The sequence below is a fragment of the Diceros bicornis genome, chromosome 19, assembly GCF_020826845.1.
Source record: "Diceros bicornis minor isolate mBicDic1 chromosome 19, mDicBic1.mat.cur, whole genome shotgun sequence".
Lineage (NCBI taxonomy): Eukaryota > Metazoa > Chordata > Mammalia > Perissodactyla > Rhinocerotidae > Diceros > Diceros bicornis.
In genome coordinates, this window is record NC_080758.1 from 11522545 (window position 1) to 11665285 (window position 142741).

Consider the following 142741-nt stretch of genomic DNA (forward strand, 5'->3'; position numbering starts at 1 on the left):
TTATGATAATATCTACCTCACAGGATGTTATGAAGATTAAGATTTTTTTATTGTGGTAAAATATACATAACATCAAATTTACCATGTTAACTTTCTAAGTGTACAGTTCTGTGGGATCAAGCACATTCTCACTGTTGTGCAATCAGCACCACCATCCATTTCCAGAATTTTTTCATCTCCCCCAACTGAATCTCTGTCCTCATTAAACAATAACTCCTCATTCCGCCTCCCTAGCTATGGTAGCCACCATTCTGCTTTCTGTCTCCATAAATTTGGCTGCTCTAGGAACCTCATATAAGAGGAATCAAACAATATGTGACTTTTTGTGACGGGCTTGTTTCACTCAGCATAATGTCAAGGTTCATCCGCGTTGTAGCATGTGCCGGAATTTCCTTCTTCTTTAAAGCCAGATGATATTGAATTATATGTAGATGCAGCATTTTGTTTAATCACTCGTCTGTCAGTGGACCCTTGGGTTGCTTCCAGCATTTGGCTGTTGGGAACGATGCTGCTGTGAACGTGGGTGGACACACATCTCTTCAAGCCCCTGCTTTCACTCCTTACCCAGAGGGTGGTTAAGATATTTTTTTGGAGAGCCTTTAGCCCATGCTTGGCATATAGTAAAAATCCAACATATTGTAGCTAATAAAACCAGTATCAGAAAAATAGTGGGTAAAATGTTTTAAAATGCAGATTAAAGAATGAGATGTCATTTTTGCCTGTCAAATTAGCAACAACTGAAAGGTAACAATCCTCAGTGCAGGGGGGACAAGGGGAGATGGATTCTCGCATACACATCTGTGGGTAGTCTTTCTGGAAAGCAACTTGAAGGGCTAAATATGATGTATCAAGGCTTTTGGAAGTGTTCGTATCATTTGATCCAGTAATTCCACTTCTGAGAATTCATCCTGAAGACAGAACCTCAAATGCAAACCAAGATTCGAGTCTAGAGAAGTTCGTCATGGCTCTTTGTAATACCGTGTAAACAACCCCTATTTCTATCCCTAGGGAACAGTGGAAAAATAATGTTGGCGTAGCCCCACAATAGAATATTTTGCAGTCATTAAAAATGCTTATGAGAATAGTGAAATGGGAACCTGTATATGCTATCCTATTTCATGAAAAAGAAGATAAAAATTGTATATATTTATCCAATAAAAATAGGTACCATTTATGGGGCATTTACTATGTGCCAGAAACTCTGCTAAGTTCTGTACGTACTTTCTCTCGTTTATGCCTCCCAACAACCCAAAGAGATGGTTCTATTATTACTCCATTTTACAGATGAGGAAACAGAGGTTCCAAGTGGTGATGTAACTCTCAGGGTTACATGGCCAGCAAGTGACAGAGCTGGCATTCAAACCCAGGCCCCTCTGCTCCACAGAGTAGAAAAAAAATGGAAAGACAACTGTGCACTCCAGGCTAATCTTGGCCCCTTGGAAGAGTAGGAGGGAGTTTTACTTTCTTCTTCATACTTGTCTGTTTTTTTCCCCAAACCAGGGGAAAAGAAAAAAGCAGCATATTAGATAAAAAGCGAAAGAAAGCGGCAATTGCCTCTTGCAAGCAGGCATCTTTGAAGAGAAAACATCCAGGTTTTGTGTCCCATGCCACGAACTCAGTTTGTGTCTATTTTTTTTCTGGTTAAAGAAGAGCAGAGTGTCCTGGCTGTGTCTTCTGGCTGATTGCTTAATAATCGTGGACACACACACACACGCACGCACACGGCCCACGCCGCCGGAGACAGGAGAGGAGACAATAACCGGCAGTAGCCAAAACTCTGCTCGATCGATGCAGCCTGTTACAGGCGCAGCTTTCCAAAAGGCAGAGCTCAGTGAAATAAATATTTTTCCTGTGAGAAGAGGCTTAAGTCAGGGATCTTAACAACCCCCCAATTCATTCCAGATCCGCTCGGGGTGGCTGGCGTCAACGCGCCCATCTTGATGTACTTAGAGTCCCTGGGTAACTGCAGCGTGCCTGTGTGTCTGGCTGGCTTCCCCCACTCGGCAGTGTGCCAGGGGCGCTGGGCAGCAGGGCGAGAAGGAGTTTGTCTCTGGAGAATGCTCTCCCCACTCCCCCTGGGCTCCCACAGCTTCTCGGGGTCCCCAAATTTCCTTTCCTGGTAAACCACCACTGTTTAATCGAAACTGGAGGCCTGAGAATTCAACCTCTTTTCTTGGCAAAGGCTCTGTTCTTCTAGTCCTGGAGACAATCTGCAGGAAGAATTTAGAGTCAGGGACTTTGAAAACATATTCACATGAAGAAGTCTGGGTTATCTCAAAAACTGAGAGCTTCACTCTCCAGGGAAAAATTCATTGATTCACGCATTCATTCGCTCACTTGTTCACTCAACGATTGTTTACGGGGCCACCTCTTAAGTGTGAGATTTGGTACAAAGCTAGTATAAGATAGTACAAAGCCACTAGAGTGACAAGATTCATTCATTCATCCATCCTAATTCAGCAGGGATTTACTGAAGGCCTCGTAGGGGCTGGGCACTCTCAGGGAGTTCTACGCCGTTAGCAGTAAACCGCCTCTTAGCGGTTTACCTGTGTTCCAGCTGGGGTGACAGACAATGGACAAGTAAATGTAGCCTATAGGATACCAGATGGTGTTAAATGCCAAAGAGAAAAAGCAGGGCTGAGAGATTGGGAAATGGGGGGTGGGGGTGTTCCCACTTTTAGATGAGGGGCTGGGAGAGGACTCATGAGCAGGTGACATTCAAGTCAGAGCCCGCAGGAGCTGAGGGGAAATGATTTAGGAGGCACAGGCATTAAATAACAGTGACTCACGGATCATGTAATTCCCTTTTCAATTCTCTCTCAGTCCTGGTTATGCCAATGAGAAAGTCTCTGCTTGTTGTTACTATGTCTGTAACGCCTCGCTAAGACCCACTGATCTCCACCCTGAAAGCACAGAGGCTCAGCGGGCAAGTGTGTCCACCTGCGCTTGAACGTGGTTTTGCGTCCAGCCTATTTTGCAGTTCCATGTACGGTATTATTGACGGCAAATGATGCTGGCTCTTCATTTACAGTCAGGATTAAAGCATCCTTTTCGGGGCACCGCTTGTCAGGCCATGCTGTGGCGGCGTCCCGTATAAAGTGGAGGAAGATGGGCATGGATGTCAGCCCAGGGCCAGTCTTCCTCAGCAAAAAAAGAGGAGGATTGGCATGGATGTTAGCTCAGGGCTGATCTTCCTCACACACACACACAAAAAAGCATCCTTTTCACATACACTGTTTTTTGAAAAGTGAGTTGATTTAAAGAAAAGTATTCAGTAACTTATAATACAGGTGGTACCTGAATGTGGGGGAAATTGTGAAGGTGATAAATCGATGACATTTGGGACACGTTAAAATAAGACGTGACCCTTCTCCTCAAGCTGCTCAGAGCCAGGCTCTGGAGATGGAAGCACTCGGTGTGATTCAGCCTGCGGTCCGAGCCTCCCTTGAAGGGCCTCTGGAAGGGCCGGAGTTCCCTCTGGAAGGTACAGCATTCCCTATGGCTCTGATGGGACCTGCCGAGGAAGGACACGCAGGGCTTTCCAGGCAGAGGGAACAGCGTAAGCCAGGGCAGAGCCGGTGAAGGATGAGGAAAATCAGCCTGGCAGCGTGTGCATAAGCACAGAGCAGAGGAGGAGTCAGACCCTTGGGAGATCACCCCAACTTTATACTAGTCCAGTGACTAACCCTAACACGAATTCTAAAACTTCCACTTACTGAGCACGGCTTTCTTGCATTTTCTTATGGATCTCAGCCGACCTGGAAGATAGCGATGTGGTTATGGTCCTTTCTACAGACGGGGGACCTGGGGACTCAGGTCAAGTCACCTGTGCGGGGTCACGCAGCTAGGAAGTAGCAGTCAGGACTTTTTGTAAATCTATTTTTTTATTGAGATATAACTCACATACCGTAAAATTCACCCTTTTAAAGTGTACAATTCAGTGGTTTTTAGCATATTCACAAAGTTGTGCAACCATCATCACCGTCTAATTCCAGAACATTTTCATCACCCCAAAAAGAAACCCTGTACCCATTAGCAGTCACTTCCATGCCTCTCTGCTCCCAGCCCCTGGCAGCAACTAATACACTTTCTGTCTCTATGGATTTGCCTGTTCTGGACATTTCATATAAATGGAATCTAATATGTGGACTTCTGTGTCTGGCTTCTTTCACTCAGCATAACGTTTTCAGGATTCATCCACGCTGTAACATGTTCGTTCCTTTCTATGGCCAAACATCCCATCGTATGGATGTACTGTTTGGTTTATCTGTTCTTCAGCTGATGAACATTTGGGTAGTTTTGACTTCTTGGCTATGATGAACGATGCTGCAGTGAATGTGTGTGTACAGGTTTCGTGTGGACAGATGTTTTCATTTGTCTTGGGTGTATACCTACGAGTGGAATTGCTCGGTCATATTGTAGCTTTATGCTTCATCATTTGAGGAACTGCCAAACTGTCTTCCGAAGCCGCTGCACCGTTTTCCATCCCCACCAGCAGTGTCCAAGGGGTGCAATTTCTCCACCTCCTCGCTAACACTTGTTATTGTCTGTCTCTGTTTGATTATGGCCATCCTAGAGGGAGGAAGTGGGATCTCATCGTGGATTTGATTTGCATTTCCCAGCAGTCAAGTTGCGTTTAATTCGAAGTTTACGGTCTCTACAGCCCAAGCTCGCAGCCTTATGTTCCCGGAACTGGGGTCCACGGGAACAGAGGCGGAGGACTAATGGAGGCTGGGCGTGGGGGGTGGGCAGGGCTCCGTGACCGCTCCCAGGAGGGGGCAGAATGAGAAGAGCCGTCAGAGGGTTTCGGGGTTTGGAGTCTGGTGGGGTGCCACAGGGCTGGCGAGGGCCCGTGCCAGGAACAGAACTGGGGGACTGGACCCACCTCTCTCCCTGGGCCCAGGGTCAGCTTCTTCCTCACAAGGACAGGCCCTTGGCCTCAGGCTTCATTTAGACAGAGTGGACAGAGGCTGAGCAGCAGAACTCCTCCTCGGGAAGCCAGGCCAAGGGGCGGTGAGGAGGCAACGACACCCCGGCCTGCGCCTGGTTGAGGGGGAGCTCAGAGCTCTGAGCCTGGTGTTTGCCAGCTGTGCCCACCAAGAAGGTTATGCACGTTCCACCTACTTTCTCCTAAGTTGTGCCCTTCAGGTTCTGAGTCCCCAGGTGGCCTGTAACTCCCAGGACACGGTCAGGGCTTGTCCCCATGCCCTTGGAGTGCAGGGTGGGGGCTCTGAAGACCACAGGCGCACTGTTGTTAGCTGTCTGCTGATTTCTAATCATTGACACGTACAATGCCCACATTTCTTGAGCAGCTACTATGTACCCTTATGACGTACTCTGCTCTGATGCTTTACACACATTTAATTTCCATCCCCATTTCTCAGAGGAGTAGACTGAGGTTCCGGGAGGTGAGAGAGGTAGTACTGCCGACATCACACAGCCAGTGAGCGGTACAGTCAGGATTTGAACCGCGTCTCTAACAACCAGGCTACCCTGCGAGAGTGATGGCATAGGAGCCGTCCATTTTAAGGCTTCTGTTACAGAGGGTGTATCTGTTTTCTATTGCCGTGTGACAAGTTGCTATAGACCTAGCAGCTCAACACAATCCCCATATATGAGCCCCAGTTCTGGAGGGCAGAAGTTAGCATGGCTGGAGTCTCTGCTCAGGGTGTCACAAGGCTGAAATTCAAGATACTGCTCAGGCTGAGTTCTTGTCTGCAGGGTCTGGGGACAAATCCACGTCCAAGATTAGGCTTGTTGGTGTCATTTGGTTCCATGTGGCCATAAGACTGAGGTCCCCACTTCCTCACTGGCCGTCACCTGGGGCTGCTTGCAGCTTCCAGAGGTCTCCAGGATTCCTTGCCAAGTGGTCCCCATGCTCAAAGCCAGCAACGGAGAATCTCCCTCACCCCGAATACCTCTCATGCTTTAAACCCCTTTTGCCGGGAAGAGCCGGTCCTGTCCTGGGCTCATCTGAATAGGTCAGGCCCAGGATAACCTCCTATTGCCATAGAAAGTGACATAACCGCAGGACTCATATCTCATGATATTCACAGGTCTCCCCGAAACTCAAACGAGAGAAGATTATACAAGGTCAAAGATTGTTGGGGGTCGTCTTAACGCTCTGCCTGCCACAGAAGATCTCAGGTTCTAATAATAATGATCACGATAGTTACAGTAATAGTGGTACATCCTTTCATTTGCTTAGAGCTTCCTGGTTTTCACACTGATTCTGCATCTGTAATCCTGTAGGAGCTAACAGCGATGGTGTGAGGTATATGCATCATCCCCATTTTACTCACGAGAGAGGCGAACGTCTAGTTAGCCCTGCTGGGGCTGGAGTCCAGCTCTGACCCCCAGCCCTGGGCCCTTGGCGCCCACAGCACCCCTGCTTCCCATTAGAGCCCTCAGACCTCATCACCGTCCTTGGAAGGGGCCGAGTGTCGTTTCCAGCCAGCCCAGCCCTCAGGGAGCGCTTCCCTGTAAACTCACCACATTGGGTCATTTTTACAGGAATTGCCACTGGCCTGGGCGAACCTCACCTCATTAAGCAGGAAAACTAGTAAGGCCTGAGGGGCGCAGAATCAAAACAGCATGTGTGCAGAAGGGCCCGGCTTGGCGGCGGCCCAGCCCCCCGCGGGGGAGGCGGCTTGGCGGAGGCTGTGATGCGCTGGCCGAAAGCGAGGCGCCACGCTCTCCAGGGGGCGCTGTGTCAGGCAGCGGTCACCACTGTCCCGCCTCAGCGTGCGCCGGGGTTCTGCCTGGGACCTGACATGGATGCCCCAAGCGTCCGCCCCTGGGTGCTCGCATCTTCCAGACTTCTTGTGGGGTACCCCTCCCTTTAACATTTAAACCAAGGCCCCAGACCCCAGTGAAAATCCCAGGACCCTGCCCCCTTCCCGCTCCCCCCACTATCCCCAAAGATTTCCAAGGGTCTTGACATTTCTTCTAGGTATCTTTGTGCTGATGTGTTAATTTTTAAAAATTCTCCATTCTTCTCCTAAACTTGCTGTCTTGTTTCCTTTTATCCCAAGCTGAAGGCTGCTCGTATTCCTTCATTTTTCCTAAAGTATTGCTGACACAAGGCTGCTGGGGGAGTGGGCTCTGGGAACATCTGCTGCGAGCCAGCGTGAAAGAGCCTGGCTAATCTAGGCCGGGGGTCTCTGCGAGGTCACTGAGGTGCTCACTGAGCGGGCCCAGAGAGGCAGGCCTGGAAATGGGCCTGAACCAGGACGGAACCCAAGTCAGGCTCACAGCGGCCGTTCCAGTCAGGGCCCCACTGCGGCCGGGATGAGTGACACCCAGCGTGCTCCGCTCCCGTCCTTCTGTTCCAGCCTCCCTTCCCGGGGAGCCAGTGTCTGCTTAGCCTGGCGTGGCTCTTGTGCCTCTCCTTGGTGAGGGGACAGTGCGGCTCTGGGCCAGTCCCGGCAGACCGACAGCAGAAGGCAAGAACTAAATCCTCAAAAGGAAAACAGGGTGCCATCAGGAAGAAAGTCCACAGAATTTGGGGTCATGGGAACCGGGGGGGAGCACACTTGGAAGTAAATTCTGGAATCCGCATCCCAACATTTCGTTGCCCGGAGAATTTCACGTGTTGTCCCTTCCCCTCCCCCAAAGCCTTCCCCTTCTCCAGCTGTCAATCATCAAGAAGCACATTTCTGTATGTTCTTATAAGGAACAGTCTAGCGTTTCCTCTCCCCCCCACCAGTGCTTGGGGCTACCTTGGCACACCCAAAACCTCATTAGACTGCCGGGCTAAATGAAGTGTTTTCTACCTGTTATGGGTTGAATTGTGTCCCCCAAAAAGATATATTGAAGTCCCACCCCCTGGTCCCTGTGAATGGGACCTTACTGGGAAATAAGGTCTTGGCAGATGTCATCAGGTTAAGATGAGGTCGTTAGGGTGGGCCCTGATGCAGTGGTGGTGTCCTTATAACAAGAGGGAGGTGCCTTGTGAAGACAGACACACACGGGGAGACACGCCACGTGACAACAGAGGCGGAGATCGGAGTGGGGCAGCCACAAGCCGAGGGTTGACGGCCACCACCAGACACTGGAAGAGGCGAGGAAGGACTCTTTCCTAGAGCTTTAGAGGAACTCGGCCCTGCCAACACCTTGATTTTGGACTTCTAGCTTCCAGAACCATGAGACAATACACGTCTGTTGTTTTAAGTTGCCCAGTTTGTGGCACTTTGTTACACCAGCTGCGGAAAACTAATGCACTACCTCAGGTCTCGAGCACTAGCAGCACAGAGCAGTAGGAAAAGCTACAAATTATAGTTTGGATTTCCCTTTTCATGAGGCGAAAAAGGCATGCCCTCGCAGGTGTAAAGTAAGGTGACTGCAGGGTCATGTCAATGGTTTCTATTTTATAGATGAGCAAACTGAGGCCCCAGGATAAGTGACTCGTTCAAGTCCCATAGCCAGAAAGAGGCAAAGGTTGGACTTGGACTTGGGTCTTTGACCCCAAGACTTGTACTCGTCACCCTCCTGTGAATCTGTGATTGTGTATCTCACAGGTTATTGCAGAGTCCCAAAATCCTGGTCCCCAGACGTCACTTTTCCTCATTACATGAGCTCAAAACTTAGTCCTATCCTTGTCCACATGGGAACTACCTGTTCCGGCAGCATTTTCCATAATAGGAGGCTCTGTAAAGCAAGCCCTCTCTCCCTGGTGAGTTTCATTACAAAATTGAAGATGCGTTCCCACCGAAATCATCTCCCAGTAGACCCGAGTAAGAGTGTTTGGCAAAGAAGGAATTAATTGATAAACAGCTGTAGTACACACACTCCAGTGTCTGTCTGGAATGTTTTGCAACGCTTTTGGAAACTCCAGGATTACAAGTCCAGCACTAGCTGTTTATTTCAGGCTGTTAAGCCACGTACATATCCCGCATGCTTGGGAAGCCACTGGCTTCACTCTGAACGTCCAGAGTGGATCCCCTCTCTCGCTTTTGTGCGGGCATTTGTGGTGGCTGGTAGAGCAGGGCTGCAGTACCCGGGGAGACCAGTAGGGGTCTTCTTCCAGCAGGAAATGGATTCAAAGCTGGAGATGCTTGAAATTCAAGGCTTTGGGTTCTAGAAAATAAGTCTGTTCCTTTGGGAGGAAATCCGCTCTCTTTACACTGCGGGTTAACCATCAGGCATAAAGGTGTGAAAAAATCTCACTTTTCCTGCTCCCTGCCCTGGGGAGCCACCGGAGCTGGGGCCAGGGTGCCTGGGACAGTCTCTCTCTCTCTCTCTCTCCCCATTTGGCTCCAGGAGGAAAAGGAAACCGTACATCGTCGGTTGTGCTGTCGAAAGAAAAACCAGAATAGCAGGCTGGCTTGATCTGTCTCTTGTAAATTGTTTACCTCGGGACGACCAGATGGCTCATCTCTTGTTGAACCCTTGACCATTTCCCGTGCTATTAACAGCCTGTGTGAGCAAACAGTCCTGTTCCACCGGCCCACGTGCCTGTGCAGGAGTCCCAAGGCCTGCTGCGGGGGTGGGGGAGCCTCGGGCATTCCAGGGGGGTGACTCAGCACCACTGGGCTATGGATCCTCACGGAGACGCAGGGTCTGGGTTAGGCAACCGGCTCGGTGTGGTAGGAATGGAGAGCAACTGTGGTTAGTGGACTGGAACTGCTGATACCCACGGGGCTCCCCAGTCACGACCCTAGCCCCTCACTCACCTGTGGGGCCCTCCAATGTGGTCCCTTTCCTCCTACCCCCTCACCTCTCACCACTCAAGTGCTCAAAATGTGTGTCAACGCCAGCATTTCCCCCCTGCGTGCTGTGTGAGTGTGGAAACACCACCTCCCCTCTCTAAGCTGCCCTACTTCAGCTGTAACCGGGGTGGGGTGGGACGGGGGGCTGACATCTCCTCCTGCCTTGCAGGCTGGGTGGAAATTGGATGGATTGTGTAAAGGCTTTGCAAGCCCCCCTACCCACCCGGCACCCTGCCTTTCCTATGACAAGACCCAGTTGTGATTAATTTCTGAGGGGTGGGAAGGGGCATATGGGTGCTCTTGCATTCCTGGGCAGTGGGGAGGGAGCTCTCGGCCATCCCGGTCTGGGTTCCATCCTTAGGCCTCGCTGAATAAGGCCTCTCCAGAGGCGGGGCTCCTTCAGGGCCTGTGGGCGGTGCGGGGCTGAGATTTTAATTCTAAGAGCCCCCAGAGGCCCCCAGCCTGGGGTGGAGTGTTAGAAACCTGATGGACGTTTGCAAGCTCACTCTGGTTTCGGGAGGGGGCAGAGGGCAAGGTGGAGGCAGGGAAACCAGTGAAGACCCGAGAGGTGAGGGGGGCTTGGTCCTGGGTGGGAGGAGGGGACAGATTCAGGGCGTTTCTGAGCAGCAGAGCAGACAGTGAGATCTCCTGACCCAGGCCCTCTACACAGGACAGAGATGCCCTTGAGGACTTTACAGCCTGGCCGGGAAGACAAAATTCTCACCCAGGGAGGCAAACTTCAGTGTCAACAGATGAGAAACTTAATCTTAGGGGTGGAGAAAGCAGTTTCCAAACTCTAACACGTAGAAGGACAATGTTGACAGATCTGGTCACATAAATATTTGAACCTTCTACTATACTCACACGTCCTGTAAGAACAAGTTGAAAGGTGAGTGAGGGGCTGGGAGAAAACAAAGGCTCACCGTCCAGGATTTATAGACAGCGTCTAGGAATCAAGAAGAAAAGGCTGGATAACTGGACAAAGGAATATGAATTGGTAAGTCCCAGAAGAGGAAGTTTCTAAAGACAACTAACACGTGGAAACATGCTCCCTCTCCTTAGGAATCAGGGAAACGCAAGTGAAAACATCGCCCACCCTCTATTGAGTCACTCTTCAGAGACCAGAGGACTCCCTGAGGAGGAGAGGCCCCCACACCCCACACCAGATTCAGGTTGGGAGAGTGGTACTGTTGTAACCGTGCCTAGGAGCCCCGAGCCCATTTCAGAGACCTGGCAGTTTGAGGCCTGTGGTTGAGAATTTGGGCTGAAGCCGAGCTGCCTGGGTTTAAACTGCTATTCGCACCTCCTTGACCTGAGGCCCAGAACCACAAAGTGGAACCTACACCCCATCTTGGTGAGGGTCACATGAGCCAATGCGGGTCAAGTGCGAGGTCTCCCGGCCTCTCTCAGCATCTCCGTCCTGGCCGGGCCAGGAGGAGCTGGCAGTGGAAGTGGCGAGTGGAAATGAGGAGAGTGAGGCGGCAGGGGCTAACTGGATCTGCATCACAAGGGCCTGGGTGGGGAAGGAGCTGGAGAGGGAGCCTGTGGGCTGGAGGTGGAAGGATTGTTCTGGAGGCAGACAGATTCGACGGAGGGGTAGGAAAGGGCAAAGGGCAGGGCCAGTGATGACTTTCGTGGGCCCCGAGCACCTTGGCCTTCACGGAACTCTTCCTTCCTAAAAAACATTATGTAGTGTGCAGTAGCCTCCCTTATCCGTGGGGGATGCATTCCAAGGCCCCCAGTGGACGCCTGAATCTGAAAGTAGTGCCGAACCCTGCATATACTATGTTTTTCCTATGCCCACATACCTATGTTATCATAGGTTTAATTTATAAAGGTTTAGTTTATAAATTAGGCACAGAAAGAAATTAACAACAATAACTAACAATAAAATAGAACAATTATAACAATATACTGTAATAAAAGTTATCCTAGATCTTAGCAACCTCAGCATACGATTTTTTTTCTTTCCTTATTAAGTCGAGAACTTGCACCTTTTCACTTAAAGGCAGCACTTTACGGCTTCTCTTTGGCGTATCTGAATTGCCAGCATCTGGACTCTTACACTTCGGGGCCATTGCTAAGTAGAATAAGGGTTCCTTGAACACAAGCACTGTGATACTGGGACAGTTGATCTGATAACCAGGAGGGCTAAGCGACCACCAGGCGGCTGGCGTCTGCAGCGTGGACACGCTGGACAAAGGGATGAGTCATGGCCCGGGTGGCATGGAGCAGGCTGGCACGAGATTCACCACGCTGCTCAGAACGGTGCGCCATTTAAAACTTATGAATTGTTCATTTCTGGAATTTTCCATTTATTATTTTTGGTCCATGGTTGACTATGAGTAACTGAAAACTTGGAAAGTGAAAGTGAGGATGAGGGGGACTACTGTATATTATAACTGAATTGGTATAAAGATGGATATATAATAAAATACATACTATTATAATACATATACAATATTATATACTAAAACATTTTCTTTGACCTAAAAGTTCATTTTTTGTCTTCTGATTTTAAAAGTGATCCAAATGTGGGCCCTATGCCCTGTGCCCCCTGTGCTGGTGGGGAAGTCGGCCCTGGGAACGGACCTAGCTGTTCTTCCAGAGACTCTTAGTCCTTTGGGCTGTTTTGTAGAGAGACGCTGCTGCTCCGACGTCCAGCTGGGTGGTTGCCGGGAGGGTCCGTGTTCCTGAGACTATGGAGAATTTGGGGCTGTCACCTGGTGGGGGGGCTCACTGCGGGGCCTTCGGAGTGCAGCCGCCTGGGTTTGGATCCAAACCCCACCTGCGTTGAGCTGCCCCAGCCAGGGTGTGTTCATCAACGTCAGGTTCTTGAGGATTAAACAGGTGGGTCGTCTTTGGGTTTCTCCCGGCCGCCAGGTGGGGATTACAGTGAAGGCCGTTGTCACGCGGCCTCTGATGTCACAGCAGACAGACCCCTGGGAGTCCAGCCTCTTCTCCACGCTCAAGTCCTTGCTCTCAGGCCTCCAGGCGCTTGTCCACGTCCTGGCGTGTGCGCGCGTGTGCACGCGCGTGTGAAAGGTGGGCCTGGCAGAGGCCCAACGGGAGCTGCAGGCCCAGGACCCCTTCTGGAAACGCTGGGCTGCCGGGCCCTGGATTCCCACAGCCTGGTCACGTGAGGGGGAGGAACCTGCGCAGTGTCTGTAGCCCACCGAGTCGCGTCTCTTCAGGACCCCCTGTCCCCGCGGAAGTCACTCCTAACGCCGGCACGCTGATCCATCAACCCCTAGCGCAGACTTTGTAGGCCATCCTGCCTCCCAGGGGACATGTGGCAGTGTCTGCAGACACTCTTGGTTGTCACAACTGGAGGGGGCGCTCCTGGCAGCCAGTGGCGATGCTGCTCAAGACACAGGATGACCCCCACGGCCAGGAGGTATCTGGCCCCAAATGCCAGTGGGCCGGAGGTCGGGAGACCCTCCCGTAATGCAACAGACCCTGGAGCTGATTCTTAGGACAGCGCCTAGCACGCGGGAAGCGCTCTCTGGTGTTGACTGTCATCACCGTTATTACTGGTTTCGGTTTTCGACATCAAATGAGGCGCTTGACCTGAACAGTGACCCCCACGCGGCCTCCCCGCATCCTCCCGTGAAGTCAGGGCCGGGAGGGGTCTCTCTGCTCCGGCCCGTCCGCTGTCCCTGCTCTCACTGGTCTCAGACCCTCCTGCCCGCCCCGGTTTTATCCCTGGGCAGACAGCAGACCAAGGTGGGGGGCCGTTTGAGGGGGGTTCAGCTGCCCCTTTTGGGCCTCCCAGAGGCGCAGCTTTCATACCTCGGTCTCTGCTATCTTTCATCCGGGCTCTGTCTTCCCCATCCTGGCCCCTGGCACCGCACACGCTCCCACCCCCATGGTGGCCTCAGGAGGCTCCTTCCTCAAAGAGTGTCTCTCTCTCCTGGGCGACCCCTGGCCGAGCCCTGCGACGGGAGTGTGTCGGTGGTGCTCACGGCAGGGATGGGGCCATATAAATTAAAACGCCCTCTGGATATTTCACAGAAATTCATGAATCATCTTCACCTCGTAAAACCCCGGTGGAGTTAGCTGGGGGTGTAGACCATATTCGTGGACCTTTAAATAAGAGTTTTTTTTTCCAAGAGGAAAGTTTCTCCTCTGATCCCAGGTTCGTCCTGAAAAGCAAGGTTCTCTAGGTCGGAGGACACAGTCAGCCCCAAGGCTTGATTACTGTGCAACCAAGCTCAGCTTAATTAATCTCTGATTTTTGTAAATTAATATTTTTTTTGTAATTATGAGGGAATACATACTGTAGAACATTTGTAAGGTGTTGTTTCAAAATTAAATCTGAGACCATGTTGTGTATAGTTGACATCTTACTCTTTTTGACTCAGCATCTTATTTTGAACATCTTGTCCTTTCCCACGCTGTTATTCCTCAAAATCATATTCCGTTTCCTCCGTATGGCTGAGCCCTGGGTTGCTTACCCTTCCCCTGTACCTGGCCATCTGTAGCTGCACCCACGGTCTCATCTGTGAAATGAGCACAGGTGTGTGTGAAGCCCACTGAGATGGCCTTCCTGTCCCCTCATGTGACCAGTCCTTCATGAACCTCGGGCCTGATCTGGAGCAGGACATGAGCACCGCCCAGGCCTGCCCTGGGCAGGAGGGTCACGGGGCGCTGTAGACTGTGTGATAACCTGAGGAAAGGGGCCCTCATGGATCCCGGGGCCTGGTCTTGGACCATCTGGCCAGCGGAAGTTTCTGTTTGCCCTGCAGCCCTGGGACAATGAACTCTGCGGGGACAGTTGGGGCTCCCTAAGGAGCTGCCTGCTCTTCTCTTATACCAGAAACCAGTGCCGTCCGCTCCTCTGGCTCTCCATCAGGCCGTCTGTGGAGAGACACCGTGGGTGTCCCCTCCCGGCTCTAGGCCTCCTTCCTCCGTGGTCCCAGAGGGGGGCGGAGCTGGGGGGCAGGACCCAGGGATGTGGGCTGCCAGGAAGTTGGGCTCCTACCTGCCCTACTAAACCAAGTGTCTTTCAAATCTGCCCCTCTCTTCAATTAAATGTTATTATTTAAAAAAATACTTTATACCAAACAGGAGACACTTTGCTCTAAAAGGAAGTTTACCTTAAAAGAAGCCCAACAAAACAAAACGAGGGGCTTATGCATGCTCTTCCCTCTGCCTGTCCCTGGCTCTGTGCTGGGGCCAGCTCTGTGCTCTGTTGACCAGGGAGGGTGACAAGCGTCAGAGAGCCTGAAGTCAGGACGGAAAGGGGACTATAGGCAGAAGTAACTCTCGCCGAGGGAGCGTGGGTCCGCTGGGCGTCCCTCACTCGGCCCAGAGTGTCCTGCGCTTGGGGCAACCTGAGTTCTAGCCCAATCCTCCCATTTCCCAGGCAGGGAGACAGAGGCTCAGAGGGGAGGGAGCTTGTTCACGATCACTTGCGTGCGGCTGGAACCCATTCTCCACGTTCCCTGGGCCCGCCTTCCCAGCCCCGTGGCACCTGGCTCAGGGGGCGCTGAGCAGATGCCTTTCTTGCAGTCAGAAGAGAGGCGTCTGAAAGAGCCGGGGCGGGGGGCACTGAGCAGGGCCCAAGGAGCTGGCGGGGGGACCCAAGCTGTTGGGCACGGAGCCCACGTGGCCTCTGTCCTCAGGGGTCGGCTGTCGGCTTTCCCCTCTCTGGGTATCATCAAATGTCTGGCCCTCATCTGTGGGGGAAGCAAGGGGGGGCGGGGTCAGGGACCGAGTGCAGAGGGCAAAAACCCAGCTCCAGCTGGTGTGGGCCGCACAGGGTGTCTGGGTTTCCCCATAAACGGTGGGCTGTATTGACCCAGGGGACGTGGACTGTGGGCCAAAGGGGCAGAGGCCTCCCCACTCCCAGCCCCTGGACAGAAGTGTGGTGTTCAAGGGCCCGGCATACAGCAGGTGCTCATTCATTTACTGCGTCCCGGCATTCTCGGGCCAGGTGTGCAGTGGGGCTTACCGAAGGAGTGAGTGAACTCAAGGGGCGCCATTGCCAAAATCCAGAGGGGGCTGCAGGCCTGCCCTGCCTGCTCCTCCTTGGATGTAGCTTAATCCCACCCCTCCCCCCAGAGTGTGGTCCTGCCTCAGCCCTCAGGGGTCCTTTTTTGTACCCGGCGCTCCAGACAGACAGACCAGACTATTTGCAGTTCCTCTAATTGATCCCATCTCTCTCGCCTCTGAGCCGTTGCACATGCTGTTCCTAACACCTGGACACTCCTCCATCCCATCCTCTCTCTGCAAGCAGTAGACATCTGGGCAGAGTAGACATCCCTCCTCCTCCTCCTCCATTTCAACCTGAGCTGTGGCTTCCCCCAGGGGATCTCCCCAGTCACTCCCCTAGGGCTGTGTTTGGGGTCCTTGTCTGCTCCCCAGGCCTCGGCTTGTCCCCTGTCACAGCACAGTCTCATCACCTCGTGTCCTAACTGCCCGTCTCCCGGGCTGTCTCCCACTGGACTGGTTCACAGCTGTGTGCCCAGTGCCTGCATTCAGTAGGCACTCGATACACGTGTGTTGAGTGAAGGAACCCCAGAGAGTTCTGGAGAGATGTCCTTCAGTCATTCGTTTATTCAAGCGATGGCTCATTCAACCATTTATTGGAGGCCTCCTCCTTGGTGAGGTTCTGGGCACGCAGGTGTGAAGACAGAAGGGTCCCTGCCCCACGGACGGGAGACTCTTGCGAGGGACCCAAAATTACCAGGCAAATGGGTAAGACGATTTGGGGTGATGATAAGTTCTCTGAGGGATTTGAAACAGGGTGGGGGCGAGGCCGCTGTAGCCAGCGGGGTAGGGAGGGTCTCTCTGAGGAGGTGACCATTGTGCTGAGGCCTGAAGGCTGGGAGAGAGCAGTGTGGAAGACCTGGGGGAAGAGCGTGCCAGGGAGAGGGCACAGCCAGTGCAAAGTCTGGGCGGTGGGCTCCGGCTGAGGGCAGGGGACTGCGTCCTGGCGTCCTGGCGGGGAGGAGAGCCTCGGCTCTTCCTTCACCTCTGGGTGATCCGGGCACGTCACGTGGCCACTCTGGGCTGAGTCTGGCCGGCCGTAAGATGAGGGAGTTGGGCTCGTGCGGGGCAGACAGTCTGGTTCCCAGAGCAGCTCCGCGGGCCGCCCATCCCTCCTCTGTATAAACTCGCATTCCGCATCCTGGGCTATTTTGCCGTTTCCTTCCATGCTAACCCAAAGGGGCTATTTTGGAAACTCCTGTAAGCAAACTAAGGCCTGGCTGGCATTCGGGCGGATATAAAACAGCCTTAAGGGAGGGACTCAGGCATAAAAGCCGCCCAGCCCTGGGAGCCCACGCCGTTAAATTTAGAAGCCTCACCTCCAAATGAGGTGAAATTGCAGGTTCCCTCTGGCCGGCGGGCGGGCGGGCGGCTGTGGCCGCGGTGAGCAGGACGGACGCCGCGGAGACGCTCCGGCTCCTGCAGCTGCCCCTTGAGGGGGAGGCCCGGGACGTCCCCAGTGTCGGGGAGCAGCTGGCCTGCCCTCCTGCGCTCACCGGCTGGGTCCAGGTGTCATCGGTCTGAGCGAGTGCTGCCCGGGGTGCCAGGCCAGAGAGAGGCGGCGAGGGACACTCGGGGAAGAGGCCATCCTGTCTGCCACCGAAGGTTTGGGACCTGCATGGCTTCTGTGCCTCTCTCCTCTGCCCGGGGGGCCAGCGAGGTCTCTGGCCAGCTCTCACGCCCTGCAGCCTGCTGCCCCGAGCTGCCTGAGTGTCCCTACCCAGGGACCTCCCAGGCCTGCCCACGATCCAGCAGCTAAAGGGCTCACAGCAGCCCCGCAGAAGAGGTGGGGGGGGGTCTCCCAGGTGCCCGGCCTCTGTTCTGAGTGGTCAGTGCCCCCACTGTGTCAATGATTAAACATCAGGAATTACCGCCCTCGGTCAAGGTGACAGTCATTAGGGCTTGTCGGGAGCTGTCCACCGAAGGCTCCTGAGGGTCCAGGGGTCTCAGCCTGGCCTCGCCCAGCAGCCGAGCTGTCTGGGAGCTGGTGCCGGTCCAAAGGACCCACAGGGACCTGGGCTCCTGCACCCTGAAGCCTACAGGGGCCAGGGCTGGATTTTTCTCGGCCATTGCCCAGGGCCACGGTTCTAGCTCGGCAGATTCCTTTCTCGAACCTGCTTCCATTCGAGGGCCTCCTTCCCTCCCCCTCAGCCCGGAGTCTGGCTCATGGGAGTTGGGGGATGGGGTGCATGTCCTCAGCACAGCCCCTGGGGAAGCAAGGGCAGCCCAGCATGAAGTGTCCATCTGCCTGGGTTCAAATCCCAGCTCTGGCATTTTCTACCTGCGTGACCTTGGCTGAGTCATTTCCCCTCCTCTCTGAGCCTTGGTTTCTTTATCTGTAAAATGGGGATAATAATAGTGCTCGCCTCCTATAGTGTTGGGAGAATTAAATGAGATTTTAAGCCCTTAGAGCAGGTAGCAGGCAGAGGGCTGGCTACCCCGGGATCAGAGGTTGCGCTGGCTACGCAGGGGTCAGAGGCTGTGCCGGCTGCCCAAGGGTCATCCATCCATGGGTGCTGCTTTTGTAAATGACGTTTTACAGGAACAGAGCCGGGCTCGTTCACTTGCATGTCGTCTGGCTGCTTTGGCTCTGAACGCTGGAGCCGTTGTGATGAAGACTACAGGGCCCGCAAAGCCAAGAAGTTGAGTCTCTGGCTCTTGACAGAAAACGGTTGCCAGCCCGTGTTGGAGTCTGGCGCGTAGTAGAAATTCTCTTCTTATCCTTATTCCTCCACTGCCTGCGCCTCAGGCGGCCCAGCCTGGGGAAATGGGGGACGCTGTCGTTGTTCTCAGGCCCCACAGAGACATGCCGCGAATCCTCCAAGCACCAGGGCCTGCCTGCAGGGAGCTCTCTGTCTAGTGAGGGGGCCGACAAGTCACCACTCACAGTCCACTGTGACTGGAGGCAGCCCAGGGCTGGGGGGAGGTCCAGGATGGCTTCCTGGGGGAGGTGACATCTGGGCTGGAAGAGGAGGAGGGGTGAGCCAGGAGGCCCATCCCCATGTGGCAGCCAGACCTCACTTTGAAGAGTGTGGGCCCCTGAGCCAGCCTCTTCACCCTTGGAGCTCTTTCCTCCTATGAAGAGTGGGGTCGCCAAACCTCAGAGTGCGGTTGTGCGTCATGAACCCACGGTCGGGGGCTGGCATGTGGCATGGTCTGCACGGAACCTCAGTTCCCGTCCTCGGGCCTCCTCCCCGGACCCTGAGCGGGAAGGGGGTGGTGTGTTGCAGCAAACTGCGTGGGGAGGAACTTGAGCAGTTGCCCATCTCTTACCTGAAGTGGAGAGACCTGGAGGAGGCGGAGGAATGGCCCAGAAGGTGGGGGCTGGGGGTGGCATGGAGGGAGGGCTGTCGGGAGTCTGAGAAGGCTCCCAGTGCCACCCAGAGCAGGTGCTGATGGGGGGGCAGTGGGGTCTGGTCTGTGTTTAACAACCAACAGAAAGAAAAGCCCTCATTCGTAGCACTTGTGAATTTCCACTCGGTAAATATTCCTACCGTGGTGATTTCAAGCTACCGAAATTCCTGAAACTTGAACAATCGACCCCCATGAGCAGGTCCAATCTGGCAGCAGCCCCGCACAGGCGGGTGCTGTGGGGAACCCCCTGTGGGGCAGACCCCTAGGTGCAGGGCCCCAGACCCCGCTCGGTGAGAAGCGCTGGCCTGGGCATCAGTCACACTCGGGTTCTAAACCCGGCTCTGCCACCTCCCCGCTGGGCTCCTTGGGTGGGTCGTGTGACCTCTCTGAGCCTCGGTTTCCTCATCTGTCGAGTTAGGTTAGCAGTAGCTCCTACGCCACTGAGGGCTGTGTGGATTTAATAAGGTCGTTTACATTCAGTGTTTACGCCAGGCTGGCTTAGTAACGAGCACTCAATAGATGAGGCCTCCACTGCCAGATTACCTTGACTTCCCCATCTGCGCGCAGTGCTGTTGTTCGTGGATTTATAGCGGGTGACAGTCCCTGCCCTGGGCGGCCACACAGTGGGTGCTCAGCCAGCACTTGCCAGCGTCCCCGTCATTGTCATCGGGGCTGGAAGTCACTCATCTGCTCAGCAGCTCCCTCCAGGGCCAGGGTCTTTGTCGGCCAGTTGCACAGAGACGACCGGCTCTCTCTGAGCGTCTCTTTGGCACCGTGTGCTCTCAGCACATCGTCTCCGTGGTCCTTTTCTGAATTTCCATTCTACAGACATGATCACTGAGGCCCCGAGCCAGTGAGAGGCAGAGCTACAGCCGGGATTGGAGCCCAGGTCTGGCTTTTTTGTTTCGGGGGGCTGCGGGCTATGGACATGCAGGAGGAGGATAAGGCCATGGGGGGCTGCACAGATCTGCCGGGGGGTCAGAGCGAGGGCTCTGGAGCCTATGATGGGGGCTGACTGCAGACCAAATGCAGGACTGGATGCTGGACAGACGCAGCCTGAAAGAGAATGTTGCTCCAGGCAGAGGCCCCCATGTGAGCAAAGGCGTGGGGGCTGGACTCGGCTGCTGGGTGAGGGGGTGCTGGAAGGCAGGGGCCTCACCCAGTGGGAAGGCGAGGGAGCTGGCGGAATGGGGCTTCTTTACAGGGCTGGCCTGGGCAGTGTGGCCCCTGGAATCCTTGGACGGACGACACCCTGGCTGAGGAGCAGGGTATGAAACTGTAGCAGCAGAGATTTAGGGTAGATATGGAGGAGAACTTTCCGATTGTCTGTGCTGGAAGACACTGGGCGATATTCCCAAGGGACGTGGTGGCGTTTTTCCAATCTAGAGATGGTTTGGAAAAAACAAAAGACAGCCAGGGATCCAAGCTGGTCTCCTTGTAGCCTGAGTCAGAGACGGGGCAATGGGTGGGGGGCTTCCGGATGCCTTTGGTGTCAGCAGCCTGGCCTCATGTGAATTGGGCTTTGTGACTCCCTGCTCAAAACCCTCCCATAGCTCCCAGTTACCCTTGCCCACTTGCAAGGCCCAACTCCTCCCTGGGGCCACCAAGGTCCCCCGTGACCTGTGCTGTGTTGACCTCTCCAACCTCACCCGAAGCCACACCCCAATCCCCTGAACTTCTTTCTGTTTCTGGATTACACCACGTCCTCTGCACCTCCAGGCCTTTGCCCATGCTGTTCCTTCTGCCTCTACCCTTCCCTTCCGTCCCCTCCCCTTCCCTTCTCCCCTCCTCAGCCTTTCCTTCTCAGCTCTCAGTGGCCTCCTCCATGGCTGGGTCAGGTGCCCCCAGGCCCCCCATCACTTCACTGTAGGCTCCCTACTGTGACCGTCTGGTGGCTCGTCAGCCTCCCTGGTGGACCGGGAGCCCTGGAGGGCAGGGACTCTGCCCGTCTTGCTTAGTGCGCGTCTGGCACACAGTAGGTGCTCAGTGAGGTTGTTCCGGGGGTGTGGGTTATTGGCAGAGAGGAGCAGCCGAGGGAGGTGAGAAGAGCCGGGTTCAGGAGGAGCTGTTTCCTGCTGCACGAGGACTCAGCATCGCTCAGGCATTAAGGACCCGCGTGCAGAGTGCAGAGACCTGGGTTCGAATCTCGCTCCTGCACTGGCCCTGGGCAGGTTCCCTCACCCCCCCGAGCCTCAGTGTCCTCTTCTGACCCAGGACAGTGCTGGCCACCCCCTCTCCGGGGCTGTCGTGAGGACCTTGGGGGCCGCGGTGGAGGGCACACACCAGGTGACGGTGGAGGTGACTCTCCTGTCCTCTCCCGCAGGTGACGGCCATGTCGGTGAGGGTGCGGTTCCTGTCCCCCGGGGACACGGGGGCCGTGGGGGTCGTGGGCCGGAGTGCCTCCTTCGCGGGCTTCAGCAGCGCGCAGAGCCGGAGGATCGCGTAAGTTCTGCCCAGTCGCGGGTGCCGGCTCGTCCGAGGGCCGGGCGGGGACGGCAGGGACATCCTCCTCCCATGCCAGTGACCCTGAGGCTCCCTCTCCTGCCAGGCCTGCAGCCCAAGGCAGTTTGTGTGTGTGTGTGTGTGTGTGTGTGTGTGTGTGTGTGTGAGAGAGAGAGAGAGAGAGAGAGAGAGAGAGAGAGAGAGAGAGACTCGGTGTTGGAGAAACCTGTAATTTCCTTGAGGCCTGAATAGGTGTCACCTCACATGCTCCTGGCGGTTGTTCCCTGAAGTCCACCTGTCTGAGCTTATCAGACTCACTTGGCAGACCAGAAAACTGAGGCTCAGAGAGGGGGAGCCACTCACCCAATGTCACACAGCGACACTGGTCAGAGTTGGAACTTCGTCTCCTAGGGGCGGGCTTAGGATAGAATGTTCTTCCTGTTTGATAGAATGGGAAATGGGGCCACCTGTCCCAGCTCTGTGACCTGGGGCAAGTGACTTCGCCTCTCTGAGTCTTGGTTTCCTCATATGTGAAACAGAGATCACGAATGTCCCTCCCTTGAGGGGTTGTCATGAGGGTATAATGAGGTGACAAATGACAAGTGGCTGGCACACGCTGGCACACGGCAGGTCCCCGTGGAAAGTTTTCAAAGGAGGAGGTACAGCCTCTGCAGAGATGGGCCTGGGGTCAGGGCGGAGCCTGTGACCTGAATCCACGGCCTCTCCGCGGGTGTCCCCTCCAGCTGCAGGGTCCCTGGGAGGAGGGCGCATTTCTGCTCCTGGGGCCACAGCCCGGTCAGCCCAGGCCTGCCTGGCCCCCTGGCTCCAGGGCTTCACGTCGGGCACTGTGCAAGCCCTTGGGGAGCCGCCTGCTGGCTGTCAGGCCTGGGGAGGGGGTCCCCGGGCATCCTGAGGGGCCCAAACATCCGCCTGTGTCAGCAGATGTAGTGGACATGCACGGCCGCCAGGCAGAGCAGGGCGCAGGACCTGTTTGGTCAGTGAGCCAGTCAACAACCAAAGCCCATCATGGCATCGCCTCCCTGAGGCCCTGCACTACATTCCCAGATTCCCAGCCCACGCGGGACACAATCCAGTCCCTCAAGTGGCCTCGCGGCCCCTGTGATCCGGCCCCACAGGCCTCATTTTTAACCCTGTGCTTTAGCCACAGTGACCTCCCCGCTCCGGGCCTTTGCACAGGCTGTGGCCTCCTCCTGGAACTCTCCGCCCACTGCCCTTCACCTGGCCAGCTCCCGCTCTGTCTTCTCCGGCCTTGGCTTCAGCGCCACGTCCTGGGGAGGACCACCGAGCCCCAGACCAGGCCAGGTCCCTCCTGTGGCCCTTTCCTAGGGTTCAAAGCTGCACAGTAGCTGCCCCCCCAGTCATGCTGGCCCTGCGGTCAGGCCCTCCAGCTCTCACGGTGTGTCCTGGCCGTCAGCTCCCAGGTATGCCCAGGAGGAGTGGCATCTCGGGGTTGAAATCCTTGAGTGTCCCAGAGGGAAGCGCCCTGAGGAATCCCTCATTCATTCCACAAAGACTTACAGAGCACCTACTCCAGCCGGCCCGTGCCGGGCTCCAGGGACAGACCCAGGCCCCGCCCTCCTGTCAGGGCAGCAAACAATTAGCCGACAATAATTGAGACGAGTTCAGCTGGTGACAAGTGCTGTGAAGGCATTAAAACAGGGCACGTGGGAGGGCAGCAGGGGTCTCGGAGGAGGCCCTCAGTGAGGCAGGGGAGTGTTTAAGCGAAGGCCAGAGAGAAAAGAAGGAGCCGATCCTGTGCAGACAGGGTGTGGGGCTGGGGAAGCCTTCCAGGTGGAGGGGACAGTGAGTGCAAAGGTCCTGAGGCGGGAATGAGCTTTGACAGACAGAAAGCGGGCGTGTGGCTGGCTGGTGGACAGCGATGAGAGAGGGGGAGGGCCCTGCAGGGCCTTGTGGGCCACAGTGAGGACGTTCGCAGTGTGAGGGGAGCCGCCGAAGGGCCGAAGCAGAGGAAGCTGAACCCCAGATGGGAAGGAATTTGGCCAAAGCCCCAGAGGGAGTGAGCAGCCAGAGCCCCTGACTCCGAGGCTCCCAGAGGAGAAAGCGTGATGCCACTTCGAGGAAGGCACACAGTAGGTGCTCCATAAATGCTGCTGAGAGGGGCTATACTGGCCAGCGAGTGATGCTGTTTCAGAGCTGCCTCTGGTTGGGCTTCCACGGGGTCTGTAACCAGGGCTGCTGAGGACAGTCGTGCAGGTGGCCTGGCCACGGGGGGCATCCAGCCCCTGTGACCCTCCCGAGCTGCGCGCCCCGGCGTGGAGCTGCTCCACCCAGGGGGGCCTCTCTCTGATCACACAGAGGTGCTGTGGGGACTTTGTCCCCGTGGTCCAGCAGCAGCGGAGGGGTCCACAGACCGCACTCACATGGGGCCCTGCGCGTAGATTTAACGATCTGCTGTCGCCATCTAGAAATTCAGAACAAGTTTTGCACAAAGGGTCATGTGTTTTCTTCTGCACTGGGCCTTATGAATTCTCTAGCAGCTCTCCTCCTGCCAGGCCTCTGGGGGCCTCTGGACCTCCCGCATCCATGGGAAGTGTCCCCTCAGGCCCCGTCGGGAGCTCTGCCCGAGAGTGCCCCTCGGTGGGCCCCGTCCTGGATTCCTGGGGTCAGCTCTCTGGGCGGAGAGAGAACAGAGGGGATCCAACCCCACGACACTAGGGCCCGTCGGTCATCAGCAAGGCTGAGTCAGGTCCCGCGAGGTCCATCCAAGTCCGAGAAAGTCGGCCTTGATGGCTGGAAACATCATGGGGGCTCCTCCTACTGGGGGTCCCCCTCGGGGAATTCTGGAGGGGGTCCTGAGGTCCCCGAATGGCCGCCATCTGGCCTCGGCCTCTGCAGCCCCCTTGTCTGGGGGCGAGAACAGAGCTGCCCACGACGATAGGGAAGAGCACATCTGTTTGTAACTTCCCGTCTCTGTCCAACTCCCAGGGGTCTGGACCCTTGGCCCTGGGGCTGGATGCCCCGGGCTGGGTTTCAGGCCTCACCTTCTGGCCTTCTTTCCCAGGTAATGTGACCAGGCTGAAACACAGGCATGCTGCCAGGCACTCCGCGGCTGGGGCGGTCAGGCAAAATCACCTTAGACGGGAGAGCGGGAGAGCAGGGCTCCACTTGGCAGGTTGACACCCCCTTTGTCCCCAGTCCCCACCCCTGCCCTGACACCTGAAACCCCTGTGACTCTGGACAGGGCTTTTAATTTCATAATCTAAGCATTCACTTGGTGAAGTAATCTGGTGGGGAAATTTTACACTAAGGTGCAAATGATTGCTATAATAAGGCCATGTATAATGAAGATATAAGAATATTTTATAATATAAGGCCCCATATACTAAGGTGAGGGGGACGAAGAGGAGGGCCAGGCCCTGACACTGTCCCATTCTGCCCTGAGGACAGGCACAGCCGCTCTGAACCCCTCTCTGCCACTCCTCAGCCAGGTATCCCCTCGCCCAGGCTGTCAGGCAGGTACCCTCCCGAGCCAGGGCCACCGCAATGTCCTCACCACCCTGGGGATGCCTCCGTCGGGACGGCTGGGCCGTGCGGGCGTGAAGATTGAGGAGCAGCCCTTGGTTTTCAAGGAGAGGAGGCCGGAGAAGGAGCGCACAGCGGAGGCGGTCGCACTGCGCCGTGCGTGTGGGGCAGTGAGGGGCACAGACTCCGGGCCCAGAGGCCGTCACCCAACCTCAGTTTCCCTGACTGTAGAAAGGGGCAGACCCCAGAGCCGTGCGTGGGGAGAAACGGGCTAGCGCACGCGCAGCACGCGGAGCCGGGCGCGAACCCTTCCAGGGCCCCGCGTGTCTGTCATCGTCCCCGCCCACCTGGGGCCACCGGACGTGGGAGACCCGGCTAGCTCACACCGCTGTCGCATCGAGTCCTCGCCTGAAGCGTGGCCAGGCGGCCCCATAGTCGCCCCACGCCCGCCTCCAGTCCCCACTGGAGACTAAGTGTTTCCCAAGACGCCAGGCGGGGACAGCCCCGGTGGCCTCACGTGAGGGCGGGACCAGGGCTTCGCGTGCCCGTCTGGACGCTCGTCCGGCGAGCCGGGAGCTGTTGAACGTTTACCGAGCCCTCCCAGCGCTGGCGAAAATACCCGCCCCGGAGGTCGCTCCCTGAAGCCCGGGTTGTGACGCCCGGGCCAGACACGCAGCCCGATTTCACCATCCAGAGGCTGCGCCAGCATCGCCTGCCCCGGCTGGGCCCGCCCCGGGGTGGCCCCACGCCTGCCCCGTGGAGGCTGTGGCGAGAGCACTGGGCTCAGAGCTCCCGGGAGCCGGTGCTTCCAGGCACAGCCGCAGGAGCGAGGGCGAGGCGGTCTCCACGAGGAGGAAGGGGGGCCCGCGGAGCGCACGCACCTGCCGAGGACTGCGGACCGCTGGGAGCTGGCAGGTGAGCGCGGCTCCTGCAGCCCCAACTCACAGCTGCGCGCCCGTCCTCCTGCCGGGACCCTAGCCTGTCCCAGGAAACCCGAAACCCACCTCTCTGGAGGCTGCAGCCCTGCCCCTCTGCTGGCCAGGAGATGGCAACTCTGTGTAGGGCCTGTTCCAAGAGGTGGGTGATGTGGTCTTGGGGAGGGTGAGGGAGGAGGACGCACAGCCCCCTCTCGGGCTCTGGAAAGTGTCACTTGACGTATAAGATGTGACTACCAGCCACAGCACTAACGGGGTGCCAGGCTCTGTGCCCAGTACCTTTACTTCAACATCACCTGGTTGAGGAGCCTTCTCTGTCCATCCTATTTAAGTGCAGTATTCCTCCTTTATTGTTTTCCTTGGCACTAGGCACTATCTGATATGTGAGTGTTTTTTATTATCTTATTCAGCTCTGACGTATATATCGCACATTCTCTTTGCTGGGCACTGCTTGAAACCCTTTACATTTATTAACTCATGTAACTCCTACAGCAACCCTTTCTCTGGTCCCCATTTCATAGATGAGAAAACTGAGGCACAGAGAGGTTCAGTAACCTACCCAAAGTCACACAGCTGGTCACTGGAGGAGCCAGCTAGAGACCGGGCCTCTGGCTCTGGAGCCTACGCTTGTTACACTCCCATGGTCCCCCCAGCTGGCCGGCGGCTCACGGGGCAGGGGTTTGTCTGTTTTGGTCACTGTTCCACCCCCAGCCCCTAGAATGGCATCTGGTGCACAGTCGTGCTCGGTGAGGATTTGCTGAGCGAGTGACTGTCTCATGACAGCTCCACGGGCTTGCTGTTCCCCTTCTACAGACGGGGAAACTGAGGCTCCAGTAGGTTGAGTGTCTGTGGCCTTGGGGCTGGGATTTGAACACACGACTAACCAAGAGCTTGTGTCCCACGAGACAGTATGGGCTCCCAGCTTGGCGAGGCTCCTGAGGGTCTGGGGCGGGGTTCCAGATCCTTCCTTGCTGCAGCATCCTCTGAGACCCTGTTGTCACCGGGCCTGGGTGGCCTGGAACCTGTGTTTCTGGCATGCTGGTCGGTAACGTGGCTGTGCAGCGTGTGGGGAGCATGGGTCTTGGGGCTTGGTCCCCGTCAGCAGGGTGGCCGGGACAGCTCCGCTCTGCCGCGTCGACAGCAGGTCTGCGTCTGTGTGTGGAATGTGCAGTGTCTGGCTGGGCTGGAAATACAGCCTGGCCGCCGCTGAGCCTCTCTGTGGTTCCCTGTGTCCGCCCATCCCCGTCACACACAGACTGTTCCAGCTCCTCCTCTCCACCCTTGCTCACTCTGTCCCCCAACTTGGAACACTCTTCTTGGGGTGCAGCTTCTGTCCTGCTCTTCCTTCGAGGTCCAGCTGAACACCTTGGGTCCCGGGGTCCCTTTGCTCTCCAGTCCCCCATATGCTCTATTTCCCAGTTCAGTTCATCTCGGTATTTACTGAGCACCTACTATTTCCCAGGCTGTGGGTGCAGAGGAAGATACAGGTGGTATGTGGTTATTATTACAATAGCGAACATTTATTAAGCACCTACTGAGTGCCTCCATTGTGCCAAATGTTTGACCTGGTATCTAACAGAAATCCTAGCACTCCCCTCTGATTTAGGTTCTATTGTCTTCCCATTTTACAGATGAAAAAACTGAGGCTCGAGTAATGTATTAGTGTAGAGGTGAAGTTGCTTTGACAAAGAACCCCCCCACCCCAAAATACAGGGGCTTAAACGAGATCGGTTATTCCTCCCTCTCTGCTGTAACAGAGTAGAGCCAGTGGGTGGTCTGCTCCACAGGCTGTCCAGGGTCGGTCTTTCTCTGTTGTTGCTCAGCCATCGCGTGGGGGCCCTGGTGCACACGGGTGAAGCTGGCTCCTCAGCGTACCTGGGGAGGACAGGGAGGGAAGGAGAGATATGGAGAGAAAGGCTAGCAGCTCCCCTTTAAGAAACGGACCCAGAAGTTAGTTTTATGTGTCACTTTCTCCCTTGTCTCTTTTGCGAGAAGGTGGTCCAGGGGCACCTGGGAGACGGTGTCTGTCGAGGGATAAGATGGACTTAAACACATCTGGTGGCGAGTGCAGGCTGCGTCAGCCAGCCCTGGTCTCGAGCTTAGCGGACAAGGCATAGGATCATAAGATTCTAGAAGGGGCTTAGATGCCAATGAGACCAGTTCTGGACTGTAATGAGGGCACCTGACCCCGCACTACTGTAACCAATCCCGAAATGCCCGTACAAATCCCTACGGGGCTGAGAGACACAGCTGTCACTGCTGGGAGACGTTAGTTCTCAGGATCATCCAGTCCACACTCCCAACTCCAATAGGCTTAAGCAAAAAAGAGAACCAACTGGCTCATGTATCTGAAAGTCCATGGACAGCTCTAGCTTCAGGCATAGCTGGATCCAGGAACTCACTGTCATATGAATTTGGTCTGCCTCTGTCTGCTCCTCTCTGTGTTGGCTCCATTCTCCCCACATGGTGGCAAAGGAGGCGGCTGGAAGCTCCAGGTGTATGAGCCTTCAGATGAGCAATGCTGGTGGGAGGAACCCTTCCCCCTCCTGTGAATTTGGAACCAAACTCCTGGCAGGGTTACTGGCCAGCCTTGTGTCCCATGCCTCTCCCTGGGCCAGGGGAGTGGAATAGGTTGACCCACCCAGGCCTAGGACATGGGTTTGCCTCAGAATGCTTGTGTATGTGTGTGCATGGGCACGTGTGTGTGCATGTGTGTGTGTGGTGATTTGTTAGGCTACCTCCCTCCAAACCACATGTAGAAAGAGCAGGGTTGAGGAGGTGCCCCAGAGGAAGATGAGGTGCTATTAACAGAGGGAGGGGGGTGGCTGCGGGGTAGGCAGAGCCAACAGATGCCCACTCTACGGGCACACCACAGGACTACGATTTGGCCTCCCATGTTGCTTTGCCTGCACAGACAGAGCTTGCTGAACAGAGAGCATTGACATTTGGGCTGCTTGATTGTATTTCTCACTGTAAGTTAATTTTCATATCAGGTTATTGTCATTCTTTTAATCCTCAAATCCAAGCCTTCATTTTACAGATGAGGAAACTGAGGCCCAGGGAGTCTAGGCAACTTTCCAAAGACCATGTAGCATGGTGGGGATGGGGTGGGACTCAGCCAGGTCTCCTGACTGCCTGGGGCTCTGGCCACTGTTCCCAAAGCCGGCCCCTGGGAAGGGCTTGCTCGAGACCCCTGCTCTGACCCCCTCATCCCTTCTCACAGAAAGTCCATCCACAGGAACTCAGTGAGATCTCGAATGCCTGTGAAATCCTCCAAGATGTACGGCACGCTGCGGAAGGGGTCTGTCGGCCCCGACCCCAAGCCGCAACAAGTGAAGAAGATCTTCGAAGCGCTGAAGAGAGGCCTCAAGTAAGGATGAGTGTTGTTGCCTTCAAAAAGCGCATTCTCCGGCCTGGCCGCCTGCTCCTCTCTGCCTCTTCCTGGGGCGCATGGTTGGGTCTCATCTGTTGGAGGCTGCAGAGGGAGCTCCTGGTTACTCATTTAGTCAACAAGCATGTCCTGTTGCAGCCACATGCACGACCCTGTCATTGGCTGCTGGGGACACAGTGAAGACGGCAGGAGGACCCTGGTCTCGTGGAGCTTAGAGTGTAGAGGAGGAGATGGCAATCAAATGTGATCAGTAACGTAACTTCCACCAGCCTGAGTGCAATAAGAGAGAGGTGATGGAGAGACCGTGCGGGGAAGGCCTGTCAGACAGGGTGGCCCAGGGAGACTCACCGAGGGGGTCCTGATGGTTCCTGAGACCTGAATGGTCTGAGAAGGAGCATCATGCTGGCCTCTCGGGGACAAGCATCCCAGGCAGAGGGAACAGCAGGTGAAAAGGCCCTGAGGTGGGAGCATGCGCACCAGCAGGAGATCAGGGTGGCTGGATTTGAGTGAAGAAGAGACTGACTGACCAGCTGGACAGAGGCCAGAACAGGAAGATTCAGTCACTCCCTCCGTGTATCTTTATTGAGGGCTTGTGAAGTGCCAGGCGCACAAAAACACAACAATCCCCGCCCCTGTGGAGCTGACATCCTAGTGGGGGACAGACAGCCAGTAACAATGCAGAAAAGTAAGAAATAGGGCATGTCAGCTGGTGTAGGTGCTCGGGAGGGAAACACACCAGGGTAAGAAGGCCCAGGGTTGATTTTAACTACAGTCGTGCTGCATCACGACGTTTCAGTCAACAGGCCACATATACGACAGTGGTCCCATAAGATGAGTACCCTATGGCCTAGGTGTGTCGTAGGCTATACCATCTAGATTGTGTAAGTCCACTCTGTGATGTTCACATGACGTCGCCTAACGACACATTTCTCAGAACATGTCCCCGTCGTCGAGTGACACACGACTGTAAAGTGTTCAAGGAAGTTCTCACTAAGAAGGTGACATTTGAGCAAAAACCTGAAGGGGTGAAGGCGTGAGCCCTGCAGATAATGGAAGAACATTCCAGGCCAATGAAGCCACATGTGCAAAGGCCCTGGGGCAGGAGCATGATTGGAACATTAGGGGCACCGTGAGCAGGCCAGCCTGGGAGCTGAGGGAGGGAGAGGGTGATGAGGCCTGGGGGTGATGGGGACCAGATGATCTGGGGCCTTGTGGGCTGTGGTGAGGACTTCGTGTTCAGTCGGGGTGAGCAGGGAGCCATGGAGGGTTCTGAGAGGGGTGAGGATGAGATCCAAGTTTGGTTTTAACAAGAGCCTCTGGCTGTTTGTGGAGAATGGCCTGTAGGGGCGGGGCAGAGTGGGGAGGGTGGTGGGAAGGTGACGGGCTGTGGTCAGGAGGAGGGTGACGGTGGACTCACCAGGTGAAGCTGGCGGGCGGGGAACAGGGGCAGTTCCGGGACACATTTTGGAGGAGGAGCGGACAGGATTTCCTGAGGGATGGGAGAGGGGCACGGGAGAGGGGTGGAGACGGGGAGAGCGCGCCCGAGAGGAGACGACAGGAGGTCGCTGGGGCACAGTCCCGCTCGGGAGCAGCGAGGTTTCAGCGCGGGTTCTCCCGTGAGCGGGTCGCGTGGCCTGGGCCCTGTTGCGCGCTCTCCCCGGATCAAGCGGCGGCCTCCTTCCCCGGCTCCGCCCCGCCGCCCTCGAGCCCGCCCAGCCCCTCCCCACCTGCCACTCCCTCCTCTGCTCAGTCTCTCCCGTGGCCCCTACTGCCCTCGGGAGGGCATTCAGGTCCTTTCTGACCTTCAACCTTTCTAGACTTTTCTTTCATTATTCACTCCCGTCCCCACCACCCTTAGCGTATCCCCAAATGTGCCCTCTTCCCTCGTGAGTCTGCGCCTTGGCTCTTGGGAAACAGCCCCTGGGCGGTGGAGAGGCACGGGGGGCTGCGGCTCCCCGAGTCTCTAGTCCTGCGCGCGCATTTGCCGGACTGAACACTGTTCCTTCCTCCTGGATGCCCTGCCCAGCCCTCCACCTCTTCGCCTCACCAATTAAAAATAATAATAATAATAACAGCAGCCACGCCTTGTTCGGGGCATTACCTGCGTCGTGTCCTTGAACCCCTAAAGAACGCTATGAGAGAACCTCAGCCTCCTTGTCCAGGCGAGGAAACTGAGTCCCACAGGTGGGAAGCAGCTTGTCCGGGAGCCCACGGCCGGGAAGCCGAGAGTGGGGCTCCGGGGCCAACGCTGGCCTGCCCCGCTGTCCCCCGGGTCTCGGGGTCAGTGTCACGTCCCCCCACCCCGGGGGCCTGGCTCCCTGCCCAGGGCGCCTCCCTCACCCTCCTCCTGTGATGCGCACTGCACGCCCCGGCCCCGCGCTGGTGCAGAGTGGGAGCTGGCGCTGTGCCCAGAGGGTGGAGGCCTGCCTGGAGGCGCTCGTCTCCCAGGACAGCTCCTGGTGACCCTGGAGGACTATAAGTTTGAGACTTGTCTGGGGTCAACAGCACCCCCTTCTTCCTGAGGAACCCGACCCCTGAGCGAGCGGTGGCCCAGCAGAAGGTGGTGTAAGTGGGCCCAGAGAGGAAAAGTCACCTTCCTGGGGTGACCCAGCAAATCTATGGTGGAACAGGATGGGGGCCCCACTCCGGCCCCCAAGTCCAGACTTCGGGATTCCTGTCCTAGTCTCTCTGGCTGGAAAGCACCCCTTGGAATGTCCCCCACCCCGGCCTACGGCTATCTCTGTACTCCCCAGACTGGGTTCTCCAGGCCCCGCTCTAATCCTTGGCCCGGGCACCCGGACCAAGGACGGCCTGTCCTTGTCCACCAGCGAGGCGTGCCCTCGCTGACCTCCCCTGCGCTGCGGTGGAGACATCGGCCCCTGCAGGCCGCTGCCTGCTTTCAGACCTGGGCTCAGCCTCCTCCCTGCCGTGTGACCTGCACTGGGTCACTTGGTGTCCTCAAGGATCAGTTTGCCCCTCTCTAAAACGGGTGGGACAGCAGCAGAACCTGTCCGTGGGACTGTTTGGGGAGTTAACGGGGATCCCCCACTTCGCACAGCGCCGGGCACGCAGCCCTCAGCCTGCGGGGTCTGGAGCCGGGCGGGTGGGGATGGCTCTGCCCCTCTGACCTCAGGGCCCGCTGAGGACCACCGCTGCCCTCCATGCTGCCCCCGCCGAGCCCTGGTCACCCACCTGTTTCTTGTCCTCTTGTTCCTTTTCAAACCCCTCCCTCGTTCTCCTCACAGGGAGCATCTGTGCGTCCAGCAGGCCGAGCTGGGGTACCTGTCGGGACGGCACAAGGACACCCACAGGAATTCCAGGCTGGTGAGACTCCCCCCACCCAGCAGCTGTGGCCGGGTTCGGGGTTGGACCCTCCCTCCACCCTGCCTGCATCGTGGGTGTGAACCCCGGTCTGGGAACTCAGAGGCCCGAGGAAGGACTTGCTTTATATTGTGATGAATTCCCGTCACAGGCTGGGGGGCAGCTTCCCCACCCCCTCACCCGGTCTCAGGGCTCAGCTCCATTCTCTGGTTCTAGAAGTGACTGTAAGGCAGGCGGGTGTATGGAGGTGTGTATGTTTTGACGCCCTATTTTCTAGGCCTTGGCCATCTGGGTGCCACGCAATCCGGGCGGCTCCTGCCATGCCGGGAAATTGGGCCAGGCTGGAATCTAGGTGTGTCACCGTGGCCCCTGATGTGGCCTTGATCAAGCCCGAGTGCCCCCCCACAACCAGCGCCCCTGTGGTTCTCCTGCCATTCTGAGGCCAGCGTCTTTGAGGTTGCCCTGGGGCCTGTCTGGCCCAAGACTTACCCCCTTAGCAGAGGCAGATTTAGCAAAAAAGAGACCCCAAAACCAAGACCAAAAGCAAACAAACAAAAAAATAGGATGCCCAGTTAAATTTGACTTTTGGATAAACAACAACATTTTTCAGTATAAGCATGTCCTGGGCAGTCTTCGGGACATACTTACACTAAAAAAAAAAATGAGTCATTGTTTCTTGGAAATGTCCTTGTCACGGGGATCCTGTATTGTATCTGCTCACACTGCCCAGATCCCACTGCCAGGACCTCTGTCCCTCCAGCGGAGGCTCTGTCTTTCCAGTCTTGGGAAGTCCCCCCCCCCCCCCCCCCCCCCGGCCCCACTGCTGCCTCGGGAAAGCCCCTGCCATCCTTAATGGGATTAGACTTCTGGAAACAAAACCCAGGAGGCCTTGCTGCCTGTTCCACATCCCTCCCCCAAAGCATCAAAGCATGAAGCAGCCGCCAGCTTGATGGAGGGACTGCAAAGCCGAAAAGGGGAACGAATCTTTCTATCAAAATAGCATCCGGCCGCCTCTGTGTCCTGGCTTCAGTGGGGAAGACCTCGGGTCGGTGGGGTGGAGGCAGGGCCCCCAGCCTCACGGGTGTGCCCGCCCACGTGGGGAATGAAAGGCCAGGTGGGCTCAGCCACGCCTGGCCACGCCTTGCCCTTGGTGGGCGGATGGTCAGCACAGATGGGGCCAAGATCCCGCTCCCTGTTCCCAGCCCTGCCCAGCACTGGCCCAGCCCTCAGGCGGGGGCAGCTGTTCTCAAGGCCCCCAGCCTCTCTCTCTTGGTTCTAGAAGTAACTCTAAGGTAGGCAAGTGTAGACGGGTTTGTATGTTTCAGCTGCTCCCATTTCACAGATGGGCACACTGAGGCCGGGGAAGGGGTGGCGACTGCACTCGGGCCGCGCAGCGGGATGATGGACGTGGGGTCCTGCCTCCCTGGACGCGGCTGGTTCTCGGTTTCCGAGAAGCTGTTGTACAGCCACTTTTCTTTCGAAAGGCTTGGGAACTGTGCTATTTCTTTATTTCTTACATGGAATTTTCATTTCAGAATCCCACGCGCACAACTTCACATAAACGCATACATGGGAAAACACAGACTTTCGGGGGTTTAATCCATCTTTCCTTTCTGCTGGAGGCCCCCTGTCTTCTCTGTTGAACCCTGAGGACACAATCTAGGATTTCTCTTTCCCTATTTTCTCTCTGGTCACGTAATCATACGTACAAATGCGTACAGAGGGTTTTGGTCCATAGTTGTCTCATAAAAATGAAATCTCACTTACATCCTCGACCACATCTTGCTGTTTCTCCCTAGAGCATCTTTCAACCTTGTGGAAATTCCTCCGGGCTCAGACACGGTGATTTTAATGGACGTGGGCAAACTAGGGCCTGTTTTAGAAATAAAGTTGACCCGCACACGGCCACACCCATCATGTGCGTGCTCTCTGTGGTTGCTTTCATGCTACAGTGGCGGAGACCACATGGCCCGCAGACCCTAAAGTATTTACTCTCTGGCCCTTTACACAAAGATTTGCTCGCACCAACAGTATATTCTTTTCATTGGCGGCACCCTGGCCCCTGGTGTGGATGGACCAGTCTGGATTGCCATTTCCTAAGGCCTGAACTCATAGGTGGTGCCTGATGCCTTTCCCCACTCTCCGTTCTTCTGCTCATGGCTGAAGTCACCCCTTAAACAATCAAAGCACAACGGTCCCCATTTTGTTGAGTGCTTCCTGTGTCCTTTATTCTTCATAGCAACCCTGTGGGGTAGATGCTATGGCTGCTCCATTTACATGAGGAGACAGAGGCTCAGAGAGGTTGAGTAACTTGCCTGGGACACACAGCTGAGAAATAGGGCCAGGCCTAGAACTGCCTCCCCAGAGTGTCTGTGTTTACTCACCCCTCCTCTGCGGCCTGGACCACGGCCGGCTGACTGCAGGCCTCAGAGGATGGAGAGGCTGGGGCTTCTTTGTCCTCTAGGCTCAGGCGCTCCTGGGATGTGGCCTCATGGGTCTTGGAGGAGCAATCCAGAACCCTGATACCTCTCTTCCCTCTTTTCCTCCCCCACAGGCCTTCTATTACGACCTGGACAAGGTGAGTGAAGCCTCCCTGTCTGCACGTGGGAAGTCAGGAGGGCTGAGGCTGTGCCTGGCTGATGAATGTAACATCTTCGCTCGCATTCCACCCTCCGGCCGTCCTAAAAGAGGAATACTGGGGTTTCCTCCCCATTTTACAAATGGGGAAACTGAGGCTCAGCAATGAGCCTTCCTCCAGGATGGTGACGGGCTGGCCTGGCTTGGAGCCCAGTTCTCTGTGTTAGGACCTGTAGGAGGGTGGTGGGGGCTGGGGGGCTGCAGGCGGCCCAGGCTCCTTTCACAGCATCTTCTCTTTTTCCGGGAGAAGCAAACGCGCTCCGTGGAGAGGCACATTCGGAAGATGGAGTTCCACATCAGCAAGGTCAGCCTGGCTCCTGGGGTGTCACAGGGTGGGGCCGGGCCTCCGCCGGGTTAGTGCCCAGGCTTCTGGGTGCTGGGTGGCTGGAGAAAGCCGAGGAGGAGCAGAGACTGCAGGGCTGAGCCCTGAGATGGGGGTGAGGGGGGTGGCTGGGGCGCCCCCAGGACTGTGGAGTTTAGATAGAAAACCTCAGGCTCAATCTTAGAGGACTGGGAAGGTTGAGTTCAGGCCCCGCATCGTAGAGACATGAGAGTGGAGGCCCAGAGAGGGACAAGGATTGGCCCAAGGTCACATAGCGAGTCCTTTAAGCTTTAAAGCCTGCAGACTCCTCCATGATCCGGCTTTACTCCTCCCCAGGGGCTGGGCAGATATCACAAACCCACCTCCCCTGTTTCACAGTCGAGAAACGGGGCAGGGCGGGGGAAGGGATGCATTCACCGTCCAGTTCACTAGTTTTTATTGTGCACCAACTGCGTGCCAGCCGCTGCCAGGCGCTGGGGATGCGGAGGGGACAAGGCAGACGCGGTCCCTGCCCCCCTGGGCTCCCATTCTGTGGGGCGGGGGAACAGTGCAGGGCGTGGCCGCCGTCGGGGGCTGGGGTGGGGACGTCAGCTCGGGGCCTCTCCCAGAGGGCGAGGGAGGCAGGCGGCCCTGGGGCCCGCCCCCGGCCCGGGCAGCGCCCACCGGCCTGTGCCCCGCAGGTGGACGAGCTCTACGAGGGCTACTGCATCCAGTGCCGCCTGCGCGACGGCGCCTCCAACATGCAGCGGGCCTTCTCGCGGTGCCCGCCCAGCCGCGCCTCCCGGGAGAGCCTGCAGGAGCTGGGCCGCAGCCTGCAGGAGTGCACCGAGGTGGGCCGGGGCGGGAGGCCGGCGGGCTGGGCCCGGCCTGGGGGCTCCCCGGCCGGAGGAAGCGTCTCTCTGCCCGCGGGCCTGTGTCCCGCAGGGTCCGTGCGTGCCCCCCGCGGCCTAGCCCGGGGGCGGGCGTGAGCGACCTTGTGTGGGGCTTTGCAGGACATGTGGCTCATCGAGGGGGCCCTGGAGGTTCACCTGGGCGAGTTCCACGTCAGGATGAAAGGTAACGGGGCTGCGTGGGCGGGCAGAGGCCAGCTTGGGTGGGGCGTCAGGCCTTCTTGGGGGGCTCTGGACTTCTGCTGGGGGTGCGGCTTGGTCAGAATCCCAGGGGTCCAGGCCGGGCCCTGGGTTTCCACTCGTGTGACAAGTGACCTCAGGCAAGTCCTGTCCCCCGAGTTGGATGTGAGGGCCCAGACCTGTCCAGTGTCCGTCATGATGGCTTACCCCTCCCTGAAACTGATACTTCACCCCCAGTGAGGGCCCGCGATGCACGGGGCCGGGACAGAGGAGGGCGGGGAAATCAGCCGTCTCTTGTTCCAGGTCTGGTGGGCTACGCACGCCTCTGTCCTGGAGACCAGTACGAGGTATGGCCACCCTGCGGGGTCCGTCCTCAGGGCTCCCCGCCAGGCTTTGGGGGTTGGGAGCTGCTGGGAACCAGGGTCCCGGCTGGGTTTCTGTCCCCATCCCCACCCGGCTGGCAGGGGGGCGCCCACCTGGGGCTGACCCGTCCCTCCTTGGCCCTTGCCCACAGGTGCTCATGCGCCTGGGCCGCCAGCGCTGGAAGCTGAAGGGCCGGATCGAGTCGGACGACAGCCAGACCTGGGACGAGGAGGAGAAGGCCTTCATCCCCACCCTGCACGAGAACTTCGAGATCAAGGTGGGCGGGGCCTGGGGGCGGGGCCCAGCGCCCAGAGGCTCGGCTCGGACACCACCCACAACTCCCCCCGCAGGTGACAGAGCTGCGGGGCCTGAGCTCGCTGGCGGTGGGCGCCGTGACCTGCGACATCACGGACTTCTTCACGACCCGGCCGCAGGTCATCGTGGTGGACATCACGGAGCTGGGCACCATCAAGCTGCAGCTGGAGGTGCTGTGGAAGTGAGTGGGGGCCACCCCCCAGCCCCAGGCCAGCCCCCCACTCCCACCCAGAGGAGAGACCGGGGCCTCGCCAGCTCCCCCTGGTGGCCTGAGCTCGCCCCAGTATCCACGCAGGGACATGCCCGCCCTCATCCTGCCCCACGGACAGGCTGGGGCCCAGACCGTCTCTGCAGACCCTGCCCCCCACCCACCCCCGCCCCTCCGAGTTTTAACTCCCTTCTCACTTTGGAACGAGTGGGTATTAAAGCCCCGGGCTGCCAGGACCCTTTCCCGAGGCCTCCTGGGCTGGGTTCTCGGAGGAGCCCGCCTCTGCCCGGGGTGGCCCTCCTTACTGCACCCACCACCTCATGCCTCGCTGACCCCTGCCGCCATCGGGCTCAGGGCTGAGCGGTCACCTTGAGTCCCCTCTGGGCCACAGACCCCACAGATGGTGGACACGCATGAGAACACCCCTGCCCGGGTGGGGGCGCTGCATTGAGCATTTTCGTGAACGCTGGTAGTTTCCAAAGGTTTGGTTTTGGCAGCAAAGCCCTTTTTCCCGAATGAAATCCTGTGTTTCAAGGGGCTCCTCTTCTCCTTATTCCCCGGGGCGGGCGTGGCGGGAGCAAAGGAGCTGAGACGTGCCTCCTCTGTTCTGGAGCTTGTTCTGACCAGTTGGGGCCCATCTCTCCTTTCCCTGTGGGGTGGGCTCCGAGCCTGGGGTCCCGAGACCTGCTGCTGTCCCCCCGGGAGCTGGTGAATTTGAGTGAGTGACCACCCCCAGCCTCGGTATCCCCATTTGTCAGTGGGGCTGATCACACTCTCCCCTGGGAGCCCCCTCAAGTGCACAGGGCCGAGGGCAGCCCAGTGCCATCCAACCTCAGGCCAGGCGAGTCCAGGACCAGCCATCCTGCTGGCCCGTGGCCGCCCTGGGCAGGCAGGGAGGACTTCCTGGAGGGGCAGCCTCTGAGCTGCAGGCCCTCGGGGTCAGCCGGCCCCCAACGCTGGGAGCCAGGCCTTTGTGCAGATGAGAGCGAGCTGGTCTCCACGAGGCAGGAGGGTTTACCCAGACCCACCTGCTCCACAGGCAGGGTCGGCGGGGGCCAGGCTGGGCATCCCTTGGCACCTTGGATCCCAGCCCGACCTGTGACAGGGGCTGACACGGATCCCTCTATAATGGCGCCCCTTTTCAGATGGGGAATCCGAGAGGGATGGTGACATGATTTACCCAGAAAACGGCACAAGCAAGTGTCCACCACTGAGCTTCTCGAGGGAGCCTCTAAAGGGGGGTGTCATTCACACGTGTGGTGGCCCCATCACTGCCCCTCGCCGTCTGGCTGAGGGCCCTCAGGGCGGTGGGCATCTGAGAGGCGTTTCCAAGAGGGTCGAGAGCGTGGACCTAGAGTTCCTAGGTGGTGTCTCTGACCCTGGGCAAGGCCTGCCCTCCCCCAGCCCCCCTTTCCTCTTACGTCCGTCCCCTGGGTCCCGTCTGCTCCAATGTCCTCCCAGGATCCATGACACCTGTTCTCTTCTCCAGCCCGTTCGATACCGAGAGCTTTCTGGTGTCACCCAGCCCCACGGGCAAGTTCTCGCTGGGCAGCCGGAAGGGCTCCTTGTACAACTGGACGCCCCCAAGCACCCCCAGCTTCCGGGAGAGGTACTACCTGGTGAGTGGGCCTCGAGGGCTGGGCTGGGATGGGGCGACTCCCCGGGCGGCACGTGGGGCTGGGCTAGCAGCCTGCTGCCTCCGATGTAGCCAGCTGTGGGCTCACCGCCCTTGTTTTGGGGTTATCCTGGTGTTTTCCTCCTTGCTGTGGGCCCCTCCCTTCTGGAGGCCTGGACCCGGTTTTGGGCTTGGCTGCTTCTCCTGGATGCCTGGAATGGGGCTCTCTGGATGGTTCCACCACCTCAGCCACGGCCCTGGCCTCCAAGTCATTTGTTTTAAACTTAAATTTAATACGTGTTTCTAGAAGGTATACTTTGACAACACGTACAGTACCTCTTGCCTGTGGCCTCTGGGAATGTGGGTCCCCTCCGGAACGCCAACTACTGGGTCAGCTTCTCCTGATGTGCTCCTGCCTCCTGGGAGCAGAGGCATCTTCCACTCTGTCTTATTCCAGAGCAGCCTTTTTCACATCATGAAGCACAGGAGACTGATCCCTCCCGCCCCAGGGCCCCCTCAGTCTTTCTTTACGCCGTCTCCACATGTGGCTGTGTCATTAACAAGACACTGACGCTGTTTCCGTTTTTTGGTATCACCAGCGACAGGCAGTCAATAACCTTGTACACAGGCCGTTCTACCCACAGGCGAGTATCTCCCCACAGGCGCCACCCCAGTGAGAGTCCAGGAACAGAGATGGGCAGGGTGGGGGCGACGCTGAGCTGGACAAACCCCCTGTTGCCCCCTGGACCTTAGGTGGGGAGGGCGGCTTTATAGGAGCCCAGCAACTTGTGCGTTTAGAGGAAACTTTGTCCCGCCCTGGTGGGGCCCAGCGTCCTTCAGTTAAAACCTCATCTGTGGTCAAGAGCCTGGGCTCTGGAGCCAGACAGCCTAGGTCCAAATTCTGTCTGTGCTTCTCGCCTGCTGTGTGACCTCGGGCAAGTCACTCAACCTCTCTGGACTTCAATTTCTGTATCAGAGAAATGAGAAGAACAGCACCACCCCGACGGGGTTTTGTGAGGGGTAAAGGGATTAATAATGAGAAGTGCTTAAGAGAACGCCCGGCGAGAGAGACGGGGCAGCAGGAACATCGGCCGTTAGGATGGGCCTGGTTGGAAGCAGAGGGCAAGGGTTGGTGTGAGCACACCTGGATCAAACCCTCGCCCTCTGCTCCTACCCTGTGGCCTGAGGAAGAGGCGGGCCCAGCCCCTGGGAGGTCAGAGCAGTGCAGCCTCCTGGAGGTGTGAGGGGGAGTGAGGTGTGAGCCGAAGGCCCTCAGGACAGGGCAGGTGACACCAAACACTTAGAGACAGCTGTTGCTGTCACAATGATGAACACTCCTTACGTGCTGTATGTCAGGCCCCTCAATCATTCATTCACTTCACTCATTCAAATCCAAGTGCCAGGCTCTAGCCGGCTGAGGATGCAAGGGCCATGGGAAAATCAAGCAGGAAGGGGAGGGGACTGCCGGGGCAAGGTAGGAGCCGCTATTTAAGACAGGGTGTCCAGGGAAAGGTACCCAGGAAAGGTGACATCTGCGTAAGGGCCCGAGGGGGCAAGGGCACAAGCCACAAAGACATGGGGAAGCACGTCACCATTCAGTGACATTCAGAGAACACAGCGCAAAGGCCCTGAGGCGGGAATGTGTGAGTGAGCCTGGAGGGGGTGAGGCACAGCACGGAGGCCACTGGGGCTGCAAAGGAGTGAGTTAGAGGGGTGACGGGGGACAGGGCAGAGGTTCAGGCTCCCGTCAGCACCTCCGGGCGGCCGGTCACCTTGGCGGGCCTCAGTCATCTCGAGAATGTGGGCACGCAGAGCAAGTGTCGGCGGGGCAGCCCCCCTGGTGTCCCTGGGTGGCTGGTGAGGCTGCTCCTGTGTCCCTCTCTCCAGTCCGTCCTGCAGCAGCCAGCGCAGCGGGCCTTGCTGGCGGGCAGGCCAAGGGCCCCCTCCGTCCTGAGCTGCCTGTCGGACAGCGGCCTGCAGGGCTCCGGCCTGCGGAGCCGGAGTCAGGAGCTGCCCGAGATGGACTCCTTCAGCTCTGAGGACCCCCGGGACGCCGAGACCAGCACGTCGGCATCCACCTCGGACGTGGGGTTCCTGTCCGTGGCCACTGGCCCCGACGCCTCCATTGAAGAGGAGGCCCAGGAGGACCCCCCACCCCTGGGCCTCCTGCCGGAGATGGCCCACCTGGCGGGAGGCTCGTTGGTGGAGCAGCCTGGCTGGAGGAATCTGGGAGTTGAGCGCCCCAGCCTGCCACGGGGCTCCCCATTCCATAGCCACAGGATCCCGGGTGGCCAGGAAGGCCAGGATGAAGGAGAGACCAGGGACGGAGTGGATGGGCCTGGGGCGACCCTCGAGAGGCCCCTGCAGGAGGTCCTGGACTTGCTGAGGTCCATGGACTCGGCCCAGCCCCGGCTCCGGGAGCTGGAGTACCAGGTCCTCGGCTTCAGGGAGCGGCTGAAGGTACGTCCCCTCTGGCGGGCGGCACCCTGCTTCGCCGATGGTGTAACGACTGGGAGTGGGCTCTGGGGGCAGCCAGCCCGGGCTGGCATCCTGGCCTCACCCCGGGTGACCCAGGTGGGCGATGTCTCCTCTCTGGGCCTCAGTTTGCTCCTCTGTCAAGGGGGGACAACAGCCTTATTGGCCTGGGAGGAGGACTGTAAGAGGAAGTTGGGGCTCAGAGTGGATCCGGCCAGAACCCAGCCCTATCTCGCATCTTCTGACCCGGTTGGGTGGGGCTGTGGCTTGGCATTAAAATCCCAAACTTGGGGTGTTCTTTTTTTTTTTGTGAGGAAGATCAGCCCTGAGCTAACATCAATGCCAATCCTCCTCTTTTTGTGAGGAAGATCAGCCCTGAGCTAACATCTATTGCCAATCCTCCTCCTTTTTTTTCCCCTTTTTTTCCCCAAAGCCCCAGTAGATAGGTGTATGTCATAGATGCACATCCTTCTAGTTGCTGTATGTGGGACGCAGCCTCAGCATGGCCAGAGAAGCGGTGCGTCGGTGCGCGCCTGGGATCCGAACCCGGGCCGCCAGCAGCAGAGCACGTGCACTTAACCGATAAGCCACGGGGCGGCCCCCATTTGGGGTGTTCTGAGGGTCAGAGCCGGCACCGTGGACAGCCCCAAACTGCCACACGCCCCACACGGAAGCTTCTCAACAGGGCCCACGCCTGTTCTCGGGTGGCTCTCAGAGGTGCTGGCCTGGGCAGATTATTCTATTTTGGTTTACATAAATTTAAATATAGGTAAAATAAAACGTTCAACTCCAGCACCTACTTATACATCAATTAATGTATGAAACCACTGTCTCGTGTAGGACACAAACTGGCACAGACGTAGTTTCACAGCTTTCTTCAAAAATCAGTTCTGGCTGGTTTCTCTCTCCCCCTACCCTCAACACTGCAAACAGCACCAGTGAAAGGAAGTTGAATTTTTCATTTCATGTCCAGTAACTTTAAAAATATATTCACTGTTTACCCCTGCTATGGTCTTTAAAAAGACCCCTGCCTGAAAATTTGAAGAAAAAAATTTAAGAAATAATGTCACCTTTTTTGTATCTCTTAACAGCATTTTTATCTTGTAGAACACTTTGAGTCACCCTGCAGGCAGCTTCTGTCACATACTTGTATTTTGAAAAATTATACCCACTTTACATAAAAATCTTAAAATAAGACTGGAATAAGGCAGTAATTTTAAATGTCTTTGAGGAACTTTTCTTTTTTTTGGCAAACCAAGTTAGAACAATAAAAATGATTATAGGCTATGGTTTTTAGTTTGACTTTTTAAAGAGAAATTATACACACGTGCGTATATATTTATACAGCTGATTCTCGTTATTCATGGATTCTGTTTTTGTGAATTCACCTACTTGCTAAAATTTACTTGTAACCCCAAAATCAATACCCATGATGCTTTCACAGTCACCCCTGGGCACGTGCAGAGGGAAAGGATCTGAGTCACCCAATGCATGTTCCAGTGGAGGCTGGACGAGGGGACGCTCTGCCTTCCCGTTTCAGCCTCCCACAGTATGCAAGCGTCCTTTTCACGGTCTGTTTAGTGCTGTGGTTTTCACATTTTTGTACTTATTTTTGGCGATTTCGCTGTGTAAAATGGCCCCCAAGTGCAGAGCTGAAGTGCTGTCTTGTGTCGCTCAGCGCAGGAAGGCCACGATGTGACCCACGGGGAAGACACGAGTGTTAGATCAGCTTTGTTCAGTTGTAGTGCTGTTGGCCGTGAGTTCAATGTTAGCGGATCAACAGTATATATTAAATAAGGTGTCTTTAAACAGAAACCCACATAACATGAGGTTCTGTGTCGATCGGCTGTGAAAATGTTGTGGCTTGCAGCCCCTGCAGTCCCCAGGAGCAATGGCTCAGGATCCTTGGTGACTTCTAGACCGGGACTACCGAGAATAACGAGAACCAGCTACATGTGCACACACACACACATGCACTATCCCCCAGGATGGGAAAGCTCTGCCACGGGCCTTCTCTGGGTGCTCGAGGTCGCCTCTGTGGGCCCCACTCTCAGGATGGCGGCTCCGACTCGCTGGGCCGCGTGGCTCGGGCTGTGTCAGCGCACTTTGTTGGGACGAGGCCTGGCTGAGTTGGGCACGGGGCGGGAGCCAGCCCCCGAGGCCTGCCACGTATTGGGACAAGACCGGGATCCCCATTAGTGGACTTCCAGAAGCCGAGGACGGGACCTGCCGTCGGGAGGCTGAGGACCAATGGCAGGAACCGTGGCTCCAAGGCCTCCCCTCCCCGGTCAGGGGCCGCCTCCGATCCCCTCTCCTTCCACACTTCCTGAGCGCAGAGACGCCGGAGTCCAGGGGCTCCCCCGGCCGCCTCTGAGCCTCCTCAAGAGGTGTCGGGCCTGACCCACACATTATTTTAAAAATAATTTGGAATTAGTTGTCAATATTTATAAACTGGGTGGCCTCCCACAAAAATCTAGGTTTCCGGCTTTTCTCAGAAAATTGAACGAGCTGGCAACACCGGCCCCCCCGTTCCCAGTGGTGGGTGGCAGCTGGCGCAGAGCAGCAGCAGGCCTCTTGGGGGAGGGTCCCGCTCTCTTTCCACGGTCCCCCCGGACCACTCACTCACTCCTGTCACTGGTCCTGTCCCCGTGGGTGTTTGTGACCCTTTGGTCACAAACACAAGGGTGAGGCTTTTCAGATGTCTCCCTCAATCTTTGGTGTCACACCTGTCACAGGCCATTCAGGAGGGACCTTGGGAGTGCCCGTCCCTGACTTGGGGGCACTGGGACCCTGCTGAGGGATGGTGCCTGTGGCTGGGACACAGGTCAGATCCGTGTGCCGGGCTGGGTAGGGGGCTGGCACGGCCCTCAGGTGTCCCCGCTCGGTCCGCAGCCCCGGGGAGCGCGCCGGGAGCACGCCTCCGCCGAGAGCCTGATGGAGTGCATCCTGGAGAGCTTCGCCTTCCTCAACGCCGACCTCGCCCCGCATGAGCTGTCCCTGTTGGGGTGAGTGCACCCTGCCCAGCGCTGCCCCGGGTGGCCAGCCTGAGTGCTATGCTTCCTGTTGGCCTGCTGGCCTCCAGCTCCATTGCCAGGCCCGATTTGTATCTATTTTGATTGCTTACTGTGCCCCCACCCCGTCCCCACGTGTCCACGGCCTGGCACAGAGCAGGCCCCTGGTGACCACTGTGGGATGAGAGCACCTCAGCACGGCCCTGAGCCTTCTGCTGCGAGCAACGGGCTTTTTTTTTTTTTATCTGAAAAAACAACCATCCAGCGCACAGTAGAACCTCTGACCTACCCCCGAACCGACGCGCAGCAGTGACCTGTGCCCCCGTCCCTCCGCACAACCATCCCCCGCCACCCTCCACCCTCCATCCCCCACTGCCCCCTCACGTGGGCCTGGGCGCTTCTCCTGCACCCAACCTCAGCAGCACAGGGGCGCAGCAGCAGTCTACACTTCTCCTCTTCTCGCAACCCCATGGGGAGGGCACGGCATTCCCACTCAGTGTCCCCGTGTCACTCGCGTCCTCCCTCAGGCCAAGGGTGCAGCCTCCACCCGGAGCGGACGCTGTGAGGGGCACACCTGCGGGCAGCGTTTCCCTGACCCCTCACTGCCCTGAGCCTGGGACTCCTGTCCCCACTCTACAGACCAGTAAACCGAGGCTGGTGGAGGCGGACGTGCCCGGCGTCACAGAGCAGGGCGTTAGTTTGGAGGGCAGGCTTCGGCCTCAGGTTGCACAGCCTGGGTGGGGGCCCGGGGCCACACCGTCCGCACCCGACTTGAGTTGCTGCCACCTCCTGCTGCTCCTCCTTTCCTCTTAGTTTCCTCCTCAGTCGCACTCCATCGCCCTGGACCCAGAGTTGGCCTCCCTGATCAGCTCTCCGGGGAGGGAGGGTGTCCTCCACTCTCGGAGGGAGCAGAATCGCTAACCGCAACGGTCACCCCGTTCCTCTCAATTCAACTCAGAAAGGACAGGACGCCACCCCCACCGCCATCACTGAAAGCTTCGTCCGAGGAGCTCACGGCCGGCGCCCCGGAGCTGGACATGCTGCTCTCGGTCCACCTCCAAGTCTGCAAAGCTCTGCTGGAGGTGCTGAGGGACGGGGCCTAGTGGGGAGGGCTTGCCCGGGGGCCGGGGCTGGGAGTCCTCTCTGCAAAAGGCTGATCTAGAAGGTGGTGGGGAGCATGGTGCAGGAGCGAGAGACCCACGCCCTGAAAGCCAATGAGAGTGAGGAGGTTCCTCTGTGGAAGGTTCAGGCCAGGCCTGGGTGGATAGTCATGTGGCTCTTACGCAGCCCAGGCCCTAAATCAAAGGCGGTGGCTGTGACTCTTTCAGCTGTAGATGCCAGCACTCCAATCCAAACTGGCTCAACCAAAAGGAAAATTTATTGGCTCACAGAATTGAAAAGCCCAGAGGTGGGCTTCAGGCCCTGGTGGATCCAGGGTTTCAAATGTCATCATGACTACAGCTCTCCCTCCCTCAGCTCTGATTTTCTGTGTGCGTTGGTTACACTTTCAGGCAGACTGGCTCCTTCTGGTGGCAAAGGCAGCCCCTGGCAGCTTCAGCCTGTATCCTATTCTCTCAGCCACTTGGGTGAAGGGGGATCCCCAGATGACCATCAGGGACAGAAGGATGGGCACAGGGCAGGTGGGGGCCATGGGCATGGTGGCTGACGTCAGAGGGCATGTTCTGTGCTAACCTGGAGCATCATGGGCTGCTTCCCAGAAACTGGCCTCTCCTAATTTGTCGAGGATGGTCCAGGAACACCTTCTGGAAGAAGCTGCACAGCAAAAGCAGGTCCTGGAGACGCTCTCTGTGCTTGATTTTGAGAAGGTCAGCAAGGCGACCTCCATTGAAGAGAGTAAGTGACTGCCCACCACCCCCAGGCTGCTTGTGTGAATGGCCTGAAGTCCAGGGGAACCCCTCGTCCCTTCTCGACGTCCGAAGTTAACCAGAGCCCAGGGGGTGCGGCTGGGGACAGTGGCTGGGCTGGGCTCGGAGACACACACAGCGGGGGCGGGGAGGGAGGCTGCACAGCCTTGGAGTAAGCAGCACACGCTCTTCGGTCAGCTGTGTGACTATGGGCAAATGATTCACCTCTTTGAGCCTTGGCCTCCCCATCTGTATAATGGGGAGGCCACTGGGGAGAGTTCAGTGAAGCAGTCCCCGACACAGTCCAGGCACACAGTATACACTCAAATAAACAGTGGCCTCAGTTCTGCCTCTGCCCCCATGGGACCTCCCCTTGTCCCTAAGGAGACGTTGGTGACAGGAGCCACCCCAGCGTTGTTGTGAGAACTGTGGGTGGTGCCCAGGTCAGCCGTCTGTCCTCTGTGTCACACTGGAATGTGGGAAAGGAACGCTGCATTCAGCCCTGCCATCCTTCCCCTCCCTGCCTCTTGGGCCTCCCCGGTGCTCGCTCAGCCCTCGTCAGGTTTCTGAGCCTGGGCTTTCAGTTCTCCCACAGGCCGCCCGGAGGAAGGGGTGTCTGAGGCTGTGGCGAGCGTGCACGGAGCCCGGCGGGGTCCTGTCCTGCCCTGCCACGGTGCTGCTATGCCAGCTCAAGAGAACGTTCCTGCACCAAGTCAGAGGGAAGTACCCGGGACAGCTGGAAATAGGTACCTGCCCTCCCCACAGGAATGCTGTGCAGTCTCAGGGCCTTCAGTGCTGTCACCGTGGGCCTTGCGGTGGCCCTGTCTTCACCTCCGCCAGTGTCTTCACGGCCAAATGGAGGACGTTTCTCAGCTTGAGCACAAGTCACCTCCTTTTCCTGGGGAGAGGAAGGAGGGTCTGTGAAACCCTGAAGCTGCAAACAGTAGTGGGGTCATGCATTTTTCTGGGGACATAGTCCATAGCTTCCACGAGAACTTTCAAGGGGTTAAGAAAAAACCTCGATTGGAAGGTAGGCAGGGCTTATCTGCCCAATAAGGTGTCTTGAAACGTTGGCTGGACTCTTCCTCAGAATGCGGAGCATTTTTCTCTGTTGACAACTGAGGGTGACACTTGTACTCCGGGCAGTGGCTCTGGAACTTACGCAGCCCTAACCGCTGCCTGCGCTGCTCGTTGGCCTGCATATTCCCAGGCCCCGGGCCCAGGATTCAGATTCGGGTGCAGTGGGGGCACTGAGCACGGGGCTGCACCCCCAAGACCGCCTGACTCGGGGTCTGTGGCCGCCAGCTGGAGCAGGCTCCTTCTCACAGCGAGGGACCCCCACTCTCGTGTGATGAGAAGGCCTTTAAACTGGCGCGGCCCCGCCGGCTGAGGAGCCCCGAGGAGGTGCGGTCTCGGCTCCTCACGGCCCTCTCTTGTGTCCCGCCAGCGTGCCGCAGGCTCCTGGAGCAGGTGGTCAGCTGCGGTGGGCTGCTCCGCGGAGCCCGGCCCCCGGAAGAACAGACGGTCACCTGGTTCCAGTTCCACAGCTACCTGCAGAAGCAGAGTGTCTCCGACCTGGAGAAGCACTTCGCCCAGCTCACCAAGGAAGGTAGGGCTGGGGCGGGCGGCAGGAGACCTCAGAGCAACACAGTGACAACACGGGGGGCCCTCGAGCAGAACCACTGTGTCTTTCTCCTCTAGCTGTTCTTTTGAGAGCCCAGATTTAACCTGATTCCACGCGCAGCCCACGTAGTCAAATTAGCTCCACGGGAAGGCTCCACAGAGCCAGGAGCAGAGGTCGAGCTGGATATGGGGGGATGCTCGGCTGGCCGGAGGCCCTGAACTATGAGCTGGGGGTTACTAATTTCCAGGGTGTATTTGATCCCTTGCTGGAAAGCCTTCCTAGAGATTCCAGGAGGGCCCTGTGAAACCATCCAGACGGGGCCTCGTGATCACCTGGGTGTGCCCCAGGATTTGCTTCTGCACGGCAGCTGCAGTGGCCAAGCAGACCTGCCACTGCCCAGCCCCACCCGCCGGAGGGGAGCCCGGGCCCACTTCTTCCGTCTCTTCCAGTAACACTCGCTGAGGAGCTGCAGAGCACAGGGCAGGTCAAGACAGCCCAGAAGCTGCAGGGGAAGCGGCTGGACCAGCTCCAGCCCCTGCCACAGACGTTAAGGGCCTGGGCGCTGCTCCAGCTGCACGGGCCCCCGCGGGTGTGCAGGGCGGCCAGTGCTCGCCTGGCCAGCGCAGCCAAGAACAAGAGCTTTCGGGAAAAGGTACGGGGGAGGAGGGGCGGTGGCAGCCCCCTGGTGCAGGTGTGGGGGCGGGTGGGGGAGGGAGGCTTTCTCTCTTGAACAATACAAAGGACTCAATGACCGGGGGCTGCGTTCACTGCAGGACATTTTGATCTAGGGGTGCTCCAAACGTGACCACGGCCCTCCATGCCGTCGCCATCGGTGACGCCAGCCCTGGGGGGGATCTGTGGGCTGGGGTTGCCTGGCCAACACCTGGGGAACCACATAACCAGACACCACAAACTTACCACCCGGCTCATCTGTGTTTCTAAAGCAACACCTCTATTTGGTCTCAGAGATGTGACCTGCGTGTAGAATGTTCCTGTCTCAGGATTCTAAAGGTCATCTTCATTTACTTTCAATTAGTATGTGTGGCTGGCTGCTTCACTGTGTTTGGTCCATTTGAAAACCAAGAGATGGGAGCCTCTGCCTTTTAGGTTCTGGGACCTGTGACTATTCTAGATTTGCAGTACCGGCCCCCAAGGTGGGAGGAGAAGGGCAATACTGGGGCCTTACTATAGTGGGCCACATCCCCATGTGCTTCCTAACTCATCTAGACAACAATTCTGTGAGGCAAGTGCCAGCCTTCTTTGGCTGTCGTGATTCGGCCATGGTCACATGACTGTCGGGGGCGGGCTCAGAGCTGCAACAGAAAAGGGCGGGGAGAGGAGGGCAGCTGTCCTGGCCCGAGGGGGTTCTCAGCCTCCAGGATGGCTCCTCTGTCTGTCCAATTCTTCTGTTGTCCCTGGCTGGACATCTGATTTCTCTAATTTAGCATTTTATCTAGATGGCAGTTCTAGAATGCATTTGGTAAACATTATAGACAACAAGAGCTTTCTTCGTTTGATTTCTGCCAGCCCTGGGACCACGGTTCTTAGAGATACACTGAATACTGTAGTATATGCACCTAGAGACTGTGTGCACCTGGCCCAGAGATTAATAGATCACAGCCCAATTTTGTTTAGAAACAGGCAAGAAGGGCTTGATTTATGGTCAGCACTTGGAGGATGAGCCGAGGGCCCCTCACAGCGACCTTCTTTCCAGGCTTTGCTCTACTACACCAACGCCCTGACGGAGGACGACGCACAACTGCAGCAAGCCGCATGCATGGCACTGCGACATCTCAGGGTGAGTTGAGCCTGTCCTCGCTGGTGATGGAGAAGGCGGCTTGTGGCTCAAGTTAGTTCATTTCAAAGTGGTTCCACTAGGACCAAAATAAGAACATCACTGCCAGCAAGGAAGCACCTAAAGAGCTGGTTTTGGAGGTGCAACCGTGAGCTCCACCAGCGGAGGCCCCCCAACAACAGTGAGCATTTGCTCTGGCTCTGCGTGAAGCAGCAGGTGGGCCCAGGGACCCGCTTCTGAGCTCTTCGATTATAATATGCTTTAATGTCCTCAATTAAAAAATTTCCAAAAGCACAATAAGCTCATTGTAGAAACCAAAAAAAAAAGAGTGTACAATACAGAAATGTAAAAGATAAGTTATCCATCATACAATAGTGGAAACTACTATTGATATTTTGGTATATATAATTTTTGCTTGGGGGGGTGTGGGAGCATTTAAAGTTGCTGATCATATTAAATATAGTTTAGGGCCGGCCCCGTGGCCTAGCGGTTAAGTGTGCACGCTCCGCTGCTGGCGGCCCGGGTTCGGATCCTGGGCGCACACCCACACACAGCTTCTCTGGCCGTGCTGAGGCCGCGTCCCACATACAGCAACTAGAAGGATGTGCAGCTGTGACACACAACTGTCTACTGGGGCTTTGGGGGGGAAAAGGAGGAGGATTGGCAATAGATGTTAGCTCAGAGCCGGTCTTCCTCAGCAAAAAGAGGAGGATTAGCGTGGATGTTAGCTCAGGGCTGATCTTCCTCACACACAAACAAACAAACAAAAAGATATATTAAAATAAATAAATAAATAAATAAAATATAGTTTAAAAACAATGAGCAAAATAAGAACTTTTTTGTTAGACTGGTGTGCTTTAGAATTCTTCATGAAGGGTCTATCAAGTCTCTACCTTAATCTACACCCCCACTCGTACTGTAGAAAATTTAGGTTTTTTTATCCTTTTTTTGTTTTTGTTTTCGAGGAAGATTGGCCCTAACATCTGTTGCTAATCTTCCTCTTTTCTTCTTTTTTCTCCCCAAAGCCCCCAGTACATAGCTGTATATCCTAGTTGTAGGTCCTTCTAGTTCTTCTATGTGGGACGCCGCCTCAGCAGGGCTTGATGAGCTGTGAGCAGGTCCGTGCCCAGGATCCCAACCAGCGAAATCTGGGCCGCCAAAGCAGGACATGCAAACTTAACTGCTACGCCACCAGGCTGGCCCCAAACAGAAAGAGCCAACGCCTGAACAGGGAGTTGAACCCTGGACCCTCAGATTAAAAGTCTCATGCTCTGCCAACTGAGCTATCCAGGCCATTTTTTAAATTATGACGTTATTATGAGCACATTTGTGCATAAAGCTTTTAAAACAGAGTTCTGAATTATTTCCTTAGGCTAGACTCTCCAAAGTGTCACTCCAGGGCCCGAGAATATGAACAAGACTCTTGATACAGCACACCCACTGGCACTCCCAAAAGCAGAAGTGAGGGGACACCCGTTTTACCTCAACCTCACCTGCACTGGAACTCTCATTTAAAAAAACCATCGCCCATTTGCTAGGTGAAAAACAGTCCCATATTGATTAAACTCACCCTACTCTTTCTGGAATGAATCCACAGGCAATTCTAGCAGGACCATCTGGTGGTAATCCAACAGCCAGTAAGAGGGGAAGGGTGCCAACGCGGGAGCAGAAGTGCTCTCTGGTCCTTGGCCCCGGAGGAGCCACTGGGGTCAGGTGTCTGAGCCGGGCCCTGACTGCTCCTCTCACAGTCTGCCCTGGAGGGGACGGTTGGCAGAGCAGGGGGGAGGTGGGAAGGTCCAGAGGGAGGCCGGCCTTTCAGAAGGTGTGTTCACATAGCTCTGCTGATGGCCTGGCTTGCTGCAGGTGTCAGGGCTGAAGAGGGGAGATGCTTCCAATGGCGTTTCTGAGGAACGTGAGCCACATAAGAAACCTGGAAGCCTTCAGAAAGGGAAGGGGCTGAGGCCCCCAAGACCATGCTGGGGCTGGGCCTGCAGGGCCTATGACAGTGGATTCCACCTGCTACTTACAATGTCCCCTAATGGACCCTCTTTCACCCCACCTCAAACAGGGCATCGAAAGCATCGATCAGATCGCCAGCCTATGCCAGTCTGACCTGGAGGCCGTGCGAGCAGCAGCCCGGGAAGCCACACTGTCATTTGGTAAAGTCCAGCATGAAATGTTGTATGCGGTGCAGGGGGTTCCCAGGTCCTTAGAAAGGCTGTGCTCGAGGCCAGGGCCAGACCTCAAAAGATATAAAACAGCACACAGGACAGGCCCTGTCAGTGACCCGCTGACCTCCACTTGACCAAGGCAGGCTTCCTCCATGGTTGGGGTGGCAAGAAGCGATTTCCTTCTTAAGCTTCAGTTTATGACCCCTGGGCCTGAGTCAGATGCAAGGTGGGACGAAAGTGCAGCAGACTGTCGTGGACGTAGGGATGAGGCACTGGGTCCATGCGGGTTGGCTGGCAGGGGCTCCCCACCTCTGCCCTTCACAGCGGCACCCGAGACCGTCAGTAAGTCCCAAGGCCACCTCTGCCCGCCAGAGTAGCAAACACTGGGGTAGGGGACAATCCAGTGACAGATCACCTTAATATTTCAGGTGAAAAAGGACGCTTAGCTTTTGAGAAGATGGACAAACTTTGCTCAGAACAAAAAGAAGCCTTTTGCCAAGAGGCAGATGTTGAAATCACGATATTTTAAGAAGCCTCAGCTGATGAGCTCAAATCTGGCATCTTGATGTCTGCTGCTGCCCGGCTTCGACACGGGGACTGAGCTTCAGGTGGGGGCACCCTGTGTGCTCCCCCAGAAGTGTAAGCTGGCCAGAGCCACTCCCTGAGTCTCTGGACCAGTTACAGAGCCCCAGGGCATGAGTGAGGCCTCTGCACGGGAGCAGGAAAAGGTGACGCCCTGCACTCCGAGGGCGGCACAACTTTCATCAGACCATCAGCTTTTGGCTCTGACAAGGTCTGACCTTTCCCAGGATGCAGAGCTGGGTCAGCGCCAGCCAGTCATGCTATGAAGGGGCCAAGGCCAGGCAGGTGGAGGCCTGGAATAAAAAGCTCTGAGACGAACATGCTGAACTTGAGATCTCCCTGCGGGTTGCCTGGCCCAGCACTGCCGGTTCACTGAAGACGGGGACTGAGGCGGCGAGCGGGCCAACTGCCGGTGCTAAGGCGAGTGTGGTGGGCCGAGTTATTTCAACAGCAGCAAACTGTCCCCTGGTGAGCCGGAGGTGGGGACACACAGAACCAGGGTTCTACGATGCACTTTCTTAACACGAGCTGCAGCCCAGACACCACCGTGGAGCCTGCTGACCGTGGGCCTTGTTTCCACTGGTCAGTAGCATGAATGAAAGAAGATGCCCTGGGCCACGAAGCCTCGAGTGTCACATCAGCAGCAGCACTTGCTCTGACCTCACTAATCAACATGGAATCCAACTTCTGAAGCCAGTCCACTGAGGGCCTATTAAATAAATTGCTTCAGAAGCCACAGGCTGGCTTGAAGAAAGGTTTCACTGAAGAACATGTTTAAAGAAAGAAAATCAGTTGCCTATTTAAGTCTATTGAAAAAGCTCCATGCCCCGAGCTGTCTGTGTGAATAACGTCGAGAACCTGGGTTTGAATGCGGCTGTCAACAGTGGCATTGGAAAATTCTGTAACTTAAACGTTCTCATTTAAACTTCCCGTATATATTTTGTGCTTTTTGGTTTAACTTAGTATTTATTTGCCTTGTTCATATGTTCAATTTTCTGCAATTTCAATTAAAAAAACGATTTTTATTGGTGTTGTACTTTACCTGAGAAAAGTAGAAAGTAGTGGCCGTTGCCCCAAACCTCCTGGGGTGGTGGTGGGGGGACGGCCCCTCCTGTCCCTTAATGCTCCCCTCTCCAGTGTGGATTCGGTGAAGCGGGTCTCCACAGCAGGTGGGGTGAAGGAGTGCGGCCCTGGGCTCTCCCCGGTGCTCTCTGAAGGCTCCGATGCCCGCTCCTACGGGGCATGCTGCAAGGCCATGGCACAAACAGCTTCCTTGGCGGCCAGCTTTGAAACAGTCAGGAAGCCTTGAAGCTACAGGGAATTCTTTGTACTATTTTTGCAACATTTTGCAAGTCTGAAATTATTTCACAACCAAGTCTAAAAATCACTTTAGGATTTATATTTAATCTTGTACACGAAAGGAAGACTACAAGAGTTTTTTACACCTCATCATCATCTCTGTCAATTCCACATCAAACATGCCTCCACGGAGGTACCGAGATGGGATAACCATTGTGTCTCACAGGCGGTTGGTGATGGGACACATTCTTATGAGGTTTGAACAGTTCTTCAAACAACTTGTAGAAGTTTAAGTTATCCATTCAAAAGGTGGGGTTTGTTGCTGTTGAAGGAAATGGGCTGAGGCCTGAAGTGTTAAATAAACTCACCAGGCAGGGACAGTGCCCCCAGCCCAAAGGCACTCCCACTGCAAGAGGCCGCCATAGTTCTGAGACGCGGACAACTACGACCCCGCTGGATGGACAATGTCTGTTTCCCATCAGCAGGGGTGGACAGAGACAGGAGGTGCCCATCCTGGTTTAGGCCCATTAGGCAAAGAAATGGGAAGCACTCCAAATCCACATTCTTTAGAAAAAAAATTTTATTGTTGCAACTAAAATGCAAACCCATCATTTATATGGCAAGTTGGAAAACTGTCCAGTCTGACAGTTCTGTGAGGTCACAGAAGACCCTGAGACGCCCCCCACCCCACCCTGTCATGCATCCACGTAGACACACACCTGAAAAGGTATTATACCAAAACACCTCACTTTTTTTGTTTGTTTTTATTTTTGTAAAAATGGTTTATTCCATGGCCATTGTAAAAAATAATGACCTGATGAGTAAATAATGGCTTAAGGCATATAGCAGAGCAGCTCGCTACTTCTCTAACATACATGTAACAAGATGGAGAGCCATCTGTTTTCCAAGGATAGGAGGCTAAACCAGTATATCCATTTTGAAATGCTACTATATATATACACCCAAACTACTACATACATATACAGGACTTCAGGAACAAACAAATAAGCCCAACTCAGAAACGCTCACAGCCTGGCATCTCAGCCTTCTCCACACCTCACCAAGGCTCTGCGGGGCGATGCCGCAAATGTTCCCACCACAGAATTTCTCTGCACGGGCTTCTAACACGTGAAAGGCAAAATGTGAAAATGCTGGCAAAAGAGCAGCTCATGAGCTACAGCTGCCTTTTTTTCTTGTTAAAAAAGCCACTTAATGTGGAGATCTGAAGTTTCCCTCACAGGAAGAGTCGTGAGCACCATCAGTCCCCAGGGTCAAGGGCAGGGGCAGACACGCCTCTCTCAGCAAGGGCCCCCCGGACCTAGACGGCAGCAGGCCGACTCTAAGGGAAACACCCAGGTTGTTTCAAGAAGTGTGGTTTCCAACAGTTGCCTTGATTCCAAATCACGGTCTGCTCAAGAAGAATGTGAACTTGGAGAGTGAAGGCTGATCCCAAAGGTGCTGGGGGGGAGACCCTGCCTGGCTCAATGTCCAGAGTGTGAGGTGTGACTATGGCTTCCCACACCCTCGGAATGTCTGAGTTACAGTGGGACCCAGCTGGACCAGGACAGGTTGGGCCTCACCAGGAAGTCACCAGAGTGTCATGCCAGGAATTAGGCAAATATCTGTTACTGGAAAACATCACTCCATTGCTGAATGCCGATTATTTCAGCAACAGTCTTAGGAACCACAGCCATGTAATGATCAGATCATGCAAAGGCAGACTGGACTTGTACATGGGGGCACATACGTAGGCAGAGATCTAAGTATTTCAAGCACGTGGTATCTGATCTGGACACAGGAAGACGGTACATGCATTCTAATACACACAGGGGGAGCGGTGACTGGTGACCGCCAACAGGAGTCTAGCAGATAACCAGGGAGGGGGACGACCAGGAGAGGGGAATCTTCACATCACGTATCTTAAATATCCAAGGGGTCATTATATATTACCCCACTGTTCTATAAACATCTGCCGAACCTCTTCTCACGTTACCCACAGTGTCACCAAATAACGACTGCTTACAACGGTCCTCCTTTCTAGTACTGGTCTGACACACAGGCTCACCCCAAAGTCTTCTGTCCCCAGCACTACCTGAGGGTTCATTATTGTACTTTTTTGATAAAGCCCTTGATGCAAGGCTGACATCAAAAAATTTTAATACATTATTGGTTTAAGAAAATGCTAGTGCACTATGGATGCCTTTGGGGAAAAAAATAAATATCGAGTGGAGAGGCTCCTACATGCAGTCCCTGTGGAGGTCTATGGGGAGGACGTCGTGTGCCGCCCGCCTGGGACACACGGAGCAGGAGCACCGGGTGAGGTGAACCTCATGACGTGCGCAGGCCACCTCTCTGTGCCACCAGCACAGTGCTCTCCTCTGCTCTCCTCCAAAAATGGGTGTGGATTTGGTACTCAAAGGAAGGAAAGGGGGAAAAAAATTAAAGGATAAGGCAGGAGACCAACAGCCTGCGGAGGGTAGTTTTAGTGCAGAACAAACGTCCGTCCGGGTCACGGCTGGCTACGCTGTCCGTCGGCCCTTACCTACCACGGCTGCCTGCTAGTTGAGCTCGGGCTACACGAGCAGAGGCGGACGGGGGGGTGGAGGTGGGTCAGATTACGTGTTGCTGTTGGACAGGAACTGGAATGAAACCAAACATTTTCAGATGAGCCCGGACCCACCGCCGCAGAGCCACAGCCTCACGTCCCAGCCCAGCCACCCCACCCCTGGCCACTCCAGCCCCCAGTGAAGGGGGTTTTAATTTTTTTTTTTTTTTTTTTTACGATAGCTCCCCCTTCCCAAAATTCACCTCTAAGGAAAAAATTGTTTGCTCATTGCTAAACCATCTGATGCACTCAAAGATGGTCGCTTCGAAAGAGGTAAAATATTTAAAATCATAAAAAAAAAAGTCTTGTGAGGTGATTTCCGTGACCAGAGTTTTGAGGCTAATCCTCTCTCTTCTCTTCACTTTAACAGCAACACACTTCTAATGTGTGGACTTCTACTGAAATGGTATTTATATCCCAAATGAGGTGGAAACTGCTCCTTCTGGATCTCGACAGCAGGGTGAAATCTGGTGGCCACCCTGTGGTGACCTCTGACCCTGAGGCAGGGGCCTCGAGGAACCCCGTTTTTGGGGATGGAGCGAGGAGGGCAGAACATGAGCAAGATGGCCGTAACAAGAAGGGATGGATGGAGAAATGAATGATGAAAACCAGCGGGGACACCCTGAGCAAAAGCAGAGGCCGGGTTTGTTTTGTAGAGATGGCCTTTTTTGTTATTCTTCTTAAAACGGGAAAGCTTGTGGGCACCGTCCATGCTCAGTGTGCGCACAGCAGAGGAAGGGACCGAGCAAGACGGCGTCCTAACCCTCAGACCCTCTTCTCCAGAGGAGTTTACATTCGTTGTGTGGAGTCTTTCCCTGGGAAACCAAATAGAAACTGTGTATCTGCTTACACCACCTAAGGGTACGGGTACAGGAAAGTTTCATAAGTGCCTAGTCTTTTTTTCCAGAAATAACAAAAAGCTGCTTTTTATAAAGGTTAAAAACAACAATGTGTTGTAATTCTACTATTTTTTTTTCAAAAACAAATGAACCAAAAAAAAAAAGAGAGAGAGAGACGTATTTGGCATTTTCTCTACTTACTCCTGAATAGGTTAAGGCCCTGAGATTAGACTCTCATATTCTTGGGACCACAGGGCTCCTTAAAACCCCAGTGCATCAATCCTCAATTCTCTCTTTAGCCCTTCACAGTTCCAGACTTTAAAAACCTTTGATCTGTTTCTTCTGAGACTGGCTCAGATCCTTGCACAGCGCTGGACGCTAACGCCAGGCTGTTGGCCAGTGCTCTCTGTACACACGGTCTTGCCAGCACGTCCGTCAGTGAAAACATACCCTGTAGCAGAGGTACGCGCCGGCTGTGAGGACTGTGGCCATGCACATGTTGACCAGGAAGGGCTTCCAGTGAGTCAGCGCCTGGTCCTGCTGCTCCTCAGGTGGCGATGGCTCCCCCTGGGCAGGACCTCCCCCCACGACCCGCCTTCTGACTTCAGTGTCTTGACTCGTGCTGAGGAATGAGAGAGGCAGAGAGCGGTTACTCACTCTGGGAAAAGGATGGCAAGGACGCGACCATTATGGGAGGAGTTCTAGGAAAATACGAGCACGGCAATGCTGACAGTGGCCTGAAGCCCACTTGTCACCGCCTCCCCCCAGGGGCCCAGGTGGCCCCCACAGCCAGGGTAGGGTTCTGGAGACCTGCGGACTCCTTGGTGGTAGAGGGTGGTAGGGTCTGAGGAGAAATACAGCCACTGGTGCAAAGACAGGTGCTAACTTTGCCCTGGGGTCTGCTTACGGAATGGTCCCCTTCAGATCAGGGAAGGCAACGGCACGGCCCACAGGCTACCATCTCCACCCTGGGCACCCTAGAGGTGCTGATTCACAGGGCCCTTGTCACTGCTGACACGAAGACACCACGCATTCCCACTGCCCTTCAGCACTGACCCTCTGCCCACCCCACTGCAGGTCTGAGTCCCCAGCACCAATCCAATCCTGCCAGTAGGACCGGCGCCCAGGCGTTCTGTGCGCAGTCTGTCAGCTGCCTTCCTAGTGGCGAGCCAGAGCCACCCGGCGGGGACGACGTGCACTGTGTTCTCGCTCCAGGGCTCTCGAGAGAGGTCAGCAAAGGCTTGTGGACCACGAGGAGCCAGGCTTTCCTCTTCCTCCCTTCCCTAGGCCCTTCCTTGTCCACCCTTGTCTCCATCAAGGAGGCCCTGGCCACAGAAGTCCTGGCTCACATGTGCATCTCCACAGCCTTCCCACCCCAGCAGCATCTTGTGTGACTGGCAGGACCACCTGAGGCACCACCTTGCCTGGAGACAGGAGGAGGCTGCACGAAGCCCTTGCTTTCTGTCACCCACCCTGCGAGGCCTTGGCTGCAGGACTGAGGCCTGTGTGCACGTGGGCTCCCACTGGTGTCCAGTGGCACTTATGTTTTTGGTACAACTCCATTTTTCTGGCACTTTCTGCCTTTTAGCTTCCCAAATCCACACTTCCCTGCTTACCACCTTCACACACAGTGTGAAAGGCACCGCTCTCCACAAGTTTTGATGAATAAAGAAACAGAACACATAGATGAATGTGACACAAGTCATTTGCCAGCTCCCGTCTCTCTCATCCTAGGCCCCCAGAGAGCCCTCAGATGGAGCACACGGGCCCACCCTGAGAACGTCAACAGAGGCCCTGGGAAGCTGGGCACAGTCTCACTGGGGGAGAGTCACTGAGCCATTGCTCAGCACGTCACATGGCACCTGCTCTGGAAGGCCCCACTGGACAAGTGTCTCTCAAGCCCCAGAGCCAGATCCTGTGCTCCTATGGTAAGTACCTGGGGCATGAAGAACCCTGGGGATTCAGGTTCATGGGTCAGGACTGGGGCCTGGCAATCAGCATTTAGCAAGGTGCCCAGTGAGATTCTGATGATGAAATTAGCCAGAGGACCCAGTGGGGCACACAGCGTGGGTAACTCGCTTTCTCATGTACTGTAACCCCAATGTCTGGCCACATCGATAGCCCCAGATCCCATTCTTTAACAGCTGCAGAATCTCTAACACAGAGAGAAAGCATGATTTATCTAATCTCTGGATATATCATGGGCTCATCTCTAACTTTCCCCATTACAGATGCCGCCACAACGAGCAACTCTACCTACACATCTCTTTGCACACTTGTTTGAGAATTGCTGCAAGCTCAATTACTAGAACTATCCGAATGCTGGGTCAAAACGTGCACTCATCTTAAACTGCCCTCCAAAAAGCAGGTAGCAAGGGCACTGCCCCCACAGTCTCAGGCTCGGCTAACTCCCACTTATTCTTTAAGCTTCCACATGGTGTCACCTCCTGCAAGCAGCCTTCCTTGACCATCTGGGAAGGTTCAGTGTCTCTTCTCTAAGGCTGACCACCTCAGAGGGCTCCCCCATCACATCACTGTCCACGGGCTTCCACTACAATCTACCGTGCCCTTCTCAACAAGATGATCTAGAACACTGACGAGGGGCCATGTTCTAGTTATCTCAGATTCACAGGCATCAACAGGTGCTCAATAATCTTTGTTAAACTACGAGGAAGCAAAATGACAACCATTTTAATCACAACTGCATGAAAAGGTCAAGTTCCCAAAAGGACCATCTTGGGGGCTGAAGGTCCGTGGTCAAGCCTGTACATCACGTTTCAGGCCTGGCCAGAAGCCTGGAGGCGGGCACTGTCATTTAAAGGGTGGCAAGACCCCACTCAGCCTTGACAAACTCCTGATTCCAACGAGACCACAAGGTGGTGCTAGACCCCAACTGAAGTCATCACTTTCCTGGGCCAACCCGTGGCTCAATCCCCGTGTCCTCCAGCCAGAGGACGGGCAGCATGGTCCAGGGGCCCCGTTCCCCAAGGACATAAAAGTGCTGCGTGCCAAGAGGAGGCTGTGTCCACAGGGTTTCAATATCAACATGTGTTTCTGGAATAGAAAGTCATTTCCCCTCACCCCCAATAAGCCAGGACCCTCACATTACCTTTCCATGCTGCAGGGCACACTTAAGGGGGTTCTAGTTTCTTCCTTGATGGGGCCATCTTTCTCCTCCTCGGTCCCATCCTGTACCCACTGGTGGTTCGGGAAGAACTCCTTGCACTTTCCATTGTGTGGCTCCGGGACTCGTTTGGGTGGCCGGGGAGGTGGAGGGACGTGCTCAGGTGGGGGCTCCAGATCCTCATGGGAGAGCTCCTTCCACTGCTCCTGGAAAAGACAGCAAGAGGAAGTCCCATTACTGTTCACGTTTGGCTGGTTCGCCAGGAAATCTGCTCCCCTTTCAGGGAACAGAGGTGACAGGCTAGTGAGCAGCTGGTGAGGGGCTCTCTCTGCTCCTTGGGTCTCCAGACATACTCGGAAGATGAAATCTGAAAACAGTCTGTTCTCCCTCTCAATGTTCTCTATGTGAGTACTTCAAAGGCACAAATTGGAACACGGTGAACCTCTCCACAACTTTCTAGCTATTTAAACCAAAGGACAGCTATTTCCTCTGACATACGATAGTGTTTGAACTTTGACAACTGACAGCCTCCTTCTTCAGAGACAAAACTTTACAATCAACACACCTGGACAAAAGCAAAAGCAATGCTGACCTGCACTGAAGCGTCTCCCATGATGAACTTGGCACCTTCGATCACAGCTAGGTAGGAGAAGCGGAGCTGGTCTGCTGTCTGGATCAGTCCCATCCGAAACTTCCTCATTTCTAACAGAACTTTCTTGATATCAACAGAAGAAGGGTCTTTCCTCTTGTCCATCTGAAAGCCAGAGAGGAGACTTATGCAACTCAGCCAGCTCCAACCGCCCAGCACAGTGTGACTGTGCGTTCTGGACGAGAGCTCCCGTTCTACTCAGGGAAACCACAGTGGGGAAGGCTGAGTACGAGAAAAGGTGAGAAAAGGCAGCAAAACTGGGACCACTGAGCGCAGGGGAAAGAATGACAGAGAGGGGGATTCTTTGGATCTTCCTGGATTCCACTTTAAAATTAAGAGCATCCTGCCAAACAACGCTACTTTCATGGGAAGGAAGTTATAAAAAGCGAAGATCAAAGCTGATTTACTGCAGAGATGATAACAGAGAAGCTGTGGCCAGGCCAGAGCAGAGGTGTCAACGTGTCCCTTCTCTTCTTGAGGTCCTCGAGGGCCTCCTTACCAGCAAGAGGCAGGTGTCGGCCAGACAGAAGGTCCCCGACCTGCCGATGCCAGCGCTGCAGTGCACCACGATGGGGCCGTGCTCCAGGCTGAGGGACCCCGACTCGCGGACTTTGAACAGAAAGTTCAGGAACGAGGCTGGTGATTCGGGGACTCCAAAGTCAGGCCACGTGGTGTAGTGGAAATGTAAGATCTCTCGAGTTTCTTGAGACTGAAAGAGAAAAATACTCATGACGCTTCTAAGAGAACCATCTGTACAGAAAGGACTAATTCCCAGCAAGCGCGAAGAGCCTTCCGGCCCATCAATCTCTGAGGGCAGCTTCAATGCTCAGGCCTCCTCCCAGGGGCCACGTGTCCAGTCCACACACACCAAGCACGAACGCTGGGCCCTGTGCTCCACGCTGGACCTGCTTGAGTTCACTTCCTTTAGGACGGGACAGTCTCGCCCACCTCTTTTCTCCAATGTCCCCATCACCTCTGCTGTCTTCATGGTCACAATGATTTCTCTCCACCCCACGAGTCAGAAGGATGCTGCACTGGCCCCCACGATAGCCTTGTCAGAAAGCAGGAGTTTCACCCGAGGGAAAATGAACCCACACGTGTGCGGCACCAGCTCTGGGGAACTCGGGGCTTTATAAGACGATAACGTAATTAACTCAGCCACTCACTGATGGCTGCCATGTGTGGCTCACTACCTGGCGGAAGATGATCCATGAGGAGGAGGATGTTGACAAGACCAGCAACAACCGGCCCCATGACCTGCGAGCTACTTTGTTTCAGAGCTGGGCACCTCGGCTCACTGAGTTCTCACACCAGCCCTTCGAGGCATGCACTCCATCATTCCCATTCTCCAGATTAGGAGACCGAGGCTCGGAGGCCAACTTTCCATTAAGTGGGGGAGTAGGAGTTCAAATCTAAGTTCTCTTGACCCCAGAGCCCACGTTCAGAGCCCATTCCAGAACTTTTGAAAGGACGACCCCGGCTCTAGTTCCCAAGTGTTTCTCCCCCTGGCCCGGTCTGATCTCCAAGAAGCAGAAAGAAGAATGGGCTCGGGTGCCCTTTCCAGCTCTGCTCCTTACTCCGAGCCTACGAGAGTCCACTTCCCGAGTGGAGAGTGCTCTCCAGCAGCGATGATCAAAACGCAGTCCTCGCCGGGAGGAGAGCACCCAAGATCTTTCCTGAGCTAGGGGCACGGTGAGAGGGAAGAGGTCCCTGGGAAGAGAGGCCTACAAGCTGTGCTGGAGGGGCACAGAGGAAGCCTGCAGACAGGCGCCACCCCAGCCTTGAGGGTCTCCTGCTGCGAGATGCCAAGGGCCAGCTCAGTGCCCAGGCCACCTGGAGAGCAGCTGACGGCGAGAGGCTTCAGGTGGGAGACCTGCTTACCGACAACATCTCCCTTCATCTGGGAAGTGTCCACCACGTGGCAACCACATACCAGCCACGATGCCAGGCAACGACAAGGTGAAGACACCACTCTGCCCGCCAGAGCTCACAGCTTAGTTATAACAACCCTCCCTGACCCTGTTGTGATGAACACAACGACCTAACTAACTAGCAAAGAACACACACACTCAACCCTGAGCCAGCCACGACACACACTGGTATCTGCCTGCAGAGCCGGAGACAGCCGCATATGACAGCAGGATAACTTATGGGATCACACGAAGCACTCCATTCTTTCCTCCCTAGAAAATAATCTCCTTATACTTTAATGCCTCTTCTATTTTTTAGGGAAAGAAAAGCACTTAAAAATATATTTTAAAAAACTGCATAAGAAAACATGCCAAAAGTAAGTTCTTTCTTTTAATCCTTAAAAACGTGTGTGGGTTATCACCTGTTTACACCCTCCTCACACCTGCCCACTTCTTTCTCAGGGAATTCATTCTAGACCTGTGCTTCAACAGATACACATGTCTGAGGACAGACTTTTTAGAAACAAAGTCTGATCGAGCAAACAGCTTCTCCAGACATCACAGCCTCACAGGCTGCATTCACCCTGCCACACGAACAGCACCAGCCTCTTCTGCTCTGTCCCATGTCTGTTTCTCTCAATAAGCAGGAGAGATTTTCTTGTGTTTACCAGAAGTCACTCTTCAAATGTCAGGCTTGCAAATGCTAAAAAGCATTTAAAAAGTCTGCTACATAATCCTCCAGGCACATTCCAATAGACTGCCAACATTATTCCTGAAAATCCTCCATCACACCCCGCCATCATGTCCCCAGCGCCTCTGCGCAGGGCGAGGGCAGGGCTCTTGCTATCACCGGGAGAGAAGAGAGCACTCAGATAAAGTGCACCGCTGCATTCCTCAACAGCCATGTGATTTTAACCTTTTCTCTGCTTTACAGTAACTTGTGCTAAAGTTCTCGATCTTACTTCAACTATTACTTCAACACCAGGAGTCATGGTGACTATAGAGCAGAAAGTTGAAAACTAAGACGCGAACGTAGCTCAGAAGCAGATCTTCCTCTTCAACACAGCCCAGCAAGCCCCAAACCATGTGATCCTCCCAGCGCCCCACCTTTACTTCTGATGGCTCATCCGCACTGCTCCTCGAATAACCCCACGGGACCTGCTAACCCTTCCCTCGCGCGCTCTGACCCTGGTGCTCCAACACTTCACATATATCACCCCCTCCAATCTGACAGCAGAGGAAACTGAGACACCATGAGACGTGACACCCCCTTGCCCACAGTCTGGCAGTTTGATATGGTGGCCAGGAATCAACCCCGGGCAGTTTAGTTCCAGAGTGTGGTGGCTGACGACTGCGTCTGAGGGCGCCCCCAGGAGCTGTCCTGGGCTCCCTTCCACGGTTCCCTGTACTGGCATGGGTCCCTCAGAGTGATGGCTTAGGTGAATTATTCAGAATCCGCATGGGCAGGGCCTTCCGGGGTGCTGTTTCTTAGAATAGTGCCCTGTCATGTCCCAAGACCACCTTTTATTGACAGCCAGCAGCTGGCGTTATAAATTCCTTCCCACAACAAATGAACCCAAGACCTCACCTAGAAAACTTACACCGGCTATGAATCGAGTCAGCCCTGGAAAGGAGGGCCCTTCTTCCCCCGCTTCAGTCTAAAGAGGTTGTGGATAATGCAAGAAGGCAGTATGCTCTGCTGGGACTGAACTTGCAGGCTGCCCCCTCCGGACCTCTGCAGTTGCAAAGGCAGGAATAGATAAGTTTTAGGTAAGAAACTCCCTTCTCCCTAAGAACTGGTGTGAAGTAGGTGTTAAAGTTTGGAGAGAATTCCATGGAGAAGGAGGTACCTACGACCCTCCTCCCGCCCCCTCAGGCACCTCTGGTCACCATGGTGTCCAAACCACACTTTGCTCAGCGTAAACAAAACCCGGACAGACTGGCCTTAGGTAGTATCACCCAAGGGAAGAGAGGCCTCAGCCAATAACCATCTGAAGGACTTAATCAAGGGCATGCCATACTCACTGTGAGGTTTTCTAACTCTAGCTGTCGTACTGTGTAATATGACTTAATGTCTTCAGAGATCAATGTTAATTTCAAATTTGTGTCTTCAAAGATCATTTCTTTTTCTTCTTTTTGTGGCCAGTACTGTGCACATTTTAACTAGGAGAGAAAATAACACTGAATTACTGTGAGCAATTGACTATTTTCCTATGACAAGAGGTTCAGTGTACCTTCCACGAGCTTTATGATAACCCAAAGGCTTGGGGTCGTCTGACCTTGGAAGTTGCTGTCATCGTAACCTGCCTGCCTCTTGAGGAGATGCGGAGGGGCCCATGAAGATCTAGCCAGGGCTAGTTGTGCACACAAGGCTCAGACTTCCAAACCCAGCTGCTCCTGGTTATGCACACAATGAGGTGTTTCGGGGGTCTGATCCTTTCCTTCTCATCGACGAGGTGGAGCCAGATTGCACAAGAGGTTCAGTCGCTCACAAACTACCTTACGTAGCCATTTCAATGACTGCCAAGACACTGCTCAGTGCCGCTGGCATAGGGTACACCCCTCCCCTGAGGAATATAACAGGCTAAGTGAGAACAAGCTCAGAGGAGCCCCTGCTCGTGAAACCCCTGAAGAGCGAAGGGCTGTGATCGAACGCAAACTAACGTCCAGAGAAGGCCTGAGAGGGGCTCCTCCACGGTTTGGCACCACCCACTGCCCCACCCCACCCTTTCATTCTGGTTTGGTTCAGTTCAGAAAAATACTTTCAAAGTTCTAGTTTAATAATTTCAGAAACTACCTGATGGTCTTGATTTAAATGTAACATTAACCTTTTCTTTAAAGCAAGAAAACTCCCAAAGATTTGGTTTCGTTTAGAGTTTAAGAAAGAAAATTTGACTCAAATTTTGTGGCATCCTTTGCTTGAGCTAAGTTTCTGCACCAGTTACTCAGACCTTTCTGCTTGCCAATGACGGTTCTGGACAAAAGCTGGAGGTAGACGGGGCTAAGCTGCCAGGTCCAAGGGCCAGAAGGATGGTCACCGCCTGGACAGAGGGAACCTCAAAGACACTACGATTTCCACCAAGTGAACTATCAGTGTGTGTAAACAGCTCTTTGGTAAATGGTACAAATTCAGACACTTGTAATTCAGCACACACTGACCTACTCAAATCCCCCTCCGGGGCAAAGGATGACTGTGCCTGAAAGCCCACAGCAGGTGGAGGGAGTCCCTCCAGGGCCAGCCTGTCTGTCAGGGCAGACTGTTGTAGCAGTGACAAGGTGGCCCGAGGGAAACACTACGGATGTGCCATGGGAATTCAGAGGAGATAAACGTTTCAGGCTGGCTGAGGTTACCAGAAAGAGAGATCAGAGAAGGCTCTACGGAAGAAGCGGCCTCTGACAGAGGCGTGTTTTGAAGGATAACTAGGATTTCCTAGGCAGTGACTGCAAAGAAGACAGTCTCAGAGGAGCAGCGGAGATGTGGCTAACGGAGGCCCAGACCACGCCCGACTCTGGCAGCGGGCCCAGGAACCAGCAGCCTCACCTGGGACACTGAGGAACTAGCAGGCTCTTGAGGAGGTGGAGATGGAACCACAAATGCCTATCAGTCCTGCTCTACTGAAGCTGCTCGCTGACCAAAAAACAGCACAAAAGCAGAGAGAGAGAGAAACAAACCAAGGAACACCAGAGTGTGATGCCGATGCAGCATCAGACTTCACGGTGCCCAAACAGAAGGCTGACAGGGCTTTCTAACGAGCCCAGACACGGCCCACCTGAAAGTCCTGGCCAGCTCCACCCATGTCCCTTCCCCACACTGATGACGAGCTGCCAGAGACCAACCCCCGGAATGAGGCCAACCTGTTGGCACTGAGGCAATTCTGCCACTCAGGACACGGAAGCATGAGTGACACGGCAAGATCCCACGCTTAGCCAAAGTGGTGGGGCAGCTGAAAGCATGACTTTTGAAGACACTTAAAGGATGCATTTATTCCCACACTTCGAATAATTACACTTGGGTAATGCCTTAAGAACCCAGAAACAAAGAGATGGCCCTGGTAGGTGCTGGGGTGGGCCCCCAATGCAGCAAGCAGAGGGAGAATGAAGCAAAGAAGCAGAGATGCAGAATGGCCAATCGCCACCAAAGAGGCCAACGTTTTCATGTCTCACAGGCAGGGAAGATGAGTCTTTTAAATTCCACCTCCACTTGGCAAGCACTCACTTTCAAAAACAAACAAAAAGCCTAATAAATCTCTGTAATCTGGGTAAAGACCAAGACTTTGGAACTCTACAACTGAGGAATTCTGGCACGTACTAAGTGGCAATCAACCAGTATTTATTTTTAAGAACTCTTACGCATCTTCAGTAACATGCCACGCGCTGCTCTCTGTCATTTCCTGTAGAAATTTTTGTTTTAAACACACAAAATAAAACAAAACAAAATAAGCACAAGATCACTACTTCTTGTTAGCCTGTTAAACTGATACATATCGACCTGAAAAGGAGATTTATTTTATTAGAAAGCAGTTCTTCACCAGGATTCAAATTGAGGCACGTCTTGGGTTGGCACCAAACAGCAACATGGCAGTGCCAACACACTGGCGTCTGTCACAGCTGCCATTACCACCATGAAGGCGGATGGGAGAGAGAGTCCTTGGGGCCTTCCAAAACAAATAGCTAGGCAACCTTAACAAAATTCTAAGAAAGTCATCTGGGGTGACCCTGTGACAGATGATTTGGTATTCCCAAAGAATGATGAACACAGAGAACTAACCAAGCAGAGTACGAGAGAGTTGGACCAGGCCTAAGGTCCCAAACAAGACAAAATCCAGTCTCAGGCACAAAAGCACCTTAAATCAAACAGCATCTTCAGTAGGGACTTCAGGAGAGACACAGGCGATGCTTCTGGAATAGCAAGGTAAACTCATCTTGTTTATTTCCCCAGCCCAGACAACAATCCCAATCCTTACACACGTACGCACTCTACACTGATGAGTCTAAAGTCAATTTTTAAATCAAACCAAAGAGGACTTGAGCCATGTGGACGACCCCCGTCTAACACACACAATCACTGTGTGACAACTGTTTTCCAGGAAGCACGGGGTCCCCAAAGGGTAAGAGGCACGTTTGCCAAAAATAAGAGGGGAACATCCTATACTATTTGGTGAAGGAAGGAAACCAGAAAACAAATATGCATTAAATGGAAACACTCCGCAGGCTGGTTTTTACCACGGGCTCGGTGGATAGTTTATAATTAGATTAGCCAAGCAAATAAGAGGCTGCAACTTCTTATATTTTTTCCCAGTCAGCCCTTACAGGGGTGATAACGTTGATGCCAAACTGAAAATGTTGATCCCAAGGCAACTTTAAGAATCTCATACCATATGTTGCTTTTCATGCCAATTTGCAAGCCCCAAGGACCCTGAGTAGAAAGAGTGGTTACAAAGGAAAACAGGGACTACTGTCACATTGTCACAGTAAACTACAATAAAACCAACCAATCATGTTTCTTTACGGCCAACATAGCAATCCAAGGGGAAAGGCTGTCACAGTGGATCTGTGGTCCATGTATGGTCAGCCCTGGGTGGGAGACAACCAAGAGCAAGGCCTGGTGAGGGACATTAACCACAGTGCCAGGACTCGGCTCCTTGCTGGACTGTGACAACAGTAGCTAAAGCAAACTGTGTGCAAATAGCAAAGAGGTTTCACCTGAACTTTTAGCAACAAATATATAAAAAGCAAATGCTACCATCCACGATGATTTTTGAGTAAGTCAGTCTTGATTTAAAACTCCCAACCCTCAGTACCATCTAGAACAGTGGTTCTCAACAGGGGGCAAGTCTGCCTCCCAGGGATGCTGGACGGTGTGCGTAGACATTTTTGGTTGCCACAAATCGGGGTGGGGGTGCTCCAGGCATGTAGTGGGTGGAGACCAGGGATGCTGCTCAACATCCTCCAATGCACAGGACAGCCCCCCCCAACTGTAACAGAACGATCCAGCCCCCGGGTCAGCAGTGCTGAGGCCCAGAGACCCTGGGTGCTTGTGCCCCGACACCTGCACAGCCGCCACGTTTCACTTTCCTCTGCGGAGGGACAGTGTACGAGGTGGGAACCTAATGTTTTGTTTCCTTATTCAAAACTGCTGACAGGAGTGGTGACGGGGGGCCGGTTTGCTTCACATCTGCAACTTCACGTTTTACTAATGAAGCCACTGAAGCAGAAAAAAACAAAAACCACTTTCACGGAAAAATTTTTTTTCTAAGACAAGAAACATTATTTCATTAATTGAACACTCAGGCAAGCTCTTTATCTATTATTATTGAGCAAATAAATGCTTTCCTTTAAGAAAAGGGGGCCAAGACAAACAGGATTTCAAGCAATGCTGCTGCGAGAGGACCATCTGCTGTCACTCAGACGGCGTCTGTCGGGGGAGGGGAATGGCTCTGCAGGGAAGGCTGTGAGTTTTCACTGCTGAGGACTCCTCTGACGTGCCACCTCTTTGCACTTGCAGTTCTCCCTCTAGGGCCATGATTGTGCTTTCTCTGGAGGGGTGGCTTCTCTGGAGCCCTCACGCTCTTGCGGCAAGCCATGTCTGCGTCCCGAGGTGGCCAGGACAGCTGTGAGAGCAGTGCCCGCTGGGCCCAGAGAGCACAGGCCAGCACCTGGTGAGGCCGGCACACCCAGTTCTCTGCCCGAGTCACAGGCTCCTGTTGCTCTCCAAATCCTCAGCTCCCCTTCTCCTGGGGCCTCCTCTCCGAGGCTGCAGAGCCCCAGAAATGTGGGGGTGTCTCAGCCTGGGGAGCGGGGATGTGGTGTCTATTCACTACGCTGAACACCACACTGCCCTGCACACGTACACAGTCTCACCCGGGAGACCCCACAGAGTGAGACATGCAGGAAGGGAGAGCACGAGCCCTAGACGGACACCCGTAGAGGAGTGAGGGTGGGCACTGTGCAGACCCTTAGCCCAGAGAACATGGCAAGAAACGAAAAAAAAATAGTTTGTTCTTGACTGAAGTTTGGGGTTGGAGGTGTGAGGGGGGGGTCCAGGCTAACAGGGCCCAACCACGCTGGACCTGCAGGCACATCCTGGGGGTAGTGGGGAGCCCCAGAAAGGTTTTCAGCTGGCAAGAGGTGTAGTGAGCCTGGGACGGATGCACACGGGGCAGGGGCCTAAACAAATGTACACCTCTAGCCCCCTTCCCCAGGTAAGCTTTAAGTTGCACAGAGCTTGGAAGGAAGGATGACGCAAACCCGGAAGTAAAGGCACAAGCAGACACCGCCCACATTAAAGAGGTGCGGCCAGCAGCCGAGAGCCAGGCGGTTTGCAGAGGCGCACCCAGAGCCCAGCTGCTTCCAGGGCTCCGTGGACGGGAGGCACCTATATCAGCCAGGAAAGCAGACACGATGAAGATACAGTAGCAACCTGCTTTTCAAAATAAAACTACGCTGGCACAGCTCTGTGATGATGCAGCAGCACAGGCACCACAGGGGAGAGGAGAGCAGAAGACATACCACACTCTGGAGGGAGACCACTGATGCCCCGGGGGGCATGGGTCAAGGGCAATTTTCCTTTTTTCCCTCTTCTTAATTTGCTTATTTATCTGACTTATTTACAATAAACATGTACACATTGCTTCTTTAATTTTCCTTATAAAAAAGACACTACATAAAAGAAATATAATAGCAATTTGAAGAAATAAACAGACAAAAATGTGAACTTTATGGGCTGACATACAAACGGACAGTGACAGAAACAGCAGACAAACCCAGGACTCACCGAGCCCTTCTCCATCACTCTGTTGAGCATGACAACGCCTCTGCTCTTCTGCTCCCACACCATCTCCCAGAAGTGACCGCACGTATTAGGCAAAGGGCCCTGCAAACACACAATCCACAAAGCACAGGTTGTTTTACACAGAAACGTCCTCGGTGACAGCTCACAACTGGTGGTTCAGGGACGACAGTGCCCTCAGGCAGGGTGGTGGCTGAGGCTGGGACAGAGCCCCACCTCTCTCCCTGCCTAGTGATCAGTAACCACAATTCTATTTTCTAACACACAGTGAAAGGTCATTTCCGCTTCTCAGGGCTGGTTCAGGGCTGAGCAACAGAGGAGAGGACACGCTGATCCTGCTTTCCGGTTTGGGCTGGCCAGCTGAGGGGCTCCACTGAAGTCCATCCCCAAAGGCGGGTGGAATACTGGACAAAACTACTGGTGCAGGCGAGAGGCAGTGTGGGGAAGTGATCAACAGAGACACTCTGGCCTTCGAGTCCCAGCTCCAATCACTTATCATCTGTGTGACCTTGGACAAGTCACTTCACTTCTCCATGCCTCAGTTTCTCCACCTATCTTACTTGACGAATCATAGCCCCCACTTGTAGGGTTTTGAAAATTAACTATGTTCATATATATAAAGGCCTTACCACAGTACCTGGAACACAGCAAACACCCAATAAAATTTTAGCTATTACTATTAATAATGGCGAACTTGACCACAGAGAGCCTTCATCCCTGGACCATGGAACATAAGAGATGCGGACACACAAATGGTCAGTCAGGTGGCCCAAGGAGGACAGTGGCACCGGGGCATGGCCCGTCTCACTCCACCCCACCTGGCAAGGGACAGAGATGCTCACTGGACACAAGGGTACGAATGCCTCCAGTTTGTCTCAATTTTTAGTGCTGCCTGGAAGGGACATCGCCTGTCACCTCCATGTCAGAGCGTGCCACCTCCTCTGGCCAGCACCACTTATTCTCGAATGATTTCCATTCTCACCTATTTTCACCCCAATTCTCCTTATTGTTTCCATCTTTTCCCTCACCACACTTTCCTCGACCACAGAGCCCTCAGTGCCTTCTCACCTTCTTCCCTGAACTCATCTTGGACTTGCTGCCTGAGCCAAGAAGTCTGCACCCCATGTTTGTGCTGCAGGGACCCAGACCACAGGGATTACATGTGCATCTCTTCCCCGCAACTAACAGAAAACGGCTCCTGGAAGGCAGGAATCATGTGGACTCTGTCACCGGGCCCTCCACAGTTACTAGCCTGTCACCTTCCCTAGCCCCCAACATCACCCCAGTCCAGAATGAGTCTGAGGAATTAAAAATCACATAGGATCTAAAAGGACGCACACCAAACTTAGCCAACCCTTCACAGGCGAGGTGAAGGTGGGCACCTCTGACATTATTCTCTACACTTCTACACCTCTGGCTTCAAAGAAAGAGACTACAGACTTCTATTATTTGCATCACGAACAACAACAAAAACAAAAAATAGGCAGGCCTTTCTTGGTTTAGTGGCTTCGAAAATGTTTCAGTCATAATGTCTAGGGGTACAACTCTGGGGTCAGGCTGCTTAGATCCCCTTTGTAAATCCCAGGGCAAAAGGAGACCACGTAAGCACCTAGATACATCCGTGGTACCACCTAGAACACAGACAGAACTTCAGCTGTGCCAAGTAACCGCCAGGGACCGGGTGTAGGAGGCCAGCAGTGTGATTTCCTAAGCTCCACCTGACTTCATACATTCTGCCCATCTTTGCTTTGGGCTTCCTGACCCCATACTAAAGTTGAATGGCCGAAATCAGGAAGTAAGACTCGATTCTTCTAAAAAGAGAAGTTCTGAAGAAGCCACTTTTGCCTCAACCTCTTCCCAGCAGCTTGCCACCATCAGGAATCTCTGTCACCCCACCCCAGCCCACCCCGGGGGGCTGGGAGGCCCATGGGCTGAGGGGCTGGTAAAGGCCTGCCCCCTACTCATATACCAAGAATTTACTCAATGGACCCCCAGGACTGAACACAGCCTGGCTGACGTTCCATACACTGACTGGGAGGCTCCTGGGCTGACTGTGGTCATGGAAGGAAAGAAACTGCGACAGGACAGAAAGGGGCAGTGATGCAGGCCAGGCTGGATACGCCTTGGTATAACTCCCTGCCCCAGAGCAGCCTTTGCTCATAGTGCTTTCTGGCTTCATTATCATTTTAATCTCCAAATATTAAGCAGAATTATGATATTCAAATCAGCCTATATTCCAAAGCCAGAATAAGACCGATAAACTGGTAGGGAATGAGAAAACAAAAATTATGATTTAAAAAAAGAGAGACGGGCCAGCCCGGTGGCACAAGCGGTTAAGTGCGCACACTCCACCGCGGCGGCCCCGGGTTCACCGGTTCGGATCCCGGGCGCACACTGACGCACTGCTTGGCAAGCCATGCTGTGGCGGCGTCCCATATAAAGTGGAAGAAGATGGGCACAGATGTTAGCCCAGGGCCAGTTTTCCTCAGCGAAAAAAAAGAGGAGGATTGGCAGATGTTAGCCCAGGGCTGATCTCCTCACAAAAAAAAATAAATAAATAAAAAATAAAATAAAAAGAGAAATTTAGACTGTTTAGACCAACTTACAGGTAACAGATTAAGACGTGAGAAAATTAATTAAAAATCAACTCCTTTATCCCCATTCCCAGATATTCATGGGCTTTGGGTCATATACCAGTAAGTATTTCATAAGAAGGTCAATTATTAAACCACGTTTATGATTTCTTTTTTCATAGAGATGCCAAAAGCCAGTGGGGACTTTTAAGTGATTCTGCATATTTGTTCACATAATCTAACGATGCTTTTTTCTGGGCCAAAGAATGAGGACCAAGCCCAGGAATTCTGAACGGATATCTGGGCAAAGGTTCCTGGTCTACCGCTAAGCCTCTAAGATTCCCATGAGAAGCACTCAAGGCGCTGAGGGGAAAACTTAAGGAATCAATACAGGTTCAGGCCCTTCTCTAGCCACGGCTCTGCTCCTCTGTCCACAGACCACAGGCAATTCTGGCATCTTAATGCCTCTTTTTATAAGCCCAGCAATGTCATACTTCCCAGAAAAGACTAGTGTTACAACAAAACTGAACGTCCGAAGGAAGATTTTTTCCTTCCTTGTTGCTTTTTTGGGTTGTTTAAAACCTGATCTTCTAAAGGATGTGGCAGGTTTTATTTGAGGTGTAGATAATAGCACTCTTAGGATGACATCAAGCAAGGCAAAAATGATTAAAAAAAAATTTCGGACAATCTGTTTACCTGAGTAAGAATGTAACTCCTCTGGGCTTCTTCCATTTTTATCAAACTAGCATTGATATAGTCGTTATCTTCTTGATGTAGTTTAATCCGACTGTGGTCAACTGAAAGGCAAACCAGAACTCAGAGGTTAACCCTGGAGGACCGAAGTGTCTACACAGGCAGTGCACTCCCTAGGGAAGCAAAGCAGGAGAGTGAGTGGCATTCAAGGTGCTCACAATGGCTGAGGCTGTGCTGTTTTAATTGAGATTAGTCATCAATATGGGGATGACTAGTATTTTCAGAAAGGTTTTTGGAGTGTCTGAAACTTAACGCTAACTAGCAACAGAGATAAAATACACTAAAACATGGATTACATCCTATTTGGGAAATCTCTTCTTAGGTCATATCCTCCTATGATACTTATTACCATCCCCACAACTTGGTAGGCTGGGTGGAGGGAGTGTCAAGGGATCTGTTCTCTAATGCCTAATATATACTTTTAACAGGGTAAAAAAATGTAGTGGCTTCAATCTTTAAAAGGAAACAAAATCCACCAAAAATTCCACCTAGTCCTCAGAGCTCCAGCTGGTACAATGAGCTGCAACAGGCAGAACTTATGATCGAACCTCAACCTAACTTATGTCCAATGGTTTGAACATTAAATTACCTAAGTTCACAGCAGTGTGAAAAGTCTGACCTTGAATTCCTTTATACAAGGTTTTTTTAAAAAGTTCAAGTACGATATACTTAAATGACTCTAAATCTTTCATATTCAGAACCTGTCCTGATCAAAGACATTCAAAAGAGAGTTTAACTGGAAAAAATAAACTCTGAATCTAAAACACTGAAAGTATATTAAATGTAACTTTCAGAATAGTTTTCAAAAATAAACTCTCATTTGGAAGGTCTGCCCCAGGTTACTGAAACAGCACAGCCACTCTGTTTTTTCTTTTTACCATGACTTTGTCACAAAAGCAATGGTTCCCTGGGGGCCACCTTCCTTATACTGCTGGTGCAGCTAACAAGAGCAAGTGGGTGTTTTTATTTCTGGTACAACACAAGGGATGATGAACTCAGGTGACCACCATAAATAGTATCTTCTCCCCCAGCCCAGTGCGAAAGGAGAAGTTAATTGGGATAAGTAGTTTGGGGCTTTCTGTTCCAAAAGATTCCAAAGAGATGTTTTTGAAAATTAGCTGCCAGTTGGAATAATGTTTCTCATCGAAGATGGTTAATACAAATTGAAACACTTGGGTAATATTTAAGTGGGTCATGGAGACTGAAGATCTCAAAAGAATTATGTGACCGGCATTGGTGGGTTACATGAGTGGGTTCAAACAGCACTAGGGGACCTTGGGCGAACAACTCATCCTCTGAGCGCTGGAAGACAACAAGATCACCTTGCACCTGGAACCATTCTCCCCACTTCCCCCACAACCTTAAAAGCAAATTACTTTTTTCTATTGGAGAGTAGAGGTAGGGGAGAAAAAGAAAATATGAGTGAGATTAGAGATGAAAAAGTTCAGAAATTGTTCCCTGGAAGTAAATGCTGGTTTTTCTCTGTAAAACTGGTTCATGAAACCATTTAGATGAGCACTGATCAAAAATGTAGCAAAGGAATATTAAAGACAACATTACTGCCTAACTCAAGCAAGTACAACAAAAGCTCGAGACCCAGGGTACTTCCCGGCAGTGTGTGCGAGATGCGGCCAGTGCTCTTTCCAGCCTAGAGCAGCTGGCCAGGACCTCACAGCAGAATCACCTGCGGTTTTTTCAAAACAAAACCTATGAGGAGCTACAGCCTAGCCGCGCTAACTCAAGCGTGCTGGTTGGCGGGTGCTGGGGCGCTGTCGGGTGTCACTCGATGACCCAGAATCGCACTTCAGATGTTCCTGGCACGCACCTTCAGTTAACAGCCGTCTAACCACAGCCAACATTTAGGGGTGAGCCCCCGGGCTGAGTAGCTTACGCTCTTTTATTTCATCCTCATACAGTCCTGAGACTGGTGTGGCTCATGTTTTACGGACCATCAGCGAAGAGGACAGACTCCCCAAAGCCACACAGCTGTAAGTGGCAGGCTGAGACAGAAACCCTGGAAGGGAACTGGCAGCAGTCGGAGGCAGACTGCTCTGTACCACTCTAGGTCCATTCTTCCCCCTCCCTGGGCACTGTACAATTCGGGGCAGGACGCACTGCCGACTCGCCCACAGAGAGCACCGAGAGCCACCACCCACAGCCAGGGGCATGGTGGGCTTCTGTGTGAGGAATAACCCACCGAATCTCCTATGTCCCTGGCAGATAATACTGCCACGGGTGATGTCGGCAGGTACAAGCCCTCGACTGACAACCCTGGAGGTGAGTTGACAAGTCCTCTGTGGCTTCGAAAAGATGGCCAAGTTCACATCCTTTACTCAGCCTCCGTTGTTCTTGCTTTATATGAATTCTAATGTGTTCAGTTATTTACTTTCGAGATAGCAGCAGACCAAGAGCCAACTACTCAGAAGGCAGAGCAGGCTGCCAGAGGCCAGCAGGCACACTGTGAGCCAACAGCAGGAAAGAGCTAGAAAAATGACAACGGCAGTGGTGGGCAGGGTGGGGTAGAGGGTGGGACTCAACAGGCAGAGCTGACCTGCGTCCTCAGTAGAGGGGTGAACCACTCCCAGCCCTAATGCAGTGCAGGGCGTCACTACGTTTCAATGCAGTGCTTGGGGTCTAGTAACACGGTTGATGAGTCATCAAGGAGAGGTTCTGTCATGCCCACCACACTCTGCTTCAGCTGGAGGAAAATGATTCATCAAAAATAGTCCAAGTCAAAAAAAGAGCTTTGAACTTAGCTGAATTTTCCAGAAACTGAAACCTTACTCCTTTGACAATGGTGGAAACATGACCCATTTCTATAAGTCTCTAATGCCTTTATTAAACGAAACAATCAAGTCATAACCTCTACTGCTATCGATTTGTTACCAAACCCCGGGGCTCGTGACTGCGAGGCCCTGCAGCGCAGGAAGTGCCAACGCAATGGACGCAGTGAGACCAGTAACGGCGATGTGAATACTTACAGGGACTGACATCTCTGTACCTGTTTCGGTTTTTGTTCTTAGGAAGCTTGGCCACTCTACATGGGAAGTCACTGGCTTCGTGTCGGATGTCCTACAAAACAAGGATCAAGAGTTCTTTTGAAATCTCTGGCAGCAGGAATTCATCCCGACATTTAACCGAGCATGGCCTGTGTGCCAGGCATTGAGAAGACCCAGCGCAGAAACTGACATCAAAGGGTGCCGCGCAGCATGGGAAACGCATGGTGATAGTTCAGAGAGGCATGTATAAGGTCATGGGAGGAAAACAGAAGAGGAACAACCACACGCCTGGGCTGGGAGGAAGTGGCATGGGGCTGGGAGCTGGAAAGATGTGGAGGAGGGCAAGAAGACAGACAGGGAGGCGGCATTTCACCCGGGAACAGCCAGCATAGCAAAGGAACGGGGGCTGGTGTTCACTCCTTAAGCAAGAACAGTGAGGGGGCCGGCAGGGAGGAATGACAGCTGGCTGGAGCACATAGGTGGGCAGGCCAGATCTGGGAGAGCCTTGAATGTCAGACCTGGGAGTTCCATCTGCAACCTTTTGTAAAGCTACAGTTATTAAGAGCAGATAAAATGCACTTTTATGCCAACAAACTATCCAACTGCTTTTCTAGAAGATGGTAAACAAATCCCATCACACCAAACGTTCAGAAAGGGAGGTACCTGGGCCAGCAGAAGACCCGCAAAACGCCCCTGCACGACTGATCACACGCAGGGGGCTGTGCTCTCTAGAACACCACTATCATCACATTAAAACTCCCTTCTTTTTAATTTGTATTTTATTATTATTAAAAGATAAACCTGCATAACAATGTGAATACACTTAATGCCACTCAACTGTACACTTAAAAATGGTTACAGTGGTAAATTTTATGTTACGTATATTTTACCACAATTACAAAAAAAAAAAAAGGCAAACCCACGAGGGGAAAAGAGCAGAGAAGACAACAGCACCAGAATTTTGGAAGCTGGAAATCAGACTAATTTAGTAGCTGGCAGGTCCAAGAAAGTTCAATTACAAGCCAGCAGTGCAGAAAACAGAGAACCATCCCGATTTCCACCACAGAATCCTCCAAAGGCTCTGGAATGAAGGATGGGATTCACTGCAGGGGCCGGGGGTGAGCTGTCTGAGAAGAGCTGGATCTCCACCACCCTGACTATCCCTCCCTTCCATGCTGCTGGGTGACTGCTGCCTCACGCCTCTGCAGAAATCTGGAGATGTACTTTCTGGAAAATGTAACTCAGGAGGCAGAGTCCTCTCTAGACGATCTGAGCAGACAAGAGGAAAGACCAAAAGATACTGTCACCACGGTGTGTAACTAACAGCCCATGTGGAGGCTCTGTGGTGGGAAGAGTGCTAACAGCCCCTTACACCTGCTCTGAGCTCTCCATCTTCCTTGTAAGACCCTACTCTTCATTGTGCACACACAACCACTGATTACAGACGTAAGCGGAAAGTCTTTAATATAAAACAGATTTACGAGAAAAACAAAACAGGACAAAAGCCTCTTGGAGGAAATAAACTGTAGAGAAAAGAAAGCTTTAAAAAATGTATATTATTAATATACTCAGAAAGATAAGAAAAGATATTGTATCCATGAATTAAGAACAGGATTTAACATAAAAATGTCGCCTGGAATTTAAAAACAAGATAGCAGAAATGATAAGCTTAACTGAAGAGTCAGAAGATAAAGGTAGAAGAAATACTCCCAGAATGTTAGAGCCAAAAAAAAACCCCAAAACAAAAACACACAATAGAAAATTAGGCAAAACAAAACACAAGGAAAGAAAACATCAAAAAATAGTTCAAGGAAATTTTCCAGACCCATCAAGTGCTCATCATAATGATAAAAACAGACCCATACTAAAGCACGTTAATGTGCAATTCCAGAATCCTGCAGACAAAAAGAATATTCTATAAGTTTCCAGGAAGAAAAAACAGTTCACTTTCAAAGAATAAGAGGATCAGAATCGTTTCAGACTTTGCCAGATTCACTGAAAGCTAGACGGCAACGGAGCAATGCCTTCAAAATTCTGAAGAAAAATGATTTCCAACCTGGAATCCTATATCCAGCCCAACGATCATCAAGTGAGAGGGGACAATGAAAACATTTCCAGACATGCAAGGTCTCAAAACCTTTACCACCCATGCTCTTTTTTCTCAGCAATCCATTGGAGCATGTGTTCCACCTGAGGGAAGAAACAAACGAAGGAAGACAAAGATGTAAGATACACAAGGAAAAAAACATCGGATACAAGAGCAAAGGCGAAGTAAACTTCCACAAGAACTGTGAAGGGAGGCGCTCCCAGGACGACCACTCTGCATGTACCCAGGAGGCAGGCTGGCCAGATGGGAGCAGCGTGACTCAAGAGACAGATGTGTCAACAGTGTGCCTCTGTCCACCATCCCCACCGTGACCCAACAGAACTACCAAAGACCTGAAATGCAGGAGATCGGGAATCCAATCGAGAAGTAAAGCAAAGGCCATCTCACGATGACAGCTGTGTGAGGCAGGCCTCCAGACAGGAGAACGGCGGTCTCCAGCACAGAGGGCTTCAAGAGAAATGCTGAGACTGGGCCATCCCCTGAAGCTGCTCTGTCCAACAGAGCAGCACTCGCTACACATGGCCACTGGGATAACGTGAGATGTGGCCCGTCTGAAAAGAAATGTTGTGTGAGTGTAAAAAGACACATCAGATTTTGATGATTTAGTACCAAAAGGGAAAGTAAAATATCTCAAATATTTTAAGCATTATTTGTTGAAATAACACTTGCAACATATTAGGTTAAGTAAATTATATCATTCCTTTCATCTGCTTCTTTTCACCTTTTTACTGTGGCTACTAGAAAGGGTAAAATTATACATGTGGGTTGCTTTGTATTTCTATTGGACAGTGCTGACTGACCTTGTGGAAAATTGTTCTGAGAGGCTACAAGAAGATATGGGAAGAATCAGCAATAGGTACAAAGAAAACTATGCAAATGAAAAAAAAGGGCAATTATTAGTACAGGAAAATTTTTACAAAGGAAACACTACAATACAACACCATCAGTGACTGTGCATAGGCAAAGAATGTATTAACCAAAAGGTGTAACACATTGGGAGAATTGGGGAGGGGACGCAAAGGGGAGGAAGGGCAGAAGGGGTATTTAAGAAAACAAAATCTGCCACCTTAGTAAAGGGTTAAATTAATGAATCAAAAGATAAACATTTTCCTTAGAAATGTGGAGATAAACACAAGCTAGAATCAGCAGCTCAGAGTTGAAAATGGTCTTTAGGAGGAGAAAGACTGAAGGAATGGGCTGAGGTGTGGGCAGCAAACCCTGGATTTTATTATAAACCAATTATGGTACTATTTAACTTCTTAAAGCATGTGCATACTCAACTTGCACTAAAAAAAATAAAGAATTTCCACAACCTGCTATTCCATTTATCTAAAAAACTGCAAAATGGCAGGGAGGAGTTTTTGACTCAAACTAGAGATGAGCTAATAATTTAAAAGCATGCTGATAGATTATAAACCTACCTGAGGTTAAACAAAATCTAGTATTAACACACCTGTCACATCATTTATGGATGAGATTAAGCTTTCAGGTAAGTGCTGCAGAGCACAGAAAAATAACTTGAAGGAATAAAAATCGAAGTCTTGGAGCCGGCCCGGTGGCGTAGTGGTTAAGGTCCTGCGCTCTGCTTCGGTAGCCTGGGTTCTTGGGTTCAAATCCCAGGCGCGGACCTACACACTCACCAGCCACGCTGTGGCGGCGACCCACATATAAAATAGAGGAAGATTGGTACAAATGTTAGCTCAGGACTAATCTTTCTCTCCAAAAAAAAAAAAAAAAATCTAAGTCTTCAACTTGTTGTTCTACTTATTATTTGGAAGCATTCAGCAACAGGTATGAATTTTGTCTTGTGAGGTGAAACAATCTGGCCAGTCCAGTTGGTGTGACTGGACAAAGACGGAAGAAATAACTGATATGGACAAACCCCTGAACTAACAAATATCCACTCTGAGGAAATAAGGGCCAAAATATCAATAATAGTGTGCAGTTGATTGTATTCAGTCAAAGGATTATTAATATTTACTTTTTTGGTGCCAACAAAAAAAAGAGAGAGAGAGAGAAAGTAAAACTTGGAGATGTCATTTAATAAAGATATTGGGAAATATTAAGGTACACTCAGAGTAAAATGCACAGATCTTAAGTGTATAGTTCAATAAGTTTTTCTAACCAATTTTGAGGTATAATTTACAAATAATAAAATATACTCATTTAAGAGTTTCTTGACTTTAGAATGGCATATGGGAAATATATGCATGTTCTGAATACAAGTATTTATATTTCATTTAGTAAAATAAAATGCCAGGATTATAGTCTTAAAATTGAGGAGGGATAAAGTATCTTTAAAATTAAAGGTAAATAAATAATAGTGGTTTAGAAGACAGTAAATAGATGAGTATACTATGCAACTTTACAGAATTACAGCAAAACAAGACTTGTGCATTGTAAAACTGTATCAAAGGTAAGCTGACTTCCCAACAGCTGTAGGAAAGGCAGACTACTGACAAACAAGTTTAAGGGGACTTCCATCATAAGCATAAAATACCCCTAGAAGATCTTTTACTATGCTGATCAAGATTAAATAATCCAGAGAGTATGTAAAATTTCCACAGAGAGAAAATAAAAAGCCTTAAAAGCTGACTCTGAGAAGATGAAAGCCGGGTAACTTGAGGACTCAAGCCAAAAAGGAAATAATAAACTTGCCATCAAACAGGTTCCCAGAAGTATTCCCTAAACAAAAACACCAAACATTTCAAGACATCATTCCAAGTATATCTCAGCATTTCAGGGATGGGATCACACTAGATTGGAAATTTTACTAGTGGGAAATTAAACATACCAACATGGAACAAACAGACTCTTTACCTACCTTCTCCTTCCCCAAGCCAATTCCTTACCAGCTTTTTAAAAGCCTGCTTCCTCGTCTTAGTGTAGATTTCAGAAGTGTGATAGAATAAAACAGCATATGTAACAGATGTCAAACATTCATGCTCTTCTGAGAATAAATCTGATACTGTGCTACTGAAGCAGGCCCAAGTTCAGTCGAAGCTTACACGTAAATGGTTTAAATTACACTGTGTCATTTTACAGAGGCATGGAGCACCCAAAATGATCTGAATCATCTCTATAGTGAACCATTTTCATGAGAGAAAAAAAGCAAGTTCCTTCAAAATTATGATTTAGCGGGGCTAGAAATGTCTGATAAAGTTTATACAAAACGTGCTGAACTGAAAATCTTAAAAGAGCCAAGGAAGTGAGCAGGGCAGAAACCAACATTACCCGAATAATTTCTACAGTTAGTTCTTCATTTCCCATCCTCCCCTGGACTCATTTCACAAGGTAACAGATGATCTCCCAAAGCATACAAAGGGATAACACACTTATAAAGCTCTGGCAACAGCATGAACTAGGGCCCTGAGTGAGTCAATCTCTGTACTTATTCAGGAAAGCTCTATCCATTATTCAAATACCTCCCAAATCCAATTAGGCAAAAAAATCAAACTTGGTTTGTGAAATGCTGACAGTTTTTATTTGAGATTTCTATATTTTGAAAACACACAGGCATAAAAGCCAACCCAGCCTTGCAGAAATGTTTTCACGTTTATAGTGAGCACTTTGTTAAGTTAAACATAGCATTTGGTTGTAACACCCTTTTCTCTTCAGTCCCACAATCAGGTGAATGTTTCTTTTTTTTTTAAGTTTTTTTAATTGATATCATAATAGTTTATAATATTGTGATTCCAGTTGTACATTATTATTTGTCAGTCACCATATAAATGCGCCCCTTCACCCCTTGTGCCCACCCCCCAACTCCCTTCCCCCTGGGAACCACCAAACTGTTCCCTCTTGTCTGTGTGTTAGTTTATAGGGTGAATGTCTCTTACTGGCTCCATGGTAAAATGCAGTCTTCATTTTAAAACTATTCAACACATGATAAGGTAGAGACAGCATCAGCATCCCAGCAGCAATTGGGAGTTTGACAGGAAAGGTCTAGACTCTCCCCTTTCCATCCCCTCCTGGCCCAGGCCCAGGCCCGGAGCAGGTACCCAAGCTAATTTTGTTGACTGAATTAACGAATGGTTCTAAAGGCTCCCAAAGCTCAAAGAGGCCTTAACTAGATATCGATATGCTTCATTTTATGGAACAGAAATGTTTCTGAAAGGGAATATGTTTAAGCAAATGTCTGATCCAATTCTATTTTCTCAGTTACTTGTTACAAAATGGAAGTTACTGGAATTATTATTATTATTTTGCTTTGCAATTGGGCCACACAGGTACCTGACAAGATAGTACCAAAATAGTTACTAAAACACGGATTCAAAGCAGAAGAAAGGGTTCTTTTTTAACTGTTCTGACAGTGATCTGCTTTAAAAGTCTAAAGGAAGAAAAAACTCCACTGGTACCTTTTATTTGCTAGGACTTCGGTGAAGTACCAAGTCCCTTAGCACCTTCAACATCTTCTATGCTCCCCCCCACCCCCATTTTACCAATGGTTGCCTAATTTGATTACTCAAGCTGTTACCTGGTACCTTATGGAAGCCACTAGCTCTCAGAAATGGACAGAGTGAGCCAGACTGAAGGGAAATGCAGAAGTACAGTAAAGGCAATAATTTAAAATGCAGTAAGTGAACATACAGGGTGTACATTTCCTGGAACTCTTGCACTAGTTGCTGCTGAGTAGGGGATATATGCAGAAATATACATAGAAATGGGGGGGAAGGGGTGGCTAGTGTAAAATTTTAGAAACCAAATCTTCAAAGTAACGTGTTAAACAACTTTTGTTAATCATAAATCTCATTACAAACGAAAATATAACATTTCTATATAACAAAGTATACTCTGAGAAACGCACAAATCATCCATGTCAGAGTTAAATGTCTTTCAAGTCGAAAGCAATGCTGTATCTTTTATATATGGAAGTTAACAGAAGAATATAATTTACTATAGAAACCTTAGGAAATTTTTTTTGTGTGTGTGTGAGGAAGATCAGCCCTGAGCTAACATCCGATGCCAATCCTCCTCTTTTTGCAGAGGAAGACTGGCCCTGGGCTAACATCTGTGCCCATCTTCCTCTACTTTATATGGGACACCGCCACCGCATGGCTTGACAAGTGGTACTTCTGTCAGTGCGCGCCCGGGATCCGAAGCTGTGAACCCTTGGGCCGCCGAAACGGAGCGCGAGCACTTAACCACTGCGCCACCGGGCCGGCCCCAGGAAAATATTTTTATTATACTTATACATTTATATAATCAATATGCAAGAAGTCATATACCCAATATTGTTAAATTTTAAGATAAAACTACAATGCTTAGATAATAAAGAAAAAGCTTAAAATTTAGCTAACCAATAGCAAGCCTGTTTTGGTTTAAATTTTAAAATGATTACGTACTGAATAAAAAAAGATGCTGAAAAGTAAACCAAGCAGCTAAGGATCATATGCAGCAGCAGAAAGAGAGGAGGGAGGAAGGAACAGAACTGGTTAGCATTTAAAAGGCGGCAGGATCTACAATCGTCATTCCCGCCAGAGCCTGAGGAAGTGTTGGGTCATCTTGTACACTGGTCTGGAGCGAGGCTAAAGATAATGGAGTTACAAACCACTACAGAACAATTATGTACCTTTGGGAAAGGACGTAGAAAAAATAATCAAATTGCTTTACAAATTCCCCACAAATGAGGGGATGGGGGCAGGAATGGGAGATATGGAATACCCTTCACCAAGCTGGCAAGGGGAACATCTGGTGGAGACAGCGGGACCAATTTCACACTCTGAGGTACAGCCTCCGCTCTGAGCACAAAGCAATGGTCAATTTATTTTATTTTTCATTTTTTTTGTGAGGAAGACCAGCCCTGAGCTAACATCTGATGCCAATCCTCCTCTTTTTTCTGAGGAGGACTGGCCCTGAGCTAACATCTGTGCCCATCTTCCTCTACTTTATATGGGACGCCGCCACAGCATGGCTCGACAAGCAGTGCGTCGGTACACGCCCGGGATCCAAACCGGCGAACCCGGGGCCGCCGCAGCGGAGCACGCACACTTAACCACTTGCGCCACCGGGTCAGCCCCAGCGATGATCAATTTAATACAGAGAAAAGCACAAAGGCACAGCCAGGCTCAAAAACAGAACGAGAATGAATGAGAATGAAACAAAAGACCTCCCACTCAAAATGGCCTGCAAGCATGGTAACAGGAACGTGGAAGACCCCTAGTTCTGAAAAAGATAACCAACATATCAATGAGAAAAATCCATTCCACCTGAAATTTATTGTATAGCCTGTCAGGCACGTTAAAGATAAGTATATTTAAAATCAGGGATAAATGAAGGAATCATGTATAAAAAAGATGTTATGAATAAAAACAGGGAGACATGAAACCAGAATGAGCAGATAGGAAAGAACAAATGAGAACTCTTGGAAATGAAATTGACAGTCACTGAAATTAAAAAAAAAAAGAAACCTCAACAGAGAGGATAAACTCTAGATTGAACACAGTCAAAGGATGAGTCAACTGAAAGCTAGGACAGAGGAATGCAGCCTGGAGAAATAGGAAACATGAAGGAGCCGTCTGGAGACGCAGAGGATAGAGGCCCCAGCACGTGCCTACAAGACAAGTCAGTACCCAGACACACTGGGGTCAGGGTGAAGCTACAGAATAAGGATAAAGAATCTTCAAAGTAAACTACAATATCTCTTGGAAGCGTAACAGAGCTATAACAGTGTCATTTACTTAATTTTTAACAACTCTACCGTTAGGCAGCCATTTAAAATAAGAAACTCTTAAAAACATAGAAAGGGACCACTGTCACTGATGGTGACCCTAAATCATTTACAATAAAAAAGCCATTTTACGTATTTGTGGTTAATAGCTATTTTTGATTTCCTAAGGTCTTATGCACTTTCAGCACTGAAATTTATTTTCCAGCTGTAATAATATGATTTAGAAATGGAGGGTTTCACCTTTAAGAAAACTTTGTGATTAGTGAAAGCATATTGATACGGTGTTCTACTACTTAAAAACTTTAATGCAGATAAAATAAATTTGAAAACCGCATTCTGAGTTCATTATAGTAAACAACTGGAACCTTTATTTCTATTATTTATACACAGAATCGAATCACTAACAAAGAGGTACAAAATTGCTTTTTCAACTGTCACTGACTTAAACCTTATTTTTACAGTCCTTAATAGTATCTGTTTTTTTTAAAAAATCACTTATGTTTTCTGTTAAATGTCATGAATTTCACCCTGGGCAGAAATCAATAGGCAGAAAATGAATCAGACTTACAGTAATTGATGTCAATAAAACATATTGGAACCAGTATCTTTTCAAATGCTGAGAACCACAAAACCATTCCTGTAAGAGAACAGTCTAAAAAATTGAATCTACTTTCACTTCTGTTTTGTTTACCTTCCGCTTTCCACAAGGACAGTTAAGTACTTCAGACTCTGGGGTGCTGGCACTTTGCCGGAGGACAGTGGTACAGCTGACTAAGGACACAAGCAGCTGGCAAACAACTGCAAGTGGAAGGCTTACCCCTTCCTTTACAGGGAACCAGACTGCCAACCACCAGCTTCCTCCCTCCATGGTTAATTTCCCTGAGCTTAGCGGTCACAGGGAGGGACCCTAGGAACCCACACGATATTCCTACTCTGAAATAACTGAGAACCATACTTTAAAACTGGTCTGATACTTCTGTGCATGATTTAGGAGTGTGAATGGGAGAAAAACAGAATGTCAAAATGAAACTAGCTTTGGTTAAGAATTCCTTTAACATTCCAAGAGCAGTATAAGATTCTGTTAGCAAGGAAAAGGCTTTTGCATTGTCAACCCCATGAGTCTTCTAAATACTTTCTAGATGTAATATACTTTTCTACACACCATTTAGGGGATGAAGAAGGAAGACATGACCACAGCAATATAAAGTAATAGTTCTTTAGTGAGGCCACAAAAATGTGACAATTTGAGGAAGAGAGGAAGCAGGTTCTTTCGCATGGTTTTCCAAAGAACTCTGTGGGCGTGGATTAAGGAAGCAAGGTTTAGATTCAATGATGAGTCCCTTCAATTCATCCAAATGTTTACTGAGCACGACTTTGTGGCAGGCACTAAGGATATGAAGACGAACGAGAGGCAGAAGCCCTGTCATCATGGACCTTGTGTTCCAGTACGGAAGACAGCCAGATGAACAGATGCTAGGTTCTGTGCTAGGCGCCATCACATGGAACTCTCACAAACACATCCATGACTATCCACCACCTTACAGAGGATCAACAGTAAAACAGACAGATTAAGGCCCCTGAGCAAGTGGAGACACGATCTACACCCCTCCCCACCACCAGGGATCTGATGCCTCCTGAAAAGGCAGAATGAGTGCATCAAAAGCCTCAACCTATACCTGCACCTTTCTTTCTGCTTCTTCCTGTGGATTAAATTAAGGGTTCTAGTAGTGAAACGTGCCTAAGAACATGGGAACCATATGTATACATAAAACCATATACATTATACATTATGGGTAATTTGAGGATAACCTGATCTATACATAGATTTTTCATCTTTTTTTTTTTAGACCCTAATCCATGAGTGAGCTGCAACTCTACTGACATAAAGCTAATTTAGGATGTTGCTAAACAAACAGTAAAGGCCTTAAAAACTTGAGGGCTTCAGAAGAAAAATCTCTTTGGGCCAGTTTGGTGAGAGAGGGCTTATTGACAAGAATGAAAACCATCAGTTTAGGGAATGCTTACTATTTACCATGCCAAGACATGCTAGTCTTATCATGAAGTTACGAGAGACAAAAAAACTCAGGTGAGCCCACAGCCTGTGGCTTTCTAGCTGTTTTCCCTACTGAGAAGTTACACAATACTCAGGGTTACTTGAAACTCCTACTCAAGAAAGCATATCTGAATGCAGCAAGTGAAAGTAACATCGTGAGAATGACTTTACAGCCATTCTAATTTAGTTATTTTAAAGTAACTTGTAGGGCCGGCCCCGTGGCTTAGCGGTTAAGTGCGTGTGCTCTGCTACTGGCGGCCCGGGTTCGTATCCTGGGCGCTCACTGAAGCACCGCTTCTCCGGCCATGCTGAGGCCGCGTCCCACATACAGCAACTAGAAGGATGTGCAGCTATGACATACAACTATCTACTGGGGCTTTGGGATTGAGCTATTGAGGATTGGCAATAGATGTTAGCTCAGAGCTGTTCTTCCTCAGCAAAATGAGGAGGATTAGCATGGATGTTAGCTCAGGGCTGATCTCCGCCCCCCCAAAAAATAAATAAATAAAAATAAAATGTTAAAATAAAGTAACTTTTAACACCAGCATTGAAAATCGGTTACCTCGTGGCACAGGGCACACCTGCTCACGAGACACCTGGACGAATGCCAACACTGAAGCAAGACACCCCTGCTCCAGGCCACAGGGGCCCTGGAGGCATTCTGGAGGAACACTCACGCTTCGTTTTGTCCACTCTATGAGTTTTGACAAACGTATACTGACGTGTGTCAGCCATTCCAGCGTTAAACAGCATATCTCACTGCCCTAAACCCCCTACGCTCTTCCTATCCATCCTTCCCTCTCTCCCCCAAACCCCTGGCAACCACCCATCTTGTTACTGTCTCCATAGTTCTACCTTTTCCAAAAACGTCATATAGTTGGAATAATATCACATTTAGCCTTTGTCCACTTTTTTCTACTAGGTTGTCTGTCTTTTGCTTAATAATATGCAGTGTTCCTTACGTATTCTGGGCACAAGTCCTTTGGGGGTCACATATACTGCAAATATCTTGCTCTCTCTGAGGTGGCTTTCACTGTGTATCAAACCACCCAAAAACATAGCGCTTACAACAACTACTTATTTGCTCACGATTCTAGAGGTTGGCTATTTGAGCTGGGCTTAGCCGGGACGGCTCGTCTCTGCTCCATGTGTTATTGGCTGGGCTGGCATATGCCTTTGTGGTCAGCTGGTAGCCCAGTGGCCTTACTCACATACCTGATGCTGGGCTGGCTGTTGACAAGGGTGATGGCAATAATCGGGCCACATATCGTTCATCATCCAACAGGCTAGCCTGGCCTTGCTCACATGGTAGCCATTGTAGAATTCTCAAAAGCAGCAAGAGAGGACAAAGCTCAATATAAAAGTACTTTTTAGGCCTCTGCTTGTGTCACGATCATCAATACTCTATCAGTCAAAGCAAGTCAGGTGGCCAAGCACAAACTCAGAAGTGATTCTCCACCTCTTGATGCGAGTCACACTCAGAAGAGCATGTAGACAGCGGTGGGAGGAATTCGGGCTACTTCTGCAAACAACCTAATGTTAACGGTGTCTTTTGATGAACAGAAGTTCTTAATGTCAATGTGGTTCAATTTATCAATCTTTTCCTTTATCCTTAGCTTTTTTGAGTATGTCGGTTAAGAAACATTTGCCCATCTCAAGTTCATAAATACATTCTCCTATGTTATTTTTGAAAGTTCAACCAAAGAAGAAAAAGGTTTTCCACACATTTTAATTTATATCTTGATTATGCCTCAAAATGTTGGAATAAAACATACAGACAACAACACAACACGTCTGTCCCTTCTAAGAGCTGCTGATGTGCACAATAAGCACAACTTGAATAAGGAAGCCTAACTTGGCGAGCAGGCGCTCAATGTCTGCAGGATGACGCACGCATAGTGATTCCTCCCTTTCTGTCCTTTGCCTACCAATCTTTGAGAATAGTAGTGTTTTTCTTACTCATATAAGCTCTCTACATATTTTAAAGCCATCAATTCTTTATCTATGCTGGAAACCACTTTCCTAATTTATTTGTTTGTACCTTTAAAACATTTTATGTGCGGGAAATTAAACCTAAGTGTGGGAGGATGATCATAACACTGTCAACATATTAACAATAGAACCGCTACTGGTACTTGGCAGGATTATGAATGATTTTCATTTTCTATTGTTTTCCAACTTTTTCTACAGCAAATATGCATTACTTGTGTAATAAGAAGTTTCAAAGTAGTTTTAAATTTTTATGCATTCAAATCTATTGACCTTTTCCTCTGCAATTTCCTTTATCGCTTCCAATGATAGAAAGTCTTCTTCCTCGGTACGGTAATATCACTTTTTTAAAAAACATTTACTCTTAATCCATCAGAAATTTATTTTCTGTCTACAATTTTCAACTATGCCTGTTATACTGCCTGTAAGTCTTATACTATGCTAAGAACAGGTTTTTTCCCAGTTTAGTCAGCTTAACAGCTCCACCATGCTCAGTGTAATCTTCGTGTATATTACAGTAGCTCCAACTGTATATTACAGAGTTCCTCCTTCCTCTCCCTAAATTCGAATACTAAGAAAACCTAGCTGCATCTGATAATTCTGATTTCAGAATGAACAAATCACTATTTTTCAGAGATAGACAAACCATTACAATTAGGTAAAGTCGTTTTTTTAAGAAGATGATGCAGGCTAGATTCATTCTTTGCAATTATTTAGCAAATTAAAAATCAAAAGGAACAGAAGAGATTAAAATATAGAGAATTTATAAAACCTACAATAGTATTTCAGTAGTTATAATGAATACTGTTACTTTTTCCTTCTCTAAGGAAAGAATGGGCAGGATGGCTCTGGTACACATTTCTCCCCCACATTTACCTGGTATGTATTACTATGTGTATAAACTTGTAGGGAAATACAAGAAAAAATTAAAAACATTAAATCATTTCTGTTCACCAAGTTCATAAGCAGTTCTGTTTAAAAAAAAAAAAAAGCAGAGTTCTCTATGTCAGTTACCTGACATCTGACTAACTTCAATCAAAGAAAATTTTATTTTATGAAGTACGTTTAATTAAAAAGCAACTTTCAGAGGAACTATTTCAAATAACATCCCAGGGCCGGCCTGGCACAGTGGTTAAGTTGCATGCTCTGCTTCGGCGGCACGGGTCTGCGGGTTTGGATCCCGGGTGTGGACCTAGACACAGCTCATCAAGCCGTGCTGTGGTGGCGTCCCACACACAAAATAGAGGAAGACTGGCAAAGATGTCAGCTCAGGGCCAGTCTTCCTCAACAACAACAACAACAACAACAACCGCGCATGAAGTAGCAGTATCTCAACAAACTAAATTAGTACCTCTTCCCTCCTCCTCAACACACGTCACGAGATGAGCTATTTTTTAAAGGGTTCTATCTCTTCCTCCTCTCCAGTCATAAGCCTTCGGCAACAACTACATGATCTTTTGGTCATCTGCCTTCTTAGAGCTGAATACATAAAAGATACATTTTCTATACAACGGAAGGAGGCAGTAAACCTTTGCTAATAACATATCATCAATTTTTAGAAGCTTCTGAAAGCTGACGGATGCCAAATCCTTCCTCAAGAGGGTTTGCTCAATATCTCAATGCCACAACTAAAACTATATAGGAACCAAAATCTATATACATATTGCTAGATACAAACCCGGGGTCACTATTATTAGATAAATAACTGAAGCTATTGCAGAGGTTATTACCTCTGCCTTTAATGATATTACAGTTAGCTAGACACTCTTCCTCCCAAGGCTCACAAAATGACTACATCTAAGCCAGGATGGAAGAAAAATAAATTCCTAGGACCAAATGGATCAAACACTTTGGAAAAATCTGTCTAAATGTGTCTCTATGTGACAGTTTCATGTAACAGCAATATCTAAACTCGAACAAAAAAATCACTATTAGAATGTTTGTTTTCCTACTGTGCTAAAACGCAATCTTCACAAGATTACTCAGAGCAAAGAGTATAAAATTTCAATGAGCTACGTTCATTGGAGGACAGGATGGTTAAAAAGCCAGAACTATAAAATTCTTTTAAAGGTAACTGGTTTTACCACCCAGGTATATTCTTTAAAGCAAACTCTTACATAAGATGTCAAAGTCAAGTCTGGAGATGACCAGCAGAATCAAGACCACAATATACCATTGTACTTGCAGCCAATTTTTGTCCCTGCTTTTCAAGCTGTGCCAAGTGTTGATGGGGTAGGTGGTTATGCCATGGTCCCATCCTCAATGAGTTGCCACTTAGTGGGGGAAGACCACCTATGGCCACAAACAAACACTGCTGAGCAGAAAGTACTGATGAGAGGGGCTATCTACTCTACAGGAAGAAGGGAAAGGTATCAAGGCTAGCTAGTAAGAATGAGAACAGTAAATTCAGAAGCAACTGCGGAGCAGCCACACCTGGTGCAGAGGAAAGAGAGATCTTCCTGGCACAGCGGACCAGTCGCCTCTCCGAGCAGACTTTGGTTGGCGTCAATACAAGAAAAAAATCACACGGCTACGTCCAAGCTGTTTCACCCAGTCTGTCCCAGTACTGTTGTTTGAAAGGAAACCTCAGCAATGAGGGCCGGGGTGGAGAAGGGATGGACGTTCTCCACAGCAGCAACCTCAGAAGCCTGCTGCTCGGTCACTCGCCAAGCCCTTGCCATCACACCGAAGGTCAGAAGGAGAGAGTGGGCCTGCACCAAATAACAGTAGACTGCGACCCAGGTCTGTGTGCCCAGACTCCTAGGGGTGCACAGGGCACACATAACACTTCCTAAACTTATTGCCTCTGCTCAACAGGGCTGGAGAGGCTTTCCAGAAGAGATGATAAACGAGACTCCTCAGCTCCAAGGAGCAGATACTCACCAAGTCTAGCGTGTTCATCAGCACAGCACAATTCCCGTAGACAGAGGGCCCTCAACAAGGATTTACTGAATGAGTGTACTAAACAGGTCAGAAAGAATCAAGGTGAGAGCTATGAATTTGGAATTAAGAAAACAGATATAGCATGAGGATGACAGTGGAAAACAAAATAATGACAATGACCCAACAAACTTTGAGAACTCTGTCTGCTCTCTGACCTCCTCAACAGAAGAGTCATGGGTGATTTTCTAGGAATGAGTAATTTCCTGCTGTGATACTCAGGGAAGGGCTAGGTGTGAGAGAAAACATTTCTCGGAAGAATGTGCCGCTTTCCCCTCCTACTTCTCCCGTAGGTGGCACCATTTTCTGATGTGGTACACTCCTGGAGAAGGTTATATTCCACCTGAGATGGAATCCAGGCTCTCTACCTCCTCCCTACAAACTAGGGAAGGCGCAGGTCAATGGCTGGGACATCAGGAAGGTTTTCACATGGAGTCCCCAAGCCAGGCTGAGGAGAGACTCGGTACAGTACAGAGCACTTTCCAATCAAGACAAGCAGGGCTCTCTGCTGCAAACAATACGCAGGCAAGAAGGACAAGTGCTGTCTGTGCCAAGCTCCTTCTGCCCGGCAGAGGTGGCACGACGATCAGCTCCCTGGAGGCTGTACTCTGAATGTCCTCCAGGCTGATGGGCACCTCGGCCCAGATCCTGCATAGTATCATCTCCTCTCCTTGATATTTCACCTTCCTCTCCGAGTCCAAAGTAGAGGTGGTTCTCTGATCCCTGAATGTTCTTTTTTGAAAAAAGCATTTGTTATGATGCTGGGATTTACTTCAAAAAAAAAATCAGAGCTAGGAGGGGTTAATGGGTAGGGGTACAGATGAAAGAATATAGGCCATCAATTTATAATTATTGATATACAGGGGTTCATTATACTGATCTCTCTACTTCTATATCTTTGAAAGTTTTCATAAAGGAAGAGTCTTAAGACTCAATGTTTTTAAAGTAGGAGGGAATGATATAATCAGATACATGTTTTTGAGAGACTACCCTGCTTCACGATTTGGGGAAGATGGTGGCAGAAGCGGTACAGTTTTTGAATCTCCCCGAATTCCTCCATGAAAATAAACAGAGCATGAGGATAGAAAATGAACACAGACAACAACTAAGACAAAACCAGGGACAAGGCACCCTATTCTGAAAGTACTAGTAGGTGTGGACAAGCCACTTCTTAAGACCCATGTGGTATCAGCATTTGTGTGGGAGGAAGCAGAATCAAGGTGATTCTGATGGCTCTGAGATCAGCAGAACCCCCAAATCACCAGCAAGAACTCGCCTGAAAGTGTGGCAGGCCAATCTGTGTCAGCAGCCAAAGTGGGGGAAGATGCTGCAGGCTCCCGACCCCAGGGTACGGGGCAGTCTGGGCCCTACAGACTCAACACTAAGCAGTGGAAATGCCCTTCCAGGACAAAACTCTGAGGAAAGAGGAGGCTGAGATAAAAGGCAGCATGGGAGGAACAGGGGAGGGGGATCTTAGCAAGTCCAAGGTCGTTTTAAAAATCACTTCACAAAGAAAACTCAAGAGGGAGCCTGAGAGCCCGAAGCGAGAACATCTGTCTGACCCACCCTTCCTTCCTAAGACCACAGGGAAGCTGTTCACTTCAAAAGGAGCAGTAGACAAGGAGCAGGTGCATCCCACACAGCATTACCATACAAATGAGTGTAAGGGACAAGACAACATCCCTACAGAAAGCAAAAGCAAGCTGGGAAGACGCCCACAGCAGATGAAAACTAATCCAATAAGCTTAAACAAATTAAGAAAACGGTAAAAGCTATGGAAGGAAACCATAAGTGAGAATGAGAAATCAAGAAACAAGGTAACTGGAAAAAAGACAGATTTAAAAAGAGAGGTGAAAGAAATCAAGAAAGAGGGGCTGGCCCCGTGGTGTAGCGGTTAAGAGCGCGCGCTCCGCTGCCGGTGGCCTGGGTTTAGATCCTGGGCGCGCACCATGCACCGCTTGTCAGGCCGTGCTGCGGCGGCGTTCCACATAAAGTGGAGGAGGATGGGCATGGAGGCTAGCCCAGGGCCAGTCTTCTTCAGCAAAAAAGAGGAGGACTGGCTACAGATTTTATCTCGAAGACAAAACAAGGAGGAGTATGAGAGCAAATAAACACATTTAACGCCTTAAAAGAAAGAAAATGGGGGGAGTTTTAAAAAAATTTTCAAAAAGAAATAATCAAATAGACATATGTTCCTTGCACTACGACTATAATTTTTCTGTGTTTGAAATCATATTTAAAACTTTTTGAAATTATATTTCATAATTTTTCATTTACTTTTTAAATAAATGATTTAAAAATTTTTGAGAGAAAGTGAAAGAAATAGACGATAAGCAAAGAAGATGAAATACACACACTGAGTCCCTGAAAAAGGAAACCAAAGCAATGTAGCAGAAGAAATACAATAAACGAGAGACTTTGAAATAAAAGGTTAATGAAAAATCCTTTGGGAATCTAAGGAAACTTATAAGGGAAAGATAATGAGACTGTCAAACATCAACAGCAATGCTTTATACCAGAAGACAATGGAATAGCAAATTTAAACTACTTAAGGAAAGAAAATATGATCCAAAGATTTTTACACACAGACAAAATGGCTTCAAACATTTAGGCTGCAGACAAACTTATGACTGTGCACTGTTAATTTACAGAATATTGTTTCCATAGACCCCTCCTGAAGAATATAGCAGAGAATGAGGCAACCACACTGACTAGAGAGAGCAGGAAAGAACTTACAGCGAGCATTAATATTTACTAGCAGGTCTAAGACAAAAGGATGGATGTAAGGGAGACGGTATCTATATAAAGAGTGTACAACTATCAAAAGGGAGTGTGGGAGGCAGGACAGGAAGAGTTTTTGAAAAGCAGAATAATCTCGCTGATTGGTTTTACAGATATAAACTGAGAATCCTCAGATATCAACTGTGAATACTTCAAATCAGATGCTGGGGGAGAGGGAAGGGAAGGAGAACAAATGATTACTAGGTACCTTCAATACTGCTCACTGAAAGGAATCACAGTAACAGCCAAAAGCTGAGGGCACTAAGGGTCTATAATAAAGATATTAGTAAAGAAGTAACCATTAGAAGAAAAAAACATTCCTAAATACCAAAAGACTTAATCATTTATAAAATTTCTCCTCAAAAATTATAAAAATAACATGTAAATAATACAAGGATATAATGAAAAAACTTAACCAATGTGAACAGTCTAGTAGTGTCTACTCTTCCAAACTTTTCTCCAAACACATGCAAATCTTATTGCTTGATTTGACATAGACAGGCTCACACTATATGCATTATTCTATAATGTAATCTTATTATTCAGCCATATAACCTGCCCTCATTGACTCATGTTGTTTTTTTAACTGGGTTTTCTATGTGTAGCAATCACATTGGCAAACAGATTAAATCTGTCACTCCCAATATTTTAGCAATAATTTAATTTTCTTATTATTTTATCTAGAACCTCCCAAACAATGTTCAATAACAGCTGGATTAGGTTAAAAGTAACTTCAGCACTTTAACAGGTTTGTTAAACAGGTTCTCCTGCTTCTAGTAGCGTCCGTCTATTCTCACGTTGTTGAGTTTTAATTACTAAGAGCTGCTGAATAAGCCCGGCTAGAACTCGACAGTTAGAGCCTAACTTCACTGAGAGATCCTATTCTGGACAGAAAGAGCTCCCTTCTCTCACTACCCAAAATCTAACCTGACAATCATACCTAACTAAGTTTGTCTTCCCAGGTCCTCTCCATTTGCTTGGATAGAGTCCCTTGGCACTTAAGCACCACTTTTAAATTTTTTCCAGCCGACTATCCGGTCGATGTGCTTTTAGCTAACCCATGCAACTGGACAACCAGCATCAATCTTGCCTTCTCTCCTGCTCTCTTCATGCTTTCCGAACTCACTCTAAAACAACTTCCTTTTTACTTCCCATATGTCTGTTTCTTTACTTTTTATACCCCCAAACCGAAAATTGGGGGTATTTTCTGATTAAAAAGGTAATATATTCTCATTTAGAAAATTCAAGCAACACTGAAAACCAGACCCCATGTGAAAATCATATGACCACTGAAAATCAACTGATCGCATATGTACTAACCAGAGTGGTGAATATCTTTTTGGTTATGTGTCCCACAGAGGGGCAGTCAGTGGATAATCAGACAATTTATTACCACCCAAGAAGAATATTCACTCAAGATTAAGAGCAAAGATCTCAAAACCTTTGTTACTGGTACTTCTCCTGTATGTATAATCTTCTACTTTACTCTGCTTAAACTGCAGGCGACCAGACATTTCTACCACCGTCAGGCCGTCTTCAGACTCTGCTGATACTTCAGTCTGTTCTGAATGGCACTAAACGGTCCTCTCTTGGTCAGAAACCCTCCAGAGTGTCTTTCAGCAGCCAGGTCAGAAACTATCAACTGGCTAAACTGACTACAATCAGGAGGCTGGTAAAGAACGTTCAGACTGACAATCCTGTTTTCAATCTATTTATTTCTCTCACAAGTAGCTGCTTTCTTACACAGGTTTAGAGAAAACGCACAAGAGCGTGAGAGGGATATACAATTGTGGAAGGGCTGCTTTTCGAGGGCAGAATAAAAAAGAACTAGAATTAAATCACATCAAAAATAGCATTACTAATACAAGAGTCAACGGAAAACAAAAAATGCACACACAAGTGAGTACAAGTAAAACTGCGGAAATCTGAATAACACGGGCAAATTGTATCAACGTCAATATCCTGGCTGTGATATTGCACTAGTTTTGCATGTTACCATGGCGGGTGGGGGGAGACTGGGCAAAGTGTACAAGGAATCTTACTGAATTATTTCTCACAACTGCACATGAATCTACAATTATATCAATAAAAATTTCAATTAAAAATATGATTGGCAGAATACAGACAAAACGTTTATAGTACTTTTATTGCATAGTGATAAGGATAAAGAAAAATTTCTTTTTTGTTTTTCACAGTAAACATGTCACTTTATAATGAAATACACAATAAGATTAGAAAACTTAAAATTCTTAACAAGGAGTGAAAGGATATAATCAAGACTTTGGACATTTAAAAAAATTTTTTTATAAAATCTCAAAGAATATGAGTGAAGTGCATTCAGGACTCTTTAACAAATCATGGAATTCTAGTATAAGATAAACTGGATGAACAAAGGGGAAGTACCACTTTCTACCAATGAATAACTCACTTCCAGGAGTCTTTATCTGAGGAGGTGATGTACCCTGGAGACCAATGTTCCGGCTGGCCACGCACGCCCACACACCCACCTTGCTTATGTTCTCGAAAATTGCTAAGCCACCTCTAACGACAAGGCTCACCCACCCCAAGCTCCAGGCCTTGGTTAGGCATCCACGACCCCTTCACACCAGCTCAAAGCCCTTCAACACTCTCCTTGCACCTTTTATTTTTCTTTCACAGCACTTCCTCCACAATTAAAATTACTCATTTGCATTTGTCTCCCTCCTGTGACTACAGAGAGACCCTGGGCATGTGTTCCTGATCACCCCTGTATTTGTAAGCGCCACGCTGCCTGGCAACTGCAGTCACCTGATAAAGTTCTAATGAATTAAGTGCCTACAGAATTCATGTGAATTTAGAGATGACCATCATAGTGGGTTATAGGGAAAATTGGGACTCTTCTGTTCAAAAATCATTGTTATGTAGATGACTCTTTAAGTGCTGAGTCCTTCAATATGGTTTAACTCCACAAATGTTTCTCAAGGATTTACAGAGGTCTCCCATCTTACATGGCAACTAAATTCTGTAGGTAGCTGAGAGGCAAAAACTGTGTCCTATTAAAATTAACCTTGGAAAGAATTTCTTCCATTACCAGCATCAAAGCCTTAGATATTTTAAAGCCCAGATCATAGCCCCTCTTTTGTTTCTCTTTCAGCTGTAGCCTCCCTTTCCCTATAGAGGATATCATGGTGGTTTGACAGAACAATGTGGTACTTAAAAGAATTTCTCTCTGTTTTTCCTTTGGGGTGGGCAGTACATATAGTTAACTAAGGAAGGTTAAATGTGCGTATGATGCGCGTCCACAAGGCGACACTAGGCCAGGCACTGCGGTACATTAGGTGCCGACGACACAAGATTCCATATTCCCAGAGAGCTCACATTCTAGCAGCGAAGAAAAGTAACACGTAAGTAACAGAATAAAAATATTAATTTATATAAAATGTTATTAAGTGTTAAAAAGAAATAGCATGCTGCAAAAAATGCTATTTGACATGTCAGAAGCTAAATATGTTCTTTCTAGTGGCTTTCTTTCTGTAGATAAATTCTAATTTTCCCCTAGGCAGACCGATTCCTCAGGTGTATTAGGGCAAAGTTAATGTGTTCACAGAGGCAGTAGAGAACATGTACTAATATTTCCCATAATACAAAAAAAGAGAATTTAATAGAAGTTGGCTCAGCGTAGGGTGTGGGAGGTGTGTGCTTCACTGAGGCAGGGACTGAGCAGAATCGAGGGTGAATGGTGGCGGCTCTCAGGGGCAGATACAGCACCAGTAAGGACCGCGTTAAGAGTGTGGGGGGATGGGGCGGGGGGGGGGGGGCTGACCTTTATCCACACCTGCTTACAGCACCTGTGTTAGGTGAGGCCAGGGGCTCTGGAGACTATACTCTCAGCAATGGGGACGGCACTTCTCATCCCATGAAGAGCCTGGGCGGGAAGGCCAGAGATGAGGGAGGCCTGAGGCAAGGCAAGAGAAGGGGAAAGGAGAGAAACAAGGGGGTTCAGACGCACAGATCAGGAATACAGCTGGCAGACTTCACAATCAATTGGATGTCAGGGTAAATTCAAGAGTTGAGGATTACTGTAGGTTTTGAGTTAGTGTAACTAAGGATAGATACAGATGTTACCTTGTAAACATAAATGTCCACTGATTTTGTAATTACTCAATGAATTTCTCAATACAGAAAAAAATGCTTTAGTGGCTAAAAAAAGAAAATGAAGCTTACAAGACAAGGCAGTGCTCTACATTACAAAATAGATTCTCTAAACCAAAGCAGGAGAAAGTCTACAGAGACCTATTTAATATAAAAAGAATGTGTTAGAAAATATATAAAATGTATGGGTAACCCATTTCTGATATTATTTTAAAAGAATGTAGCATTTTTGCACAGGTAAAAAATGGCTTAAGTGCCTGAGTGATTTTTCTGGCAAAAATAATTAGGCAGACATTTTTCAGAAGAATTGCCAGTAAATTAGAGAAAATCTAAAGTCTCATTTGGATAAAATTTGCTAAAAGCAGAAACTGCTGTTTAATATGATGGCTTCTATGGCGAGACAATCCCCCCACCCCCTTCTGTGCTCATAATTATTAAAGGGGAAAAAAATGCCAGAAACCTCCATCACACGATGCCAGCATGCACCTGTGGAACAATCTGCAGTTCTGGAGAACAGCCACATGCCACCTGTCCAGCACCACTTGCCCCATCTTTTTGGTTACAGTGATGCCAGACCGAACCTTTCAGAAGCAGTACATCAAACTGTCCTTTTTGGGTGGGCATGGGTGTGCATAGGTGTACACAGGTGTCCCTTTCTGCTGAGAAATGAAACAGCAGCCGTCAAATCAGAGACAAAAAGTCATATGTGAACAGCAGGGAGCCTCCAGCTCTGCAGCTCTCCACAAGCCAGTTTAGAGCGCGAGCTGCTAAATGGAAACACCCAGGCCTGCCACCTTTACCAGCCAACAGCCCAATGCCCTAGGATCTCGGCAGTGTTTGGCTAAGGACAAAAATGGAGTACCAGCTGAGTGCCTGTGGATTCAGGGAGGGGACGTGATATCAATGGGAGATGAGTGCCCCAGAGACAAATCATGTTTTCACAACGCTGCCAGGGCCAGGCCCTCTGTGCCATTCAGATCCTCTCCTAGGTCCCGTCTGCTGTGTCCGCCTTATGCTGCCAGTGCTTTGTACCAAGGGAAGCACAAATTGAGCCATCAGGGACGACAGAGGTGACTTATCCAAAGGTTTATCCAGTCTCCTGGCAGACCGTTTTTGAGGGTTTAAGTAGGAAGTGCACTGTACGGCTTCATGCACTGTCATGAAAAGGTCTTATCTGAAAACTAATCTTAAATAAGAAATATAATCAAAGGAGGCAATGTTAATTATAAACGCTGTTATTTTCTGAACGTGATCTACAATAGAGGAGAATGAGACTGAAATACATGTATGGTTTATAAAGATTAGTCATCTGGAATTCTATAATTTCTCACAGCAAAATTAACATGTGATCACTCTGCCACAACATTTAATTTAGAAAACCTCAAAAGAACTATATGTTATTTCAGAAACAGGAGATTCTGATAGGATATTCAGTTGTAGACCAGAGGCAAAAAGCAAAAAAATGCTAACCAAGGAAAAAATAAGCCAATACCTGGAGACCCCAGAAGAAAACAAAAGGGGGTAATGAAGAAATGGCCGGACCCAAGACGTGTCCCTGGGAGCTAGCTGTCATTGCTCTCCAGCTCCAGAAACTCCGGCCTCATCGTATTCCTCACAGCTCTCATCTACCCACTGTATCCTTGAATCCAGCCTGTCTTCCAAAATCCATGGGAGTCTGTACTTACCTGGAGGTGCAGAGAAAGTCCACTTCCAGTGCCAGGGTTGCATGGGAAGGGGATATAATAATACACACCCAGACCCACCCCCACATACACACACACATACCTATTACCCCCCAAAGTGAACCCAGAATGGTTTTTATTCATAAAATCACTATTATGTGTAACATTAAATATTATATATAGTAATCATTATCATATATAGTAATTCTATGTGGAAATTACATACTATATTAATAGAAATACTTCAGGTGTACTGCAGATTAAATAGGTTCCATGGGTGAGCTTGGAACCTAACCACCATTCATAACACTGATTCTACAGAAAAATAGTTCAGAGTGCCAGACAATCACCTTTCAAGCTTTTGAGGCAGACACACTTGTGTATCAGGGACTGCCTGTACTTTCATGCTTGGTTACCATTTTGACTCCATGCCAGCCAGAAAACTCCATCTAAACATTGTTCCTGAGAACTGACCCAAATAACGTTTAAGGGGACACTCTGGATAGTAACAAACTTCGAGCCTCACAAGCCAGGTACTCCATGACACATAACCCTGGCCACTGACCCAAAGCCTGTTGATTTAAAAAGCTCTATATGAGGATATTTAAAAACAAACAAAAAAGAAAACTCATGAACACAAAATTATGCTACACACGGACCCTGTCCTATGTTACAGGCTATTGTAGTTAGTTTTCCGCCTGTTTGTTAACATCTCTGCCAAGGTGCTTAAGCATGTGCTTGCTTCTATCACCATCCTCTTCGACTGGCAGTGGTAGATGACAGAAGTGCTCTTAAATACAGAGGTAGAAAGCAACACAGACAGATTAGACAGCAGAAGAAGCAGTTTATTGCTGGTTTGCAGTCAGTCACACGTCATGAGGTACCCAGGGAAAGAACCCACAGAGTTCGGTTACTCTGTCTATAGCCAACACCACAACGCCCCGTTATCCTTATAGGGAAGCAGCCTCAAGATCCAACATGTCGGTAATTGCTAGTGGTGGTTGTGGTAGCCGTGGGGGGAGAGGGTGGTGACCAGGGGAAGCAAGGAGGGGAAAAGAAGACAAAGAGTATGATTGTGGTGGGGACTCAGTAGCACACAGACTACAACACGGGGACCGAATAAGGATGTCTGAACCCAGCGCGCTGGAATACAAATGCTCAGCGCTTCCCACACCAACGTCGCCCTGTTTTGTAAGACTCCTGCCAACAACCCTGTCTTTAAAGCTATTTCTGTTTTGTTCTCAAATGTTCTACCTCTGGCCTTCAATCTTGTTAAAAGGCAGTTTTACGTTTAAAAACTCTCAGTAAATAACACTGAGGATTCAGAACCACTGCTCTAACTGAGATGAACAGAATGGAGGCAGGAGAGCGTGGCAGTCCAGCAGGAAATGTCTATTCATTTAAGCTCAGTTACTCCGATGAAAGGCGATCCTAGGGCTCCAGGAAAGCTGCATACCTGGAGGAAAGGACACTGGACCAGGAAGAAGAGGATTCCCTTTTGGTTACAGGTCTGTTTTGTGACCACTTAATCATTCTGGATATCAGGTCATTTGAAAAACAATCCTCGCCCAAAGTCATTTACCACAATGACTTGTGTTTAAAATAGGTAACAGGAAAGTGCTCTGCAAACTGTGAAACTAAGTGCTTTTACTCTAAATTCGATTACATTCATGTACAAATTCCAGTTTAAAAGACAGACCTGAAAAAAACCATCAAATACAATAAGAAGCCAAACAAACCCTAAATATCCTTTCTTCACCAGACTAGACGTGTCGTTCTGCTCCGAGCCATAAAGCCAAGCTTGCCTCGGCAAGAACAAGGCTTTTACATTTATTTTTATTCCTCTTCCTCTTCGGCATTCAAATAACACCACTCGTTTCGTAAGATCCAGAAGATGAGGGAAAGCCGAGGCCCACAAATAACAGAACAAGCTTCAGGGTTGAACCAAGAATAACATGTTAAGAAAAAAGTTAAAAACAATGATTTCGTTTCAGATGCAAATACTTCACCTGCCCACAATTTCTTTGCTGTGAACTTTCTGGCAAGATCAAAATCTCAGGAAATTCCAAACAAATGAAACTCTAAAGGCAAATTAGTTAGGAAAAAGGATCTAACTTTAGAGACCCAAGCACACTCTTCCTATTCTTGTCCTGTTCTTTACTTTTACAGAGGAGCAGCAAACCAACTGCAAAATCATAAGCTAACAAGAACTCTGCTTCCTGCGAGGTGACAACTCTGGCTTTTAATAAATGCCTCTACTTCCTGTCAGCATCGGTCACTCCCAGCTACTAAACCTATGAAGTTTGAACGAGGGAGGCTCTCACACCACTGGCGTCTCTCATACTTGGCCAGCATGCTGGAACACAAGAGCTAATAAACCACAGGGAAACTGTCCCGGCAGAGCGGTAGGGTCTGTGCACGGCACAGAGGCAGGACCAGCTGAGGAAGACAAGGACGGATTATAGATGAGGCTTAGCTCCATCAAGAGTGTGTGTGTGTGTGTGTGTCTCACGGGGGGTATGCCACACGCTCTATAAAGGGTAATAGAGAACAAAGGGTGTGCTAAATTGATGGGGGGGTCACTAACACATGGCTCACACAGTACCATAAACTTGATGCCTCCCTGTCAACCAGTTTCCAATTCATGAACTTTCTGAATAGCACAGCTTACCTCCTCATTCAGGAACTACTTACTGGGTCCTTTCTAAACGCCAGGCACTATACTGGGTACTGAGAGACAGCAGGACTGAAACAAAAGCAGTCCTGCCCCTTGTAGACTTGACAGGTTCCTTGGCAATAGGTAAGTAAACAGGCAATTACAGAATGGATAGAACTGCAGTATAATCACACCCAGTGCTGTGAAAGCGGAAGCACAGGGGCCATGGGAAGACCTCTATGAGCCACCTAACTGGGACCTGGGGGAAGGGGAAGTTAGAGAAAGCATCCTAAAAGAGGATGCCTAAGACGTGAGTGGAAGGAAGAACGAGAATTAGTGAGGGAGAATATTCCAGGCAGAGGAAACAGTGTTTGCAAAGGCTCTGTGAGAGACAGAGAGCATTACCATGTCACGAACTAAAAGTATTTTGAAAGCTGTACCAGAATATGTGCGAGAATATGTATGTGCATGCTCTGAATTCAAGGGCCATTACTACTTCCTGGGTGACTAAATGAGACACTCTAGGGAAAACATTAACAGTCAGATGAAAGGAGCAGCGTGCGGAGACCCTTGAGGAACTTCCCCCAGCAGAGGAACCGAGAAGAAGCCCAAGAGTGAGAGCGAGGACTAGCTAGAGAAAGAGAAGACGTAAAAGGTAAGAAAAAAGGAAAAAAGAGAGAGTTATGGAAACTGGGGTTAGGGAATATTCCAGAAGCACACACAAGTCAATCATGTTAAATGGTGCCATGATAAGGATGCAAAGAATCCGTTGGATCAGCAACAAGGAAGCTAAGAGTGACCTTGTCAAGAATTATTTTAGTGGCTTGGCAGGGTGGAGCCTAACTTCCCTGCAACGAGGAGTGACCGGGAGGTGAACAATGGACACAGTGACCTATTTATTTCAAACATTTCCACTGGAGAAGGAAACTGGAGAGCAGCGGCGGGAGGGAGAGCTGCAGCAGGAGGGGGCCCGAGCAAATCTGAAGACAAAGCATGATCAATGCACGGGGGTCTTATGCCGAGTCTGGACTTCTATAAAAGAGGCCTCTTTATATAATTCTTTCTTATTCACTTTCATCTTAAAAACAGCTGCTTCCCCCCTGCAACATTTTGGCTCTCTAATGGCTATGGTTTACTGATTCTGTGGAGAGGCCTGCGAACTACGGTTTTTCTACTCCTTACCTCTACTTCTGCCATGTATGATCTACAGTATCCACTCAGCGACACATAAATGACTCCAAAATAAAACCAGAAGGGGAAAAACCAGTTACTCATCCCCCTCACCACTAAAAGATAGTCACAGCTTCTTTCATTCTACTTTGTCATCCACTGGTAAGAAAAACTTTTCTCTTTTCAAATCTTTAAGTGACTAGTCATCAACAATTATTTTTAAAAAAATCAGATCTAGGACTACTTCTATAGATAACCCTCGCAGCTAGAATTAGACGGAGGAAAAAAGGGAAGCTGCTTCACAACTGGAATGGCTTGCAGATCTCTGACTGACTGCTTCGACACGGCAAGGAAAGAGTTCAGTAAACATGTGAATGGGAAAGAGGCAGCAATCAGTAAGTCATTCAGAATTACTCAAGATGATAATTTCTGTGTTTAAATTTAAGTAATCATAAAGTCTCAGAATTTGTAATCGTATCCAAAATGTAAAATACCTAAAAATTAAAGCCTATCACTTAGACACTTAGACTTACGATAATTATCAGCGAACTTATTTACCAGGTACTTGACTTGCAAGAATCACTCAAAGCTATCTGTGTACCAAGACCTGCTAATAAACAGACCACATAATGGGATAAGCCAGCCAACACTGTTAAAAATATCCTTTAAAATTCACAATGAATAAATGGGACTTTTATTTTCATAGTGTCAGCTGCAAATGAGGGGACTAGTCACATATTTTCAATGTATCCTTAGTGAGTCAGGCTTATACTTAAAGATTCTTTGAAAAAATCTTTATTTTGCATATTAAAATCTACTATAATTCTGCTTTTTGTACAGACTAAAGAGTATCTGCATACATATTTGGCTAAGAAAAATAAAACTCTTCACACACAAGTTGTCACTTCACTGCAATGAATGAATACCACCTGCCTATTCAGCGCAACACACTGGCTGGAGCTCCTGGGCTGTAAAACCGATGACGACACAAACGTGTGCGGACACCTACACAGACGACTTCATCCACAGCGGAGTGAGGTCAACGCCATGATGTAACCTCCACTGTGCCACCCTACTAGAAGGGTCCAGAGGTCATTATCACAGTCAAAGTGAGCAGTCATGGCAGAGGAAACAGAAAAGGGAAAGAGGAAAAAATATATGTATATCTTGAGAGAGAGAGAAAATGCATATGAACTGTGTGTAGGAGATGGGAGGAGGAGGGTTAAGATCAAAGAGGAAGAAAGGTAAACATGCCCCCATGCTTTCAAGCTTTGGTAATGTAGCATTTCACATAAACATGAACGGCAAGGAGGAACAAGCTCAGATTAGGGGTCCGGAGAACATACGGGGCTCAGGCCTGCTTGCCCTTGGAACCTCCACTTAGACACTACCTGTACAGACTACCCCTACCTGACAGCGCCTCCATCTGTTTCCCTGCTCCCAATCTCAATTAGCTGCCTCTTCCTCAGTGTTTTCATAGACAAAAAACTTCAGATACAAAAAAGCGTCAAATGGCTAATGCCATTGTGTCAGGTGATTCAGGAGTGCTAAAACACTGAGCTGGTTTTGTCTTTTTAGGATTCAGCTTTGGGGAGAAAAGGTACAAAACTTAGAACAAAGACTTTCATTGCTTTATAACAGTAAAAAATCTTCCTTTATCTACTGCTTGTTCTAATTTGTCATATACAACATACCTCTATGGAATAATAGATGTTCAAGGATCAAAGAAAAAGCAGGTCCAACAATGTAATATGCACTTCTGTTGCTAAACAGGGATAGAGACCTTGAACAACACACACTCTTTGTAACCTATATTTTATTTTTATCATGGCTATCATTTATTTCACCCCGTGATAGAGAGGATAAGGTAGAGAAACCATCTAGTCATGAGCTCAGACACATGACAAATGGTATCATTCCTAACCAAGTCACAAAGCGAGTCATGAAAAACACTACTTTAGATTTCTCAGTGCAGGCATATTTGGGCAAGTCATTCCTTTTATCAAATCATTCATCAAATCCTAATCGGACCACCCAACTTAATTTCCAAGTTGGTCATCAAAAATAGTTCGTGGAAATAACTGAACACGGGACAAAAGCACAGTCATACTCAGTTGCCCGAGGTGGACAAAGATGGCGGCAGCTTCCAACTTCCCCAAAATGGCGTAAGGGGCCGAGGATGAAGAGGGAAAGGGGAAGAGCAGGAAGGCAAGAAGGCTCCTGACTCTATCCCGGGGTTTAATGTCAAGGGCACGCCCTCGGGCATCTTCACACCAGACACCAACCTCTCTCTCTGGCTAGTCTTCCCTTGCTTTGATTTCATCTAATGATAGTTCACCAACTACTTACAAGGCTAAGTATCTTTTTAAAATCATCTCAATTCTAACACTGACATCCAACTCCAGGAAAAAACCCAGCTTGGAGTAGAGGTTGCAACCTCAAGTGCGTCCAAGGGCTGGGAAGTTGCTGTAAGCGAGGACAGTGTGACCGCTGTGGAGCTGTGTGTGGTGAACTCAAGAACACACACGTGCGGGCCGGCCCTGTGGCTTAGCGGTTAAGTGCGCGTGCTCGGCTGCTGGCGGCCCGGGTTCGGATCCCGGGTGGGCACCGACGCACCGCTTCTCCGGACATGCTGAGGCCGCGTCCCACATACAGCAACTAGAAGGGTGTGCAACTATGACATACAACTATCTACTGGGGCTTTGGGGAAAAAAAATAAATTAATTAAAAAAAAAATTAAAAAAAAAAGAACACACACGTGTCCCCCCGCAGGAGGGGCCTCAGCCGCAGGAGGGGCCTCAGCTCAGCAGACCACTGCCAAGGTGGGCTCAGACAGTGCGATTTTCAGAAGCCCAGAAATCCAGACTTGTATGTAATTTCTCCTGATTTATAAATACTGACAAAAATTTAAACTCCTCTTTCTTTTAAAACATTGTGTGGACCAAGCAAAATATGACTGTGGGTGGCCGATCTGTGACATCTAGGTGAGAGATCAGAAAACCCGGCAAAGGTCAACATCCACAAACACTCTCCTCCTAGGCCATAAGAAACGAGGCGGCGGAGCACAGCCCCGTCTCTCTCTGCAGCTGTGTATCAGTGTGAGGACGGCCACAGTGCTGCTGTCAAGCTGGACTCAAGACATGGGAGACCTGAGGCAGAGAAGAACATCGAGGCTCTGACCCCTAATTGTCCTCCTAGAACATTTCCTGCTATTACAGACCCATTTATGGTGTGTAATCAATGGTCCTGCATGTAAAGCACTTTAAAGCGCAGTGCCTGGGGCACAGAACAGAATACGATAAACGCTGGCTATTACTGGGTTTGATTATGAATGAGGGTAGATTATGCACTGTGCCGGCTCTCCCTTGAATGGGAGATTTTAGTCCAATTACCAAACCCAATAGTCCTCTTTAGACATGAGAAGAATTTCAAAGGAAACTGCATTCACCAATGAGGCATTCAGTAATTTTATAAAATAATCTGACTTATGCTCTCACAAGGCATTTTATTATTTTTAAGGACATAATAACGGATTTTTAAAGTTTTAATTTGAGTTAATATGAAAATTTCAAGTTCTGTCTCACTTTTAGATAACGGGGATCACGGAATATAAGGCTACCAAATCTAACACGAGTAGGGCATGAAACCCCAATTTTTCTAGAAGAGTTGCCCCCCTCCCCTGGCTCCTCACGCAACCATGCAGTTGTAGAATGTCAGATTCGAGTCCTGCTGTGAGGCTATCTGGTCTCACTGCCACATTTTACAGATCCTGCATATAACTCCTTCGGTCCCATAACAGTCAAAGGCAGATCAGAACCCAAACCCAGTTCTCTTTTTCCATTACCTCACAAGTCCCTGGGGGGATGTATGTTCAGGGTGGTTGGTTAATGGTGGGTCGCAGGGCAGTTTGCAACTAAAGCTCTGAAACAAAACTGTTCTGTACGAAACTAACCAATACTGGAGACAGATACAGAGCCCAGCCCTTAGGGGCAAAACACTCTATCAACTAATGGACAGGGTGGGGAAGGTTTCCTATACAGAGCCAATCAAAGCCTTGCTTCCATACATCTCAGAGTAGGTCATACTCTTAAAAATCCTGTAATATCAACTATGCCCTTTAAGACACTGGCTTGGAGAGAGAGTTCCAAGCCTTTATGAAAGAATCTAATTTACTCGCTGGAAAACTAGAGACGTCACTGAGCAAAGGAATCAGTGATGTGAAAAGAATGTTACTATGCTTCAAACTGTCCAGCTTTCAAAGTACTGAGAAAATATTTTTTGAAATGTAGGCAAGTGCAGAGTATAGATTGTGTCCTACATTCAAAATTGGTCTTTCTAGAAAGCATGTTTTAATGTCAAAGGATATAAAGCAAGCTGTGAACAGGAGACTAAAATTAGCTCAAACCACAAATAACCTACCATACTTATCACTTCCTTATGATCAACCTACAAAAATCAAACATTAAAGACATTTACAAAACTAATGGTGTGATACCAATTTAATCCTTTAACTTCAGCTGTATCCTTTCTTCCTTCTTAAATGCACCTGGCATGTCAACATTACCAGAGAGTGACATTTTATTCATCTGAAGGCAAGTACAAGGGAACCCATTAGAGCTAAATTTTGCCCCGTAAATAAAACAGCATGAACCGCGCAGTTCTTAAGTGGTTAGAATGGTAACCACCTCCTCAAACTGAAGATAGGAAATTTTAGACGACGGACCACACCCATCTCCAGCTGCATTTCATACTGAGAGTTAGGGACATACCAGCCTCCTACTGCAAACCAAAGCTTGCCTCCACCTCCTGAAGCCATTTACTTCCAACTTTCAAAAGCAAAATCTTCCAATGAACAAAGTCTGTTGAGAAACACAAAAGCTTGTTGTCATCAAGCAGCGGAACAAGTTGCAAAAGGAAGCTTAGTTGACAAATATGCGTTCGTGAAAAAAAAAGGTACTAGGTTTGCTAAACTTTACTTTTACAGTGATTCTCTCTGCATGATGACTATGTTTTGATAAGTTTTCTGGGGAAATTCAAACTCACAAAGGATGGAAACAAGTGGTTAAGATGAGTAAAGTAAAGAATCTACCAACTACCACTGTGCACTCCTCCACAGGGTTACTCAAACTCTTAAAAGCATTCATATCAGCAGGTAGAAAAATAAGGGAAAGTAGCAAACTTGGGTACTGTGATGAGAACAGATGAAATAAAATATTGCTAATGACACTAATATTCCTAGGATATATTAAGAAAACTGTTAGTAGGACACGAAGGAATATTTAAATATACTTAGAAATGGCACCATGATAGGTACTTAAAGAACCCATTAAAACCCAGCTTCTTGGGGATGTTGATTCTCCAAGAATGTTCAAGAGAGATGTAGACCAGCTGATCCTTAACTGTGGCTAAATCACCTGGTGTACTGGGGATTGCTCCAGAAACGTGGCTTTGTGCCTGTAAATCTGATGTGGCTTAACGCAACTTCCTGATCTTGCACCATTCTGCTTCAACCCTTCACCCCACCTGAGGATGATCCAAGCGACCCTGGCAACATGCGGGTGACAACCAGGTGGTGGAGAATAATAATGGCAATGCTCTTCTCTTAACTCTAAGATGCTGTTAAAATACAGTTCAAATCAGGGTAAAAACAAAGCAAAACAACGGCAACAAAAAAACACAAAACAATATATCCTCCCCTAAAAAAGACCACTGAATATCTTCTTCGAGGTCCCTTCTCTCTGTGCACAAGGGAGCCACACAAATATGTATGACCCAGTGAAGGCACACTTTGCCTTTATCCTTACAGAAGCAAACTACGCCCTGACTATTTAAATAGTGAAGCAGTACAAAATCTAAAAGTGATAAATATAACAGTGACAAATGTTCAACCATCAGGGGAATTTAAAGCTAATTTCCCGTACTATGCTAAATGCAGCCTGCCTACTTGTTTTCTTGAGCAAAGTTATATTCAGAAGTGATTTCATCCACAGACATTTTTAAGTAACCCCCTGTTCTTAAGAGAACTCCAACTATGTGGAATAATTACTTGATGTTCTCTTTTCCTGTAAGCAATCTCCAATAGTGTATAATTCTCTGAGTAATCAGTACTCATCAGAATAAAAACTAGTGAAGCTGTTTGCTGGAACTCATTGTGGCATTTTTCAAATGAGATTCTTCAAAAGGAAAAGATGTACCAATCAAAGATCCATAAAGTAAGAGAAAAAGTCAGTGGAGAAACGTTTCATAACAGAGTAATGGAGATAACAAAGAGCTTTCCTTCTCTAATCACTAACTAATACATTAAAAAAACACAACTGTGGAAACAGCTTTGCTATGCTCATCTTATCTGTGCAAGTGGTGTCGCTCACCCACAAAAGCCACAGGCACAGCCGAGGCTTTTCCTTCTTCATCTGTGAGAGAAAACACACCGCACTCAGTCTTGAGAAGAAACCTCTACAAGTAGAAGAGAAGGGGCCCAGGACACAAGTCTACCTGGGTCCAAAGGTTTACTTCAACTAGTGCTTAAGCCTCAGTTAGGACTCAGGATTTCCTGGCACACTACTAGGATAAGAGTAGCAGGGAATACATAGTTTCCAGAGAAAATACAGACCTTAAGCGTCACTTTGCTAAAGAAGCCATGTTTACTTTGTGAGTCCATAATGCAGAACCAATTTCTTGCAGCACCAATTCTAAGTACCACGGGGTATCCATAAAATTTTACTGCCTTGGTAGAATCATGAGCATTCAGAACTGCAAAGTGAATCATATCACACATTTAAAAAAAAATACTGAAAATCATTCATCAGTAGTTATAATTTTGTCTGCAGTGTGACCTGTACCACATCCCAAAGATCAACTGATTTGGGGGGGCCAGATTTTCTTTGGCTATTTATTTCAGGGAAAAAATAATCTTCCACGTGAAATGGTCTTGTTTCCAGTTTTCAGACATGCAAAACTTACAAACTGCCAGTAAGATACTCGTGATTCTGTCAAGCTGCCTTGAAGGAGAGGGCAGCAGCTAATGAACTATGAAGCCCACTTCTAAAAAGTAAAGCATTATTTCAAATACTGGAGACTTAGGTACTTTCTTCTCAAACATGGCAGCTGTGTAAACTATTATACTATTCAAATGAAGTTTAGACCAGATGTAGGTTTCTTTCTAAAATTACAACATAAAGGGCAGCTACTCTTCACGTACCTAGCTGGGGCTGAATCTTTCGTAAATTCTCAAGAATCAGTTCCTCTATCTTTTACAGGAAAAACCACCCAATTGCTACTTAGAGAAAAACTGCAAGCGTAACTCCTATGTCAGTGCTACTCATTTTCCCACATTACTATATCAAATGAACCCTACTTATTAAAAATGTTTAATTTGGGGAAATAAAACTCTTGGGAAAAAAAGACTCACTTCTTTTGAATCTTTCACTATACTCACAAAACTCCTATAAATTTTTGAGCCTAACTGCACCCACTGACACCCACACACCTTACAAAACTGAGTAACCACTGCAGCGTTTACAAAGATTCCTTCGGGCACATTAAATTCTCTCGTGAGTACATTAAAGACTTTTATTACTTGACATGAACTTAGTGATCAGTTAGTCCAGGAGCATTTTTACAAAGGAAAGGACTGAAGCCAAAGAAAGGAAGGGACCTCGTCAGCGTTGCTGGCATTAGAGCTGAGACCAGAGAAAACGCAAAAGATTAAACTACTCTCTTGGCCCAAAGGGTGGTCTGATCAAAGGCCAAAAATGTCTGCCTTTACCATTTATACTTTGAAAAAAATCACAGACTTGGTAAGGGTTGTTACTTTATTAAGAACCATATTTTATATCCCAGTCAAAAAATGTTTTACAAACAAATGACATGCAAAGCCCTTCTAGAAGGCATGTGGGAACAGGTCAAGAGTGATGAGGAGAGAGCAATTCAATAATTCTTAGAGAGACAGCGATATCACCTCTCAGTTTCCTAAGTTCACCTCAGGCCAAGTACAAATTTGCTGTTAAATTTAAAGTTCCTGAGAAACAAACTTGTGGTATCAACTTCTACTGGGTAAGACTCAAGCCTTTCTTCCAGGCCACCACAGTAGGCAATACTAAGTCGCCTCATCAGGCCATGGCTCAAAATGTGGTGGTTCTCTCCCAGAGGGACCTCTGCTGTAAGTACTAAAGCAGCCTGATCTAACTATTTCTACCACTCCTTCCCACCCAGAATGGGAGCTGGGAACCATGTCTTGTTCATCTTTGTATTGTCAGGGGCTGGCAAAGTGCTGTCAACCAACTCAACCCCAACGTTTCTTCCGCACTGTGTGCCAAGGGTAGAGGACGCCATGGTGAACGAGAAAGATGAAAGAGCTGACCCCAACAGCTGGGACTCAAGAGAAGACAGGCCTGGATACAAAGAAACAGCTCCCACCAGAGCAGCGCTTTAGGAGAGACACGCACGCAGCCGTACGGAAACACACAGGTGAGAGAGCAAAAATCTAGTGCGAGGAGGCACACATCTGAGCTGGGAGAAGCAAGCCAGATGAGTGGGAAAGGCAGCCTAGAGAAAGTGCTGAGCCAAGGTACAGAGGAATGAAAGGATCAGTCTGGAGAACGCTGCTGGTGTGGCCAGAACAGAAGGTACAGAAAAGGGGATGGCTGAACCCAGCTGCCATGCCCAGGGGTCTGAATCTTACGGGTACTATGACAGCACTAGGAGTAGTTACACAGAGGAGGAAGAGGCTCAGGTCTGTTTTAAGGGAATTACTCTAGTGATCATGTGAAGCATATACATAGCAGGGTTGAGGGGAGATGTGGACAGACTGCTGAGGGGCCATATTAGTACGTTACTGGTTTCACTCATTTCTGTGGGGTGAAACTAGGAACAACAGCAGTGTTACAGGAGTATTATAGGCAAAACTGGAGAACCCAGACCACGGGGGTAGTAGAAAGGATGCCACGGTGACCAATCAATGAAATGTGGCAGAGGGAATCAAGAACTGGCCAAGTCCCCAGCACTCCTCGATATTCAAAACTGCACATCAAATGACTGGTACCAAACTACACTGTCTTGGAAACAACGACCCCGCTAGACTTCCCATCTTGCTGAATGTGGGCAGTATAAAGAAGCACACCCAGCCCATTTGTCAGTATTATGAGTTGGTCACCATGAACGAATTAACCTCAACACTGGGGGGAGGAATGCCAGCTCATGCAAAGCATAAATGGGCCCAGGGAGGCTTACGAGAAAAGTACCTGCAATTAAAAGTACAGCATAGGACAAAACTGCCAAAAGCATTCTTCAATCCAAAAGATCAGAAAACAGACAATTCAAAAAAAAAAAAAAAGAAAAGAAAAGAACGAAAGAAAGAAAAGAGTTATTTCATCAGTTTATAGTCTGAAAAACCCCTACAGGAAATTTTTAAATTTGTTTCTATCATGAAATTCAGTATACATTGTTACATTATTAAATACCAGATAATTTTATAGGTTTTGGAGGAGCTATTCATGCTGAAAAGCAAAATGCAGTGGGGAGGCCATGGAGCCCAATGAGAGATAACTAGTAACTGAAAATCGTTTGCGCTACCATTATCCCCCAGCCGGCTTTTGTTTCTGTACTTCCAAAAATACCAGAGTATTCCTATAAATATGCCAGTGCTGGCAAACAAACAATGATAGAAAAAGTTCTTCCCTCCACCATTTCTACTTCTGCTCCAGTTAATTTAATATGAGTGCAGACAATTACAAAGGTCTTTACACCATTTCCAACGTGATGATCAGACACCTAAATTTAGTTCACTCAAACCAGGGCTAAAGAAGAACATTTAGATCTAGTGGGTCACCCAAGATGACTAGAACTTCCCAATCTCTCCATGTCATTTCCGTTTGTCTTTTTTTTTTTCAAGTACAGTGAGTCACAGTGTATAGATCTTTCTCCTCTGCACAAAACAGTTTTCCTCTGTAGAGAATGTTATTTAAATAAACATCATAGGGATATTTTAATATTCATCTTGCTGGACTATAACAACATGAGCTGTATGCAGCAGTGAGGAATAACTACTGTTATAACATGGCTTCAACCTAGTCAGGCATCACATCGTATTTCATGATAAAAGCAGCTACAAAAACAAATGTCAAGGGGAAGAGTGGCCCATTTTACAAAGCCTGCCTCTAACACGGAATAAATCTTGTCCTCAAGTCACGAGCTATTGTTACAATCTCCTTTATCTGAAAACAATCAAATCATTCACAACAAAAAGTAGCGAACAGAACAGTGTCAGAGAAATCAAAGAATCAGAGATGAGAGAAACAGAAAAACACCTGACCCCAACTGTAAATTACAAATGGAGGGCAGCTTCTGAGCCGTTTTCATTCATTCCGGCCCCCTCTTCTCTCATTTTAGCTGCAAAAACCAATCCCTTTTCCCGGTCTGTGTTCTCTCCTCTTTCGGACAATCAAACCAACGCAAGCTCCAGCTCACTAAATATTACTTCCACTTTTCAAACCAGACATACAATTGTTTAAATGACAGAAAACAATTTTAAAGCCATCTACATATGCCAACGCTGACTTTTTATAGACCTGAATGCTTATTAGTATCTATGCTGTTTATTAGCATTAACAATTAAAATTAAGACAATTAAAACTTATGCTCACTTTATCAAAGTGAGCGAGCGTAAGTGGAGACTCTTTGTCTGAAACATTTGTTTTCTAAGCTACCACATTCCTCAGCATTTGAAAGTCTACTTCACCCTTTGTTCTTTTCCCAATTGTTTCCAAGTTTTTGCATCTTTTTGTTCTAGATAGAAGTACAGTGAGAAATAATTGCACTGCCTTGTTTACAAAATTTTAGGCAAAAATTACATGTTATTCTTCTAATAACAATAGACTAAGCAAGCTCAAAATGACTTTGTATAAGTCTGCCCACATTGTGACATGCTAAAAAATATTAATTTTTTTAACTGCCATTTTCTACCACCCATAAACACATTTCTTTGAATTCTTGAAAAATAACAGTTTTGGTAAATTGACACACACTTTGGAAACTATGCCACTTTAGACTCAAGGTCATTTGAACTCTACGTTTCTAAAAATGCCACAGTTGCCCAATAAAGAGCCACTTTTAAAGTCAAAAAGGAGAAGAGCTTCTCATTGCAATTTTAGAAAAAAAAATATCTGTACAGTAGAGATGAGAAAGCCCATAGTGGACAATTCTCTAAGATCAAAAGAAACCACTTGCAGGAACGTGGCAATGCATTAAGAAGCTGGGGAAATCTCAACACACAGCAAACTGACTAACTCCTTGGTAGACAGACAAGAACAAGGAGGGAAATTAACTGAAGACCAACAGGCTTCTCGCTAGCGGCATGCTTCACACAGTTTTAACAATGCTTGGGTGACAGGTAGACTCTGCCCTAAAATACTAAGAAATCAAATTCAACCAAGAACTTTTTATAATATGAATTTGTTGTTGCCAACTCAATGTCCCCATGCCTCCTGGAAGCCACCTCCACTTGTGATGGGGTAAATCATAATCAACTCGAACACTTTAGACCCACAATTTTTTCATTTAAAGCCACTTGAGACTCCACTGCATTAAACTGGATGCAGAAAATTTATCTACACATTCTCAAAGTCACTAGCGGAATTCATTCAACTAACTCAGAGAGACTAGATCCAGAATACAAATTTTATATATTGATCGATCGTACTTATACAGATTACAGTGGTTATAAATATTAGTCTATCAGAAGTTAATACACATTACAGTCCAAGTAAAAAGAATCCTGTCAAATAAGCTTGATGCAAATCCACATGAAACCCAGCCTGCCAAAAACAAGGCTTTTGTTAGTCAAGCATACCAAAGACCGGCTTAAAGCTTTTTTCCTTTTTAAGTGGAGCTCAAAATAGATTTTAACACTACCAGCTGATGGATCTCACAATTTGCCTTTTGAGCCTATAAGCTAAAAGCAGAATAAACTGCCTTCTCCCTTTACACAAGTAACAAAATCTCTCTATTCTGCAGATCGCCCATTTAAAATACCGAGTGTGGTTTTGGTTAATCTTCACAACCCCCGCAATGACATTTAATCGGGAGCACATATTTTCTTTAGAGGACTTAACTGCTTGTGAAAGCAGATCTCTTCGCGTCTTTAATCTGATGTTGTAGAGACATGTGAGAAATCCTATCTTCCTAACTTTTTATTTATGAACCCCCATAACCCACAAGGAGATGAAGACTAGAAAGACACAATCATCTCAGCCATGACCAAAAGACAAGATGCTCACCGGGGAGAGATGCTATTTTTAGATGGGGCAAAAACGTTAACCTTCCCTGTTGCCTGCCTGAAAGGGAAATACCGTGGCCCCAGTGGAGTGGGTACCGCAGGCCTTCTGGCCGGAAAGCTCTCTAGCCTGATATGCTCAGGGCTTGCTGCAGCTCCTCATTCAGCTCACGAGCAAACGTCCCTTCCTCTGACAGGTCTTCCCTGACGCCCCTCTCCGAGGCAGCCCACCTTCTATGCAGTCACTCTCCACCCCATTATGATGTTTCGTTTCCTTCCCAGCACTTGTCACCACCTGAAATTACCTGCTGACGTGTTTCACTGCCCTATTCAACTCTAAGCTCCAGGGGGGAGGGGGTCTTGTCCTCTTGTCCGGCAAACATTACCTCCAGCGCCTAGGCAGTGCCCAGCACGGAACAGGCAGGCCAATTCACCTCCATGAAATGAATGAACAGGAAGGGGGAAGGGACTGTCATCCCCGGGACTCGACGCACAGAGACTAGAGAAGAGGAAACGTGAAGGAGGGAGGAGAGAAAGCCTTTCCCCCAGGGAGACAAAGGAAAAGAGGACGAGGTGGTCCAGCCCAGGAAAGGAAGTGGTGGGGGTGTTCCAGCGACCCCAGGGGACAAAGGGTGGACAGGCGGGGGGCGGGGGTCAGGGTGCGAGGACCGGCGCCGAGAGCACCGGCGGGCGGCCGCCGGGCCCGAGGGGTCACCGGGCGGGGGATACGGGGTGGGTGGGGGCTCGGGGGGCCGCGAGACGCAGGCCCGCCGGGGACAAAGGGAGAGGGGGCCGGCCCCCCGCCGTCGGGGCGAACCCTCGGGCGGCCGGCCGAGGCGGAGGGCGGCCCGGGGCAGAGCGGGGCCGGGGTCTCGCGGAAGGTCCGCGCGGCCTAAGCGAAGGGCCGCCGCGCGCCGGGCGCTCCCGCACCTGGTAAATGGCCGCCCAGCTCCCGGCCTTGTCGATCTGCTCGAACTCCTTCTCCATCTCCATGACGGGCCAGGGCGGCTGCCGCGCCTCCTCCTCGGCCCGCTGCGCCGTCCGCCGCTCTAGGCCGCGTCGCCCTCTCGGCCCCGAGCGCACCGCGCCTCCACTCCCGCCGCTACCGCCGCCCTAGCCGCCGCTGCTTCTTCATGTCAACCCGGCAGCCGGAAGTACGCACCGCGCTGCCGCGGGCTCCGCCCCTCAAGCGGGAGGACCAATCAGCGCTCGAGAATGTCGGCAAGCACTTCCGCGGGGCGGGGCCGGGGGAGGTGCCGAGGGAAGTAGCCGCAGCCCCGCGAGACATCTCGCAGCGTGCGCTGCCTTCTCCCCTGCGGGACTCCCGGCATGGGCGTGGCGGGCGCCGTTGTCTAGGCAACCCCCGGGAGCCCCGCCCACGGCGGGTGGGTTTGCAATGGCCCGGCGGATCTTGAGTTCAAGCCTCGATGCCGCCCGTTGAGTCACACAGTGACCTTGAAGTGGTCATGCATGTTTCCTGCAGCCCCAGGGCACTGGCCTCAGTGCTCCATGCTGGAGTATGGGCGGAGGGCTGCATGCTCCACTTCCTGCCTCCCGCCTCTGGTTAGATATCTGCCCTTTTTTCGTGCTTCACCAGGCTGCTGGGGAAGGCCTATTGCTCTCTGAGGGTACTGTCCTTGCGTGAAACGGAAGATTTCCCTTGGGGGTCTCCTATCCTGGGCGCCATAGGAGAGAATGGATGGGGGTCTTGGGATGATTTTCAATATTTCCCAGAGTAGCAAGGAAATCCTGCTCAGACTGGACTCAGTAGAGCACCCATTCCATGGTGCATCAGTGTGTTCAATAACGCAGATTTCTGGACCCACTTCCAAAGGGTTCAGATACCAGGAATCTGTATTTTTCACCAGCAACCCCAGCTAATTCTATACCTGTGGTCCTTGAAGCACATATGAGAAGGGCTGATCAGGTTGCCTTTCTGCGGGTTCCACCTCAAGCCATCCAGCTCCCAGCCTGGCACATGGTATGGAGATTGTGAACTCCATCACCTCAGAGAACCTAGAAGACCGAATCTCTGTTCACTGTTCCCGTCTCAAGCCTGCCCAGAGCAGCTGCCTGGGGTCACTGGTTGAATTCCAGCTCATTCCTTGAGTGCTTTTGGCAGGCACTGTGCATGGCATTCTGTGTACACATTCTCATTTAACCTCTCCAACAACCCTACAATACAGGCACTATTACTGTTCCCATCATATAGATGAGGAAACTGAGGCACAGGGAGGCAAAAATCACTGTCCAGAGTAGCACTGGTCATTGGTGTGGAAGCCAGCATTCTAATCTAGTCTCCAGGGGAGTGCTTGCTTTGGAGCCAGGCTGCCTGGGTCCAAATTCCAGCTTTACTACATACTAGCTGTGCAACCTTGGGCAAATTACTTGACCTCTCTCTGCCTCTCTTCTCTCCTTTGTAAAATGAGGATAATAGAAGTACCTGCCTCGTAGGGGCAATGTGAAGATTGAAGGGGTAAATATAATGCTTTTAGTATAGTGAGTAGATCAATAAATAGCCCTCATTATTATACACCTTCGAATAATTGCAAATGGAGAGGTAAATAAATTCTTATTGAATAAATGCAATTGGTTTGATAGGCAATGTCTTTAGAAACTGAGTATTCCATGGTGGGGAAATTAACAGAAGCCCATTCTGGTGAAAAGTTTGGGAAACCCACACTTGGAAGCTGCCTAATTTATGCCTTAGCCATGTTAGTGACTCTCCAGGCTGATGTTCTCTTCCTGCCCTGGTTTATCTGAGTGCTAGTTTGTCTGAACTCACAGGGCTGAGAGCTCCTTGGGGGAAGAGAGAACAGGGTGGGCTCATTCGTATCTCTGTGGGCTGAGCTAAGTCAGTAAATAAATAAAATGCCCATCTGGAGCCCAAGTGGCCCTTAGGCCCGCAGGGAGGGCCACCCAGTGACTGCAGTGGCCTTTGAGTGGGGCCAAGGCTATGCACAGGATCTTGGTGGGGGAGAGGGGGCTACAGGAGGCTAAAGCAGGGTTCAAGTTTGGGCTGTTTAGTGACTGTGTTAGTTTCCTAGGGCTGCTGTAACAAATCACCACAAATTTGTTGGCTTAAAACAACAGAAATGTATTTGCAAAGTTCTGGCGGCCAGAAGTCTGAGATCGAGGTGTTGACAGGGCCACACTCACTCTGAAGGCTCTCGGAGAGAATCCTTCTTGAAGCTCCTGGTGGCTCGTGGCAGCATCACTCCAGGTTTTTCATGGTTTTTGCGTGGTTTTCTTCTCTGTGTCTTTTCCATCTGTCGGATTTCCCTCAGCCTCACTCTTATAAGGATGCCTGTCATTGAATTCAAGACCCACCCTAATCCAGGATGATTTGGCTGTCCCAGGTAATCCAAGATGCTCTCATTTTGAGATCCTTAAATTAATTACATCTGCAAAGAGACGTTTTCTGAATAAGGTCATGTTCCAGGTTCTGAGGGTGAAGACTTGGACATACCTTTTTGGGGGGCCCCCACTCAACCTACTATAGTGGCAGAGGGTGAAACTTTGTCACAAATACTGATTCTGAAGGAAACCCCTAATTTCAGGTATCAGCTAATCACCATTATATCCGTTCTTCACATAGCAGCAGCCAGAGAGAGATTTTAATATTTGGATCATGAAACTCTTCTATGTAAAATCCTCCAATAGTTTCCTATCTTTTTTAGAATGAAACCCAAATAAAGTCCTGACCCTGGCCCATAAGACCCATGTGACCTTGTCCCTGCCCACCTCCTCAAACTCTCTTCTCTTCTTGTACTCCACTCCAGTCCAGTCCTCTAATGTTTCAAACTAGTTTCCACCTCAGGACCTTTGCACCAGCTGTTCCCTCTACCTGTTCCTGTCTAGCCTCCGGACCATTCTTGCAGATCTTCTCACCTTTCAGGTTTCGGGTCAAATGTCACCTCTACCGACAGATCTTCTGACCACCCTCTCTACAATAGCCCCCAGTCACTCTCTACCACAGACCTTGTTTTTTGCATCATTGCACTCTTCTCTGTCTAAAATTCCCGTTTGTTTATTTGTTGGCTTGCTCCCTTTTCCTGCCCCCCATTTTAATGTTCCATGAGGGCAGGGCCCTCAACTTCTCGTCCGTGTTCCAAGCACCTGATATTTGGCCTGGAGGAGGGGCCCGAGGTGCTGGGATCCTCCTTGACTCTCCGAGGCTTAGCTTTCATCTGGAAACCTCTGCCGGTTCCCAGCCAAGGCTTGGCCTAGAACCAGCCAAGCCCTGGTATCCTCCGGAGATGTGATAGTGATGATTGGGAATCTGTCGGTGATGACTGGTTAGAAAATAAACAAATGGCAGTGTGTCGTGATAGCTAAAACCTTTTCCTGGCAGGCGTGCCTGAGGATGGTCTCACGCGGCTTCTCAGGCCTTCCCTTCAAGGATTTAGCTAATGGAGGAAATCAATGACTCATTAAACTTTTAAAAATGTCCGAAAGAGTTGTTGGTGGAGAGGGATGGCTGTTTACCAAGCCTCCAATGGATCATCAACTCCTAACTCAGCAGTGTCAGCAAGTTTCCCAGTAAAATTCGTCCCAGTCTCTTTTCTGGGAGACAGAGCAGTGTTGAGAGCTGGGGAGGCAGAGCCAGAGCAAACTGGTCCCTGATGAACTGTCACTTCCGCAGGGAGGCCCCTCCTGACGCCTCCTAATAAACAGAGCCCTGTCACTCCGTCCTTTTTCTGCTTAGCACTTATCAGGCATTGGAGGATGTACCTTCTACCCCTGTTACCACGTGGTGTTATGTAATGTGTTTGTTTCATGTGTTTATCGGCCGTCTCCACTACTAAATGTAAAGTGCGTGAAGAAAAGAAACTAAGTCGATTTGGATCAATGCTGTCTTCCTTGAGCTACGAGTCATTCCCAGATGAGACCATGAGTCCTTGGAAGGTTCCAGAAACCAAGATGACAGGGCTTCTTTCCACCTCGTGGACTCAGCTCGAGGGTCCTCATCATCCAGCTCCCTCTGTCCACCAGGGAGGACACACAGCCAGGAAGGGAAGTGGCCCTTCCCTCTGAGACTCACACACGCTCTCCTAGCAGAGTTTGGGCGCCTGGACTGGTTGGCTGATGTGGGGTCAGCCAGAGACATTCCCTGAGCTGGGATAACTCGCCCGGGACCACGCCCAGGCCCACAGCACCGGAAACTGGGTTCACAGAGCTTCCGCCTCCAGCCACGGCAGCGCTAGGCAACAGTGTTATCTTGCATTTTACATTTCCCAGCAGCCCTGCAAGCCTCGTGTTATCCCATTTTGCAGATGAGAAAATGGCTGCTCAGAGAGGATAAGGAAGTGAAATCAATGAACATCCAAATACAGAGTGCTGGCCTGAGCACAGCAGGTAAAAGCTTCTAAACCCTGTGTCTGCTACTTACTAGCTTTCAGGCCTTGGGCAAGTTGCTTAACCTCCTGGGGTCAGCCCGGATGGTTTCCAGTAAGAAAAACCCAACTGAAAGTGGCTTTCACAAAATGGGGAATTTATGGCCTCACGAAACTGGGAAGTCCAATAGGGGCTTGCTTCAGGCACAGCCGTATCCAGGGGCTCCAACCGTGTCATCATGACTCTCTCTCTCTCCAGCTCTATCTGCTTCCCCCATGTGTTAGATTCACTCTCAGGCAGGCTTTCCTCCTGAGGGAACCAGGATGGCCCCAGCAGTGCCAGGCTCACATCCTGCCAGCTCAGCAACCCCAAAGAAAAGAGGGCTTCTTTTCCCTGGTGGTCCCAGCACAAGTCCTGGCCTTCAATCTCATTGGTCCAGTTGAGTCTCAGAAGCCATCTCTAAGCCAGTCTCTCTGTCCAAGGGAAATATTGGCAAATGAAGAAACTGAGGCCCAGAGAGGTCAATTTCTTAACCAAGGTCACACAGCTATAAGTAGTGAAGTGGGATTTAGATATAGGCAGTCTGGTTTCAGCATCTGTGCTCTCAGCCGTGATGCTCTCCAGTCTCTCCAAGAACTCTCATGAGCTCTAAACAAATAATAACAACAATGAAGAGATAATAATAGTAAACATAATTATTACTTACAACAACATGGTGAAGCCTGTACTATTATTATCCCACATTTGAACTGAGGCACAGAAAGGTTAAGCAACTTGCCTCTGGTCACACAGCTAAGAAATGGTGGAACCAGGCTTTGAACCCAGTTTAGCTCTAGGGGCTGCTTCCAGTTCTGACATTCTACTAAGACGTACGAGTTCTGCAGTGTTTCAGAACTCTCAGGAAGGTGAGCACCCCAGAAGATCCTCACTCGCATCCTCACTGGGTTCTTCCTCAGCCTTATGAAGACTCCCTCACCCCTCCACCCCCAGAGAATATTTTAGACTTTACTCCATCCACTAAATACATAAATCTAATACAGAGCTGCCTGTCCTGCAAGGGTGACTGCCCAGTGCGGGGAGGAGAAGGCGCCCAGGGGGAACTAGGAGGGTCACGTGTGTTCTGAGAAAGGAGGCTTAGAGGCCTGGGGAAAGGTTGGAGGAGGGAAGTTAGATCCAAGATGGAAACTAGACCTGGCCCCATGCTCTCAGCAAAGCAGGAGTCTGGGAGGGTTTCAGAGGTCACTGTGATGCCCTCCAGTTTAGAGGGTTGGAGGTAGGGGGACACTCCTATCGCACACATGGTGGTTCTGGGTGCAGGTCCTGGAATCTGGCTGACTTGGGCTGTGTGTCCTTGGACAGGTTTCTTACCCTCTCTGATCTTTACATTACCTTTTACATTAAGGCAGGGATGTGCTGGTTGGATGAGATGGTGTCTCAGCATGGTCTCTAGTTCATGGCAAGGACCTAATAAATGTGGCTGTTGTTATTAAGGTTGTGTAGGTTGCTGAGTGGAAAAAGCAGGCTCCCATCTGCCTCCAGATGTTTTCGTAGTATATGTTGCAACCTGCTGTTTTGCATCTCTAGTTTTTGTCCTGCTGGTGGAGGTGAGCAGGGCAAGCTTCGGGGGCGTGTGTGCAATCTGGCCAGGTGCACCGGGCCCTGCGCTCAGAGGGGCCTTGCACTTGGTTTAATGCTCTGCTGTTGCTGTCTTGAAATTCTTAATAATTTTTGAACAAGGGGCCCTGCATATTCATGTTGCACTGGACTTTGCAAATTATGTAGGCAGTTCTGGAGACGAGGTCTAGATTTTCAAATTCTTGAAGGGGGGTAGAAGCAGCTGCTGTCTTTGAAGTTGGAAATGGTCTTTCTCCTTTATTCTGGGAGGAACCACTGCTCTCGGGGGAAGTCCTAACACAGTGACCTTCTCCAGATACAGATTCCCTGTATTGAGTTGTTCACTCTTGTTTAGTAATAATAATTGTAATAGCTACATGTATTGGGTGTTTACTGTGAGCGAGGCTCTCTGCTAACTAGCACTTTACCTCCATAATCTCCCTAGATCGTCCCAACAACCTTGTGAGAGGGTCTGTCATTAACCTCATTTCATAGATGAGGAAACAGCGTGGTTATGTAACTTGTCTACTACCACACAGCACTGTCGGCATAATGTCTGTAAGTTGAGTGTGTCTGTAGCAGGACGGTAGCCTTTTAGAGAAAAGAAGTTAACTTCCAAGGTTACGTTTAGATAGAAGTGTTCCTGGTAGTCCTTGGAAGAGATGTGTATCTTTTTGATCAAGAATTTGCTCCCGTAGTTTTTGTATTTGAAGATAGAAATGGTGTTCCATTTGAGACCCAACTGTGTGGGGAGCGGTGGTGGGGGGCGGCTGGCCTGAAATATTCTTCCCCTTGTGCTGGAGGGAGACCCATGGAGAGGACCCACACTTGGAGTGAACAAGAGCAGAGGGACCCAGGCTTGGGGGAATGTGCTTACGACTCTCATGCTGGCCTCCCCTGGGCCGTGGGGAACCACACGCTGGATGGAGCGTTCCTCTGAAGGACCGGATAGTCCCACTGCTTGTATCTGGGGAAGGCGAGGAAGAAGAGGGCTCTAAATTCTAAAGAGAAAGGGCAAGAAGCCTCCCTCCAGGGAAGGTAGGCTGGCCCCCACAACATGGTGGCAGGCTGGAGAGAAAGGAGGGTGAAGACCAGCATGAGGGACAGCGCAATGCAGGTACCTGGGCCCTAGAAGCTATTTATTTACAATTTCATTTTGCGTTTTCCTTCTCTTCATTGTTATCCCCATAGCTTCAGTAAACTTTTGTTCCCTGCTATGGGCTCATCCTAGCTTTGAGGTAATATATTTAGTGTCCCCAATATCAATTCTCCTCTTCTTTCATAGAAATAGGATTATAGCTGTGCACATGGCTGCTCAGCTAAAGACTATATTTCCCAGCTTCCCTTGCAGCTAGATATGCCATGTGACTATATGCTGGCCAATAAGATGTGGGTGGTGGTGATGTGGTCCACTTCTAAATCATGACTTCAGATGCCCAGGGGGTGCTGCAGGGGGGTGCTGGGAGGGAAAAGTTCTTTCTTCCACCTTTTCCTCCATCCTGTTGCCTGGAATGGGACATAGTGGGCTCCAGTTTGAACTGTGCAGACAAGCACAACATGCAAGGGATGGAAAAGAACAAGATAGGAGGTGCCTGGGACCTGGACCCTGTGGATCTGCCCCATCATCCACAGACTGTCACATGAGAGAGACATAAGCAGGGCTGGCATTCAGCTGCTATGCACGGGTCCAGTCATCCTGGTTGCTTATAGGCGTCATTCTGATTGTTAGACATAAACTGCTGCTTTGTGTAAGCCACTGTTGGTCAGAGTCTCAGTCACAGAAATCGAACCTATATTCTAATTAACCCAGCCATGTTTTGGGGGGATGTTAAGGAAGAGGGCTGGGTACCTGCTCCAGCCAAGACGGTGTTGGGAGCAGGAGCAGCATCTGGTGCTGGCAGTAAAGAGTGGCAGACAAGGGCAGGAGAAGTCCTGAGAGAGATGGCTCACTACAGATGCCAAGCAGCCCCAAGAATGGTCCATGGGACGTGCGAACAACCCCCATTCTGAGTAATATCCTCCAGAAAGAACCTGATAAAAGCTAGAGTCATGGGGCCCTATTATTAGTCAGATATTAAAGGGGAAGCTGGAAATTTTGGGGACGGCTGGGGTTATAAACAGTGCCTAGTGAATGTTAATTCCCTTCTGAGGCAAATACTTTTGGTTGCCAGATACTTTTGGTTACTCATCACTCCCTTCCACCTTCTTCTTGGCTGGCAGAGCACACCCATTATAACAGAACTGGAAAGGTGAGATGTTCCTCTTCCCAGCCAGTTTTGCAGTTAGAGCATGGACGGGTGACACAATTCCCGCCACTGGGACGTGGAGCAGAGTCTGTCCAGGAGCTTCTGGGAAAGGGGTCTCCCTCTCGTAAGAGAGACACACGGGAGGGAATGTGTCTAGAGAGCGCCTGGGTCTTTGGTAACGTCATTGAGTTGTTGAACTGTGCCTGGAGCCACCTAGCTCTGGAATTCTTTGTGAAGATCATAAACGTTTTTATTGTTGAAACCACTTTGGGTTGGCTTTTTTGTTACTCGCAGCCAAAAGCATGCTGTTACACTGTCTTTGTCTTCTGTCTCTACCTTCCTCGGCTATGGGTCTCAAATTCAGCCACATCCCTTCCCCAGAGCATCAGCTGCTTTGGAAGTCAAGATCTTTTGGAAACCACCTGCGTCAACTTGTCACCACTGTCCTCCTAAATAAGAATCTCCCTCGTCTCTCCTTACTTCTTCATTTCGGGAGCGAGATCCGTATCTGGGCGGCATGAAAGCAGAACATCAGCCTTCGTGCACACCTCTGTTTCAGTGTGGATCCATTCTCTTGTGTTGGTCTTATCTGTCCACATGTGAGTCTCTCAGCTGACCAGGTGCCCCTCACAGGCCTGGACTGTATAATATTCATCTTTGTATATCCCCAGGGTAGCTCAGGACCTGGGCAAGAGGAGGTGCTCCCTGAATGCTTGTTGAATGAATATATGAAAGAATGAATCATCCAGACCCAATTTTATTACCTCTCTAAACAGAGCCAGTTTCCTCCCATGCCCTCCTACGTTACTCTAGGACAAGACAGTTCTTGCCGAGATAGAGCCAGGAAGAAGAAGAAGTTAATCCAATTCCCAGTTCCAAAGCAGTTTCTAATCCTTCTGTCCTTAAATTGCCTTTAATCCACCCACTGCCAGCCTCAGCTCCAGTTCGGCACTGAGCCAGCTGTGACCCAGGTCTTCTCAAAAAAAAGGAAGAAGGCAGGAGGGAGGGAAGAAGGAAACTGTGTTTGTATTTAAATCATTTCAAGAAATGTGGACGAGCTGAAGAGAGAAGCAATGCGAAGTGGGCATTGTCTCTGCTCAGAGTTGTAAGTTCTAGCATTGGTGGGGGGATGTTTTTATTTTTCTCAATTCTTTGTCTAATCACAAAAGTAATACAAAATTAATGAAGAAATCTTGAAACATGCACGTGAAAGAGGGAAAACTTGCTCTTTAGTCTGCCCCGCTCCGCACGGTCGCTGTTACCATTTTGGTGAGCACATCTTCACATTTCTTTAGTTCCCACTGTCTCTTCATCTCTGTCTCCATCTCCCCCTTTACCTCAGCCCCTCTTCTGTCTTTCACCCTGTCTGTCTGTCTCTCTCCAGGTCTCTGTCTCTTTGTCTCTTTCTCTCTCTATCAAACTCAAATGTTTCCAAGTTCTTTGCCCTTCAGAGGGGGTCATCCAATAACCAGTCAGTGTGGTCTAATTCCCATCAGACGAAGCAGCTGGAAATCAAGTCCCTCCCAACCCCCAACGATACTTTCTGAGAAATCTGAATACATTTTCCTCCAACTCTGGTTATTGTTTGTCTCCTCTTGCTCTCAACTGTTGCTTTGGTCCAATCTCCAGCTTCCCTTCCCCTTCATGTATCAGTGAGGAACGCTTTTGGCTACAAGTAACACTCAGTCTGACCAAGAGCAGCTTAAGCAGATCAGAGTTTATTTTCCCCACAGAAAGAAGCCTGGGGATGGGTGTTCACTTGTCATGCTAATGGCCTGCCCACATCCCCTCAGCCCACCGTGTTCAGCCTGCAGCTCTCTGGCTGAAAGCTTTCTCTGGCCACAGAAATGGGCTCAGCTCACCTTAGGGTCTGGCCAGGAGTGCCGGGGAGCTCATGCCTTCAGAAGCACCCCTCAACCAATGACAAATGGAAGTTGGTGGACAAGTCCCTCAGCTCCTTGCTCCTCAGGTAGGGCAACTCAGAGGCATGTACTTCACTGTCTCCCAGAGGTCCCCAGTTGGGGTGAGCCCCACTGGCCCACAGTGGCAACCTGCTTGTGAGTGCCCCTTCCCTTCCCCGCCTCGCTTCCCCACTCCTGAACTGGTGCCTCCTAATTTCTCCTCTCAGGTAAGTTATTTGCATTCAAATCCTCGTCTCAGAGTTGGCTTCTGAAGGAACTCAGCCTAAGACCGCAGACTTTAGGCTTTTCCTTTTCTCCAACTAAAAGGCTTCAAATAGAAGTGTCTTCTTCGACCAACTATGACTCCACAAACTTCTGGCATCTTGCAAAGAACAGTGCATCCCAACTTCTAGTCCTCAAGATATCACAAACATTGGCTTTCCAACTAGGGGCCCCCTACGACACTTCCTTTGCACCAGGCACTTTACATATACAATAAAGTGATGTTAGGGGCCTTCTGGCCCTCTGAGTCAATCAGTCTAGTTCAGGGGTTGTCCAAGCAGTTGGGGGCGGCCACTTCTCTTCAGGGCTCACTGTGAAGCCATTTCAACAGAATGGCACCCCACTCCCACTCCTACCCCACCACCCCGGCTCCAACTCCCTAGAGCCCGAGTCTAGCTTGAACTGGGTGATGGAGGAGGGGTGGGTGTAGAAGAATTTTGAATCAAATCTGAGACAGAAGTTTTTTCAAGTAAATTTTTATTGAAATATAACATGTCTACAGAAAAATATACATAAGTATACAGTTTAAAGAATTTCCACAAACTGAACATGCTCATGTAACCAGCATCCAGATCAAGATACAGAACTCCACCAGCCCCCCAGAAAGCCACCTTGTCCCCCTTCCGGCCACCTCCCCTTCTCGAGGACTGCCACCATCCTGACTTCCGGCACCCTGGGTTGGTTCTGCCTGCTTTCGGACTTCACATGGAGGGAATCACGCAGCGTGCTCTTTCGTGTCTGCCTTCCTCCGGTCAACATGGTGACCACGAGATTCCTCCCCGTGGTGGGCGTAGTTGTGGCTCACTGTGGAGACTGACGTTTTCATTGGAGGAGTTTTGAGTTTGCAGAGCTGAAATGAGACAGCTTTGGCAACCAAGAGAGCCTGACGAATTATGGAATTGGAGAGAGGGAGGTTGAGGAAGCCACCACTTAGGAGCTGCATGACTTTGGGCAAATTACTTGACTTCCTGTTTGTCTGTTTCTATGAAATGGGATAACAGAGGTGTCTACCTCAGAAGGTCACTGTGAGGATTCGGTAAGTCCATATATCAGGGTGTTTAGAGCTTGCCTGGCACATGGGGAGCACTCTGTGGGTGCTCTACTACCATACTACCACGACTCTAGTGTGCTTATTATTACCCAGAGGGCAAAAAGAGGTTTCAACAGAGTATTTGGTAGTAGTTATTATAAAATTAAGTGATTTCGTGGTTACACCTCGACGAGTTGAGACATCGCCCTAAACCAGTTAGACGTGTGTCATCCCACTTACAGAGCACACCAACCCTGAGAAGTTACTCCGATAACACTGGTTTGACAGATGAGGCAACTGAGCTGGGAGGAGAAGCAACTCCCTTGGGGTCACAGAGTGAGCTGGTCGTGGAGCCAGGGCCTCTCTGACCTTGGAATCCTGCTCTTCTCTCTGCCCTTTCACCTAATTCTCGTCTCCTGCCCGATCTAGCGGTCCTCAGGAGACGTTGGAGTGACCCCACTGTGCTGCCCTTGGCATGACCCCTCTGTGCAAAGCTGCCTTTAGAACTTACCGGAATGCTTTCTGTGTTGCTTTTCCCATCGACCTGCTGACAGGAGGCTCGATCTTTCTCGTGGGTCTCACGAGCAGCACTTTGTGAAACACCAGGTGAGTCAGTCGCACTCAGCGAACAGGTTCTAAGGTAGCCCCGTGGTTGCAGTATGATGGCTGGGGAATGTTGGGGTTTTTTTGGCTGAAGTTAGTCAACTGAGGTACAGTCATGTGCCACATAATAACATTTCGGGCAACAACGGACCGCAGATACAACGGTGGTCTTATAAGATTAGTAGTATATAGTTTGGGTTTATGGTAGGCTGTACCATCTAGGTTTGTGTAAGTACACGCTATGATGTTCACAAAACGACAAAATCACCTAACAACGCATTTCTCAGAACACATCCCTGTCGTTAAGTGACCCATGACTGTAATAGAATCCTCTCACTATGAATCACAAAATTGGTTCTGACCAACAGGCACAGAAGAGGAATTTGTGAGAAAGATGCAAGGCAGCATAGAAATAGAGAGAGAAAGCTCCAGAAGCAAGTTTGGAAAGGATTGGAAACAGGATGCCCTGGGGGATCTTGGTTGCATAAACTGGCTAGTGTTCTTTCAGCTCTGATGAGGTGTCACTTAGGATGCTTTGGTTGCTAGTAACAGAAAAGTCAGCTCAAACCGGCTTAAGCAGTAAGCGAGTTGGTAGGTAGGGCAACTCCAAGGTTGGTTGACTCAGAGGTTCAAGAATGTAATTGAGAAGCCAGGTTCTCGCTCTTTCTTCCCTCTAGCATCTGCGTGTCGGTTTCACCTGAATGCTGGTTCCGTCCATGGCTGCAAAGTGGCTGCCAGTAGTGATCAGGCTACAAAACTGTTAACAGCCAGTGGGAATAAAGAGAGAAAGTGGCTTCCCCCGGCTCTCTCTTAAGAGCAAGGAAGTGTTGCTGCCAGAAGCTCCCAGGCCATGTATCCTGGCGTCTCCTTGGCTAAACTGGCTTGGGCCTGTTCAACCCCAAACCAATCATCAGCATGGGGAAGAGGGGGTGATTTTGGCCCCCAGGGGACATTTGGCAATGTCAGGGGACATTTCTGGGTATCACAACTAGGGGGGTGTTAATGGCATCTCATGGGTGGAAGTCAGGGATGCTGCTAAATATCCTAAAATGCTAGGACAGCTCCTCCCCCATTCACACACCACAGAAAATTATCTGTTCCAGAACGTCAACAGTGCAGAGGCTGAGAAATCCTGGCCTAGACTCATCAGGCCCTCCCTGCACCTGGGGCGTAATAATCGGTGGAGAGTCACCTACAGTGTCCACTGCAAACTTTTTTTCAGAATTTTTTTGTCACTCTGTTTGAGATTCAAATTTCAGAGAGGGTTTGTTTGGCTTGGCCTGGGTCACTTGCCCACTCGTAGGCTAACAGAGTGCAAGGCACCGTGGTTGACCAGTAGTTCCCCCACAGGAAGCTTGGGATACTGGCCCAGGAAGTGGGAAGGGATGTTAAACAAGCAAAACCAAACAAAAGCCCACCTCAACTTCTCCAAGAAACTTAAGCTCTTGATGCTGCTGGAGGGGATGAGTTTCATGTCTTAACTGAAAACCCACAAAACTGTGATGTGCTTCCTCAGTGATCCTGCCCCCAAAGAAGAAGAGGGAGACATCCCACAGTGACACGGGGGAGGCGGAAAGCATGTAACATCCTGGGATGGTTAGGGGGAGAGGTGGGTAGAGGAAGAGTAGGATGTACATTAACTGGACTTCAAAGATGGCCGTCATCAATTCCTTCCCTCAAGACGTGGGATCTACTCTTCCATCTCCTTGAACCCGGACCGGCCTTGACCCCGCGTCTGTTTTGACCAATAGAACACAGTGGGAAGTGATGCTGGGCTGGTTCTGGGCTTCCTGCCTCGTGTGGCCCTGAGCCACCGTGGAAGAAGTCCAGGCCGCTCCAGTGGGAGAGCACTGAGACGCCGTCTTGGACATCCAGCCCACGTCAGGATGACGTTGACCCCAGTGGCCAACTGCCTGCAGCTGCACAGGAGACCCCAGGTGAGAGCCACAGAACCATGAGGGGTGACAATACGTTGATGTTGCTAAGTCACTAAGTTTTGGGGTGGCTTGTCATGCATCAACTGATAGCCAGAACCACATACAAATATAACATATAATTATTTCTATTTTCATATTTACTATTTTAATTAAAACATTTTTTATTATAAAAGTAATATAAAAGTGTTATAAAAAATGATGAAAAGAAGCACCACCCCTGGTTACAGGGCTCTAACCCCAATCACAGTCACTCTTGGCATTTTGGTGTGTGCTCTCCCCATCTTCTTTCCTTCTTTCCTTCTTTGCTTTTCAAGCAGCAGCTCAAGAGCATCTTTTTTTCCCTTTACCATTATGTCATCATCATTATTCTACATTGCCACAGAGTTTTTGTAACCAGAAAACTGTACTAATAATCCTATTAATAGCCACTTATAGTAGACAGAATAATAGTTCCTCCAAAGAAGTCTACACCCTAATCCTTTGAACTTGTAAATATGTTACTTTATGTGGCAAAAGGGACTTTCAGGTGTGATTAGGTTAAGGATCTTGAGATGGGGAGATGACCCTGGATTATCCAGTAGGCCCAGTGTAAGCCCAGGGGTGCTTATAAAAGAGAGGAAGGAGGGTCAAAGTCAGAGAAGGTGCTGTAAGGAAGCAGGGCCAGAGACAGACATCAGATGATGCCTCCCCGCTGGCTTTGAAGATGGAGGATGTGCCATGAGCCAAGGAATTTGGCTGGCTTCTAGAAGTTGGAAAACAGGGAACAAATTCCCCCCTAGAGCCTCTAGAAGGAATGCAGCTCTGCTAAAACCTGGAATTTTAGCATAAGACCCATTTTGGACTTCCGGCCTCCAGAACTATAAGATAATAACTTTGTGTTGCTTGAAGACACTACTTTTGTGATAATTTGTTACAGCAGCCGTAGGAAGCTAATCCATCAGTTTATTGACATTGTACACACAGTATCTTATTTAATCCTCACAACAACCCTATGAGGCAGTCCTCTTACCATCTCCATTTTAGAAATGAGGAAGCTGGTGCTCGGAGGGTGAAGGGACTTCCTCGGGCCGCACAGCTATTAAATGGCAGAGCCAGGGACGTATGCTGACCCTGCCATTTATGGTCACACTTAGAAATACCACTAGTATAGGATTTATTTGGACTCATGTAAACATAGAGCCATTGGTCTATGCCTCTGTTACGTCGCCATTTTTTTAAGTTGTTTGTTCCAATGTTAACATTGAGACTTCTGTGGAAGTCCCCACGCCATAAGCTGAAAACCGCAGTTTTGAAATCGAAAGGGTCATTGACTCATTAGTCTTTATCGTTATTGGCACCAAAGTGTCTCATTTAAAGAGATGAAATCCCAATTCACTTTGAGGTTTGGATGGGCCACATGTAATTTTGAAAATCTGCCTGATTTTGAAGATCTTAACTGTATGCCAACCTCCTGCTCTCGAGACTAGGTTTTAAGGACACATTTAACGAAGATCGATAAAGCTTCTGAAATGGAGTCGAGACTAAACGCATCTATAATCTGAAGATGGCCGAGGGTTTGAGCAAAAAGGATTCTTTTCTACTAGCTGAGTTTCGGCCTCTTCGGCAAGGTTGGCCTGCCCGTGAGCTAAGCTCACACAGACAGGTGTGAAGGCCGGTAGGGCACCCCCAGACTGCTTTTGCACTGACCTGTTTGGAACAATCCTTTTTTAACATGCTGGAAAAGTCAGTCCTCACATCCAACACCAGACGCCCTCATTTCCGTGAAGTTCTCCAGGTGTTCACAGGTAAGTCTGGTCTGAATGGTCCAGGCTCTCTTTCCCTCTTACACAAGTCCCCAGTGGAGTCAAGATTTGCTTCCGAGTTCTCACCAAGCTTGATTTTTTCCCCCTAAATGTGCAATTAATAGTCCTACTGTAGAGTCCTCTGAAATATTTTTTTTTACTTTTTTTATTACGACATAATCTACCTACAGTAAGATTTCCCCTATTTAGTGCCCAGTTCTGTAAGATTAAACATCCTACAGTGCACAAGACCATTCCCCACAACACAAAAATCCAGCCCCAAGTGTCAATAGGGCTGAAGTGCAGACCCCTGCATCACAGCTGTGGGCAAGTAGCGCCCTTGATTGGCCGCCTTCCCTCCCCCATCTCACTTCCCCACTCTAAGATCCACGCTTCCCTTGCCTCTCATATGTGTGTGTAGTTGTTTAATGCCTCTTTTCCCTGCTATAATATAAACTCTAAGGGGCAAGGATTTTGTCTGTCATAGTCTGAATGTATTGCATACAGTAGGTGCTTAATAAATGTGTCGACTGAATGAAAGTGCAAATGAAACTATCTTTTGTAAAGCATCTTTTAAATTTGAGGACAGCAGCAGACTTCTCTTGACTTCTGTCTTGATAACTCTCTAAACATCTTTTGGCAAAAAATAAATGTATGAGTAAGAGAGAGAGAGAATGAAAGAAACAGAGAGGACGTTGTCTGTGTAGAGCACACCTGAGCTGGAATTCCAGCACGGCCACAGAACTACCACCTAACCAAGAGCGAGTCACATTCCCTCTCTGAACCCATTTTCTCATCTGTAAAATGGGAATTTTAAAACAAGATTAAATGTGCTAATGGATGTCAAATGACCTGCACTTTGTAAATGTTGGTTTTGTACCTTCTTCCCTTTTTCCTCCTTCTCTTGAGCTTCGTGGCCAGCATCTGTGCCCACTGTCATCCCCTGCAGCCCACCCTGGAGGACTGCCTGCAGCTTGGTGGACAGTTCCGCACGTGCCTGTGGTCTCCCACCTCCAGCCGCATCTCTGTCCGGGACCCGTGTGCTCTGTGTGCACAGAGCAGTTCGCAAGGGAAGAGCCTGGGAGCTGATGGCCCTACGCACAACCATCGAGAGATGGGTGCTGTGGGTAAATGTCCCAGCTTCCTCACCACTTCAAGGGAGAATTCTAAAGTGTGCTGCACACCATCTCCCAGAGGTCCCCACTGGGACGGAGCCCCAGGTGCCCATAAAGGCAAGCAGCTCAGGGACACACCCTTTCTTGGCGGTCCTCCCTTCCCTATCTCATTTCCCCACGTGCTCCTCCCTGGATTGTCTCCCACATAAACGGCTTGCCCCTAGGGAGTAGCAGTTGCTGTCTGTACCCCTCGGGTCCTACCATTTCCACAGCTTCATCCGCCCAACTTCTAATTACTAGCATCTGCCTCTTTCTGCATGAGTTTGCTGTCTTTCTCCTGGCTATTGGAGTCAAGCAGGCTAGAAGTGCCGGAGAATGAACGCTCCCTCCCTTGCTCCCAACAGCTGTCAGCCAACGCAGAAGGAGGTGGTGTATACACACCCCGGCTCCCTGGCCCCTCCAGCGGGATAACTCTCAGAAGTGTGTTCTCAGAGTTGCCCACAGAGGTAACCGTCTTGATAACTTGCTTAATTTTGTGGTCCTCCCTGCCCTGCCTCACTTTCCTCTCCCCTATGGGTGTGTCTTTTGCCTCCCAAATAAATTACTCGTCCTGGAATCGTAGTCTCATGGTCCGCCTTTGGGGAAATCCACAGTAAGATGCAGGCTCTTGGGGGTTTCCAAACTGAGATGTCAGTGAGATGCAAGTGTAAACAGTCTTGCTTTAAAGCTCCCCACGAGAATAGGGGGGAACACCTGCTGTTCACTAAACAGACTCCCGTAATAAGGCCATTTGGAGCAGAAGCAGAAGACTGTCCTCACCGGGCGGAAGGGCCCCATCTCTCCCGCGGCATTAACAAGACACACGCCCCACCCTGTGGGACACAATTGCCCCCTTTATTTCAAATGAACCCCTTTGTTGTATCTCACAGGAAATTACTGGAACACAGAGGGTGCTCTGTCGGCAGCTTTGGAAATGTCCTTGCGTCTCGCGCCGGGGGCGTCTCTTGCCCCTATTTGCTCAGTGACTTTCCGGGAGAGGCACACGTGTTGAACGCTGGCAGGACGCGCTAGCTGGCTCACTGCTTTCTTCGCCAAAGAGAAATGGTGCAGAGTGGCTGATGGGAAATGCCACAGCAACCCCCCGGGGCCACGACGCTTTACGCCATCGTCTAAACTTTCTTTCTTCACATACTGCGAGGATGAAGGACGTTTGCTAACTCAGGGCCCTCCTGCATCTACTGCCTTCCCTTCTGTGCCAGCACCCTGCCTTCCCACTGCAGGACCAGCCCTTCCAGCAAGTTCCCTCTGCCCGGGAGGTTCCCCGGACACCCCACCCCGACAACAAGCCTGGGACTTAGCACCGGCCAGTCAGAGCAGCCGAAGCACAACGGCCGCAACGATTGGTTCAGGGATGGGCATGTGGGACAAATTGGCCCGATCAGAGTTCATCTCCGGATTTGTTTGGTGGCTGCTGAGAAGCATCTCTCCCTGCATCCCTTGTGAACTCAGGGTGGTTGGGACGCTGACAAGTGAGCTTGGCTTACTAAAGGTCTCGATTCCAGGGGAGTTTTAGATGTTGAAGTTTTTTTTCCCACCAAACACTACTCTCTACTGTGTTATGTTAAATATCCCTGGAGAGCAGATTCCTTAATATTTTTGAGCAGAGTCTGTAATTTTCCAGTCACTGATGCTTGTTTTAAAAAGCTCAGCCTAAAGTAGTTCCAAAATCCTAGCAAATACCTGATTTAAATCTTGTGTTGTTTGGGATATCAGTTCAGCTGCTGTCATAAAACCCAAAATAACTGTCCTGAACAAAATAAAAGTTGAATCTTCTCTCATGGAACAGCCCAAGGGTTAGTAACCAGTGGGCCATTGTGGTTCCACATCATCTGGGATTCAGACTCTGGCTGTCTTGCTGCTTGGCACCCTCAACAGGTGGCTTCCACTTTGTGGTCTAAAAGGGCTGCTTTAGCTCCTGCCATCACGTCCATATTCCCTCCTGCAAGTGGAAATAGGTAAAGGGGAGGGAGAAGGCACATCTGTTCCTTGAACGGCACAACCCAGAAGCTCGCAGTGACAGAGCAGGGAACCCAAGCCCTGGTCTCCAGCCTCTTCCTCCTCTAGTCTTCTCCACACTGCTCTGTGACTTATCTGGACAGCATCAAAGGGCTCTCTTGCCTTCTGGCTTCTGATTGGGTTTGACCCATGAGAGATACTGGCAGGAGATGAGAGGAAGGGAGCAGAGTAGGTCTGGGTATTTTTTTTCCCCCAGATCTCCTGTTGGGTCACCGTGGCTGCTCTGTCCCTCGACTGAAGCTCGCAGCTCCTTCAGGCAGCCTCTCCATAGGGCCCCTTCTCTCCAGACCTAGTGACCACTTCCTTCTTTGTCCCTTCAGGCCTAGAGTGATACCACCTCCACTATTACTGTCGAGGGGTTGGAATGTCCCTGTTACTAGCGAGTGGTGACAGCACTCCCTCTGTTACTAGCCCTGGGGTGTTGCAGCATCTGTGGGTCCCCTACGTCCCGCCCAGATCTTTATAAATAGTCCATTGATAACACGCTCCTTCTTCTGGTCCTCTGACTCATGTGACTCCTCCTAACAGTCCTAGGCAATAGGTACCTTTATCATCACACCTATTTTATGGATTCGAAACTGAGGGCCAGAGAGGTTGTCAGCTGCCTAAAGTCACAGAGCCAGTAAATGGTGGCACCAGTGTTTGAACCAAGACAATCTGGCTCCAGAAACCACATTCTCACCAGCGCATGGGCCTTGGCTTCTTGGGAACGCGAGGAGAGAAGGACCAGGCTGCAGATTAGCCCCCAGGTCATCATTAACCTGCTGAGGGCCTCCATTCCTCATCTTTTTGGTGAAGGGGTTGGACCAGTCTGGGCGTTGCAAACCCAAATGCCTGCAAGGGCCATGAAGTGACATAAAGGAGGGAAGTGGCCTGGGTCATTGCCACAAAAAAAATATGCTTTCTCCTTTTTTACTTTAAACATGTGTCCCTCTTGGTCTATCTTTCCTTTCCCCACTAGCATAGAGAACTAAGCACAGAGATATATTGTTTAGAAATTGCACTTGGGTGACAGTAACAGAGACTTGGCTCCAGAGGCTTAAACAGATTAGAGATTTATTTGTTTCACATTAAACCAGTCTGGAGGTCAGCATTTCAAGGGGCAAGTATGGTAACTCCATGATGTTGTTAGGGATTCCATTTCCTTTCATCTTTACCACAGAACGTCCCTCTTCAAGGTCACAAAATGGCTACTTGAGCTCCAGCCATCATGTTTGCATTGCAGGGAAAATGAAGGAGAATGTCAAGGCACCAAAGGGCTTTTCTGGAAGCCCCACCACCAACTTCTACTTACAATGCATTGGCCACTCGACCTTGGCACTGTTGACATTTTGGACTGAATAATTCTTGGTTTTGGGGGGGTTTGTGCCCTGTAGGATGTTTAGCAGCATCCCTGCCTCTACCCACTAGACGTCAGTAGTACACTCTCTCCCCAGTTGTGACAACCAAATAAAGTCTCCAGACATTGCCAAGTGTTCTCTGGGGCACACAGTCACCCCTGACTGAGAAACATGGAGGCACTCTTAGATTTAAGAGAAGCTGGGAAGCGTGATTTTTGTATATTGCCATCCCAAATAGTATAGAAGTTTCTATTAGTAAGAAAGAAGTGGAGATTGGACATTTGGGTGGCAAAACACAGTCTTTGCTCCAAGAGAACTTGTTCACTTTCCTCTTATTTCTACTAAGAGAAACAGCGACCCGAGAGTGATGATCTACAGTCTTGGTGTCAGGAGTAACGGGGAACGGTGGGAACTGCCACAAACTGAAAGCAAAGGCCCCATCTAAAGGGGGTGCTTTCCAGCTCGACTACCTAAAGGGAGTGTGGGACCAAGTCACTAGAGCTTCTGATCTTTCAAGAAAAGCTGGAAATCCAGATTTTTATATGGAATCTCCCATTTCTAAATATTGGCAACTAGTTCAATTTTTAAAAAGGATTTTACCAGTGATATTTGACCTACAGGATGCTAGTTTGCAAGGACTGGTATATATATATTTTAAAATTTTATTATGGAAAATTTCAAACGTACACAAAAATAGAGAGAACTGTATAATTAACTCCTGGTACCCACCTTCAACATTTTGCCAATCTAAATTTTATTCTCTCTCCTCACCTTGTTCTTTCTTTGCTAGGGTAATTTAAAGCAAACTACAGGACTCTGTCATTTCACTAGTAAATACATGATAATCACTGTTCTAAAAAATGAAGTCATCATGCTGTGATCACACCCGCCAAAGTTGACAACGGGTCCAAGTTGATCACATGGACCAGGTGATTCTAAGGGGCCTCCCAGCTTTGCCTTTCTCGGCTTCATTAACTTGATTCCCTCCTCGTCTGCTGACCGCCCTCCGCCCCACCTCTGTCCCTCCTTCTACACACATAGACAGACACACAGATATACAGATACACACACAGAAGCACATAGACACACACACACACATAGAAATAAACGAAGACAAAAACATCCACACACCAACTCACAAAACACCACACACAGTCAGTCATTCCAACACAGGGACACACACACACACACACACACACACACAGATGCGCACGCACTCCTTAATCACCTCGTCCAGAATCCGGCACGCATCTTGAATTTAGACCCACACGCATTCTGAACTGGGCTGGAACCAGCGGCTGCCCGATCCCCCGACGTCCTGCCCTCTCCCTCGGGCTGACTAATCTTTGCCCTGAACTGGTTCACTCACCAGCCTTCATTTTCTTGTGTGCAAAACAGGGAGAACCACGCTAGCTCGCCCCCGACAATGGTGCAGGGATTAGTGTAACTAAAGGATTGCACACTCCTTGTGCAAGTATTAAAGGGCTTAATAATTACTGCACCAGCAGCAGTGACGAGGAGGCGATTATAAACCCCTTGGAAGCACGGAGTAAACAAAGGGACCCCGAAACAGCTCTGATGGTCTGAATCTTTGGATTCCAGACAATCTAAGACCCCCAGCCCTCCTGCCCCCGAAGCCTGACACTTGCCTTCTATTAATGCCTGAAGACGTTTTGGGGGCCTGGCAAGAGAAGAGGGTCAAAATGCAAATTCCCAGCTCAAGCCGTTAAGGGAGAAAGCTGTTTTGCAGCTCGGTTCCTAAATTAGCAGATGATTTCTGAGTGTTTAAATATCTCCCTTTATCTCGGCACCATTTATACGGCTGCTGACGCAGCTCTGGGGCCCGGGTGGGGCTCGGGGTCAAGGGGAGGCCGGGCGAGGCCTGCTGTAGGTGCGCCCTGGAGGAGATGTCCCAACGGGCCCCTGGCTCCCGCCGTGCTCTGCCGAGGACACTCCCAAAATATCCAGGGACAGACGCTGTTTCTGAGGTTCAGCGTAAAGGCCGCCTTGTGGCCCCCACATAATCTGGTTTCACTCTGCGTTTACTTTTAAACAGACCCCGCCTGGCTTTTGGTTCTTCCAGGAAACTTGGTTTCTCTTGGGGTCGCGTGAGTAAGACGTGAATTAGCCTCCTTTCTTCTGGCCTTTTCAGGAGAACCACACTCTCTTGATGTTTAAAAAAAAAATTTTTTTTTAATCCCTTGCTATTTCTGTCCTATTATTGAGTAGAGGGATGGCAGCAAAGTGCTTGAGATAAAAACTTAAGATGGCAGCTTTGAAAATCCAGTTCTTCCTGAGGGGGCACGAGTTTACCATTCCCAAGGTCAGAGTCTGGCCCGGAGTCGACGGAAAAGGAGGAATTTTTGTTTCCTGTTGTTCTGGAGGTCGGCACCCTTTGAAGATCATTTCATCTACAAAATATTCTCAAGTTGAGAAGCGGCCATTTTTATCTCTGCAAATTGAGCAAGATAATAATAAGGTAATAATAATACGGATGATGAGGATGATGACGATATTGCAAGTCACGTAAGAGCTGCCGCTGGTTGGAGCGCTCGCTGTGCGCCAGGGAGGTGCCAAGCTTGTCACTAACGTATCTCGTTTAATCTTCTCCACAGCCCTGCGAAGTAGGTGCACCTGGTATCCCGATGCCAGGATCTCCGCCTCTTCCAGGAAGCCCTCCCTGACTCCAGCCCCAGGCCCTCACCCCAGGCTGAGTGCCCCCTGGGCTTCCAGCCATCACGCCACCTTGTGTGTGTTCTGAGCCGTCTGGCCATGCTCTTTGAAATGACTTGATTTCATGTCCAGGAGAGCAGAGCCTGTGCCTTATTCAGCATCTGTATCCTAAGGGACCAGCACATAGTAGGTATATTGTTAACATGTGTTGAATGAATTCAATAAAACCTTGGGCAAATTACCTAATTTCTTGGATTCTTTTCTCCTCTCTAAAATGAGGTTAACAACAATAATAGTAACAGCTAATATTTATTAAGCCCTCATGTGGCAGAGGTGGCTGGCTGCCCTCCCAATATCCAGTCCTTAGTAACAGACCCTGATTTTGTCCAGGGCAACAATGTGCCTCCCACGCAGCTAGGGATGGCCAATGAGAAGCAAGCAGAAGTTGCTGGGTGGGGCTGATAGCTGGCAGGTACACACCTTTTGCCCCTCCTCACTTCCTCCTTCTTCCTGCCTGGAATGTGGATATGATGGCTGGCACTCTGGCAGCCATTTTGCTCTAATCTTGAGGACGGTGGAGCAAAAAGATAGAAGTCTAGGACCCCGATGACTGTATATTCATCGTTCCAACCCTAGATGCCACACCTTTTGATTTCTTAAGGGCACACACAGGGACAGGGAGGGAGAGAATGAAAGAGAGAGCAGGAAGCTCTATCTTGTTTAAATCACTTATTTGGGTTTTCTGTTTTATATAGCCAAATCTAATTCTAACTGCTAAGACTTGGCCAGGCCCAAGTTAAGTGCTTATTCTGCATCTCAGTTAATTCTCACAACAGCCCTTTTAGGCAGGCATCATCATTCTCACTTCTGTTTTATAGATGAGGGGACAGAGGTTCGAAGGGATTAAGTGATTGGGATTTGAAGCAGGCAGTCTGCCTCCAGAACCTGGGCTGTGGCCACTACCTGTGCCGTCTGCTTTATTGTGATCTTGGGAGGGCGGTGGAGGTGCTATGGACACTGTTGATCACTGGACACATATTCTCTCCCTCCCTCACTTACTCATTCACTTATTGATTCATTTATTTAGTCAGCAAACATTTACTGAGAGCCAACTA

General features: G+C 49.8%; 2 protein-coding genes and 1 non-coding gene across 5 annotated transcripts; 1 reads left to right on the plus strand and 2 right to left on the minus strand.

Annotated features, from left to right (window-relative positions):
* The first annotated feature begins 21387 nt into the window (after positions 1 to 21387).
* RIPOR3 (RIPOR family member 3) lies at positions 21388 to 53264 on the plus strand. Its single transcript, XM_058562482.1, has 21 exons — positions 21388 to 21500; positions 29163 to 29309; positions 32576 to 32654; positions 35206 to 35229; positions 35539 to 35592; positions 36291 to 36440; positions 36603 to 36666; positions 36984 to 37027; positions 37195 to 37320; positions 37394 to 37539; positions 39056 to 39185; positions 41069 to 41641; positions 44549 to 44661; positions 45626 to 45749; positions 46386 to 46521; positions 47117 to 47278; positions 47980 to 48141; positions 48606 to 48808; positions 49871 to 49954; positions 52020 to 52110; positions 52551 to 53264. The coding sequence occupies exons 1-21, from the start codon at positions 21391 to 21393 to the stop codon at positions 52649 to 52651; spliced, it is 2823 nt and encodes a 940-aa protein (XP_058418465.1). The 5' UTR covers positions 21388 to 21390; the 3' UTR covers positions 52652 to 53264.
* TRNAK-UUU (transfer RNA lysine (anticodon UUU)) lies at positions 51172 to 51244 on the minus strand. The gene has a single exon. It is a non-coding gene; the product is annotated as a tRNA-Lys (tRNA).
* A 1297-nt stretch (positions 53265 to 54561) lies between the features above and the next one.
* PTPN1 (protein tyrosine phosphatase non-receptor type 1) lies at positions 54562 to 118801 on the minus strand. 3 transcript variants are annotated; one of them, XM_058562479.1, is made up of 10 exons: positions 118622 to 118801; positions 79301 to 79434; positions 77227 to 77317; positions 74189 to 74289; positions 70905 to 71003; positions 65156 to 65293; positions 61720 to 61929; positions 61164 to 61325; positions 60557 to 60777; positions 54562 to 58069 (listed from the first exon to the last, which is right to left on the minus strand). In XM_058562479.1, the coding sequence occupies exons 2-10, from the start codon at positions 79364 to 79366 to the stop codon at positions 57883 to 57885; spliced, it is 1275 nt and encodes a 424-aa protein (XP_058418462.1). In that variant the 5' UTR covers positions 79367 to 79434; positions 118622 to 118801; the 3' UTR covers positions 54562 to 57882. The 3 variants fall into 3 exon arrangements, with proteins under 3 accessions (XP_058418462.1, XP_058418463.1, XP_058418464.1); XM_058562480.1 differs by lacking the exon at positions 79301 to 79434; XM_058562481.1 differs by lacking the exon at positions 79301 to 79434 and having other exon boundaries at positions 77247 to 77317; positions 118622 to 118732.
* Positions 118802 to 142741: the final 23940 nt, after the last annotated feature.

What these genes read in the sequence shown, in the direction of transcription:
- RIPOR3 (XM_058562482.1), top strand. Translation starts at nt 21,391, where the DNA reads ATGTCGGTGAGGGTGCGGTTCCTGTCCCCCGGGGACACGGGGGCCGTG. An exon ending in TCCGGGAGAGGTACTACCTG is followed by an intron (nt 39,186 to 41,068) that starts GTGAGTGGGCCT and finishes CCCTCTCTCCAG; the next exon opens with TCCGTCCTGCAGCAGCCAGC. An exon ending in CGCCCAGCTCACCAAGGAAG is followed by an intron (nt 48,142 to 48,605) that starts GTAGGGCTGGGG and finishes CGTCTCTTCCAG; the next exon opens with TAACACTCGCTGAGGAGCTG.
- PTPN1 (XM_058562479.1), bottom strand. Translation starts at nt 79,366, where the DNA reads ATGTCTGGAAATGTTTTCATTGTCCCCTCTCACTTGATGATCGTTGGG. An exon ending in GGCTGGATATAGGATTCCAG is followed by an intron (nt 77,318 to 79,300) that starts GTTGGAAATCAT and finishes CTTGTTTTGTAG; the next exon opens with GACATCCGACACGAAGCCAG. An exon ending in GAGTGATGGAGAAGGGCTCG is followed by an intron (nt 65,294 to 70,904) that starts GTGAGTCCTGGG and finishes TTTCTCTCCTAG; the next exon opens with TTAAAATGTGCACAGTACTG.